The following is a 129,328-nucleotide window of genomic DNA, read 5'->3' as shown; positions in this document are numbered from 1 at the left end:
ACAATTCCCAATAGGAATGTTTCTGGGTTTTTTTAAACATCCTTTTTAATTCGTTATAAATTAGATCCCCAAACTCCCTCATCTTTCTGCATGTCCACCAAACGTGGTATGTTGTACCCACCACTTACCTGCATTTCCAACATTTATCTGAGGTTTTTTTTTTAATACATTAAGCCAAGTTTGCTTGGTGTTAGATACCATCTATAGAAAACCTTCATATAGTTTTCCTTAATTGTATTACAAGAACAACAGCAATTTGATCATTAAACTGACATTAGTTAAACACATTAACTTGGAAAATTTGTTAGCATGATTTTGGAGGATCTATTTTGTGCAGAGCTTGAGATCAGAGTTCTGTCCTTGTCTAGATAATATTCTACCCTACTTCTTTTTAAAGTACAAATGTGTGTTCAGTTACCTCCCATGGCTGTACCTTCTGAAACATCAGCCTCTGTCCCTTTTTTAAGCTCCCGTTTTTGGATCTGGATACATATGTGGCATGCAATGCATGTGCCACAGCATAGACAGAATTGTAGACATTGTAGCTATGGCCAATCATGTTCATTTCAAACAAAACTGCAGGGATGCTCTCCAGCTTCTCTTCCTCAGTGCAGGCTTGACTGTACTCATCAGAATGTTTCAACCTACAGCCAAATGCTTGCTCCCAGAAATCGTGGATGAACCCATCTTCTTTAGACCAGGAAGGTCTTACAATTTGAAGAAATGTTTGGAATCCTGGTGGCTCATTAGAGTGAACTGTGAAGGATAAAGCACCATGGAAGGGGGTTGTATCCCAAATCCTTTGAGTGGATAAAGAAGCAAATTCCCACTGAGATGTAACAACCCATACTTTACCCAGAGGTGGCAAGTCAGACATTTCTGCTGTAAACAACAGCATTCTCAAAACTTGCATAGCTGGAGGTTCTCCATATACGAGACAGACATTGACTTTCCTGTCCATGAGGACTGGATATTGATCTAGCAGAGTTACCAATGACTCTAACATTTCTTGCATGTAAGTTCGCTTTGGAGTTCTTAATATGAAAGCATAGCAGATGCCGTTCTGGGAAAGCATGGGCATCACTGTCTGCAAAAAGTTTTCTCCATTGTCATCATCCACAGCAACGAGTCCAATCCAGGTCCATGCAAAATGCTTAAGTAAGCGGGCAATCCCTCTGTACTGGTAGGCTTCATTTGGGACCATCTGGTTCAAGAAAGGGAATAGTGTTTTGTCACCTTGGACTGGAGAAAATGATCCATAAGTTAGCTGAAAGAAATAGGTTAGAATCTTTCAGTTGCGTTCCAAGAACATGTTTCCTTATTCGTTTTCAATCATCTATGCTCTGCTCTGCTACATAAAAGATAAAAACTGGTTTCTTTTTTAAAATGAAGGCTTGTTTATTTAAAGTACTTTCAGGGAAAAGTCCTCCCAACACATTTTATAAAAGATAAAACTGCAAAAATTCAGTTTGTATCAGGAGCAAACCAGCCGTAAATCACATGAAAGAAGCGAACTCTTTATTATGAGAAAAAACAGGATCTGCACAGCAGTGTCAGGCCTCATGAGCACAGCTACACTTCTTGGTTAGGTCTTGCCCCTATGAGACCTTCAGTCATGGAGAATGAAGGTCCCCGCCTTCCCAACACAGCTACCTTTGCTTTTTATGTGTCTTGAAGAATACAAAATTCAGCCATTCAGGTCAGAATCTACAACTACTGATTGATAATTTTCTACTCCTTGAAGATGAACCTTGCATTTTGAGGTTTACATTCCCTTTAACCACCAGCTAGGACCTCTGCTTTGGGAAGCCATTCCAGGGCTTTGATGCCATAAGAGAAAAGGAGCTTTGCCTCAGGTCCATCTGCCGCTCATCCTGCAATGGGGAGGCCTGAAACAGAGTCTCCAGTGTTGAATGCATTGTTCAAACAGGTTCATGGAAGAAGGTGGTCCTTAAGGCTTCATGTAAATTTGTAAAATCCCGGGAGACAAAACTGATCCTTGTAACACCCATAGGTCCATGGGTTTGGAAGAGTGGTTTCCCAGCACCACCTTCTGTGACTGCTGCACCAGAAAAAACTGGGGATCATAAGGTCTCATTCCCCTCTGTTGTAATTCTGGTGTCGATCATCTACTAGAGTGACCAGGGTCATTTCAGTCACAATTCCAGGGAAATGAATAAACATCTTAATAATTAATTTTATCATTGGATGACTAGATTATGTGCCACAGTTGAGAAATATCCATAGCTTTTGCATATGGCCTACCTGTGGAGTCTTGTAGGTGGTATAGATGGTGGCCATATTGGCAGTGGTTTCAGAAACAAGCCCTCCAATGGCAGCAATTAAATGGTTCTGAGTATCACACTTGAAGTTGGGAACAAACCTATGTGGTGTGGAAAGCAGGCTGAGGGTGGCTTTAAAAGTTGTCTTTGCAACATAGTAGCTGTTGAGGACATGGAAGCCCAAAGTGACATTTGGTAAGAGGCTGGGATTCTCATTGATCTCTTTTATGGCAAATGCCAAGGCCAAGATGTGCTGGTATTTCTTTGGCACTGAACTGCAATGAGAATTACTAAAGGTTTAGCCAAACAATGTTTAAAAATGTACTTGAAGGCTTTTGCAGAACAGTAGAGTTGCGAACTTTTGATGTGCCTGCTTTAACTGTGCTTTTAATAGCTTTTTTGTCCTGTGGCAGCTGGCAGCTAACAATGCCATGGAAATAGTTACTTACTGTTTTCTATCTGTTTGAGGGCACTTAACGTACTACAATAGCATGCTACACATCCACACCCACACCCACCATGTAATTTCACAACTCCTTTTTTAATGTTCTGAAATTAATGAATAAATGGAGGAGACAGAGTTAGAGGAAGGAGTTGAGAGACCCTGGAAATAATTTAACTCAGCCTACTGCCCAGTGCACATAAGATATTTGATTACAGTATCAGACAGCCTTTATCGTTAGGAGGTTTCAACTCGTATTCAGCCAAAAGTTTACTTCTCTACAAATTTGAGCCTGCCCTTTGAGCTACAGGGAATGAAAGTCTTTCAGATACTTGAAGTCAGCTGTCATGCTTCCCTATAATCTTCTCTTCTTCTGGCCAGAGGTGCCAACTTCAATAAGATATGAGTGGGGTGGGGGGTGGGGGAGAGACAGGTAATTGATCACATTATGCAGTGCACGCAAACCATTTGAATTTTTTCAATTATTTTTTCCAATTACTTTTGTGTTTGTTCCTATGCTTCAGGCTAAAAATACCTAGCTCTTTTGAGTGTTCCCAGCAAAACAGATGCTGGTTAGGAAAGGCCAGGGAGCCCTGTGTGGCTCAGAGTGAAGAGGAAGTGATGCAAGAGAGAGGGGTCTATGGGGGGGGGCAGTGTTCCAGGGAATGTGTGGAGAGGCAGGTCTCTAGTGGTGCAGTGTTTTGTTTACTATAAGGCCTATGCAATAACCTCTCACCATCCTGTTTGCCCTCCTCAGGACACACTCCATTTCGTCAATGTTCTTAAAGTGCAAGAATGGTGCATCAAAGAGTAATTCAAGACAGGCTTTTCTGCATCAGCCCCTTAAAAATGCACAGGGTCTGTAAGAGAAATTCTTCATAAAATGTGCCAGATGGTACAGGAAAAAAGCAGGACAGATAAAATAAAATGACAGAACAAACTAAATGTCCCCCGGAACACTACTTTTCACCCTGAAGGCTAGACCAAGTGTTTCTCAAGTACCATAGTGCTTAAATGATTTTCTGCTCTCAGATATCAAGAGTGGAACATTTTTACAGAAGGAAAACGAAGGGAGAAAGTATTTCCTTACATCGGTTTGTCAATCATAGTCTGTCTGGGCTGTTCCTCAAAAGAGGGAGTCTCATAAAAGAAGAAGATGTGAGCAGCAATGTCACCGATTACAAGGTCTCCTGAGTGATAAAATTCATGAGGAATAGGGATTGGGTCGGTGTATATGCTGCAATTAATAGAATGTGCATTGTATATACTATGGCACAGCAGAAAAAGCAGCAACATGAGTGGCAGCGCCCTCTGGAAGGCAAAACATCCCTTCCTTATGTGAAGCCCCATGTTTCCATCTATGAAATATTATCTGTCCTGCATCAGTTTTGTCAGGTTATAGAAGGAAAGACTGGCCAGTTAAGAGTCTCTTCTGCCTGCTGTAGTGCCTTTGTTTCCATTTTGTTACCTCTTGTCAGTCAATGCCTCAACACAGCAAATTCTCTTCACCTTTTCACATTTTCCACTCAGGATGACTGGATGTTTAGGCCCAGTGCAGGTGCCTTTTGAAACAATTCTCACTGATAGCTTTGCACCTACAGATGTAATCAAATGTGCTTGAGTCACAGGTATGTATTTCTGTGTTATAGACCACGTGGGTATCAACTTGAAAAAATCAAGCCTAAAATATAAAGGGGAAAGGACCACACAAAATGCTGGATTTGGTTCTAAACAACAGGCTTTTTTTTAATAGCATCCTTCAGGTGTGGATAATGTTGGCCTTGCAAATAATTTACTGACATCAGGTGGTCAACACGAGAACAGTAATTTTGACAATGATAGGGTACCTAATCAAATCTCCAGAGTTCTGGCCTTTGCGGTAGGATTCCTTCTCCACCTTCTGAAATTTTCTTCATTCAAATAGCATTTGGCTTGTCAGGTAGAGGCTGCCACTGGTCAATTCAAGGGACAATAGTGACCAGAAGAAGACTGTACCTGACAGGCCCAATGCTATCTGGGCAGCCCAGGTTGACTGGGGCTGATGGGAATTGCAGTCACCTGGAGGGCCACAGGTAGGAGAGCCAACTTGGGCCCCAGGTTATGGGTGGCCAGTGGGTGTGACATCACATTACGACATGACGTCATGACGTCACGCCTGCCCCCTAGCCTTGGAACCTGACTTCTGGTGCCACTGGAAGTCAGGTTCTGAGACCTTGCAAGACCTTGGAAGTTGGGGGGGGGGGGCTGCAGTGTGGGTGCTGAGCATCCACAACAAAAAAATTGTGGGTGAAGCCCCTATAATTGGCGCCCCTGGCCACAGGATCCCTCACCTCTGCTTTAGAGCAACACTGGGAAATATAAAATTGTCAATAGACACAAACAGCTTGGTGCTCCTTAGAACATTGCTGCCTGGGCTGAGGGAAAATGACTAAAGCATCCCAAAGCAGTGGCAAGGTTAGGTGGTTGAAGAATGAGTGGGAAAGGTGGAGTTAGTGTCATTCCCCTTCCTTAGTGCCCCCTTTGATAGATTTCCTCCATCCCCTGTTATACTCAAATGGGCCAGCTATTCTTTAACAAACAAGTGCACGCAGGCCCAGCCCCCTGGCACTGACACTTGTTCCGGTATCTGAGTTTGCAAGCCACCATTTCAATGTCACACAATGTCCCTGACATAGTGTCACTGCAGGTATTTGTGAGCACTTGGCTGACGGTCCCCTCAAAGCTGGAACTGGCCTTGTATGCACATCTTGTTTGATCCCCTCCATTTTCTCCACACCATTCAGCTCTGTCCTGATTGTTTCTATGGCTGCCGTCTGTTACCAGCTGTGATGCTTGCCAGTGGATGTTATTAAACAAAAGTGTGTGAGAGGCAGCAGTTGTGCCCAAGGAACCAAAGAGTTGCTGGACTATCACTCTCTTCATTCCTGATCATGTTGGCTGGGGCTAATGCAAGTCATAGTCAAGCAACATCTGGTCAGCCACAGTTTAGCTACTTCCACTGTAAGTTTCTAGGAGAAAAATTTAGATCTCTACCTTGCCCTTCAATTCCCCCCCCCCCCAGGATAGAAATCAACAAAGGAAACAGAAGGAGGAGGAACGGGTAAGCATAATGGCTTAAATGATAGTGGCAATCTGTCCATCTCAGTGACCGTTTTTAAATCACTACCCACTATGCACCCCATGAGATGATGCACTGATATGTTAACAGATTTGGAGGTGTTACCAGAGGCATGAGTGTGTGTGTGTGTGAGAGAGAGAGAGAGAGAGAGAGAGAGAGAAAGAGAGAGAGAGAGAAAGCTTCCAATACATGCAAACATAGCAATCCTGTGTTGTGTTGTGGGATAAGGTAGACCCTGGAAAATCAGTGTTAAAATCACCACTCAAGAGAAATAACAAAGTCATGGACCAATAAATGACAAGAATAAATTTGTGATAAGGTACATGTAAAATGGAGGACTTAATATAATGCAGGCATCCCCAACCTTTGGCCCTCCAGATGTTTTGGACTATAATTCCCATCATCCCTGACCACTGGTCCTGTTAGCTAGGGATCATGGGAGTTGTAGGCCGAAACATCTGGAGGGCCACAGGTTGGGGATGCCTGATCTAATGCAATACAACTATATATGCCAACCAGTGCATGATTTGTTTGTTTTTAAAAGTTCACTGCCTGAGAAAGAAAACATGCAGGCAATATTCTACATCAAAGTGTGACACAGCCTAAGGTGTTTAACTTGACCCGGTGGAGATATGATTAAGAATTACAAGTGTCAGAAATATATCCCATGAGCATGCACAGAGTGCACCTGCCTCCCCTATGTTTGTATTTAACAAGGTGATTCCACAACAGTAACTTCCGCCTGAAATGTAAACTTTTTATCGCCAGTGAACCACATGATACATGGAAACACTGCAATTCTTATACCAAAATGCCAAGGGAGAAAACCTATTAATTACTATTAAGCATACCACATTGCATTCCCTTCGTTTCTACAAAAAATGGGGTATTTAGTGTGTCTGCAGTGCACCTAGATTGTGGAAGTCTTTGCCTATTAATGTTAAGCAGGCACCATCAGTAGTTTGTTTCAAAAGCCCATTTAAGACAATTCTGTTTATATAGCTCAACCACCAGTTATTGTGTATCAGTGTCAAGATGTTTACTAAGCATTCTGATGCTGCTTTATGGCTGTGATGCTTACCACCGAGATACTTTGTTTATTGTGCCGTGTATAAGCCTATATAAATAAATAAATCAGCAGATTTTTGAATGTTAAATTTCCAAATTGATTGTGCCCCTATAAGGTGGGAGTTCCTGAGATTATATAGTAAGTTTTATTCCAATGTGACATGTCATATAACTTACCCTCTTCTGACTAGTTTGCTAGGGTGTCTGGATGAAAGACTGACAATGCATTTTTTTTCAGGTCCAACAGATCACCAAACAGGTGACTTAACCTTTCCTAACTGGCATGCCCATATGAGGCTGACTATCTTAGCTAAATTGGAGAAATTGCATATTTTGTGTACTGCTATTTGCTTTATGTATTTTGACCTGAATGGGTCTTATGACCATAATAAAGGTATTGATTGATGGACTGGCTAATTGAAAGAAATGATTCGCTACCTCATTACCATTTTGCTTGCATTAACTTGGAGTAGGCCTCAGCCTTGATGGTGCAAAGGAGCCATTTTAGGGAGCAGCATCACGTACTTCTGAAAAAATGGACAAGCACATGGTCAGAGACCACTGAGATAATATACAATGTCCCCATGTCATGAGGAAGTGGCTTTATCAGCACACATGCTCTACCTATCTTGTAATCTTCCTAACGGCTCTAACTTGTGTCATATGAGCTGTACTGTGGCTTTATAGCACCATGAAGCTACATTTGGAAGGCAAAGAGGGAAGATCCTCATTTGTCACAATACTGTCCCTTCAGTTTGGGTCAGGATTTCCAGATAGGTGAAAGCCTCAAAGATATCCACTGCTCCAGTCAACTTACATTACCTGACACAGTTCTTGTACAACTGTGGACATACTGTGGGGCATCAGGATGGAGAACCCACAGCATGTTACATTTCTGCTAGTTGCTTTCATTGTGTCATCTGCTCAAGGGACTGCCGAGGTAAGTCCCATGTCCTTCCCTGCTTTGTGTGGCTATTGATGAACAAAGAATGACTAATTAGAGGAGGTGCAGGGAACCATTGGCCACCCATATGTTGCTGAACTGCAACTTCCATAATTCCTGGCTACAGGCCATATTTGCTTGGACTGATGGGAGTTGTAGTTCAGCGGCATCTGGAGGGCCAAAGATCCCCCACTCCTGAATTAGAGAAAGCAAGGCTTTCCCAAGGGTTGCCCCAAGTTTGGAAGAAATCTACTGTGGTAAATCTTGGCAGTGCTAAGGAGATGGCTATGGGCACTTAGGCCTTGCAAGAAGGTCCATGGGTTCGGCAAAAGTTCCCTATATCTCACATTGGATTAATATGTGATCAAATGGAGTATGCAGTTGTGAGCTGTCTCAAGTTATATGTCCCACGCCTCTTTCTTTTTTTGCATTATATGACTACTGACCAAACTAAGACAATAGCCTTTGTTGTTGTTTTTTGAAACTGTCTGGGTGGTGTTGTTAGGAATGAGCAGGCTGTCTAACGGGACTTTTTTCCAAGTCAAATACTCACCACCTATGCTGCTGCCATGCCCCCACTTTTCTCACTGAAGGGAGATATAGGAGTTGATAGTGGAGGGTGGGTGAGAAGATTAGGAGTCTAACCTCAGCTGTACCTGGTGCGTCACACATAATTTCCTAATGTAATACACACCACCGTGCTGGATTACAAGTCCCTGATTCTTGGCAGGAAATTACATGCAGGGCACATAATTTGGAAAAACAGAGCAGCAACAAGGTATCTCCTTGACTGCATATTCTTTATTTGTTTAAAGCATTTGTATTGCTCCTTTACTCTGAAGATCTCCGGATGAAGTACACAACTTCAGTAAATTAATCAAATCACATCTATAAAACCCATAAAAATATATGGCCAAAGTATATCACAGGTGAACCTCAACAGCAATCACAAAAAAACCATGCTCCAAGCTGGTGTTTAACGGAAGACAATGTGGCCATCAGCTGGATTTCAAGGGGCAGGGAGTTCCAAAGCTGAGGCAACACCACAGAGACCCGTCAATGTGTCTCCAAATATAATCTACAGTTCCTAAACATGATATGCATGCAAGACCTCTCCTTGGCTGTGTGTGATGTGTGATGTGCATTATTACCTTCCAGGGATCATGGGGCTTTTAATAATGCTGCATCCCATTAAGTAATGATATACAGAGCATGTAAATTACAAACAAGGAGAGGCTCAGGCTCCTGCTCTCCTCTGCATATTACCCTTTCCAAAGCCCATTTTGGGTTGGACCAGTCTCCTGCTCCTGATTCAAATGAGGCCAGCCTGTTTGAACATTTTAAGCTCATCCATTCTCTGCTTGAGGTGAGGCCATGTGGTGGAGGTGATTCACCATTCAGCCAACAATGCATAGGTTGCAGCCTCTTGTCTTTACAATGGATTGGGACCCTTGTGTTGTGAACAGCAAACTGTCATACATGTTTTCTGAGAGGCCATATGACTCACCTGATGCAATTATCAATTTGCTCCAGGCTGGCTCCAGTGAAATGTCAACAAATAGATCCCAACCAATATTGAACATGGCACATTACTCCCTCGATGACAAGTATGAAGGCTGCCTGGAGAGCATGCAGAGCATCCTGACGTCTCTCATTCTAAGTGAGCTGAATATGTCTAAGATCTATAAGGAAGCATGGGAGGAAGGACTGTTTAATTGGCAGGAGAACCAGTCCAAGTTATACCCCAAGAATATGGAAGAGCTCTCTGAAGTGGCTATCTGGGCATACACTGGAGCATACCCTTCACTCTACATGGAGTTCAATGCTGCCACCCGCACAGCAGGAAAAGGGCCTAAGGAATATGAGGCCTACCCTTTCAAGTCCCTGCATTTCCTCTTAACCCAGGCAACCCTGTCATTCAAACGAAAGGACCACAAATGTGTTAAGGTCTACAGGGGCACTGGTGTGAAGTTTTCCATCAAGGACCTCTTCAGGTTTGGGCAGTTCACTTCCACATCAGAGAACTCGAATGTGGCCGAAGTGTTTCAGACTGTAACCTTTTTCAAATTGTTCACCTGTGAGGGGATTGATATAAGTGAGATGTCACTTTTGAAAGAAGAGGAGGTGTTGGTCCCTCCCTATGAGATTTTCAAGGTCACGTCAGTTGAAGACACCCCAGATGGCCAGACCGTAGATGCCAAGTCAGTGGGGACTTGCAGCTACCACAACTGTGCTTTTGAGGGGAAAGGTAACCAAATGGAAGTTACTGGGCTTTTCATTTTGTGGGGCACCAGTTCTAATTCCCCATCCCTCCCTGTCTGGGTTGGGTTTGGCGTAGTTGGGTGGGTGGGCAGAAGTAAATCTCATGAAGCAATTGGATGTGTGATTTTTTTCTTCATCCAATACCATCTTAAATGGATGAGGGAAAAACATGTTTTCTTTTCTGTATAGGGTATATAATCAGTTCTAAAATCCTCCTCCCACTATGAACTAGACCAGAGGTTCCCACTTTTTTGGCCTACTGCCTCCTTTTCATAAATTGTTTTACTAGTGGCCTCTGGAAATCTACCTTCTTTAAGCATTTAAAAGCCCATGGGGTGGGGCTGGTGTCACAGACCACCTGCCATTGGTCTAATAGGCACGCAAGCCATTATCTACTTCCTGGGCCTGGATATGGCCAAAAAGGGTTCACCCAAACCCCTCACCTCCAGCACGACCGCCGGATTCAGGGGAGGTGTTGACCTGGTGGTCGGCATCACAACACAACAGATGAAACATGTATGAACAGTTTTTCAAAATTTTCTTATCTTCTTTCTTTATCCTTCCACAGCTCCCTTATTTTTATTCACCAACCTGAGGCTACTACCACCCCCACTGGATTGTTCTAGCACCCCTCAAGGGGCAGTATCACCCACTTTGGGAAACACTGAACTAGACAAATTGGAGAGACAGAAATACAGAATTTTGCCCCTTCGAAGGTTCTCAGGGGATGTGGGTGGCGCTGTGGGTAAAACCTCAGTGCCTAGGACTTGCCAATCGCATGGTCGGCGGTTCGAATCCCCGCGGCGGGGTGAGCTCCCATCATTCGGTCCCAGCTCCTGCCCACCTAGCAGTTCGAAAGCACAATTAAGTGCAAGTAGATAAATAGGTACCGCTTTCTAGCGGGAAGGTAAACGGCGTTCCGTGTGCTGCTCTGGTGCCAGTTCGCTGGAGCAGTTTTGTCACGCTGGCCACATGACCCGGAAGTGTCTGCGGACAGTGCTGGCTCCCGGCCTCTAGAGTGAGATGAGCGCACAACCCTAGAGTCTGTCAAGACTGGCCCGTACGGGCAGGGGTACCTTTACCTTTACCTTTAAGGTTCTCAGACTATAAGATGGGAATTGGGAGAATGGTTGTTTAAAGGGGGGAAAATACTTCTCTCTCTCTATTCTATAGGTTGGGATAATAACCAAGCCTGTCCTGGACATCAAGGTATGTGACAGCCTGAGATGGAATTAAAACTTGGTGTTGGTGGTGGAGGGGATGACTAAAATGGATCTATATGGAGTGGTTTTTGGAATCCCTAGATTCCTTAGCACAAGAAAGGTTAGCCTGCAAAAGAAGATAGTTAAAGGTGGGGGCCGTGGGGTCACATTCCTCCTGGGAAATCTTCTAGAGGCCGCATGCCAGTGATGGGAGGGTTCAAGAGCGTAAGTGGGCCGTGCTGCAATGGATGAGACTCTTACTTTTGTTCACTTGGCTCCATTCCAACCATGCAAAAAACCTGAGGTTTCTACACCCATAACCACACTTCTCGATCCTCCATCAGGAGAGCAAGAGGTACCAGCAGCCCAGTTCAAGTACACATTCCAGGAAGGCAAAAGCACTCATGAGCAGGGCTGGTGAGGAATGTGGCCCAGGGATGACTGGATAAAGAGATCCACAGAGTCACATTTGGCACGAGGGCCTCAGCTATAGTTCCTAGCATTCCCTGGGAAGAGAGATTAAACCTCTCTGGGAATTGTAGCTCTGGGTAGGGGATGGAAGTGTCCTGACAACTATCAGCACCCCTAACAAACTACGCTTCACAAATTCCTTGGAGGAAGCCACAACTGTTCAAAATGGTATCACGGTGCTTAAGAATGTATGGTGTGAATGTGGCTTGCATCTTAACCCATGTTGTTCTTTTGTTAGAGGGATATGTCACGTTTCTCAAGAGCAGATTGCATTCTTCTTGTGTACTTGTGGAAATGCATCTCCACACTTTGCAATTCTAGAATCACAGAATTGTAGAGTTGGCTCCAAGAGTCATCTAGTCCAACTCCCTGCAATGCAGGAATCTCAACTAAAGCATCCATGACAGGTGACCATCCAACCGCTGCTTAGAAACCTCCAAGGAAGGAGGGCCTACAAACTCCCAGCTTTTACTGTTCGACTCCTCTGAATCTTATGTTTATGACAAACACCACATTTCACAGTAGCTAGAGTTTTTTATTTGTTTTTCAAGGAAGGGTAAAGAATAACAGCAATAGTCTGCATTATCAAACTCACCATAAAAAACTCATGAAGCCATTGTTTCAGACAGCAGTCTCCAATCTTCCTCCGCGCTGCAGACTCTCTGCCATCAGATAGAGAGGGAGGAGGAGAGAAATAGTTTATAATAGTCCACACTTCATTGCTGAAGTCACTTACAGGCAGGTTAAGAGCATATTCCTGTGCATTTTGCCCATTGTTTCCCTCAGGGCATTCCTCCATCATCAGGTTTTCTAATGCTCAGTAAGTGCACCTTTATTTTCCACATTTGTTGCACACAACCCCCCCCCCCTTTCTAAACATGTAGAATAGCTCTTGTCATGGAGCAAGAGCTACATTATTTTAGTTTGTAGGTGGACTAGCCACATTCTCTGCTAACCCTAAAGCTTTGCAATGTGAGACTGAAACCACATCAGGGTGTGCCCTACTAACTTTTGAATGCATCTTCTGTCTTTTCCTCCACAGTGCTGTATTTCTGAGACCTCATCATCCCAGTGATGTCAGGTTGTGGCCTGCCAAGAATTATGCTTAGCAAGAATCTCTGTGGCGTTTCCACATTGTCTATGTCTATATTTGTAGATGCAGGGTCAAGAATCTGAAGGAATGCTGGCCCCAAATGTTCCACAGCAATTTTATTTTCCCTTTTACAGGGGAGAGATATTTCATCACTATTTGAGAATTGCAAAAAGAGGGCAAAGGGAGTGGGGGATGTAGGCCTTATTTGTGGCCAGTACTTTTTTTTCTAGAAAAATAGGTGCCACTACTCACCATGAAGTTGTTGCAGTAAGTGCTACACTTTTTAACAATAACAAAAAAAGAGAGGTGGTGGTACTGTGTACACTAGACCAGTGTTTTTCAACCTTTTTTGGGCAAAGGCACACTTGTTTCATGAAAAAAATCACGAAGCACACCACCATTAGAAAATGTTTAATATTTTTTTCTTTAATGGCAAACAAAAACGTTGCGGACCGTTCTCTGCTCAGCGGGGATCGATCCGCTGATCCCCGCTGAGCCGGCGGATGACAGCTCCGTCTCCGCACTGTGTGCAGAGAGGGAGATGTCAGAGCCCCGCTGCTCTCTATGGGGAATTGGATGAGAGCGGACCGCCTGTCCGCTCTCATCCGATTCCATCCAATCTGATCCCCACCCAGGACGGATGGAAAATAGGGTGGACACAGTACGGCGGCCGCCTAGTGGGCGAAAATTTGACATTTTTTTTTTAAAAAAAAATCTTTCGAATTTTTCAATTTTTCCCACGGCACACCAGGCAACATCTCGCGGCACACTAGTGTGCCACGGAACAGTGGTTGAAAAACACTGCACTAGACTACCCCCTGCAAAATGCACTGCTTGTTGCAATGCCCCTCTGTATGGCTGGCAGCCAAATTTTTTCCCTCTGCCCCCCCAAGATTCTCTGGGAATGAAAATACATGACAATGACTTATGTTTTCCCCTTGGGCCATGTGGCAAGTGGTGGAAATGTTCTCTCCCCCTAACCCCAGTTTCAACCCAGATAATTTTTGGCTGAACCTTAATCTAAAGACATGTGCATAAATATTGAAGACCAGCTAAAGCAGATTACAGCACAATCCTATATCTACATATTCTCTCTCTCTATATATAGTATATCTGTTTACAGAGGTAAATCCCATTGAGTTAAATGGGACTAAGCGGGTATAGAATTGTACACTGATTTTCTTCTTCTTTTCTTTTGCTTTGCATAATAATCTCCTGCACAGCTTGACTTTGGGGCTTCGATTTGTAAAACCACTTAATCTGATGTGTATGAAAAAATTTTCTGAATTATCTGTCAGGGTTTTGATATAACCACATAATAAAAAGCACTTTTAAAGACAACTTAAACTGGTGTGATTTTTGGTCTCTGCAGTTTGAAAATGCCTGTTGCTGCTATGCCTCTTAAAGGATTAAAAAGTGTGAGAAGGGTTTTCCTTTGGAGGGTTTGGGGGGCATAATTCATAACCCCTACTGTTATCTCACTGAGATTTTCAGGAGGTAGATGTTTGCCTATGTTACAATTGTGAAAAAAAAGATACCCGGGCAACAAATAAAATAGAGCATTCAAAACCCTACAGGCAGAGGTATTTAACTCCATTTGGTGGTGGATAAGAAAACAAGGCTTTTGCCAGTACTGAGGGAACAGACAGGTATACAGGGTAGGAAGGGAGAATTTTCCTCAATGAGATGTAGTAACTTGAGCTATCTCTCTGTTTGGAATTTTGCTTACTAAAAAGACTTACCTGGGTATACACAACCTGTCTCTTCTGTTTTTTGGGGGGTTTGTTTTTTTTTAACCACAAACAGTATCGAGAGGCTTCAGAAGAAAGAATATCAGATTGCATGTGGGTGAAACAGGGCTTCTTTTGGAATTGTCCTGAGGTTATAGTTGGCCTTTCCAGAGGAAATGCAATGTAAGACCTTTATTTTTTAAAAGGTGTACTGTTACACTCAATGCTATTTTCTGAGTGTTGAGAGATTCCAGGGGCATGATGCTTACATTTGGTTCCTTTAGCAAAGGAGTCATTGGAAGCTTATTTGCATTTTGTAATTCCTATGTTAATTTACAAATATAACAGCTGAGCAACTTCAACAGCCAAATTCTAATACTACCTCCCACATCACACAGCCTCCCAAATTTTCTTAGATTAAAGGTAAAGGGACCCCTGACCACTAGGTCCAGTCACGGACGACTCCGGGGTTGTGGCGCTCATCTCGCTTTACTGGCTGAGGGAGCCGGCGTACAGCTTCCGGGTCATGCGGCCAGCATGACTGAGCCACTTCTGGTGAACCAGAGCAGCGCATGGAAACGCTGGTTACCTTCCCACCGGAGCGGTACCTATTGATCTATTTGCACTTTGACATGCTTTCGAACTGCTAGGTTGGCAGGAGCAGGGACCGAGCAAGGGGCGCTCACTCCATCGCGGGGATTCGAACTGCCAATATTCTGATCGACAAGCCCTAGGCTCTGTGGTGTAACCCACAGCACCACCCATGTTAGCTTACAGTACCCTAATTCAGTTCTCCTTAGCCATTGTCTCAGAACTGCAGTCTCCCTTCACATAGACCATTCTTAGGTATTTCAGGTATTTATTGGCCAGTCAAAAAAAAAAAAAGGGGGGGGGGAAGGAAAATGCTCTAACAATCAGTTCCTATGGAAGCACAATGATACACTTAGAAGGAATAGATATTTTTATTGTGACACACCAGCACCTGTATTTTGGACCCACCTGCTTATTGACAGTAGGCTTTTGCTGTATTCTTTTCAGCGCCTGCTTAAAACAGGTTTGTTTAGGCAAGCCTATCCACACATGTAGAAGTCACATGCAAACTGGAACACCTAAATAACTGTACACCAGTCAGTACAAATGACAAGTATATTGTAACTATGGGCAATAAATGTAGACTGTTTATCAAGGCAAGCACATCTCTTTTGTCCCGGGGCCTAACTACCCTCACACAGAAGTAAAAAAAAAGAAAGAAAGGGATAATTCTTATGTATTGAGCTCCATGGCTGAAGAAGGGTGGAACACTAATATATTAATATAATAAATAGATACATGGCGAGACTGAGTCAAGATATGATTATTAAACTATATGGTGAAAGAGGATTGCTGATGTATTATAGATGGGAGGGAAGTTTGGAGGCTGTGAGAATGAAGCAATATATTTATTTATTTAGAAAACTATTTAAATATCACCAGTTGATAAATACAGTGGTACCTCAGTTTAAGTACTTAATTCGTTCCAGAGGTCCGTTCTTAACCTGAAACTGTTCTTAACCTGAAGCAACACTTTAGCTAATGGGGCCTCCTGCTGCCGCTGCACGATTTCTGTTCTCATCCTGAAGCAAAGTTCTTAACCTGAGGTACTATTTCTGGGTTAGCAGAGTCTGTAACCTGAAGCGTATGTGTCAGGGCTGCCCGAGATCCCAGCTCACAAAGGACCAACGCCAGTTCGTTGTTATATACAAAAGTCTTTATTGAAGTTCAGTTTCGATTTCAAAGTCATGGCGTGCAGCTCTACGTCTCAACGCTAGACCGCTGAAGCTCCGTCTGAATCTCCTCCCCCCAGGCACCAGTTTAAGACTCTAGCCTTGCTCCACCTCTTCCTCTGCTCTTTCCTCCTCTGGGTCCGTCTGCCCGCTGGGGTGTTGCCCTTTCTGGACTCTTCTGATGCTGAGTCCCCGGATTCTTCCCCCTGCCTCCGGCGTGCTTTAGGACCTGGCTCCCAATCCGGGCTTCCAGCTGTTCCGCGCGCCTGTACATTTGAACTTGGCGCGCGCGCCCAGCCGGCAACCTTCCTTCTGACTGTTTCACTGCTCCTGTCACTGCTTCCCCCCTCGGGGGGGTAGCTGGACCTGACTTCCCCTCCGTTCCCTCACTCTCCGATGGAGGCATGGCCAGCCCTGACTCATTTTCTCTCCCTACTGGAGAAGACGCTGGCCCTGATTCATGGGACTCCTCCCCCCCACTCCGCTCTGGTGGGGGAACTGGTCCTGATCTCCCACTGCTGCTTTGGGAGTCCCCGCTGGCCCCTTGCTTCTGGTGTGTCCCCCCTGGGACCCTCCTTACCCTGGCCACCGGCGCTCCCCTCTGGGAATCTTCTGAATCGCTGGAGAAGCTCACGGAATCTCTCGGGTCACTGTCATACTCCCCTAAACTGCCCTCAGATTCCTCCCCTTCGCTCTCCGTTTCCTCTCTCCCCTGTGTCTCTGCTCCTGAGCCCCTGACAGTATGTAACCTGAAGCGTATGTAACCTGAGGTACCACTGTAGTTCTAGACACAGTTCAATAGAGCTTATTCCCAGGTAAGTGTGTACAGGATGGCAGCTTGAGTATAATGGTGATGCCAAATCTGTAGCAACCTTCACAGCAGCAACAGCTCATAGCAGGCGGGCAACACTAGTGTCCTCTTTGTGGCAGTGGTTCTATGCTCCTTAGGCCCAAAAGGGATGCAGCAGTGGTAAGGCTGGGAAAGCTTCAGGTTGGTGGCAGCAGCCCCACAGGAGCATGTATGCCTGCAGAGCCCTGCCACCAACTTGGAGCCACTGCACTGACCTTGCTGCCACCTCACCTCACCCCACCCCTATCCTGACAAGTATAGCACTACCACTCAGAGGATGTTACCACTGCTATTTCACAGTGCAGTCCTCTAAATTGCAGCCGAGGTCAATCCTGGCCCATGTACACATTCAATTGGACATTTGCTAGCCCTCTAGCTATAGCACAGAGCTTTCCAGACTGTGTGTCATGACGTTAGCGTGTCTGCTGCAGTGTGCAGGTGAGTTGCGAAACGCTCCCCGCACTACTCCTGGAGCTGGAAAGGGGTTAGTTTAACCTCCGGTTTGCTAGTAAACCTGAATTACTGTGTTGCGAAATGATGCATGTCTAAAAAGTGTGTCACCAACATGAAAAGACTGTAAAGCTCTGCTATAGCAAGACACAAGTGAGGGGTTTTATGTGTGTGTGGATTAGGCTTAAAGCACTTGCTGTTTCAATTTATTTGTAATGCCAAAGAGGCCCAAACATTAATTCACACTATGAAGGCCTTTATTTAGTTTTGCTTTCTACAATTGCACCAGGTTAATGTCTAGCAATATTTTTTTGCCTGCATTTCTGTGTACAGAGTACACCATGAGAAATCACCCACACTAGAAAAAGTTTGAAACTCCCCCCTCCTCTGCCCTGAACACTTCTGTGTTTCCCTTCTGACACCAGCTGTGTCATTTGCTTGTTGGTATTATTAAACGGAGATGGCTGAGAGGCAGCAGCTGTGTCTAAGGGACTGGAGAGTTGCCGAACCTGATAATCAGCTATTTGGCAAAGTTCATTCCAAACTTAGTTTGTGCACCTGACAACACCTTTTAATTGAGCCTGTCGCCAGTGCTGCCTCTGACAATTAAGCCTAATTGCAGGATCTTGGCTTGGTTTCCGCTTTGGGGAGGAGCCCCTTTGGGAACCGGCACTAAATGGCAAGAACAGCATTCAGGTAAACACAAGTTACAGTAAATGCCACTCACAAAGTTAGACCAGAGTTTGGGGCTGTTTCTCAATACAGATTAGAAAGTTTTAATCAAAGCGTTTGAGCTTGGGTGGTTAACTCATTTTACTTTATGTGAGGCCACTCACATAGTGAGGGCAATGGATACTTTGTGCTCTCTGACTCCATGTGTTAATAGCAATCTGAATTCTGTGGGTTGAATAAAGAAGGCAAATTCACACATCACTGCTTCTGTCCCATCTAATCCCCTCTCCCCACAAATAACCATTTTGTTTGTCCCTTTTTCTACCTGACCATTATGAGCGTATATGTGAAAGGGAAACAGTTTGATCATGGCAGTAAATATGATATGGCCACACATGGAGGTCACTGTAACTTGTTTTCTACATGCCAGCATTGACCACTGTAACCACATTCAAGCATTACTTTGTTAACTCCAACACATGAGAGGGGGCAGTGGGGACCAAACACATTAGATCTGCCCCTCGCCATTGGTGTTTCTGTCACTTTTCAAGACATGGAAGGCAGCAATCTGAAGCTGAGAGACTTCAGAATCTGTATGGTGGGATTCTGTAGGAGAGAAGGAACTGCCGGAAATAGTCGAATTGGTTCTCTTTGTTACATTAATTGCCTGAGCCAAGTCTGTTAAGCATCTCCTTGCATTACTGAAAAGAGCCGGCCAAGCACAGGTGTGTTGTCATAGAAACTATGAGCTCAAGATGCTTCCCAAAGATGGGGGCAGGCCGCTGCCTAATCCCCGGCTGGAGGTGATGTCATCCTGAGTGGAAGGAGAATAGCAGGCCAGGGTCCAGCCTGGTCTTATCTGGGGCTGGGAAGACATGGAAGTTTGACTTGCTCTTTGTGCAAAGAGTCCAAGGCTTTGTGTTTGCCCCCTGCCTCAAAACCTAACGAGGGAGAGAGAGAGCTGTTTGGGTGATAATGCTGCAAGCTCATAAAATGTATCCTCAGTCTGGAAAGCAGGCAGCCTTATTATTATTAAAATTTGTATACAGCCCTTCATCCAAAAATCACAATACAAAAATAAAAAATGAGAACACAATGATCTATAATAAAACAAAAGCAAGAATAAAAAAAAACCAATAATCCCACTTTCACAAACATTTTAAAGGCCATAGAATGTCAACCAGCCAAATGCCTGGCTGAAGAGAAATGTCAATAATCTGCCTGCCTCAGCCTTAACTTTCATTTTCTTTTTTAAAAAACAAAATCAACTATTCAAAACAATGTTTGGCTGTTTGGGATTAGAACTCGTCTTGAATGTTACACACCACTTCCAGACAGGAACTTTTTCTGGAATCAGTGCTGCTCACACAGGCAGGTTTTCCCCAGCACCCAGACAGCACTGTCAAAACAGTGCCAGACAGTGCTAGCCTGCATTTTAATCTGGATTGCCCCCCCCCCCCCGAAGTAAAATGAAAATATTAGGAGGCCTTTGCTCTAAAATGCTGGTGAATTTTATTCCACAAGCTGATGTGGAAATTTTGGGGACTGAGTTTAAGATTAGAACAATGGGAAACCTAGGAGACATAGAGCTGTACTTCCCACCCTTTTCAAATGCTGTAAATGCAGCTCAGTTCTGCTAGTCTCCTTCCTTTCTCTGCCCATCCAAACCTTCCTCTGCTCAGGGTGGGCTTTGTGGATTTTAGTTTTTGTGATGAGCTGCTGGTTTGCCAGGAGAGGGAGCAATTTTCCAGATGACATTGGAACATTGCTGCAGTCATTACTCTGGAAAGCAGACTGTGACTATACGCGTGCATTTGGCAGGCATTCCCAGATGGGGGTGGGGATGACGGGACTGGCTGCAGTGCTGATGCTAATGGCGTCACAGGAAAAAAGGAAGCACTGTAGCATCAAAGAGCGTGCAACATCCCTGGAGTCTGGTTGCAGGGAGAGCTTTGGAGCCTCAGGTGACTAGATCCTCTGCCTCACTGTGAGTATAACCATTCCCCTGCATGGAGTCCCTTTGAATTCTGGGTCCTTCCCATTAATGCTGCACTAAACAATCTTCATGGCTGTCTAGACCATCTCATCCTCTGCATATGTAGCTCCACTGCCCCATTCTCTTCGTCATGCAAAGCTTCTTCTCTTGAGAAACTCAACCCCTGACCTAGATTTGGTCTCCAAAACCATTGCATTCTGAGTTTCTCTGGAAAGGCCTTAGAAATGTGCCTTACCCTCCATTGCAGTAAGACCCTTCATCCTGTTACTGCTTTCTTGTTCCAATGCAGGAACCTGCCTTATAAACTGAGTGAGGCCACTGATCCATTTAGCTCTGTATTGTCTACACTGACTGGCAGCTGCTCTCCAGAGTTTCAGGCTGGGTGTCTTCTCCAGCCCTACATACAGAAGCTGGGGATTAAATCTGGGTCCTTCTGTGTACAAAGCAGATTCACCTCCATTCACCAGCCATTATTATAGGACTGATGGAAAGAAGCAGAAACCCTTACCTCCTCCTATTGCCTGGGCATCCCTTAGAAATTCCTGAATGTTTAGTAAGAATCCCTTGAGCCATGGAGACTGGTGCTCAGTCAGACCATTTTAACTCTTCCTGTGATTGAGCTGCTCTCTCCCTCTTCCTCCTTTCTGAAAAGACTGGTGATTAAACGTGCAAAAGTATATGGTTCTACTTATGCATTCAAAACAATACATTGAAGAGTTTGACTTGAGGAGAGGGAGGAGGCATGCTAGTCTCACCCCCCACATTGGTGCACATGATAGACCCTCCACCCCTGTTTTCCAGGGACAGTCCTGAATTTACAGAAGCCGTCTCAGTTTCCGATTTGATCCCACTTTTCTTTAGGATGTTCTTATTTTCACTGGAAAAATGTTGGAGGGTATGGAGTTATTCGACCCCTGAGCCAAGAAGGTAAATAACAATACAACCTTTAGAAGACATCTGAAGGCAGCCCTGTAGAGTTTTATTATGTTTTGATATATGTTGGAAGCCACCCAGAGTGGCTGGGGCAGCCCAGTCAGATGGGCAGGGTATAAATACGTAATAAAATTGTTATTGTTGAATTGGATGTCCCTATTTTCATTGGAGAAATGTTGAAGGGTATGACATGACCATCCATGCTTGACTGATGACTCTTCCAATTCTGCAATTCTATGATTTTATATCACAGGGAGGCTCGCTGTTACTGGAAGTTGCCTTGCACACACTTTATGAATTGTATGTGTTTTGTGTACATATTGTAACATATTTTTGCTAGGCCTGCCCTAGCAAATTAATTAATGTGGGTGTTGTTTCTGTTTTTGTGTGGGAGAAAGACTCTGCCATGTCTGTATGCAGAAAGATGCCCCCATTTATGTCAATCAACAAAGCAAGGTCAATCCATCTTGCAATGCATACTGCTTAATTTGGCTCACCACAGGTACGGTCTCTTCCCCGAACAAAGATGGATGAAGACGCGTGGAATGAAAGGCCTCCACCACCAGAAATGCCAAGCAGAAGACTAGTATATCCTTAAAAAGGTAGATTGGGGCAGTGTTTCGGATGTGTGTGTGCATGCTTAACTGTGCACAGGAGTTGTGGTTATTGGCTTATGTAATGCGGTAGGAGAGCTGAAAAAACTTCACATCTGGCAACCAAGACACACCTTTGGTTTCAGATAGTACATGGGTAGACAAGTCTAAAAAACCCAGGACACAATTTTTTTACAGCCCTCTAGTGTCTATAGTGGCTCATTTACCAGAAGTAATGTATTTAGTGTTAACTCTGGAAGTGTATATTCGATTCTGACCAAAGTAAGTCTCCTGATGTAAATTGTGACTTAGGAGGCTTAGTTTTTCTTTTTAACCAGATGGTATCTACTGTTGTCTTACTGATATTTCTAATTATGCTTTAAAGATATCTATACACTGATTTTATAATTTTTTTTGGGTGTAAACTGGTTTGATGTATTTTATGAAAGTGTGGTTTATAAATATTCAAATAAATAGTCTGCTCAGGACCAGGTTCCTTGAGAGACCTCCTTATCTCATAGTTTTCCAGTAGGTCACTGCAGTCTGCGGGAGAGCTGCTTCTTTAAGTTCCAAAGATCTCAGACTCCCACTTCACAGTAACTGGGAGAAGGGCTTTTGGTGTGGCTACTCCTATTATGTGGAATGGCATTTCTGTGGAGATGTGACATACAGTGCCGGATTTATGTATAAGCTAAACAACTATAGCTTAGGGCCCCACTCTCTTGGGGCCCCCAAAAAAATTAAAGGAAAAAAACTCTGGATGTAAATTTCCAAAATATAAGATAAAAAACAAATAAAATAAAACCTACATACAGCAACATTTCAGTTCAATGATTACTTTGATAAAATCCATATTTTGTTATGTGCAAATGGCTTTAGATACTTATTAGGTCCATAAATTACCATATAGCATATATTCAACACAAAAAACAGTGACAGTTTGTTGTTGGCTAAGGACACCTGGACATATAAAGGGTCCCATTACCTTCAGTAGTTTAGGGCCTCATCAAACCTAAATCCAGCCCTGATGACATGCACCCCCTAGTTGCAATTTTCAGAAACAATTGAAAACATTTTTGTTCTGACCAGTGCTTCCCTCCCCTAAAATAATGTTTAGGGGTACTCTCATTTTGACTCAAGAAAATCACTATTTTACAGTTCAAATCGGGAAAAATAAATACAGTAAAATTGGAAAAAAGTACAAAGATTCACAAAATGTTTAGGGGTATGCATCCCCCTGCGTCCCCCCAGAAAAAAGCAATGGTTCTGACAACCTTTCCAGCAAGGGTGTGTAGGTTTTTGCCGTGGATGTCTGTCTGCTTTGTAATGTACTTAAATGTATCCCTCTTTTAAAGCTGTTTGCTGTTTCTGTGCCTCAGTGCCCTTGCAAAGCATCTCTGTAGCTGTGGCGATCAAAGGCTTCGTGGCAGATGTTGTGTCTGAACTTCATTACAAGAATGAGGAGAAGATCCCTTTGGAGGTTGAATTTGTCTTTCCCTTGGATGCTGATGCTGCTGTCTACGCCTTTGAGGGCCTAATGGGTGAGACAAAAATTGAGGCCCAGATCATGGAGAAGGAACAGGTGAGAGGGCTCAAGGTAGTGTGGGAGGTTGGGGTGGGGATGGAGGTTCTGGGGATGCTGAAGGCCATGATTGGCATGTCTCCAAACCCTTTGAATCAAGAGTTTTAAACCATTGTTTAAAAATGGATTTACTGCACTTATAGGTCATCCAGTAACAAAACGTTCCCTAGGCCCTTTGCTGCCACTTGCAACAAGCAACAATTTATGCACTCACAGTCAACAAACAGCTTCAGCACAGTGGAATTAACCATCAATCAATATATAAATTATTGACTAAATTTTTGATTGAATTTAAATCCTATCTCCTCCCCCCCCCTGCCAAAAGTAGCTCAGGATGGCAAACATACTCAAAATTTAAAAACAAAATTCAGAAATGATTACAATACAGTGGTACCTCGGGTTAAGTACTTAATTCGTTCCAGAGGTCTGTTCTTAACCTGAAACTGTTCTTAACCTGAAGCACCACTTTAGCTAATGGGGCCTCCCACTGCTGCCACGCCACCAGAGCACAATTTCTGTTCTCATCCTGAAGCAAAGTTCTTAACCCGAGGTACTATTTCTGGGTTAGCGGAGTCTGTAACCTGAATTGTATGTAACCTGAAGCGTATGTAACCCGAGGTACCACTGTATTCTAAAAACAACCACTTTAAAAAACCACATAAATAACACCTAATGCACAGCATGCAGCTCCCTCTCCTTTTTGTTGTAGAGAAGAAATATGGGAGGGTTGCCATATCTTGAAGAGCAAAAAAGAGGACAGCCCGAGATGCTGCCAGCCCGAGCTGGGGAAAGAGGCATGCGGGGATGCCTCTGCTGCACATGTGTGCCTCTTTCCCCAGCTCAGGCTGGCAGCGGCCATGGTGTGCAGAGCAGCCTGAGCTTTATGACTTGATGATAAGATTGAAGAAATCAGAAAGGCATCTGAGGTGAAATTAGCAGCAACTCCCCTCCAGACAAGTTTCTGGCTGCCACTGTGACCCTCACCCCATCTATTTCTCCTTCCCCTTTTCACATCTCTTTCTTTTTCTTTCTGGTCTCTCAACATCTTCAGGCACAGGCATTGTATGAAGATCGGTTGGCTGTGCTTGAAGCATCCGTGCTGTTTGTGAGGGACCCCAAATCCAGAGACGTTTTCAAATGCTTGCTGGGTAATCTTCCACCAAGTGGAGAGGCCACACTGAAACTGTGCTATGTCCAAGCACTGGCTCCCGAGCCTGATGGGGCAGTCCGCTTTGTCCTGCCAGTTGTGCTGAATCCTCGCTATGCACTTCAGGGTAAGAACCAGTAGCTGCTAATCTTTGCCCCAACAAAAAGCCTGCTTTCAAGATGATTGGCTGTGTCCCAATTGGCTGCCAGGTTAAGCAGCTGTGTGTCCCATGGCTACTCACACTTCTTCCCATCCATCTGTCTCGAAGGACAATGGAGTGCACCTCCAGGGGTGAAATCAAGCTGCTTTGTTAGCAGCACTGAAGTGACCTCCTCAGGGTGCAAGCCTGGGCAGTGTGTGGTTTTTTAAAATTGTACAAGGGAAGCCCTGCTGTCCTCAGACTGCCTTGTAATTGGATTCTCAGGACTGTGGATTCAAAAGTAGACTATTGGTCCAATCTGGGTCATGTTCTGCCTGGGTAAGATCTGGTAAGTCTGCTTTTGAATCTGAGCCCCACAAATTTCATGCTATGTGAATCTTCCTGGGGAGAGTATTCCACAAGTGGGGCTCTACCATCCAGAAGACCCTTTCCCTTTCAAACTGGGCATCTTTCCCCTCTGCAGGCTGGTCTGCAGAGCCAAAAGAAATGTCCATTTGCAGGTGTGGTTTGAATCCAAACCTGGTCTACAAATGGACAGCTTCACAGGGTCTCATTTCCAGTATCCATCAGTGGATGGGCACTGACAGTGAGTCCCATTGCCTGCACTAAGGAGTTTAAACTGGTAGACCCCCTCATACAGCTGATCCCAGTGAGACACACCATTGGTATTGATCAGATCATGGCACTGTCAGCGAGCCCTACTTGCCAATGAGCAGTAGAAAGCTTTAAGCTCCTGATTGTTCCTTTGCAGCCTCATCTTTTCTTGCTCCACATCTGTTGTCAGGTGTGGGACAGGTAGTGGGAGTGGGTCAAAATGGTCTCCTGTTGCAGGGATGCCAACCTGAATAAAACATTAGGAGGGAGGAGTAAGCTCCGCCCTACATAATCGATTACAAGATGTGGCACATGCATATCATTTGAATGACAATGCTTATCAACTTAGGGAAGGCTGGCCCCTCAAATATTTTGTGGGGGAGGGGACTGGAGGGACTTCAGCCCCTGGGAGTTGGCTCCTATGCTGCTATTCCTGTTTTGACCCACAGGTCAGAAGTTCCCTAAGCCTGGTCAATGCTATTTATACCTTCCCCAAAACTCCCCCAGTCCAGTTTCTCAGACTAAGACTTGCCTGTGTCATGGAACTACCAAGGGCAGGATTCTGCCTTCATGGACCTGAGGGAACATCTGGAAATTGGAGAAACTATCGTGGGCACTACAAAATATCTGTTTCACAGAAGAAAACCTGGCAATGCTCAGAGTCTCCTTTCCCAAAGAGGCAGAAAATAGCCCCTGAAAATAATACATGCCAACCTCCCGCCCACACAACCAGGTAACTTGCTCAACAAAACAACACAAAACTCACCTGAAAACATTTTTTTTACAATTGAGAGAGGCGGGGGCTTGGTGGGCGTCAAGGAAGGTGCTCACAACCATATTGGTTGAAATCCCAGATGTAGGACAATTTTCAGAACTTAGTGTATACATCTGAGAAGGTCATTTTGCTCACGTTCTCTCATGGCATTGATTGTGTCCCTGTGCAGGGTCAGAAGAGAGCAGCTTCGTACAGGACATACCACGAGTGCCTGAGAGGGAGCTCCCCTACAAGCTCAGCCTCAGTGCTACACTGCATTCTCCATATGGAATCTCTCATGTGAAGTCAAATTGCACCCTCACACCCCTGCAGTATGCAACAGAAGACCACACTACAGCCCAGGTAAAGGATGCTGAGGTGGGTGGTATTCAATGGTACTCAGAACAGATCTACAGAAGTTAATGAACATGACTAATTTAGGTTCATTAATCTCACTGGGTTGACTCTGAGTAGGTCTGGGTTTATGTCAGCCCATAGTGAAGCGTTGGCATTAAGGGCTTTCAGGAAGAGCATGCTTTTCTTCCTGAAGGCCTGAATACAGCTTGACCTTATAGGTTCCCTGTAAAGGGAAAACTGAGCTGCTATTGCTGTTGGAGTCTTTTGGAACTAGCATGATGTCATACCCAGGTTTTAATTCTTGCTTTTGCTTATCGTACCCCTGCCAAAGATTTCCCTCACTGAAGGATACTGCCTTAATCGAGATGTGGAGCTGCTGATATATTACAAGGAGGTGGTTCGTAAGCCCAGTCTCCTGCTAGAGGTTGGGAAGCCAGGAGCAGATCCAGGTAAGCAAGGGCTAGAGTTAAAGTTGGGCAAATCTGTCAATTTCAGTTTCTCTCAGTTTCTTGTTTTCCTATCTACCGGTAAGTTCAGTTCACCACTTTTCTGCATTTGTTTACAATTATTTTTACTCACAGCAATTTTTTTAGTACGTTTTCCTAATGCACATTTTATTTTGCAAGCATTTCCACCCATATAATACATTTTTCTATGCTGTTTTTAATAAAAAAATATGCATTTTTATGCACAATTGATCCAAATGTATGCATTCTGTACACTTTTTTAAATGGAGTACTGCATTGCAGAATTGAAAGAAGTATGGATTTTGAAATATAGCTGCATTTTGGTTCATTTATTGTTTCACCAATTGCAAATAACTGAATTCTTCCCCATGCTGCTGGAAAGGGAGGTCTTGGAAGCAGAGCTTGGGCTGGGTACATGAAATGCAGCTTGTCCAGTACAATGACTAGGGAACAGCCTTGGGTGGAAATGTCTGCTGACTCCAATCTCTTCTTCCCTGTCTCATAATACAGGTTCACTGATGGGAGACCCCATGCTTTTGCTTACCCTGTATCCCAGTCCTCCTGCCCCAAAGCCAGGCCTGAATGCGACAGGCGAATTCCTGTTCTTGATGGATTGCTCTGGCAGCATGAGCTACAGCACCAGAAGTAACTCTGAAGCCACAACCCGCATTCAGAGTGCCAAGGTGCCACCTGGCTAAATGAAAGGGATGTGTTGGAAGAACCTATAGCCAAGGGAGGATGATATGTTGGTTTTACAGGAGAGGAGATTAAAGGGAGGTGGTTAAATTCACAGCCATAGATGACTAGATTGCATGCAGACTGAACTTCCAGTTTCAAGCTGAAATTTTCCATTACTCATTTATGGAAAATACATGGGATGGGGTATCCCTTTCTACCTGCTTGACTATGATGGATGTTTTGTGTACCTCTTGCTTCAAGAATTAGAGTGGCAGCCAGTTTAATGTAATTCCAGACAGGCTGATCAGGACTATTTAGGGACCTGACTCTCATGGGTAGAATAGAATTCGGTCCTATAGGCAAGGTGAGATCAGATGGGCAGAGAGTGATGCATGGAAGTGTATGGGTCTAGGTTAGGACTGAGGGCTTTATTGCTGAGACAGTGTCAACAGTCTAGCTTGGGACAGCTAGGTGACCCAGGGTGACAATACCTTTTGCCTTAGGAGACCCTGATTTTCCTATTGAAGAGTCTTCCACTGGGATGTTACTTCAACATCTATGCATTTGGATTCTCCTATTACTCATTCTACCGGTAAGTGACCAAGTATTTTTTATTTATTTTGTTGAATTTTCACCCTGCTCATCTTCCCAAAGGAAGCCCAGGATGACCAACAGCATAAAAAGATACTATGCATCATAAAACAACAATAGTACTACATAATACCATCCACTTGTCATCCCTTCTCCATCTCTTGCTTTCTGCAGCTTTGCTTCCCTTAATTGGTGTTCTTCAACCTTGGGTTCCCAGATGTTGTTGGGTTACAACTCTCAATGGCCAGGGATGATTGGAGTGGTAGTCCAATGGGACTATGGGACCCAGGTTAAAGAAGGCTGCCTTGAACACAGCCTCCAGTTTATCAGTGTTTGTTCCTTTATTTTTTTACTCCTCTTCCTACTATTAATTTGATTTCTTATTTGCCCTTCATCATAAGATCCAAGGGTGGGTTGCAACCATGCAAACATACAATATTAAAATTAGTTAAAACAATTTAGTCAACTAATATACTGCTTACTGTATATAAAATATCTCAGTGTAGTTTGCAGTATAAGGAACCAAAGATTCTAAATTATCAAAATCTCTAAAACATACATGGGGGTGTAGAATAGACCCATTGAAATTAATGGACCCTAACTTAGTCATGTTCATTAATTTCAGTAGGTGTACTCTGAGAAAGTTGACTACTACCCACAAGGTGTAGGGTTTATCTCATTGCTCTCTGCTTTTAGCAATTTCATGGGGGGGGGGGCTGAACAAAAGGTCCTAGAGGGGCCTCCACCTCCTTTCCAAAGCTGGGAAAGAGCCCTCATATCTCTTTTCCAAAGCCCAGCACCTCACTTGCAGGGCTTGGGGAAGGTAGCATTAGGGCTGGTGGGGGAGATCAAATGTTTCCAAGGACCACTAAAAAACACCTCGAGGGCAGCATGCAGCCTTCAGGCCACCCAGTTCTATTTATTCAGAATTGTCCTTTAAGGCACCTTCTTTGATTGTTCATAGTATACTAATTAAGCAAATTTGATTCAGTGGTTTAAAAGTGGACAATTAATTAAAATACCTGTTGCCAGAATCTATTTAAGAGAGATACGGGCAAAACTAAGTGGGTTGGCTTTTGATTTCATTAGGTTCTGGGGAGCCAAGCATCCACCAATTCATGTATTTTTTAGCACACTTTTTAATTATTATACTGATATTGGGCTTTGTTAAATAAAGTATGCAGCTCTGGGATTAATGGGTGTGTGGAAGTGGGAATACAGTACAGGAGAGCAGTCCTTCGCATTACTTTTACTCTCTGATGACCTCTGCAGGAAGAGTGTAAAGTACACACAACAGACCATGTTGGAGTCCCTGCGGGGGGTGTTGGACCTGCAGGCTAATTTGGGTGGCACAGAGATTCTGCAACCACTGAAGGCCATTTACAGCCAGCCATGTAGGGAAGGATATGCCCGTCAGGTAAATTCATCACACCTTCATGTATGTGAAATACGGTAAATTAATTGTAGTTCCTTTTGGCTACATATCCATTGCCTTTTATTTATCTCCTCTCTTCATGGTATAATCTCAACCAATACAACAAGGGCAAAAAAGTAGTCTCAGCTAGTTTCATCCCTGTTTGACAGGAAGGAGATGTAATCCCCCCCAAATTATATCTGCTCAAATGACAACACCCTGGCTATTCACTTAGAACAAATGATTACCTTTGTTTGATTTTTTTTTTTAAAAAAATCACAAGCAGGTGGTATATACAGTTATGAAATAAATTAAATAATATACTACTGTATTTTAGAGAGCCAGGTTATGATCTCAAGAGGGATTTGGAATGTATCCAGTGGGCTAGAAAATTGATCCTAGTTGCTGTGAACTGCAAGCAAGTCTGAACCAGGAATTCAAAACATAAATACAACTTTGTTCCTCCCCAAGGGACAGAAGAAGTGTGTGTGTGTGTGTGTGTGTGTGTGTGTGTGTGTGTGTGTGTGTATGTGTGTGTGTGCACATGCACGGACTTCCAAGTTAACTTTATACACCCCTATCTTTCTCCAGGTCTTTGTATTCACAGATGGAGAGGTATCTAACGTAGATGAGGTCATTGCTGAAGTTCAGAGTCACAGTAAGTCCCACAGGTGAGAAAAGGGTATGAGATTGTGGTAGGGTGACTGACATATAATTTTAAGTGAACTAGCCCTATGAAATGGAGTTGGAGGAAGAGTCTGGTTGAGCATGACTGGAAACTTGAGGAAGCAGGAAAGTATGGGATGGATCCTGCCAGCCTTTTCAGGTCCCAGTGGTGCTTACTTGAGAAACACTCAGTTTTACCCACGAGGAGTGTCACGATACTATGTTTAGCAAGCCTTGATGGTGGATACTTCTTGAAACATGCACAATGGGATAGAGTAGAGCATTGACCTTTCCCCCACTGTCATACAGATGCTTCTCCTTTGGGATTGGTGAAGGCACTTCCTCATACTTCATAGGTGGCATTGCTGAAGCAAGTGGTGGCAGAGCTGAATTCATTACGAGCAAGGAGCAAATGCAGGCCAAGGTGAGTGTCCTGGTGTTTTGTCTTCATCACCATGATCTGATAGACCCCATCCAACACTTGGGTGAAGAGCCAGAGCTCAGTGGTTGAGGGCATGCAGAATGCCTCAGGTTCAATCTCTGCCATCTCTAGCTAAGACTTCTGTCTTAGCTTCTGGAGAGCTACTGCCAATCAGAATAGACCAGGGATTAAGACCTTGTGGCTCTCCAGTAGTTTTTGGACTTCTACCTGGCAGGGTGAAAACAAGTTTTTAAAATGGTGTTTGAGTTACACCACCCTTTTTGCCAGCTTAAGTTACACCTGGTTGCCATGTCTCATTACTGAGCTGAGCAGGCCTGGGATACACCCCTCTATGGTCTCACCCCCCAAAACCCCTTCTCAGGGCTCACACATAAGATCTGCTCAGCCAGTTGGGTCCCACCCAAACCAGGAGAGGGAGATATGTGTGTATTTCTTGGCTGAGCCAAGGATGAGGGAGTTAAGCTGGTGTGGTACAGCTGTGTCAGGAATCTCATACATAGCTCAGCCAGATATCCACCAGATCCTATCCCTGCCCATCCCAACAGATCTTGCTATAAGTTTTCTCCCCAAGCTATGTTTGATCTCTCGTCCCCCTTGATTGTGAGATCATTTGTGTTTCACAGGCATTGCGATCTCTGAAGTGTTCTCTGCAGCCAGAAGTGAAACACATTAAACTAGAGTGGCATTTGCCTCCTGGCCTTGAGGCCGTGCTTCTGGGGTCAAGCACTCAGGCCGTCTTTGCAGGGGAACGCTACCTCATGTATGCTCAGATCTGTGGGCAGCAACAGGCAAGTAGGCCCAATATAATGGTGGAATACGTACTGGTAGTTGGTGGGCAAAATCAATGTGATGTGTGTTGTGTGATGAGCTGCACCAGAGTTAGGGGCAAAGGTGGAGGAGGAAAATGATATGATAATGTTGTGGAAACTAAACTTATCCAGGTATAACGTAGGGAAATTGGTTGAGAGTAGATGGGAATGCTAGGGACACAGGTGGCGCTGTGGGTAAAACCTCAGCGCCTAGGACTTGCTGATCGTATGGTCGGTGGTTCGAATCCCCGCGGCGGGGTGAGCTCCCGTCTTTCGGTCCCTGCTCCTGCCCACCTAGCTGTTCGAAAGCACTCTTAAGTGCAAGTAGATAAATAGGGACCGCTTTATAGCGGGAAGGTAAATGGCGTTCCGTGTGCTGCGCTGGTGCTGGCTCGCTAGCTGCAGCTTCATCACACTGGCCACGTGACCTGGAAGTGTCTTTGGACAGCGCTGGCTCCCGGCCTCTTAAGCGAGATGAGCACGCAACCCCAGAGTCGGACACGACTGGCCCGTATGGGCAGGGGTACCTTTACCTTTACCTTTTGAGGGGGATGCTCTCTCTCTTCATTATGGGGAAGGCCATGTGTAGTCTGTACTAAACCTAAAATTGACTAGAAATTGCTGCCCCAATGCACCTGTCTTTTAAGGTAACTGCATCAGTTTGCCAAACGGCAGGGCTGGCCCTGCACATGAACATTTATGCTCATTTCTCTAAAGTCTGCCAAAATAAGAAGGCAAAGTGCCAGTCTCTCTTTAGGCTTTGTCCCTGTGAGCTAATGGCCCTTTTACACCACCCAGGTTACTCACCATTGTCAAACACTACTTCACCTGATGCTTTTATTTCTTTCCTGCAGACCTCTGACCTCCCAGGGGGTTCTGTTGTGCTCCAGTACAGCATGCAAGGCCAGACTTTCACAGAGAAGATGGACTTTCGACTTGAGGCAGAGGAGAATGACAGGTTGGACTCCCCACCCTGCTTCCCCCCTCCCCACTTTGCTCTTTACATGCAGCTGCATTGGAAAGTACTGTCTAACTTTCAAAAATGTATTCGTTCCTGAAAGCTAAAATTTGAGACCAGATATATTAAACAGAAATTATAAAGAGAGGAGGAATGAAGAACCTTTGGCCCTCTGGTTGTTGTTGGACTCATTCTGCCACCAGCACCAGTCAGGATGCCAATGGCCAGGGATAATAGGAGGCGCAGTTGACAGAGCAGACTCAGGCAGGAGCTTCATCCTGTCTAATGATTAGGAACGTATTGTCCTGTGAGATGATGCCAAAGGCCCTTCTAATCCAGCACGGTGGCAATTCAGATGCCTATAGGAAACATGCAGGCAGGATCTGAGTCCAACAGCATTCTTCTCACTTGTGATTCCCAAAATATCACCTCTGAAACTGGAGGTAGTACACAGTCATAAAGGCTAGTAGCCATTCATGGTTTTATCTTCAATGAAATTGACTTTTGAAGTTGGCAGCCATCTATTATAATGCTGTCCCCCCCGCCCCAGGGAATACCAGAAAGGGGTGGGCCATGAAGGCATTACCACCACCACCCATCACACCTTCCACTTCAAATTCTGCCTTGCACTTTCCTCCCCACCCTTTGTCTCTCTACAGGTTTCCTGTTCACCGACTGGCAGCTCAGGCTGTTTTGAAAGAACTGGAGGAAACAAGATCGACAGCAAAGCAGCAGCTGGTGCTGGAGACCAGCCTGAGCTCTGGGGTGCTGTGTGCTCAGACTGCTTACGTGGTAGTGAATATGGAACGGGGCGAGCCGCTTCAAGCCCCTGTTGAATTCAGAGAGATTTCATATCCAAATAGTACGGAGCACTGAAGCGTTATAGGGGAGGGGAACAGTGAAAAAGTTGACCCAGAGAAATCAACAAGTATGGGACTTGGAGGAAACTAGCAGAGCAGTGTGGTATGACAACAGTAGATAAACGTCAAGATAGGGGGCCTGAGATTTATACTGAAACAAATAAAAGGGGCTTTGGTGACGGTATGAAAGCTGGAGAAGAGCTAAGAATGACTATAGAGAATTTTTTGTGTTTGGTAGGATGGATGTAAAAGAAGTTGAAGGAATGTTGTAGACTGGCTTCCTCACCAAGGCCTCTCCACTTAAGGTGGCTATTTGTCCCTTTATTTCAGGGGTAGGCAACCTAAGGCCCAGGGGCCAGATGTGGCCCAATCACCTTCTCAATCCGGCCTGCGGATGGTCCAGGAATCAGAGTGTTTTTACATGAGTAGAATATGTGCTTTTATTTAAAATGCATCTCTGTTTTTTTTTTTTTTGTGGGGCATAAGAATTTGTTCATTCCCCCCCAAAAAAAATATAGTTCGGCCCCCCACAAGGTCTGAGGGACAGTGCACCAGCCCCCTGCTGAAAAAGGTTGCTGACCCCTGCTCTATTTTTTATGTCTTGTGCCTGGGATATGGTGGAAAACATCATCTTCAGTATTACTTGTACTCTATCTCTTTTTAGGCTCTGTGTGGGCTGATATACTCCAAAGTGATAAATGCTGTTATGAATATAAGTGTGAACCTTCCAGATGCGAGAGTATTTTGCTGAGAGCTTTAGAATTTTCCTCAAAGCTCTATTTCTCAGCATCCACCCTTTTTGCCAGCAGTACCAGAGGTTGGAGAAGTTATTCCACTACTGGAGAGTTCCTTAATGCTGAAAATGCAGTGTTTGACCATGCCAGTCTCCCAAGTAAGTGTAGGATTGCAACAGGATGTGAGTTTGCACTGTATACATGTCTAGATTTATGTGCTAAGAAACCCCAGATCATGTTGAATTTCTTAGTCTTAACATTTACAGATTCTCCGCCCTCCTTTCCTTCTTATCAGTATCTTGGCCAAGAACTTGGAAGGATAATGTCTATTGCAGGGAGAAATCAGGCGCAGAACGCCACCAATTAGAAGTCATTGCTAAGATACTAGGATCTGTGACAGGAGATTTCCCACCCTCTGACCACTTGCTGCTTCCAGAGATTAAGTCACAGAGATCTTCAGAATCACTATGTGGTGTACAAATGGTTGGGCATGCAAAATAAGCATGCTTGAGAGTTGAGACAATAACTTACCTCTATTTAGCAGCATGTATTGTTGATTAATAATAAGTTTTTGGAAAAAAGCAGAAGGTTTAAGTGTCCATGCATAATAAAATCCCACTCTTAAATCCAGATTCTGTCACACACCTTATCTCTCCAATATATGGAAAGAAGGAAAGGACTATGAAAGTGAAGGAGGGGAACTTTGCAGGTGGGGATGACTCAGTTCTTTATGATTCATGTGGAATTTATTCTGTTTGCATTTATCATTTGTATAATTTATAATTAATTCAAAGCCCATCCAGGTGGCTCTCACAACATATTAATCTAGAAAGCCACAATCTATTAAAAATACACTTGGACTAAAACATCAAGGTAGCCAGCAATGAGAAATTGAAAATAGAAGTTAAATACAGAGCACTAAAATATAGATTAAATGCAGCTTGGAACAGAAAGGTCTGCTTTTAAAGCTAACACTGCAGGGCTCATATTTACTTATTTACTTACTTATTATTTTTACTTTTCAATTCCAGAGTGGGGAGCAAAGTAACGAAAATAAATAGAGAAAAACAGGATACAAAAATTATAAGCAGGTCCAATAAACAACAATTTACCAAGGTAAACAAGCAAAACAGCAGTAAAAATTAATATTTCAAATTTAACCAAATACCTAGATAGAAACAGACTGAAACAGATTAAAAAATGAAAAGTCTTAGCAACAGCTCTCACTTCATTTCCCCACTTTGGCAGTCACCCCTTCTCTGTCTCTCTCACAAGGAGGGCTCACTCTGTGCCAACAGACTCTCACCCTGAGGCTTTTGAGTAACTTAACATCTTTTACCCCTACTCTCCAAACTATCCAGGCTCTCACCCTGAGCAGTATAGCATTCACCGTAATACACGTCTCTCCCTTATCCACAGTAGCAACAGAACACACACACACACACACACACACACACACACACACACACACACGGGGGGTAGCAATAAGCTACAGCTGGTGTTTCTCTCTTCTTCCCTATCCCAAGGAAGCTCACAGACATCAGGGTCAGTAGAGCTGCCAGCTAGAGACATGCATATGGATTTGCTGGACTCTCCCATCTCTCTTCTCCTTCCCAGCTGGCACAAACAGCATTCAGAGTTTTGCCTGTACGTGCTCAGAGAGGGAGACTGTAAGCTGGGGCCACCACTGAAAAGGTGCTATGTATAGTGCCTGCTAATTTGACCCTACTTGACACCAGGTCAATGAGCCTTGGAGGCCAATCTTAAAGAATGGTTCAAATGGGTGCAGATACAGAAAGAAATGCGCTCCAATCCAAGGCATAATTTGGTGGAGAACCTCTGGCCCATGGGCCAAATATGACCTTCTAGGCCTGTCCATTTGGTCTGAACCATGGTCATGTGCCTCATACCTGATGTCATATATTACCTGTTGGGCAGGTATCAGTGTGACTTTAAAAAGTTTCCCACCCCTGGTTTAAGGCATAAAGTAGATCTGGGAAGCCTGAAAGCTTGGCTAGCATGCCCAGACCTTGGAAGCTGGCAGTGGGGTAATTATTCTCTTTGTAATCATGTGGTACTGAATCCCTCTTCTTCTAAGGCCCCAGCATTCAAGGCTTCCCAAAGGCTCCCACAACATGTATCAAATGGTTCCAGAATGGTGTCGTAAACAATGCTGTACACTTCCATACATTATTTCCTGAATTCCACAGATCGTGACCTTTCTTTGTTTTCGTGGATTTTCAAAACCCTTTGGAGAATAGAGGAAGAATAAAGGAAATGCTTGCAAGGTGTGCAATTTTTTCTTTATTTCCCCAACAGCAAATGAATCACTTCTCCTGAGGCTAGTCTCCCTGCAGAATGCTGATGGTTCCTGGTCCCTTGATGCCAACCTGCTCAGCATACTAGGTCTGAGTGAAGCAGAGATTCTGGGCAAAATGCCTACTCAGGTAGGACATTTGGAATAATAATAATATAATAATTTATTATTTATACCCCGCCCATCTGGCTGAGTTTCCCCAGCCACTCTGGGCAGCTCCCAATCAAGTGTTAAAAACAGTACAGCATTAAATATTAAAAACTTCCCTGAACAGGGCTGCCTTCAGATGTCTTTTAAAGATAGGATAGCTGCTTATTTCCTTCACATTTGAAGGGAGGGTGTTCCGCAGGGTGGGCGCCACTACTGAGAAGGCCCTCTGTCTGGTTCCCTGTAACCTCACTTCTCACTATGAGGGAACCGCCAGAAGGCCCTCGGTGCTGGATCTCAGTGTCTGGGCTGAACGATGGGGGTGGAGATGCTCTTTCAGGTATACAGGACCGAGGCTGTTTAGGGCTTTAAAGGTCAGCACCAACACTTTGAATTGTGCTTGGAAACGTACTGGGAGCCAATGCAGATCTCTCAGGACCGGTGTTATGTGGTCCCGGTGGCCACTCCCAGTCACCAGTCTAGCTGCCGCATTCTGGATTAATTGCAGTTTCTGGGTCACCTTCAAAGGTACTCCCACGTAGAGAGCATTGCAGTAGTCCAAGCAGGAGATAACTAGAGCATGCACCACTCTGGCAAGACAGTCCGTGGGCAGGTAGGGTCTTAGCCTGCGTACCAGGTGGAGCTGGTAGACAGCCGCCCTGGACACAGAATTAACCTGCGCCTCCATGGACAGCCGTGAGTCCAAAATGACTCCCAGGCTGTGCACCTGGTTCTTCAGGGGCACAGTTACCCCATTCAGGACCAGGGAGTCCCCCACACCCACCCGCTCCCTGTCCCCCCAAAACAGTACTTCTGTCTTGTCAGGATTAAACCTCAATCTGTTAGCCGCCATCCATCCTCCAACTGCCTCCAGGCACTCACACAGGACCTTCACTGCCTTCACTGGTTCTGATTTAAAGGAGAGGTAGAGCTGGGTGTCATCTGCATACTGATGAATACACAGCCCAAACCCCCTTTGGAAAGCTCATACACTCTTCTGCGTCTTCACCTGGATGGGCCCTTGAAGATAGAAATCATTCTTGGATCCATCCAAGGTGGGGGTCCCCATGGGGGCGGGCATTGGAGGTGTCCCTGACAGGATGAGCGAGAATCACTTGATGTTTTCCTCCCCTTCCCTTGCACATAATTTCAGGTGGTCCAAACTGCATGGACAACAGTTCTTGTCGTTCTCTGGCTACATGTCCACTTTGCAGAACGTAGTGATATCTGGCAGCTATTAGAGGCAAAAGCCGTGGGATGGCTCCATGAGAGCACAGGTGAGTGTGTGAGTGTGAGTGAGTGTGTGTGTGTGTGTGTGTGTGTGTGAGAGAGAGAGAGAGAGAGAGAGAGAGAGAGAGAGGCAAACAGCCTATAATAATAAGGACAATAGTGATGGATATACAAAGGCAAAGGAGAGAAAGGAACGGTGGAGGAAGGAAATCAAAGTGTGCATTTTAATTTGTCATTTAGCTTGCAACATAAATTGTTGATTTATTTATTTTGTTCTTAGTGTGAGTTTTACTGCCATTCTTACTGTGTTTGCTATGGATAGAAAGCTTAGGGGTCTGTCAGGAAACTGCTTGCTGGTGCCACACTGAAATAACCATCTTGTATCCCTTTTTGTTGCAGGGCCTAAACTTGCTGAGTGTGTGAAGGCTGGCAATACCTTCTTGGGATGTGATGTCAGTGCTGAGGTCTTTGGGCTCTGAACTGCCCCCTCTTGCCAGCATAAGCCTTATATATTTCACTGGAGTTTTGGCACTTGCTTTTTCTTCCCTTCAAGAATATCTCATTGTCCCATCTGCATGCCTATTGTACTTTCATGAGCCTTCTGTCTTTTGGACTTACTTCAGATGTGTCTCTTTTCCTCAATAGGGTAGCAGTTCTTCAAAGATGCTTTAACTTACTGCAGTAATATCAGTGATGTTCCCTATGCACTCCATTCATAAACATGTACTGAGAGAGCAGAAAGAGAACTGTAATAGGCAACTGGATTGTGTGTGGGAAATGTTTTGGGAGAACATGTTCACAGTTTGAGTTAGGGGTTGGGTGAGTTTCAATAAAGAAAAAGGTGTGCAGGTATTTTATGCAAAGTGCAACAGTTACTTGCCTCAATGTTGTTTGGTCATATGAAGTGTAGGCAAAGGACTTATCAATTGATATGTCATGGTGAGCTACAAATCCCATGATGCTGAGTGGAAAAAAGACAATAGTAACACTATGCTGAACACTGTTTTTACCTTACTAAGTCAAAGGTGAGGAGGACATCTTGCAGATGAACTGAAGCCAAAAGTGTGTGTGTGAGAGAAGGATCAAGATACAAGGACCCCTTGAGAATTTGAGCAGTAACATTTGCCTAGGCAAGCACTCATGCATAAATTCTCATAACATCCCTTCCCTCACTATTTTCAGGTAACACAGATAAAACCAGGTAATAGAATCATAGCATGGTAGAGTTGGAAGGGACCATGAGAATCATCTAGTTCAGCCACCTGCAATGCAGGAATATGTCGCTTTCCATATGGGGAATGAACTTGCAACCTTGGTGTCATAAGCACCATGCTCTAACCAACTGAGCTATCCAGTTGTATAAGCATTATCATATTATTATTTTCTTCTTATTAGTATCTCCCTGTTATTCAGCTCTGGTCTCAGTACAATGATGTAGCATTTAGGGAAAAATATGCAACCAAGCAATCCAGCACTGGAGGACAGGATGGAGAAGATTTCCACAGCCACCATGTATTTTCCTTTAGTGCTCAAGTAGGTTGGAAGAAAGGTTATCCAAACACTGCAAAACACCAACATGCTGAAAGTGATAAATTTGGCCTCATTGAAACTGTCTGGCAACTTCCGGGCTAGGAAAGCCACAACCAAACTGACAATGGCCAGGAAGCCTATGTAGCCCAAGACACAATAGAACATGATTGCTGAACCTTCATTACATTGTAGTATTATCTTTCCATGTACTGTGTGCATGTCTCTATCAGGGAATGGAGGGGATGTAAATAACCAAAGAGCACAAATGCCTGCTTGAATAAAGGAGCAGGAAAGGACAATAGAATTTGCGAGTCCTTTCCCCACCCATTTCCTCATTCTAGATCCTGGTTTGGTTGCCATGAATGCCAGAACCACAGTGATGGTTTTTGCCAACACAGATGAAAGAGCCACAGAAAAGATGATGCCAAAAGTAATTTGTCGAAAAAGGCAGATGATCTTTCCAGGTTGTCCGATGAAGAGTAAGGAGCAGAGGAAGCAAAGGAGGATAGAGATGAGGAGGATGCAGGTAAGGGTCTCATTGTTGGCTTTGACTATGGGAGTGTCTTTGTGCTTCATAAAAGTTCCAAGTACTAAACTTGTGATCAAGGAGAAAGAAATAGCCGTGATAGTTAAAATGCTCCCTAACGTTTCTTTATAAGAAAGGTGGACTAGAATCTTGGGAATGCATTCAATTTGGCTGTTGTTGGGGTATTGGTCTTCTGGACAACTGACACAGGCATCCATGTCTGAAAAAAAGGAGGAATTGTTTAAGTATTTTAAAATGTTAACCAACACCTCCCTAATTTTTAAATGTTGCATTTCTTTGACCAACACTAGGAGAAAGGATTCCCATAATTTCAAAGAGAAAGTGAGAGTGCTTGGTGATCATGCAGATCTGGTAATGACTAAATGTTTTCTGTGACACAATTTTTGTATGATGCAGACCTCTTCTCAAGTCATGAACATAGAAGGTGACTCAAGGAAATGCTGTTCTTTGTTAGTCTTAATTCTCATGTATAATTTACAAGATTGTTATTGATGTTATTGGGATAGTGTATGTGGAGCACTTTAAACATCCAAAAAGCACTTTTCACATGCCTAATTATTATTATTACTATTGTATTTGAGTTTGGAGAGCCCTTTAATCCCAGAGCATGGTATGAAGGCACATTGCACAGCTAGCCTTCTGAAAGTGTAATAGTTTGGTTCTGGTCAGTTCCGGGATGGTGGACCATCCATGAAGTTTCGGAAGCACACTGACTTGATTCTGCTTGTGGAATGAATGCAAAGAATGGAATACATTGATTCATTTACAATGGATATGAACATTTAATCATGTGACATTTAATTAAGTGGCATTTATCTCAGTGGAACACATGTGCAATAAGATCATGTCTCACAGATGAAGAAAATTTGCTGTCTCACCTTACTGGTGAGTTGATGGGATGCACTGCATATACTTGGGATGACCAAGCAGAGTAATGGGGAAGTGAGAAGAGGATTGCACCAAATTTGTCTAGCAGAAGTAGAAATTGTATGCCTGACTTCCGGGTTGGCGCCATCGCCGAATGGCGGACTCCCTCCGAGCTCCGGAGGGAGCCTGCTCGGCAGGGGCTGGGTCCTACCGCGCCGGGGACGCGGGGACCCTCAAAAACCATGGGCGCTGAAACCCATGGACATGGTGACTCGGCTGGCACCTTTTGCGCCCCCCGACCCACGAAGGAGCCTTTTTAAAGGCTGCGGAACGGGTGACAGGGGGGTGTGTGCTTTGAGTCCTCCGCTTCCCCTGCCGAGCGAAGCCGCATGCCATTCGACGGAGAGCGCTGACTTCTTCTATTGAAAATTTGGACTTAAAAGAATAACCCGTGAGTAATTGGAACCTGGACTAAAAAGGGGGATAAATTTTTTAAACAAATTCGGAGCGAGCGGGGGAGGCGCAAAAAGGAAGTCAGCCCCCCCCCCCGTCGTAGAGGAGTTAAAGTAAAGGATTTGACAACTAAGATCAAGCGTAACCCTATTTTGACAAAGTTACTAACTTCGCGATGGAAAATTATAAGACTGAGCTGGAGGAGAAAAGTGGAATTGAATTAAAAAGCAACCCCCCCCCCCCCGGAATCCTGGGAGCGATTTGTGAGAGCACCGGGAGAAGAGAAAGAGAGGTTTTGACAGCTGTCAAAGAGCTGTCAAAGCGGAAGAACAAAAAAGAGAACTTTGTTACGAGGACTTTGCCGGTTACATTTGTTATAAATTGGATATAAATTGTTTAAAACAAGGAATAACAAGTTATTTTGACTGGTGGGCGTGATCTGGAAGGGAATTGAGTTATTGCAATTCACCTAGAGGAGCTGAGGGATATTACAAGTATTGTTGGCTTGGAACTTGAATAGAATTTTTTATCTCCTGGGAAACTGCAGAAATGGAACACTATTTTGTCTACAGAGGTCTACACACTAAAGGAGACAATAGATTTATCTATTGAAGAATGGAAGGGACTTGGCATAATGTTTTGTTCCTGAATAACAGAGCCTCTGCAGAGGAATTAGAAGCTTTTGGAATTAGAACATTTGTGCAGGAGAGCAGGAAAAAAAAAAAAAAAGGAGGAGAGAGATCAACAAGAACAACAAGAACAACAAGAATTGGACAAAGTTGGAAGTGGGAACATTTGGGACATCCAGATTTGAAGGTCTAAAGAAATAAAATTGGAGCTTTTACTCCTAAATATAAAAATCTGGATGGAAGAAATGGGCCTTTTTGAGATAGACTCCTTCCAAGATTGGACATTCGAAATTAAAGATGACTGGTAAAGGACTATGGCCTAGATAGATGTGGGAGCTCCAGGAAGACATCAGACGTTGAAGAACATTGGGAACGCAACCGGGAAAGGGGGGAGGGAAATTTGGAATCCAAAGGGCGTAAAATTATATTTGATTATCTTAATTATATTTTATAATTTTATTTTAATTAATTATATTTGATTATTTTAATCTGTATTGTATATTAAAGGAGGGAACGCGCAGAAGGGAACAGGTCGATTTTAGGGGATGGAAAAATATTTTTAAAATTGGGCTAATGATAATAAGTTTAAAATCTGGGATAAGAACTTGCTGAATTTATTTGTAAGAATTGGAATACAAGAGGGGGGAGGGAGGGGAAGTCCTGGAAAGATGTTATTGAAAATAAGATTTTAAATTGGGATGTTTTGTTCTTTTTATTTTGTTGTAATTGGAAATTTCTAATAAATATTATTTTTAAAAAAAGAAAGAAATTGTATGCCTGTCCCTCAGTGTTGGGCTTCAAATCCCCATTAGCAGTAATTAGAGCACCTTCCTGTATAACCAGCCCAAAAAGATGTGGGGATTTTTTTGGCTGCTGCTGTAAGTGGCCATCAAATGCATTGGCAACCTGTGCATTATTTTGTCTGTACCACTTGAATCATTCCAGAGCACTGAGCGGGGAAAATTGAGGCCACCACAACATATGGTGCAGAATGTTTGGAGAAAATTTTGCAAAGCGGTCTGCTTTTTGCAGGTGGGAGAGAGAAAGAGGGGGAGAAAGGTCAGCTTTATATTCAAATGCAAATCTGCTTCTTAATAAAGAGATTCTATAAATCCTAACAGTCTAGTTCAGAATAAAAGCCTTTCTATTGTCATTTTTAAATAACCAAGTCAAAAATTCTCACTAATGTACTTAAAAATAATATAGTGATTTACTGCTAAATCACCATCTACCTACTTCCCATTATTGGGGAAGCCACAGAAGTGAAGGCTTTTAGGTGAAAGTCTTCTATGAGGGATGCTATGTGTGAATAAACAAATGATGTGAATGAGGGATGCTATGTGTGAATAAAAGAATGATGGCATCAAGCCACACACACACTTCTGAATATTATACATGAAAAAGGAAAACCCATGCAAGTTCATAGAATCATAGAATCATAGAGTTGGAAGAGACCACAAGGGCCATCGAGTCCAACCCCCTGTCAAGCAGGAAACACCATCAGAGCACTCCTGACATATGGTTGTCAAGCCTCTGCTTAAAGACCTCCAAAGAAGGAGACTCCACCACACTCCTTGGCAGCAAATTCCACTGTCGAACAGCTCTTACTGTCAGGAAGTTCTTCCTAATGTTTAGGTGGAATCTTCTTTCTTGTAGTTTGGATCCATTGCTCCGTGTCCGCTTCTCTGGAGCAGCAGAAAACAACTTTTCTCCCTCCTCTATGTGACATCCTTTTATATATTTGAACATGGCTATCATATCACCCCTTAACCTCCTCTTCTCCAGGCTAAACATGCCCAGCTCCCTTAGCCGTTCCTCATAAGGCATCGTTTCCAGGTCTTTGACCATTTTGGTTGCCCTCTTCTGGACACGTTCCAGTTTGTCAGTGTCCTTCTTGAACTGTGGTGCCCAGAACTGGACACAGTACTGCAGGTGAGGTCTGACCAGAGCAGAATACAGTGGCACTATTACTTCCCTTGATCTAGATGCTATACTCCTATTGATGCAGCCCAGAATTGCATTGGCTTTTTTAGTTGGTTGTTCCCACTGTCTATGCAAATTGCACCAATCACTACATGCTTAGCTTTGCTAAATCTTACTTATAATTTTGCAATAGTTTTGCTCTTTCACATCCAGGTGGACACTGTAGCCTTGGGTGAGTATGTTTGTCCAGTTTGGGCTGGTACACCAACTGTGCCCATTCCTAAAGAAGGTTTATCTGGCTATGGCAATACATGTGTTCAATACATTGAGGATGCATTACTGCAATGCAGTCCACCAGGGGTTTCCTTTGAAGATTTCGAAATTTCACTTGTTCCAAAATGTGGGAGCTCATATCTTATTCAGAAGTAAATATTAGGAACATATTTCTCTTCTCTTGAAGCTTCTAGTACATTTGCAGACCCATTTAAAAAACTGACTGATAATTTTTAAAGTCTGAGATTTCTTAGGGACACACACACACACACACACACACACACACACACACACACACAAGCTCCTATTTGAATTGATGAGTGCATTAAGATCTGCTTGGAGGGTGAAGGTCTTCTGGGAAATGATATATAATGAACTGAAAAAGGTATTTAAGTATACCTTCACAAAGAAACCAGAGGCCTTCCTCCTGGGTATTGTCGGCCAGAAGGTGTTAAAGAAGGATCGAACATTTTTCATGTATGCAACAACGGCAGCAAGGATTCTTATCGCAAAAAACTGGAAAACTCAAGATCTACCCACACTGGAAGAGTGGCAGATGCAGCTGATGGACTATATGCAACTGGCCGAGATGACCGGCAGAATCCGTGATCTGGGAGAAGAGAAGATGGAGGAAGACTGGGAGAAATTCAAAATGTATTTACAAAAACATTGTAATTTGGTTGAATCTTAAGAAGGATGCTGGATTATAAAAAACTGCTCACCACTAAATTAGATCTAAATTTGATGATAAGTTGAGACTAAAGAAAATATAAAATTTTTTGGGAAGAAGTGCTAGATTATATTTGAATGAATGGACATGAGATTGAAAACAAGTTGATAATTTGTGTGGAAAAATTTTTAACAATGCAAATGGGAGCGGGAGACGTGAGGGAGTCCAAAGAAGCGATGAAATTGTTATGACAGAAATAAGATTGTTTATTATGTGTGTATTTATATTTTAAAATCTTAATAAATATTTATTAAAAAAAAAAAAGATCTGCTTGGAGGGTTGTGACTAGGTTATGTTGTTTTATGTTCTGTTCCCTGTGTATTTTATAAAATTTATTGATTACTCCTCCTACCCTTCTGGTGTGAGATCTTTCCTTCTGGACACCGAGCACAATCATAGCAGCAAAATCTCTCTCCCTCCTTCTTCTTCCTGCTATAGCCAGGATAGCAGTTGTCATTGCATATAGAAACTGGCAGCACCTGTACAGAAACATGAAGGATTTTAAGCAAGACCAGCCATCCATTCTACATAATGGGGTGTATGGCAAACAGAAATAACATGACCTGATATTGGTCTCCAAGCACATTGTCCCCATACACCAAAATTGTCAGTCTTTACACCAGTCAGAATTAAAAAGATCAGTGAAAGATGGAAAACTGCAGCTCCTTTATCTCTCTCATTCAATTAGCTCTGCATCAAGCCACGGACCTACAAAAGGTAGTTAGTCTCAAGTTCTGGATGATTGAGGGAGATTACAGTGTGCTTATAAGTCAGAGGTAGCCAAAATGTTGCCCTCAAGACATAACTATAACTCCAATCAGTGGTCAGAAATGATGGGACTTGTGCACTGTAGAGGACTTCATATGGAGGTAAACGAAAAACTAATTCCTTACATTTAATTAACTGATGGGTTTGATTAATAAGAACAATGCTTCAGTTCATCAGAAAGGTGTTGCTGCCCTCGTGAAATATCAAACAAGATGATGAACCCTCTTTGAGATGAGGCCTTGTTCATGAAATAGAGATTCTGTGAGATTTTAGAAGAATTAAAGCTCGACTGTAATAATATGTTTTCAAAAGATGAGTCTCACCTGATTAAAGCTTTGGTGCCAGACAATTTGGTCATCATGAATTGTTAACTCTTTGCCTGGAGGAGCTTGAGGTTCTAGCCTTCCAACTTTTACTCTCATCACTGAGCCATTGGGAAACATCATCCAATTGGTAACATCAAAACTGGCCACCATTTCTCCATTTCCATCAAAGTACACAATTTCTCTTGCACTATTATTGAATATGACCCTACTTAGAAAGTGATGGACCTAATTTGGAAGAATATATTGACAAAGGGATGAATAATGATTCTAGGCCTCCCAAATATTCCAGTGTTTAGCATTCTTAAAAGTCTGTCTGGGTCTTCTATGTATGAGTTCATTTTCTATTGCTTACTGTCGTTCCTCTCTATTAGGCTACAAATGCTTGGCATATTATGGGAAAAAGGTCATTAGTAACATTACTTATCAAAATGAATACCCTCGTCCCCAAACAGTCCCCTACTGCTGGAATTGTTTCATGCAGAGATAGAAGTGCCTTTATTTCTGGATCATAAGCTAATCTGCTCTGTAGCCATTGTATTTAATTGTCATTACCTGCCAGGGTTGTATATTCTGAACGGCTAATTTCCTTCCTTCTTCCATTGTTCTGTATTTGAAGCTGTGCATGTACATAGCATGCAAAGCATGTGCCACAGCATAGACAGCATTGTAGACATTATAGCTGTGGCCAGTCATGTCCATTTCAAACAGAATTCCAGGAATATTCTCCATCTTCTCCTTTCCAGTGCAGATTTTATTCTCCTTTTCCTCCTGTTCATTAGACTTTAATGAGCAGCTGAATGCCTGTTCCCAGAAGTCCTGGATAAAACCATCTCCTTTGGCCCAGGAAGGTCTTACTCCCTTAATGAACTTTTGAAATCCCAATGGCTGATTTGAATGAATGCTGAAGGATATGGTACCATGAAAGGCTTGTATATCCCAGATCTTTTGAACGGACAGTGATTCAAAATCCCAGTGGGATGTGACAATCCACACTTTGCCCAGAGGTGGCAGTGACAAGAAAGGTGCTAGAAATAGCAACATTCTCATAACCTGAAAGGATGGAGGTTCTCCATATACAAAGAACACACTGACTTTTCTCTCCATGAGAATCTCATAGTTTTTCCGCTGCTGTATAAGCAATTCTATGAATTCATCCACATAATTACATTTTGGTATTCTTAGTATGAAGGCATAACATATGCCATTCTGGGAGAGCATTGGCACCATGGTCTGTAAAAACTGGTCCCCTTTGTCATCTGCCACAGCCAAGAGCCCAACCCATGTCCATCTGAAATGCTGAAGTAACCGCACAACTCCCATGTATTGGTAGGCTTCGTTGGGAACCATCTGGTACAAAAATGGAAATAGCATTTTGCCATGTTGTACTGCTAGAAATGACCCATAAGTGAGCTGAAATAAAACATATAATATTTTTTGCACATAATAAAAAAGTGTATCTTTGTATCCCAGAGTTGGAAATGGTCCTGTAGGCAATCAAGTGCAAAATCTAGTATGATGCAGGCAATCAAGCATTTGACCACCCGTGATTTAGAGCTTTTCATCCCTCTGCTTGAAGAATTCCAGGAAGTACCCTTTGATAATTAGTTCTACATCTGAACTGGACTGACATATGCAGACACTCTTTCAAGGTATCTGAATGTTTTCTTTGAAGCTTGTGAATCCTTACAGCAACAGGAAAAAGAAGGGGGAGGACAAGGTGCTTTGTGCTTTCTTATGGTTTTCAAATGGCCTCCTTTTTTCTTCTCTTCTCTTCTGTGTGTAGCCGCTGCTATGTTATTCTGTTTGTTATTTCGGAAAAGAGGGGGGAGGCTTTTGATTTATGCTCAACAAGTAATTTAACAAGGTTTTACTATGACCCCCCCTCAACCGAGGCTGAATGGACTTTATTTAAAATTATTTATGGACTGGAGTAGGAGTGCTGTCGCAGGAATGTGTGTGGGGGGGAGAGAATGAACTGCTGCTGAACAGATGTGGTAAAGAGGCTGAATTTGAGAAAAAACATCTTGCTTTTTAACTGTGTTCAGAGGAAGAACTCCAGAGTGGAATTTTAATGGCGGAGTTTGGATATGCACTCTGTGAGTTATTTATGGCTGCAGCTCATACGCTAGTCTGTTAACAGAGTAAGGAATGGAATGTGACCTTGTATTATCCAGATAAACACTGCAAATAACTGAACAATGGAAGATAGTAATTAACTCTCCCAGCACACCAGGTCCAGAACAACAATGTATATGAAGAACTACACATTTGAAATGGATTATTTATTAATAAGATGTAACGGAGGTGCTGTTCGTAGGGTGAAAAACAAGGCCAGCTGGACAAATGGTTTAACGGCAAGTGAAGGATTTCAACTGGACTCTAAATAAAAAATTATGCAGCTATGCGAGGGAATGATGATGATCATATGTTTGGAACAGGAACAGGAAACCGGATTTTAAGAAATTGTATTAAATTAAATTTGGTTTGATTTGTAATAATTTGGAAAATGAATAAAAATAATTAAAAAAGAAAACAAGAACTGTGAATACAGATAATATGTGCTTGCCTGACTTACTTTCCTAAATACTAATAAACATGTGAATTTCCATTTCCATGTGTGCTTGGAGTGGAATCCTCCAGCATCCCTGATCAAGATGGTGCAACACTTTTGTGGTATCTCTAGACCAAGAGCTTACCTGTGGAGTCTTGTGCATTGCTGAAATAATGGCCATATTGACAGAGATTTCAGATATAGATCCACCAATGAAAGCTATCAGTGTGTTCTGGTCATCACAACAGAAGTTGGGGACAAACTGTTGTTGTTTGGAAAGCAGGCTCAGGGTGGCTTTATAGGTCATTCTTGCACTGAAGTAGCTATTGAGGATATAGAACCCCAGAGAGACGTTTGATAAGATGCTGGGATTCGCATTGATCTCTTTGACAGCAAATGCTAAAGCCAGAATGTGCTGGTAGTTCTTAGGCAGCGAACTGTAAAAAGAAGTACAACCTGTTTAATAAAACAATAGCCAATGAGCCACAGAAATACATTTGTACACTTCATAGAATCATAGAATCATAGAATCATAGAGTTGGAAGAGACCACAAGGGCCATCAAGTCCAACCCCCTGCCAAGCAGGAAACACCATCAGAGCACTCCTGACATATGGTTGTCAAGCCTCTGCTTAAAGACCTCCAAAGAAGGAGACTCCACCACACTCCTTGGCAGCAAATTCCACTGTCGAACAGCTCTTACTGTCAGGAAGTTCTTCCTAATGTTTAGGTGGAATCTTTTTTCTTGTAGTTTGGAACCATTGCTCCGTGTCCGCTTCTCTGGAGCAGCAGAAAACAACCTTTCTCCCTCTTCTATGTGACATCCTTTTATATATTTGAACATGGCTATCATATCACCCCTTAACCTCCTCTTCTCCAGGCTAAACATGCCCAGCTCCCTTAGCCGTTCCTCATAAGGCATCGTTTCCAGGCCTTTGACCATTTTGGTTGCCCTCCTCTGGACACGTTCCAGTTTGTCAGTGTCCTTCTTGAACTGTGGTGCCCAGAACTGGACACAGTACTGCAGGTGAGGTCTGACCAGAGCAGAATACAGTGGCACTATTACTTCCCTTGATCTAGATGCTATACTCCTATTGATGCAGCCCAGAATTGCATTGGCTTTTTTAGCTGCCGCGTCACACTGTTGGCTCATGTCAAGTTTGTGGTCAACCAAGACTCCTAGATCCTTTTCACATGTACTGCTCTCAAGCCAGGTGTCACCCATCTTGTATTTGTGCCTCTCTTTTTTTTTGCCCAAGTGCAATACTTTACATTTCTCCCTATTAAAATTCATCTTGTTTGTTTTGGCCCAGTTCTCTAATCTGTCAAGGTCGTTTTGAAGTGTGATCCTGTCCTCTGGGGTGTTAGCCACCCCTCCCAGTTTGGTGTCATCTGCAAATTTGATCAGGATGCCCTTGAGTCCATCATCCAAGTCATTGATAAAGATGTTGAATAAGACCGGGCCCAAGACAGAACCCTGTGGCACCCCACTAGTCACTCTTCTCCAGGATGAAGAGGAACCATTGATGAGCACCCTTTGGGTTCGGTCAGTCAGCCAGTTACAAATCCACTGAGTCATCATTCAACAGCAAACTTCTGATATTGAGATGTAACTCAATACTACAGAAGTTGCAAAAACCAAGGAGATAATAGAATAAAGCTAGCAGAAACTATGTGTCAGGAATGAGCCAGCTCCTAGTGGAACTTTACAGCCTGCTGCAGAACAGACAGGTTAGAATTGACGCCGGTTGAGCAAAGAATAAAAAAAGACAGGGGTGCCTCCTCCAGGCATTGGAATGCCAGTTGCCGAGGAAATGACTGAGAGCGGGCTGGAACACAGCCAAAGCTCCCAGGAAGCTCAATCAGTCACAAACAGGCACATAGATAATCTGTCAGAACAGGAAGAGGCTGGAGCTAATCCAATAAGTCTGAAGAGTTGGTGAATGGGAGGGCTGCTGGATAGGAAGCAAAACAAGAGACGCAAGGGGTGACGGTTCAATATATTCTGTAGAAACTGGAAGGCGTCTTCAGAAGGGTCATCTTGAGTGATAATACCATCGGCTGTGTTAGAGCCGACTGGAGCTATCTGTTTGTTTTTTCAATAAATCCTGCTTTTTAATTACCTATGCTTACTGCGCTATCAAGCTGGGAACCTGGACTCCTGACAGTAACCTATATGAAACATATAGTTTTCTGATAAATATTTAAATTATCAGAATGTTTTGGGGTCATGTAAGGCCTTACTATACTGTTCCTTGCATTGTTCGATTCGCTTTCTTTACAAAAATAATGTTTTGTCAATGAAACATTACAACAGTAATATAATGCAATGTAATAAAGGAGGATTTTATTCATGTTTGCTTGAATGTGAATAGAACCCCTCTCACAATCATGTACCATGCCATATTAATCAACAGAAGTACTGGGAGGGCATGATGTATGCAAGGACATTGTGAGTGGGACTTAAATGTGTGCCCGTCCCTTGTCCACCCATTGAGCATTGAACATGCCTAAAAACCTGAATTCCTGAAAGGCAGGGACATATTAATGTAAATTATATGCATCTACCATTTATCATAACCATCTTCTCATTTAGGAGTCAGATTTGATTGATGGCCCCAATCCATGGTGCTTTAATATCCAGACACAAAGCCTATATTGTCCCAGTGTAAGGTAGTCTCAATGTGTTACAGCATGAAGGAGAAGAAATAATATCTTAATGATGTGCACTCAGATATTGATAACCGAACTATTGTTCAGTGAGAGAGAAATGGAAGTTTGTGCGGGAAGGGAGGGGAGGGACAGAGAAGGAAGGAAGGAAGGAAGGAAGGAAGGAAGGAAGGAAGGAAATCTTACATGGATTCCTCAATCAAGGCCTGTGCTGGCTGTTCCAAGAAGGAGAGGTTGTTATAAAGGAAGTAGACTTGAGAAACAATCCCACCAATGACAAAATCTCCTGACTGGTAAAATTCATGAGGGATAGGATGAGGATCATTATATATGGAGCAATTAATAGAATGAGTCTTGCATACTGTATGACATAGCATTGCAAGCAGCAAAGCTACCACCAATATGATTTTGTTGACAAAAAGTCCCCTCCAAACGTATGTTTCCATCTACAGCACATATGATGATGTTACCAGTTTTGCTACAGCCTTCTTAGAATCGTAGTTGATTCTGCTGCTACACTTGGTTACCACGTGGTCTTCTAGGGAATTTGGATGCCAGTCTTATATTTAAAAGTAGCTCCTTGTCAATCTGTGACTTTCAATAGCATATTCTTGTTATCTCCTCCCTGTATTCTTGAAGGGAGATCTTAAGAAGTATGCCTTTTCCTTTTCTTAAAAAATAGCCATGTGCTTCTTTTCACCTACAGGTATCTATTACCTTGTCTTAAAATGTAAGAAAAGAAGTGTAACCTTGAGGATTTTCAATCAGCTTGTCCAAAAGAATGTAAGGTACATTAGGGTATGGCAGTGTGCAGGAATGAATGTGTAAATCAATAACTAATAAATGCGGGACTTTTTTATAGTAAGAAATTGAGAAGTTGAAGATGAATAAAGCAATAAGAATGAGAACTGGGATACACATACAGTAGTGTTTTTTTGTGGGGGGAAGGGATTTAAAATCATGACAGGAAAAGGTGATGGATGCAAGGGAAACAAATATAGAGCAAATGATCATAGAAAGAAAATTGGCACCATCTTACCTATGCCAAGATCGTGTTCTTAGTAACATGTGTGATTTATAGCTGTCCTCAGAAGCTGATTGTTCATCTTGCTAATGGACTCTGGATGTCAATTGTATGAGAAGATAAAAAACGGTAATTATGATTATATCTTCCCCAGTGTGTTGTTGGTTTCTGCAGCTGCATCATGTGGAACTGCTAGGAGTTTTCCCTATTATAGAACAATTATTTTCTTCTTAGAATGATAATAACTAGTTGGTGGAAATTTGCCAGGTGACCGCAAGTTACCTTTGCCTGGGACTATATCTAAATATGCTGCCAGGTTTTTGGGTTTTTTTTTAGTATGCATTTCTCATGATGTACAAATCTTTATGCAATTTTACCTAATATACACGTTTCTGCAATGCAGTGTTCCTTAATATTTTTTTAAAAAAATCTTTTCAATAATATATGCATTTCTATGTACACTTTAGTCCAGTCTAGTACACTTTAGTCTATGCATTATTGCACACATTATCTGGCTGCAGAACTGCATTGAAAAATTCAGAAACATGCACCTTTTTAAGAATGCTTGTGTTTTGGTCACACATTGTTTCTGTAAATGTGAATTAAGTAGGTTGATATTTAAATGCAAACTAAATTGAATTTATTCCTCATCCCTGGATAAGACTTACATCAAATGTTCAAGCCATGCTCTACTCTGGCCCTGCACACTACTGTGCCCCTGGAAGGTTGCTCATATGCGAATATGGCCCATGGACTGAAAATCCCTGTTCCCCATGGAATTGTGGCAGGGTGGCAGCTGTGGCATGGAGTGGCCATGGTGGAGAGGGTGGCAGGGTGGCAGCTGTGGCATGGAGTGGCCATGGTGGAGAGGGCGGCATGACAGGAGGGGTTGCTTCTTCCTCTTGCATCCTGCTAGGTGCCAGGAAATGCATACAGGATTCTGTGAAGTGTGAAATAGACTTCCCTGCATGGGAGGGGTGAGGCCAGTACCAGTTACATGTGCTTGCCTTGCTCTGTTCAAGCCCAGGATAAGGGAAGGAATGGAAGGGACTTGGGAGAGCTCTCTTGCCTGGTCGATCTGCCCCAGCCAGCCCCCCACTCACACTCCTTCCTCTGATTAAATTGAGGCACGTACCACTATTGACCTGACCCTTGAGCTGGGGAAGCTGTGCAGTTGGATGCGAACTCTGGGCCTCCTGGCTCTGGAGTCCTGGAGTCTGTACTCTGAAAAGTGGCACCATGAACCTAGAAGGTGCAGGGCTTGTCATTCCAAACCCTGCAGTCTCATCAGGGTTGGCCTTAAGGCAATTGGAGCAATTTGCCCAAATAGGGCCCTGCAGGCAAGTCGTAAGGGGCCCACAGCACCAGGGAGGCACTTCATGCACATTATACAATGACCCCTGACAGTGATCAACCCTTACTATCAATCAACTGGCTTGGTCAATTTTACAATACACACTCAATGCCTATGCCAAAACTGGCTTACATCTGCAATCAATAAAAGTCATTGCCTGATTTGATCCCAATACTGGACACTTGAGTCTTCTTGCATGCCTGCCCCCTTCCCATGGTTCTTGGCCCACAAATGTTCTTCAGTCCTGGCATACTGACTTCTCCAGTTACTCTATTCTCTGTAGTCATGCGAGGAGGAAACAGAGTGAACAAAAAGTGGAGGCAAGCACAAGGAAACAGCAGAGAAAGGACTATTGGGAGTGAAATTAATCTATAACAATGGATTAATAATAATAAAAAAATACTGTTTTGTGTATATATGAGGACAGTGAAATTATGCAGATATTTCAGAGAAAAGGTGCTTTTCAGGAGGGATTTTCAATCAAAAAGAAATAGCAAGGTGAAACAAGAAGAAATAACAAGGTGAGATACCAACTTTGGGATAAACAAGGAGCCCAAGTTGAGTAACTTTAACTGGTTGTACAACAACTAATAACATTGCTGTCTAATCAGTGTGTATGTGTGTAATTCCTTCTAGTTCCAACCTGGTTTCCAACAGAGAAGCAGATAGGACACAAATATGTAGCTAACGTAAAATATAGATTGGCCTTATGTCACTGCTCAGCTCTTAATTGACACAGGTTTTGTGGTATGTTGAGGGAGAATGTCCATTCTGAACCATAGGCCCAAGCGAGGGCATGTAGGAGTGGTTGGATGCAGAGATACTAAAGAAGGATGTCAAAAACAACAGAATGGCCATTTCTAGTGCTTTATTTAGAAGGTGTAGACTTAGAGCAAAGCAGCCTGCCAATCTCCTAGGCTTTGTGGACAGAGGATGGACATGGCAGCACGGAGATGGCTTGTCCCTCCCAAGCAAATATGCACATATCCTTTATACACAAAGCAGCATACCAGGCCCATTCTCTTTCCCCTGTCCCACAACCACCAACATCCCTGGAGGGAAAAAGACACCATTTCAGTATAATTGCAGAATCCCTTTCCACTTACACACCAACATGGAAGAAGGAGGGGAATCTGGTGGCCTTTTCCTTTCTTAAAGGAGCCACAGTTGTTGCATGGTCCTCTGTCTGGTAATTTCCAAGACACAGTAAAACATGGTAGGCGAACCTTCATTACATTCTAATATAATTTCCTCATTCATTGAGTGCATGTCCATATCTGGAAATGGAGTTGTATTTTAAATTCTTGAAAATTCTGTAAGGCATTTAAAATCAAAGAGATCAAAGTTTTGGTTTGGCAGCATTCAAAATGTCTCTTGGTGCATCTGCCTTTCTTGCTCTAAGGCCTACCCACTCTGTGCACTTGCTCAATGTCAGGGAGAACAATGGGGGCAGGTCTATCTTCAAACTGTCAAAACAACTTAAAATAAAAGCAATAATCTCTCCTCCATCTTTTTCTGGAATCCTGCATAATTTCACCCCCCCTTTTATCTCTATCTGATTGATCTGTGATATGTTCAATTGTCGTTTTGAGTGCTTGCAGCTCCTTTTGGATATTTAGGTTGGTGTTAATCGCTTTGTAAAAAAACAATTAAACATTGGTAGAATTAAAACTATATATATAGAAATGATTGAAAACATAAAACAGTTATAATAAAAACGGCACGGCACCCACCCTTTCATTACAAGCATTCAGTTTCCAAAAGCCTGTTGGAACAAATAAGTCTTCACTCCCCCGTGGCAGGACAACAAGGTGGGAGTCAATCTAACCTCTCTAGGAGCAAGTTCCCAAGGGCCTTCCCTGAATATCTCAGAAACTGGGAAGCTTCATAGGAGGGAATACGGTCTTAAAATAAACAGATGAACATACAGTCTTTCATTTTCTCCCCTTTATTAGCTGGTCCCTGTTGTTCAGTTCAGGCCTCAGCACAAAGATGTAGCATTTTGGGAAAAAGATGCAACCCAGTAATCCAGCACTAGAGGACAGGATGGAGAAGATCTCCACAGCCACCATGTATTTTCCTTTGGTGCTCAGGTAAGTTGGAACAAAGGATAACCAAACAGTGCAAAACACCAACATGCTGAAAGTGATGAATTTGGCTTCGTTGAAACTGTCAGGTAACTTCCTAGCCAGGAAAGCAACAATGAAGCTGACAATGGCCAGGAAACCCATATAGCCCAAGACACAGTAAAACATGGTAGGTGAACCCTCATTACATTCCAGGATGATTTCCCCATCCAATGACTGCATGTCCACATCTGGGAATGGAGGAGAAACAAATAGCCAATCTGTGCAAATACCAACTTGAATAGAGGAGCAGGAAAGGACAATTGAATTTGCTAGTCCTTTCCCAATCCATTTTCTCATCCTGGATCCTGGTTTGGTTGCCATAAATGCCAGAACCACAGTGATGGTTTTTGCTAAAACACTGGAAAGGGCCACAGAGAACACAATGCCAAAAATTGTCTGTCGGAGAAGGCAGGTCACCATTCCAGGCTGTCCAATGAAAAGCAAAGAACAAAGGAAGCAAAGGAGGAGGGAGATGAGGAGGGTGTAAGTGAGGGTCTGATTGTTGGCTTTGACAATGGGAGTCTCGTTATGCTTCCTAAAAGTCCCCAGAATTAAAATTGTGATCAAAGAGAAAGAAATAATCAAGATAGCTAATATGATCCCTAAAGATTCTTTGTAAGTGAGATAGTTTGGGACCCTTGGAATGCACTCAGTTTGGTCCTTGTTGGGATACTGATCTTCAGGGCAGTTGACACAGGTGTCCATGTCTGGGGGGAAAAGGAAGCAATGCTATAAGTATTTCAAGATTTATCAAACATTTATCAAAAAGAATTAAGTTTTCCACAAAGTGAAATTACTTTTTTTTTACATTTTGTAATTATTTGACGAACTCTAAGGGAGTCCATTAATTGCAAAGTATGCATCATTTTGTTTAATCTTGGTTCCACAAAGAGGATGAGAATTGTGGTGAAGTGGCACTTTACATAGCTAAGAGTGTCCTCCCCCCATGACCAGGAATTTCCTGTTTACTATATCAATTTAAACCATAGCTTCAGAATGCAGCCTTTCACAAATGCCATTCTTTCTCAAATGCCTTTCTAATCTCATGTGGTCCACACTACATGTACAACAGTTATTGCTGTTTTCTGGCTACATGTCCACTTTGCAGAACATAGTGATGTCTGGCAGCTATAAGAGGCAAAAGCCATGGGATGGCTCCATGAGAGCATAGGTGAGAGAGCAAGTGTTTCTATGAGAGGCAAAGAGCTTTTAAGGATAAGTACAATAGTGATGGATATACAAAGGTAAAGAAGGGCAAGGTAAGAGTGGAGGAAGGAAATCAAAGTGTGCATTTAATTTTTTTCATTTAGCTTGCAACATATACTTCTAACTTGTTTATTTTTTTGTTCTTAGTTTGATTTTTACTGCCATTTTTATTGTGTTTGCTATGTAGACAGCTTTTTTACTTTTTATTTTCTTGGGCTCCATGATCACTGCAGATGGTGACAGCAGTCACGAAATTAAAAGACACGTGCTTCTTGGGAGAAAAGCAACATATCTAGACAGCATCTTAAAAAGCAGACACATCCCCTTGCCTACAATGGTCTGTATAGTTAAAGCTATGGTTTTCCCAGTAGTGATGTATGGAAGTGAGAACTGGACCATAAAGAAGGCTGATCGCCAAAGAATTGATGCTTTTGAATTATGGTGGTGGAGGAGACTCTTGAGAGTCCCATGGACTGCAAGAAGATCAAACCTATCCATTCTGAAGGAAATCCATCCTGAGTGCTCATGGGAAGGACAGCTCCTGAAGCTGAGGCTCCAATACTTTGGCCACCTCATGAGAAGAGAAGACTCTCTGGAAAAGACCCTGATGTTGGGAAAGATCAGCCTGGATGAGATGGTTGGACAGTGTTCTCGAAGCTACCAGCATGAGTTTGACCCAACTGCGGGAGGCAGTGGAAAACAGGAGTGCCTGGCGTGCTCTGGTCCATGGGGTCACGAAGAGCCAGACACGACTAAATGACTAAACAACAACAACAACAACAACAACAACAACAACAACAACAACAACAACAACAACATATAGACAGCTTAGACCTGTTAGGGAACTGCTTGCTGGTGCTACACTGAAATAACCATCTTGTATCCCTTTTTGTTGCAGGGCCTAAGCTTGCTGAGTGTGTGAAGGCTGGCAATCCCTTCTTGGGATGTGACGTCAGTGTTGAGGTTTTTGGGCTCTGAATTGCTCCCTCTTGCCCGCATAAGCCTTATATATTTCACTGGAGTTTCTGCATCTGCTTTTTCTTCCCTTCAAATACATTGTTCCATCTGTATGCTTATTGCACTTTCATGAGCCTCCTGTCTTTTGGACTTACTTCAGCTGTGTCTCTTTTCCTCAATACGGTGGCTGCTCTTCAAAGATGCTTTAACCTATTGCAGCAATATAATTGGTGGTCATATATCTATCTATCTATCATCTATCTATCTATCTATATCATCTATCTATCTATCTATCTATCTATCTATCTATCTCAATCTGTCAATTGAATTGATGAGTGCATTAAGATCTGCTTGGAGGGTTGTGGCTCTAGGTTATTTGTTTTATGTTCTGTTCCCTGTGTATTTTATAAAATTTATTGATTACTTGTAATGGCTTGGCTCTCCCACAGAAGCGAGACTCTGGTAGTAATTATCTCAGGTTTATTGCTCAAACACATAAATCACTCCGGAGCTCCTTCACTCCGTGTCTGACTCCAAGTTTGCAGCTGCCAAGTCTAAACTCCGCCCCTTTCTCTTCCTCCAACAGGGGAAAAAGCCCTTTTGTTTCTGCTCTTTTTTCCTCCACTCACTGACCTTTTCGCGCCTTCGAGTTTTTGGGCTGGCTATTCCTGGCCTCCCTCCCTCTTTTTCTGAGCTCAGACTGCTATTTTGTGTATCTCTGCTCTGGCTCCCCTTTCCTTGCTCACTATGCTCAGGGATCAGGTTACCATTGCTATCTGCTGCCTGCTCTCTGTTCTCTGAACCCATGCCACTAGGCTGTCCCTCCTCCCTCTCACATTCCAGTGTCCTTAGCTCACATTCCAGTGTCCTTATCTCTCTTTGTCTGTTCTCATTCCCAGCCTCTGTCAGCTCCGGAAGAAAGCTGACATTACTCCTCCTACCCTTCTGGTGAGAGATCTTTCCTTCCGGACACCGAGCACAATCATAGCAGCAAAATCTCTCTCCCTCCTTCTTTTTCCTGCTATAGCCAGGATAGCAGTTGTCATTGCATATAGAAACTGGCAGCACCTGTAAAGAAACATGAAGGATTTTTAGCAAGGCCAGTCATCCATTCTACACAATGGGGTGTATGAGACAGAGCTGCTTTGGCAAACAAAAATAACATGACCTGATATTGGTCTCCAAGCACATTGCCCCCATGCACCATAATTGTCAGTCTTTATACCAGTCAGAATTAAAAATATCAGTGAAAGGTGGAAAACTGCAGTTCCTTTATCTCTCTCATTCAATTAGCTCTGCATCAAGCCATGGACCTACAAAAGGTAGTTAGTCTCAAGTGCTGGATGATTGAGGGAGATTACAGTGTGCTTATAAATCAGAGGTAGCCAAAATGCTGCCATCTAGACATAACTATAACTCCAATCAGTGGTCAGGGATGATGGGACTTGTGCATTGTAGAGGACTTCACATGGAAGTAAATGAAAAATTAATTCCTTATCTGATTTGTTCAGCTCCCATACATTTAATTGATTGGTTTGATTAAGAATAACAATACTTCAGTTCATCAGAAATGCATTGCTGCCCTCATGAAATATCAATCAAGATGATGAAGCATCTTTGAGATGAGGCCTTGTTCATGAAATAAAGAGATTCTGTGAGATTTTAGAATTAAAGCTCGACTGCAATAATATGTTTTCAAAAGACGAGTCTCACCTGATTAAAGCTTTGGTGCCAAACAATTTGGTCATCATGAATTGTTAACTCTTTGCCTGCAGCAGTTTGAGGTTCTAGCCTTCCAACTTTTACTCTCATCACTGAGCCATTGGGAAACATCATCCAATTGGTAACATCAAAACTGGCCACCATTTCTCCATTTCCATCAAAGTGCACAATTTCTCTAGCACTATTATTGAATATGACCCTACTTAGAAAGTGATGGACCTAATTTGGAAGAGTATATTGACAAAGGGATAAATAATGATTCTAGGCCTCCCAAATTTTCCAATGTTTAGCATTCTTAAAAGTCTGTCTGGGTCTTCTTCTGTGTATGAGTTCACTTTCTATTGCTTACTGTCGTTCCTCTCTATTAGGCTACAAATGCTTGGCCCATTTTGGGGGGAAAGTCATTAGTGACACTGCTTATCAAAATGAATACCCTCATCCCCAAAGAGTCCCCTACTGCTGGAATTGTTTCATGCAGAGATAGAAGTGCCTTTATTTCTGGATCATAAGCTAATGTGTTCTGTAGCCATTGTATTTAATTGTCATTACCTGCCAGGGTTGTATATTCTGAACAGCTAATTTCCTTCCTTCTTCCATTGTTCTGTATTTGAAGCTGTGCATGTACATGGCATGCAAAGCATGTGCCACAGCATAGACAGCATTGTAGACATTGTAGCTGTGGCCAGTCATGTCCATTTCAAACAGAACTCCAGGAATATTCTCCATTTTCTCTTTTCCAGTGCATATTTTATTCTCTCTTTCCTCCTCTTCATTAGATTTTAATGAGCAGCTGAATGCCTGTTCCCAGAAGTCCTGGATAAAACCATCTCCTTTGGCCCAGGAAGGTCTTACTCCCTTAATGAACTTTTGAAATCCCAATGGCTGATTTGAATGAACACTGAAGGATATGGAACCATGAAAGGTTTGTATATCCCAGATCTTTTGAATGGATAGTGATTCAAAATCCCAGTGGGATGTGACAATCCACACTTTGCCCAGAGGTGGCAGTGACAAGAAAGGTGCTAGAAATAGCAACGTTCTCAAAACCTGAAAGGATGGAGGTTCTCCATATACAAAGAATACACTGACTTTCCTGTCTGTAACAATCTCATAGTTTTTCCGCTGCTGTATAAGCAGTTCTATGAATTCATCCACATAATTGCATTTTGGTATTCTTAGTATGAAGGCATAACATATGCCATTCTGGGAGAGCATTGGCACCATGGTCTGTAAAAACCGGTCCCCTTTGTCATCTGCCACAGCCAAGAGCCCAACCCATGTCCATCTGAAATGCTGAAGTAACCGCACAACTCCCATGTATTGGTAGGCTTCGTTGGGAACCATCTGGTACAAAAATGGAAATAGCATTTTCCCATGTTGTACTGCCAGAAATGACCCATAAGGGAGCTGAAATAAAACATATTTTTCACATAACAAAAAAGTATGTCTTTGTATCCTAGAGTTGAAAATGGTCCTGTAGGCAATCAAGTGCAAAATCTAGCATGATGCAGGCAATCAAGCATTTGACCATCCATGATTTATAGCTTTTCATCCCTCTGCTTGAAGAATTCCAGGAAGTACCTTTTTATAATTAGTTCTAAATCTGAAGTGGACCGACATATGGAGACACTTTTTCAAGGTATCTGAATGTTTTCTTTGAAGCTTGTGAATCCTTACAGCAACAGGAAAAGGAAGGGGGAGGACAAGGTGCTTTGTGCTTTCTTATGGTTTTCTTATGGTCTCCTTTTTTCTTGTCCTCTACTGCATAATGAAAGAGATGAGTGTAGCCACTGCTATGTTATTCTGTTTGTTATTTCGGAAAAGAGGGGGGAGGCTTTTGATTTATGCCCAACAATGAATTTAACAAGGTTTTACTATAGCTCCCGAGGCTGAATGGACTTTATTTAAAATTATTCATGGACTGGAGTAGGAGTGCTGTTGCAGGAATGTGGGCGGGGGGGGGGGGAGAATGAACTGCTGCTGAAAAGAGGCTGAATTTGAGAAAAAACATCTTGCTTTTTAACTGTGTTCAGAGGAAGAACTCCAGAGTGGAAATTTAATGGCTGCAGCTCATACGCTAGTCTGTTAACCAAGGAAGGAATGGAATGTGACCTTGTATTATCCAGATTAACACTGCAAATAACTGAACAATGGAAGATACCAATTAACTCTCCCAGCACACCAGGTCCGGAACAACAATGTATATGAAGGACTACACATGTGAAATGGATTATTTATTAATAATGTAACGGAGGTGCTGTTTGTATGGTGAAAAACATGGCCAGCTGGATGAAGGATGGCCCTGAAGGATGTCAATTGGACTCTAAATAAAAAATTATGCAGCTATGCAAGGGAATGATGATGATCATATGTTTGGAACAGGAACAGGAAACCGGATTTTAAGAAATTGTAGTAAATTAAATTTGGTTTGATTTGTAATAATTTGGAAAATGAATAAAAATAATGTAAAAAGAAAACAAGAAAACAAGAACTGTGAATACAGATAATATGTGCTTGCCTGATTTCCTTTCCTAAATACTAATGAACATGTGAATTTCTATTTCCATGTGTGCTTGGAGTGGAATCCTCCAGCATCCCTGATCAAGATGGTGCAACACTTTTGTGGTATCTCTAGTCCAAGAGCTTACCTGTGGAGTCTTGTGCATTGCTGAAATAATGGCCATATTGACAGAGATTTCAGAGATAGATCCACCAATGAAAGCAATCAGCTTGTTCTGATCATCATCACAACAGAAGTTGGGGACAAACCGTTGTTGTTTGGAAAGCAGGCTCAGGGTGGCTTTATAGGTCATTCTTGCACTGAAGTAGCTATTGAGGATATAGAACCCCAGAGAGACGTTTGATAAGATGCTGGGATTCGCATTGATCTCTTTGACAGCAAATGCTAAAGCCAGAATGTGCTGGTAGTTCTTAGGCAGCGAACTGTAAAAATAGGTACAACCTGTTTAATAAAACAATAGCCAATCAGCCACAGAAATACATTTGAACACTTCATCATCATTCAACAGCAAACTTCTGATACTGAGATGTAACTCAATACTACAGAAGTTCAAAAGGCCAAGGAGATAATAGAATGAAGTTAGCAGAAAGTAAGCTATATGAAACATTTGAATGTTTTGGGGTCAACAAAACATTATAGTGTAATGAGGGAGGATTTTATTCATGTTTGCTTGAATGTGAATAGAACCCCTCTCACAATCATGCACCATGTCACATTAATCAACAGGGGGACTGGGAAGGCATGATGTATTGAAGGACATTGGGAGTGGGAATTGAATGTGTGCCTCTCCCTTGTCCACCCATTGAGCCTTGAACATGCCTGAAAGCCTCTATAACAACCAATCAATGAAGAAATATATTATACAATCAAGTCAGTTAGGTGCAAGCAACAAATAACGGATCCTTTAATTCCTGAAAGGCAGGGACACATTAGTGTAACTTAAATGCATCTGCCATTTGCAAAGAGGAGACTATCAAACCTCCATAAACTAACTTGCATTTGAAAACCATACTTCAGTTATGTCAGGGTAGTGCAAAGTGCCTGAGAGACAATTAAGAAATTACTTTTCAGAAAACACAAACTCCCATGATTTTCCCTGTGCAGTTTTTAAAATATTAAGAACAAGTGGGGACAAGACTATTCCTGAAAACCTATTTATCATACGCATACTCTCATTTAAGAGTCAGATTTGATTGATGACCCCAATCCATGGTGCTTTAATATCCAGACACAAAGCCTAGATTGTCCCAGTGTAAGGTAGTCTCGATGAGTTGCATCATGAAGGAGAAGAAATAATGTCTTAATGATATGCACTCAGATATTGAGATCTGAACTATTGTTGAATGAGAGAGAGATGGAGGTGTGTGTGGGAAGGTTGGGGAGGGGAGGGAAGGGAAGGAGAGAGAAGGAACGAAGAAAGGAAGGAAGGAAATCTTACATGGATTCCTCAATCAAGGCCTGTGCTGGCTGTTCCAAGAAGGAGAGGTTGTTATAAAGGAAGTAGACTTGAGAAACAATCCCACCAATGACAAAATCTCCTGACTGGTAAAATTCATGAGGGATAGGATGAGGATCATTATATATGGAGCAATTAATAGAATGAGTCTTGCATACAGTATGACATAGCATTAGAAGCAGCAATGTTACCACCAATATGATTTTGTTGACAAAAAGTCCCCTCCAAACGTACATTTCCATCTACAGCACATATGAGGATATTACCAGTTTTGGTACAGGCTTCTTTGAATTGTGGTTTATTCTGCTGCTACACTTGGTTACCAAGTGGTCTTCTAGGGAATTTGGGTGCCAATCTTATATTTAAAAGTAGCTCCTTATCAATCTGTGACCTTCAACAACAAATTCTTGTTATCTCCTCCCTGTATTCTTGAAGGGAGATCTTAAGAAGTATGCCTTTTCCTTTTCTTAAAAAATAGCCATGTGCTCCTTTTCATCTACAGGTATCTATTATCTTGTCTTAAAATGTAAGAAAAGAAGTGTAACCTTGAGGATTTTCAATCAGCTTATCCAAAAGAATGTAAGGTACATGAGGGTAAGGCAGGAATGAATGCGTAAATCAATAACTAAACAATGTGGGCCTGTTTTTGACAATAAGAAATTGAGAAGTAGAAGATGAATAGAGCAATAAGAATAAGAACTGGGATACATATAAAGTAGGGGTTTTTGGGAGTGGAGAAGGGGCTTAAAATCATTACAGAAAAAGGTGATGGACACAAGGGCAACATATAAAGAGCAAATTATCATAGAAAAAATTTGGCACCATCTTACCTATGCCTAGATTGTGTTCTTAACAAAATGTGTGATTTATAGCTGTCCTCAGATGCTTATTGTTCATCTTGCTAATGGACTCTGGATGTCAATTGTATGAGAAGATGAAAAATGGTAATTATGATTATATCTTCCCCAGTGTGTTGTTGGTCTCTGCAGCTGCATCATGCAGAGCTGCTAGGAGTTTTCCCCAAATCATAGAACAATTATTTTCTTGTTAGAAGGATAATAATTGTTGGTGGAAATTTGCCATGTGACTGCAAGTTAACATTGCCTGTGGCTATATTTAAATATGCTGTCAGGTTTCTTTTTAGTATGCTTTTCTCCTGTTGTACAACTTTTTAATCAATATAATTTTAATCAATATAAGTCATGGCCTGATTTGATCCCAATACTGGACACTTGAGTCTTCTTGCATGCCTGCCCCCTTCCCATGGCTCCACTGGAGCTGGGCCCACAAATGTTCTTCAGTCCTGGCATACTGACTTCTCCAGTTACTCTACTCTCTATAGTCATGCGAGGAGGAAACAGTGAGCAAAAAGTGGAGGGAAGGGCAAGGAATCAGCAGAGAAAGGACTATTGGGAGTGAAATTAATGTATAACAATAGAATAATAGTAATAATAAATACTGCTTTGTGTATATATGAGGACAATGAAATTATGCAGATATTTCAGAGAAAAGGTGCTTTTTCAGGACGGATTTTCAATCAAAAAAGAAATAGCAAGGTGAAATAAGAAGAAATAACAAGGTGAGATACCAACTTTGGGATAAAAAAGGAGCACAAGTTGAGTAACTGTTTAACTGGTTCTACAACAACTAATAACATTGCTGACTACTCAGTGTGTATGTGTGGCAATTCCTTCCAGTTCCAACCTGGTTTCCAACAGAGAAGTAGTTAGGACACAGATATGTAGCTAACCTAACTTTTAGATTGGCCATATGTCACTGCTCAGCAAAGAAGTACGACAAGGCTGTATATTGTCTCCCTGCTTATTTACCTTATATGCAGAATTCATCGTGCGAAGGGCTGGGCTGGATGAATCCCAAGCTGGAATTAAGATTGCTGGAAGAAATATCAACAACCTCAGATATGCAGACGACACAACCTTGATGGCAGAAAGTAAGGAGGAATTAAGGAACCTTTTAATGAGGGTGAAAGAGGAGAGTGCAAAATATGGTCTGAAGCTCAACATCAAAAAAATGAAGATCATGGCCACTGGGCCCATCACCTCCTGGCAAATAGAAGGGGAAGAAGTGGAGACAGTGAAAGATTTTACTTTCTTGGGCTCCATGATCACCGCAGATGGTGACAGCAGTCACAAAATTAAAAGATGCCAGCTTCTTGGGAGAAAAGCAATGAGAAACCTAGACAGCATCTTAAAAAGCAGAGACATCACCTTGCCGACAAAGGTCCGTAAAGTTAAAGCTATAAACTACTGGTTTTCCCAGTAGTGATGTATGGAAGTGAGAGCTGGACCATAAAGAAGGCTGATCGCCGAAGAATTGATGCTATTGAATTATTGTGCTGGGAGACGCTTGAGAGTCCCATGGACTGCAAGAAGATCAAACCTATCCATTCTTAAGGAAATCAGCCCTGAGTGCTCACTGGAAGGACAGATCCTGAAGCTGAGGCTCCAGTACTTTGGCCACCTCATGAGAAGAGAAGACTCCCTGGAAAAGACCCTGATGTTGGGAAAGATTGAGGGCACAAGGAGAAGGGGACGACAGAGGACGAGATGGTTGGACAGTGTTCTCGAAGCTACCAGCATGAGTTTGACCAAACTGCGGGAGGCAGTGGAAGACAGAAGTGCATGGCATGCTCTGGTCCATGGGGTCACGAAGAGTCAGACAAGACTAAACGACTAAACAACAAACACTGCTCAGCTCATAATTGACAGAGGTTTTGTTGTATGTTGAAGGAGAACATATATTCTGAACCCTGGGCCCAACCGGGGGCATGTAGGAGTGGTTGGATGCAGAGATACTAAAGAAGTATTTCAAAAACAACAGAATGGCCATTTCTAGTGCTTTAATAAGAAGGTGTAGACTTAGAGCAAAGCAGCCTGCCAATTCTCCTAGGCTTTGTGGACACAGGATGGACACAGCAGCACGGAGATGGCTTGTCCCTGCCCAAGCATATATGCACATATTCTTTATACACAAAACAGCATACCAGGCCCATCCATTCTCTTTCCCCTGTCCCACAACACCCATGATCCCTGGAGGGAAAAAGACACAATTTCAGTATAAAGAGTCAGGGCTTTTTTGGCTGTGGCTCCGATCTGGTGGAACGCTCTGTCACAAGAGACTAGGGCCCTGCGGGACTTGACATCTTTCCGCAGGGCCTGCAAGACAGAACTGTTCCACCAGGCCTTTGGCCAGGGCACAGCCTCACCCCCTCCTTTGGTAATCCTCACAGAACTCTAGCCCAATTGTTGTCATTAATCTGATTTGAATCAATTTCATAATGAATTGATTTTAGAATGTTGTATCATTTTAATGTTGTTAGCTGCTCTGAGCCCGGCTTCGGCTGGGGAGGGCGGGATATAAATAAATTATTATTATTATTATTAATTGCAGAATCCTTTTCCGCTTACACACCAACATGGAAGAAGCAGGGGAATCTGGTGGCCTTTTCCTTTCTTAAAGGAGCCACGGTTGTTGCATGGTCCTCTGTCTGGTAACTTCCAAGACACATTAAAAATGGTATGCGAACCCTCATTACATTCTAATATAATTTCCTCATTCAATAAGTGCATATCCATATCTGGAAATGGAGTTGTATTTTAAGTTGTTGAAAGTTGTGTAAGGCATTTAAAATCAAAGGGATCAAAGTTTTGGTTTGGCAGTATTCAAAATATCTCTTGGTGCATCTGCCTTTCTTGCTCTAAGGCCTACCCACTCTGTGCACCTGTTCAATGTCAGGGAGAACAATGGGGGCAGGTCTATCTTCAAACTGTCAAAACAACTTAAAATAAAAGCAATAATCTCTCCTCCATCTTTTTCCGGAATCCGGCATAATTTGCACCCCCTCTTTTATCTCTATCTGATTGATCTGTGATATGTTCAATTGTCGTTTTGAGTGCTTGCAGCTCCTTTTGGATATTTAGGTTGGTGTTAATCGCTTTGTAAAAAAACAATTAAACATCGGTAGAATTAAAACTATATATATAGAAATGATTGAAAACATAAAACAGTTATAATAAAAACGGCACGGCACCCACCCTTTCATTACAAGCATTCAGTTTCCAAAAGCCTGTTGGAACAAATAAGTCTTCACTCCCCCGTGGCAGGACAACAAGGTGGGAGTCAATCTAACCTCTCTAGGAGCAAGTTCCCAAGGGCCTTCCCTGAATATCTCAGAAACTGGGAAGCTTCATAGGAGGGAATACGGTCTTAAAATAAACAGATGAACATACAGTCTTTCATTTTCTCCCCTTTATTAGCTGGTCCCTGTTGTTCAGTTCAGGCCTCAGCACAAAGATGTAGCATTTTGGGAAAAAGATGCAACCCAGTAATCCAGCACTAGAGGACAGGATGGAGAAGATCTCCACAGCCACCATGTATTTTCCTTTGGTGCTCAGGTAAGTTGGAACAAAGGATAACCAAACAGTGCAAAACACCAACATGCTGAAAGTGATGAATTTGGCTTCGTTGAAACTGTCAGGTAACTTCCTAGCCAGGAAAGCAAAAATGAAGCTGACAATGGCCAGGAAACCCATATAGCCCAAGACACAGTAAAACATGGTAGGTGAACCCTCATTGCATTCCAGGATGATTTCCCCATCCAATGACTGCATGTCCACATCTGGGAATGGAGGAGAAACAAATAGCCAAACTGTGCAAATACCAACTTGAATAGAGGAGCAGGAAAGGACAATTGAAATTGCTAGTCCTTTCCCAATCCATTTTCTCATCCTGGATCCTGGTTTGGTTGCCATAAATGCCAGAACCACAGTGATGGTTTTTGCTAAAACACTGGAAAGGGCCACAGAGAACACAATGCCAAAAATTGTCTGTCGGAGAAGGCAGGTCACCATTCCAGGCTGTCCAATGAAAAGCAAAGAACAAAGGAAGCAAAGGAGGAGGGAGATGAGGAGGGTGTAAGTGAGGGTCTGATTGTTGGCTTTGACAATGGGAGTCTTGTTGTGCTTCCTAAAAGTCCCCAGTATTAAAATTGTGATCAAAGAGAAAGAAATAATCAAGATAGCTAAGATGATCCCTAAAGATTCTTTGTAAGTGAGATAGTTTGGGACCCTTGGAATGCACTTAGTTTGGTCCTTGTTGGGATACTGATCTTCAGGGCAGTTGACACAGGTGTCCATGTCTGAAAAAAGAAGAAGCAATGTTTTAAGTATGTCAAGATTTTGACCAACATTTATATATATAAAAAAACTTTTGCACATAGTGAAAAGACCTTTTCATCCCATTTTGTAAATATTTGACGAACTCTAAAAGTCCCAAAATTTCAAAATATGTATCATTTTGTTTAATCTTGGTTCCACAATGGTCATGTGGATTATAGTGAAGTGGCACTGTACATAGCTAAGACTCCCCGTCCCCCCCATGCACCAGGAATTTCCTGTTTACTATATCATTTTAAGGCATATCTTCATAAGGCAGCCTTTCACAGATGCCATTCTTTCTCAGTCCTTAATGTGTGTGTCACTATCACAGTCTGAATCCAAGTGACTGTAAAATTATTATGGGCATATGTAAGAATGAGAATCTACAGTTTTATTTTTTAAAAAAAATAATATTTATTTCTTTTAAAGCTTACAAAAAGAAAAGGAAGAAAAAAGACAAAAGAACAAAAAGAACAAAAAAGAGAAAAAACAATACAATACATAAACAATACAAAACACAACCTTAACAAATTAAACTAACACAATAAACTAAACCAAATGAAACAAAAACAATTTAAAAACATACATCATACCTTTTCCATATTCTATCTTTCATTCCCTTGTATCACTGACCTCCTCTCACCTCCCTCTTTGCATTCCACTTCCATTAATTGTTTCAGCAATTCCTTTCCAACTTTCTCTATTTTCTATCATATAAATGTCTTAACATATTTTTAATCTTATTTCCATTAAAATTAGTATACTTATTTAAGCTTAACTCCTTATAGCATTTCAGCTAAAGCCATAAAATTTCCTTCCAACATTTTTCTATCACTATATATATTTCTATATATAGACTTTAAATTTCCAATCTTCTTCCACCATCTCCTCTCCCCAGTCTCGGACTCTACCAGCCACTTCCGTCAACTCCATACAGTCCATCAACCTGGAGATCTTATGTCCGAGGCTCTTAACTCTTTTCCACGTCCCTTCTGCCAGTCTTCTTCATATTCTTTAATGCTAAAGAGCAGATCTCAGGGAAACTCCAATCCAACGATACTTTTATTCCTTCTCGACAGGTCAGCCAGATTTCCATAATTAAAACTAGGATCCATAAAGTATTTCCGGACATGTTTCAAAATTCCTCCAAATCCAAAGGCCCCCAGAACTCCAATCTCCTCCTGACCCAAGTCCATATTCCAAAAGTCAGTTAATCCCTGCATAGAGGGATCTTTCCAACTTTCCTTTTCTAGTCCAGGCCAGGCTCCGATCTTCAAAATCTGACTTTTTCTAGTCTCAATCATAAAGGGCCTCAACTTGTAGTCCCCAATTTGCCTCTGTAAGGCTAAAGTTCCCCCTTGTATTACTTTAGGTTCGACAACAGCAACTTTCTCCTTCTCCTTTTCAGCCTGTCCTGTTGAAATAGATTCCTGTGCCAAATCCTGAATAATTTCTGTATTGGTGCTCACTTTTGGTTCCAAAATGTCAATTTTAGTAGTCATAGCATCCATCTTTTTATGAAGCTGTTCCAACAAGTGGCTTATCTTAGAAAATGCAGTCCATAAGGCTTCTCCTGTCGACATTTTTGAATATCCAAGGTCAATCTCTAGTTCTCACAGTTCTTATCAAGCAGCTGGAGATTTCCCAGCTCCACTCTTGTAACAGTTTCAAAAGCTCCCTCTAGAGGGGAACAGTCTCCACTTGTATCAATCTTTTCCAACACAGATCAAAAAGTAAAGATAGTTTCAATTTTCAGATACTTTTCCTCCCTTTTAAACGCAGAAGCGGACAATGGAAACAATATATTTCTCTTATTTAACTGACTGTCAACATCCGTTCTCTTCGCTGTCAATGAACTCTCCCGAAACGTCAATCACTGGGAGCCCGTTCCCAGGTTCAGAGCAGTGGTAATTTAATTTTAACCACTCTCTCCTGCAGGATACACAGTCCAAAATTTCCCCCCTCTTCTCCTGCTTCCAAGGGGGGGTCTAATAATTTCAATCGATGGAAGTTTAATCCTTTACATAAGGCTTTCTGAGACCTTAACTTGTAAGCTCTTTGCTTCAGTCTATTTACAAAAGGGGAAGGCGGACTTCCTGTTTTGAACCTTCCCCGTCCGATGCCAAATTAAGATATTTAAAGATCCAAATTTCCATTTTACTCACGGGTTGTAGTTTAAAATCCAATTGTCCACAAGAAAAAGTCAGTGCTCTCCGGCAACAGCAACTCGGCTTCACTCCGTGAAAGAAGCGGTCAATTCAAAGCACCACACCGCTCACCTCACGTCGCTCTGGATCCCCAAAACAGGGTTTCCCCGTGAGTAGGGGAGGCGCAAAAGGTGCCAGCCGAATCCCAGGTTCACAAGCTTCTTCCACCTGTGATTTCAATGGGTCTCCGCCTTCGCCGTGGCGGTACAGACCCAACTTTCCACAGAGCAAGTTCCTCCCGATCGGAGGAGCTCTGCCATTGCCGGGGGCGCCAACCCGGAAGTGAGAATCTACAGTTTTAGACTTAACAAAAACTGTGTGTCCAGAGGAAACAGTGGTTGAGAACACAATATGGCTCAGAGATGAAGGAAATGACTTATTACGCATGATGAGCTATAAAAAGAACTAACAAAAGCAAATGTATTTGGAAGAAATGCAATTTCGCTGTTATTTTAAAACAAACAAACAAACAAACAAACAAACAAACAAACAAACAAACAAGAGTCATATATCCCATGAGGCCATGGGTTGGGAAGGCTGCAGCAAGGAGAAAATAGCTCCTTGACACAGCTTGGTCTAACCTCAGCTTAGAGAGGAATGTGAGACATATACACCGTTCTCAATTCAGCCAAGAAGGAGCACCAATGAAAAGCAGGTGTGCCCACAGCCTACACAGATTGCACAAACCATCCCTTGGTTATATTATACTAAACTGTATGTATAGCATTTGATTAATTTTGCTCCTGGTGAGTGCCAGAGTCAGGTGAGTTGTGTGCTTGCCCAGTTTTGGCTGGAGTACCTGTTGCTTCAATCACCCCCCCCCTTTCTCTCATGAATATGACCATAATGACGGATACATGTCCTGGTTATATTGAGATGGCATTCTTGCAATATACTCTCGTTGGGGCTGCCTTACACACATTCAAAAATATAGAAGCTAGTGCCTTGACCAGAAATTGTTATTGGGAGAATATATCTGTCCTCTTAAGACAGCTTCACAGTCTTTGGCTATTTCCAGGGCAAAATTCAAAAAACTGGGTGATGAATTTCAACGTCTTTAACACTGTAGGGACATATTATCAAAATGACTATATAGTTCCACATGAATTGATCCATGCCTTAAATTCTGCCAGAGAGGATTTTGACTATTCAGATATGATTGGGTTAGATCCATGTGAATGATCTTTTTTGATGGGTGTGAAAATCCCTTCCAAGGGAGGCCTGCCTTGCTGCCTCTTGGCACTTTTTAAGGATATTTTAAGTCTTTTATAAAATTTTACTCCCACTCTTAAGTTGTACATTGAAACTGCTTTGTGGTTTACTAACTTAAAAATTGTAGTTTAAACTGCCTACATACAGTATATGTTCAAGAGATACAAATAATCCAGAGAAACATCCAACAATCTCCAATGTTACTTTCTAGAAATTTGGGCATATCTTTGTTCTTTATGACACATACCCTTCTGGTCAGAGATCATCCCTTCCGAGCATGGAGCGCAATCATAGCAGCAGAATAACTCTCCTTCCCTCTTTTTTCGGCTGTTGCCAGGATAGCAGTGATCGTTGCACACAGAAATAGGCAGCACCTACATGGAAATATGCAGGTTAGATAGTTAATAGGATGCAGGAGGAATCCACTGAAAATAAATTCTAGTAAATTTCCTTCTGCCATCCATTCAGCCCCACATGGGGTCACAGACTGTAAATATAAGCCTGGCTCTAAGAGATTAGATCTTCTTTTCTTCCAAACAACAGCAGCTGAAACATTTTGAAGTAAGCAGGGGTATTCTGATAAACAACAGACAAATAGAGTTCAAGGAAAATCACCTTTATTTCATAACTTAAGTTGTGGTCCCCAGTCCAGGCGGACTGAGGCAAAATATGCAGCTCAGTCCAGGCTTATATAGCCTGTAGTCACTCTCCCTCCTCCCTCACAGAGAAGACATGGGAATTTCTTATTGGTCAAAAGACAAGCCATATATGATGTGGAAAGCCCCATTTGGTCAAAAATAAGCCGTCTATGATGTAGGAGCAATTAAAACAACCGTTCTGATATGATTTATGACACGAGATGCACATGCTACAAGTATACAATGCCAGTTTCCCGGATGGCTTCCACCATTCCTTTTTAGATCCTTTGCCAAGATTCTCGCCTGTTCAACTGGTCAGGTGGGCTTAGTTCACTCACAGTTCATTCCTAACGTGTTTCTAGCCTGGGTCTGCATAACCTTTGCATGAACTTTTTACCTTAAAGTGAACTGTAAGATGGAATGTTCTTAGTTTTACATCCTTTTGTTTTACAGGCTTGGGGATCATTTGCACTCAAATTGGTGGTTCATAATAAATTCTGGTTGATGCCTCCTACATTTTCACAAAATAAGAAGATGTTCTGTGGCATTTTATCAGAAATAAAGCTGGAAAGCAATAAGATATTTCAAAAAAGGAGACTTCCGGGTTAGCGCCTCCGGCAATGGCGGAATTCCTCTGATCGGGAGGAATTTGCTCCGTGGAAATCAGGGTCTGGCCGCCATGGCGAAGGCGGAGACCCACTAAAAATCGCAGGTGGGAGAAGCCTGTGAACGTGGGATTCGGCTGGCACCCTTTGCGCCTCCCCTACTTGCGGGGAAACCCTGTTTTGGGGATCCGGAGTGACGTGGGGTGAGTGGCGCGGTGCTTTGAATTGACTGCTTCTTTCACGGAGTGAAGCCGAGTTGCTGTTGCCGGAGAGCGCTGACTTTTTCCTGTGGACAATTTGATTCTAAACAACTACCTGTGAGTAGAACGGAAAATTGGATTTTTAAACATCTTAATTTGGCACCGAAACAGGGAGGTTTCAAACAGGAAGTCCGCCTTCCCCTTTTGTAAATAGATTGAAGCAAAGAGTTTGCAAGCTAAAGTCTTGGAAAGTCCTATGTAAAGGATTAAACTTCCATCAGTTAAAATCATTAAACCCCCCTTGGAAGCAGGAGAAGGGGGGGAAATTTTGGATCACGTAAGCCTGCAGGAGAGAGTGAAGAAAGTTAAATTACCACCGCTCTGAACCTGGAAACGGGCTGCTAGTAAGACTGATGTTTTTGGGAAAGTTCATTGACTGTGAATAAAACGTCTGTTGACAGTTAGTCAAATAAGAGAAATACATTGTTTCCATTGTCTCCTTCTGCGTTTAAAAAGGAGTAAAAGTAACTGAAAATTGAAACTAATTTTACTGCTTGAACTGTGCTTAAAAGGATTGATACAAACAGAAATTGTTTCCCTCTAGAGGGAGCCTTTGAAACTGTTACAAGAGTTGAGCTGGTGGAATCTCCAGCTGCAAGAGAAGAACCGTGAGAACCAGGGATTGACCTTGGATCGCTTAAGAATGTCGACAGAAGAAGCCTTAGTGATCACACTATGTAAGATAAGTGAGTCATTGGAACAGCTTCACAAGAAGACGGATGTGATGAATATTAAAATTGATATTTTCGGACAAAAAGCGACTAATTTGGGACAAAATTGAACATCTACACAGAAACTATTCAGGAACCGATACAGGAATTTACTTTGACATGCCAAACTGTGGAGAAAGCGAGGGAGAAAGTTGTGGTTGTTGAACCTAAAGTAATACAAGTGGAGAGGGAGAGAGCCCCAGCCTTACAGAGGCAATTTGATGACTACAAGTTGTTGCCCTCTATGACTGAATTCAGAGAAAGTCAGATTTTGAAGATTGGAGCCCTGCTTGGACTGGAGAAGGAAAGTTGGATAGATCATCTCATGCAGGGATTTACTGACCTTTGGGACCTGGACCTGGGTTAGGAGGAAATTGGAGTTGTGGGGACCTTCAGATTTGGAGGGATTTTGAAACACATCCTGAAATATCTTTTGGATTTTAGTTTTAACCACGGAGATGTGGATGACCTGTCGAGAAGGAATAAAAACATTGCTAGGTTGGAGCTCCCCCGAGACCTACTCTTCAGCATCAAAGGAAGGAAATTAAGAACAAGATCAGCAGAAGACAAAGTAAAGTGTATGTATAAATATGAAGAAGACTTGCAGAAGGGACCTGGAAAAGAGTTAAGAGCCTCGGACAGAAGATCACCAGGTTGATGGACTATATGGAATTGACGGAAAAGACTGGCAGAATCCGAGACCAGGGAGAAGAGACGGTGGAAGAAGATTGGAAAAAGTTTAAAGTTTATTTATAGAAATACTGTAAAATTAATGAGTGTCAGAAAAATGTTGGAATGAAATTATATGGCTTTAGTAGAAGTGTTATAAGGAGTTAAGCATAAATATTATAGTATTAATGGAAAATAAGGTTAAAATAAGTTAAGACAATTATATGACAGAAAATAGAGAAAGATGGAAAGGAATTGCTGAAACAATTAATAGAAGTGGAATACAAAAAGGGAGGTGAGAGGAAGTCGATGAAACAAGGGAATGAAAAATAAGGCATTGAAATGGTATGATGTATGTTTTTAAATTGTTTTTGCTCTGTTTTGTTTAGTTTAATGCATTAATGTTGTGTGGTGTATTGTTTATATATTGTATTGTATTATTTTTTCTTTCTTTTCTTTCTTCTTTTTTCTCTCTTCTTTTCTTTTTCTTCTGGTTTGTAAGGTTTAAAAGTAATAAATATTATTTTATACTACCAAGATATTTCAAAAAGGATAAAAAATTGGCTTATATGATCAAACAACAATACAAGAAGTGTATTATTGGGGAGGGAGGGTTTCCTAGTTCCTTGTTTTAAATATGAATTTAAAGATGAATCTGTGAGGTAAAAGATCTACTGCATGCTTCATCAGGCCTATGGTTCAATACTAATATAGTAGACGTTTGACTTTGTAAAGCTGCAATTTGAAAAACTATGGAGAAGGAATTATGATTTTTTTAAAAAAAGTTTTTAAAATGCTAATCACTATCATTCAGCAGCTGAAAATCACTGAGAAAGATGGGTTGCTAAAAATAAACTTACATAGTCAAACATACGCAGCTAGCCTGCCTAATATGAATGTACACTAATACAAATGTGGAAGCAAGATGGCGAATGGCACCTAGTCAGCGTGAATGTGAGCTCTCTGACTTATTTTTATCTTTTATCCTTCAAATTTGTTTTAATGAGTATAGAAACCTATTAACTTTTAACCTTAGTTTTTAGTTTTTAGTTTTAGTGTTAATTAGTAAGTAGGAGGACGCCTCTTTCTATCGAGGAGACAACCATTGACCCTGAAACTTGGGGTGGCTGCATGAAGAGAGAAATGACTAAGCAATTATACAGCCCTGCTCGTGGGAGAGGAACTGGGAAACGTACCAGAGATTCCAGAGATTTAGACGTCACAGAGGAACTGAGATGCCTGCCTCTTGCTAAACAAACAAAATTTAGTGAATCTGAAAGTACAAAGGGTATTTTTAATATTCTGGTTTCAAACTCTTTCTCACTGCAAGCAGAGATGAATGACAAGGAAACCATTGCGAAAGAACCTTTTGATAACCTGCCTATTAAACCTGCAAGCAATAATAATACTGGTATCCACATGTATGACTGCACTAGAGCCCGTGAAAGTTGTATTGATGAGATACTATTTGAACACTCGACTATCTAGACCTAGTTGCTAAAACAGTGGACTGTATCTTTAAATACATAAAAGACATCCGAGGATCCTTGGAGAAGATTATCTCGCTTGTATACCTAACAGGTAAAGACAGTTCCCCTGATGTATCACCTGAGATGAAATCCATACAATTGTCCAGAGCACCCGTTTTACCTCACACCTCCTGTACAATTTCTCAAGTTGTTGGCAATCAGAAAAGTGAGCAAAGTGAGCAAAATAAGAAGGAACAACACTATGCACCTCCTTACAAACTGCTGCTGCAAGCTACTAAAATCTGCTTAACGGTTTGCCCCTTTAGAGGCAAGGTGATAAACTGGCATTATAAGAATGATATAAGGAGACACCTAGCGGAGCTCCTGGGGGTAATCCCTAGTTCTATTGACCTGAAGCATTCTGACCATATTAGCAGCAGACCTCAGAGGTAGAGAGTGCTGCTCTCCTTTAAAACCAAAAAGCTCCCTGTACTTATTATGTCCTCAAGAAGCCTTCTAATTAACTATGGAATCCTTGCTACAAGAGTCTTCACCAATACCAAGATCTGCCCCCTCTTACCAAACTGCTTGCTCAAAAAGAAAGCAGACAAGTCTGAGGGTTCGCCAATTGCCACAACTCCAACTCCCCTGGCCGCAGATCTAATTAGCTGGACTGACCCCCCCTGCCTCCACTGACAAAGGCTATACATCTGGAGAATTCTACGGAGCGTGAGTTACTTCTATCCTTCTCCCAATTGCCAAAACTGGAGCGAACAGAGATAACGGACAGACTGGATGAGTTGCTACTCTGTCTCCGTAACTCAGAAGATCATGTTCAGGTAAATAAGATGAATTCCTCACCAATTGAAGAGCAGTCTACACAAGCCCAAGTGGAACCCGTTTTAACGACCTTTGATCGGCAACCTGGCTGTACATGGCCTCGGGATGTCAAGCCCAGGCAGGATACAGTGAAAGATTCGACAACCCTCTGGTCAAACTCGGAAGCTGTGGCAAGACTGAATGCTCTTTTGGAGGCAAACCGAAAAGGATGTCTTCCACCTGCCTTACACTGCATGTTCCCTACAGCAACCGCTGACCCAAAAGGCCCACCCCTCTCAATTTTAGAGCATACCTTAAATGCAGAGTCTATGGACCTGTCGTTAAGTGATACTCCCGTGCACCAGAATCCATCCCTGCAGCCACCAAAAATTAAGCCTCAATCCAAGGCTGCTGCTGCTGCAGTAAGTGGTGTTTGGAATTTGCCGGGTAAGCAAGCTACAATTACTTCCTTCTTCCAGCCTATTGCCCCCCCCTCGCCGCATGCATTCCCAGGTGGATTCTGCCGTGCTGGTTCCGCAAGGCCCAGCATGACTCGAAGGGGTGACCAGGAGATCACTTACTTTCTTATCCTGGAATGTAGCTGGCATTAAACCTAAGCTGATGGACCCATCCTTCGTCGCCTACATAAAAGGCAGTCGTATTCTTTTACTGCAAGAGACCTGGGCTTGTGAGGGCTTCTCCTTATCAGGGTATAAGGGCTTCTACCTGAATGCACAACAGAATTCACTGTCACCTGGTAGACCACAAGGTGGGTTGGCTACCTTAGTTTCTTTGGCTTTAAATCTGCAGGTGGAACAAATCGACATCCAGTTGTCATCCATGCTGGGTGTAAAGCTACAAACAGCGGAGGAAGTGTTCGTGGTGATTAATGTTTATTTGCACCCAACCTACAAGAAAAACCTGGTGGACCAAAGATGGAGGGGAATTCAACTGACTCTTGAAACTCTCCTAGAGAAATATCCTGAAGCCTCCTTTCTAGTTGCAGGAGATTTCAATGGCCGGTTGTCTCATTCTGATAAATCATTATTTGCTAAATATAATAAATATCCCCCACTACCCATTTTAACCTCAGACCTTTTACCCAGGAATTTTAAAGACAGTGTTGCTACATACGCAGGTTTTAAATGTAGACAAACTTTGATGGCTCTTAATTTTCACCTTCTAAACGGAGCTCTTAGTTCTGATTACCCTGCTGAATTTACTTTCTGGTCAGGCTCCCGAGCCTCTACTATAGATTTTATTTGGACATCAGTAGACCTAATTCCCAAAATTTCCAACTTTAGGGTGGTAACGAGGCTGGAAAGTGACCATTTTCCATTAGAACTCTCTCTGACCCTGGATGGAGAATTGGCTACCTATTCCTGTGTGCCTATTACAAATAACCAGCTTCAGATGAGGCCCACTGCCTTAAAATGGACCGACAATTTGGCTCAACGGATAAATGAACTCCTTTGGTCTGACCAACTGCAAGAGACAAGGGACTCCCTTGTCCAGGCAGTTGAGCCACTGCCAATATATGACAAGTTAGTAGAACTGCTAAAACCTTCGTTGGCTAAGGCCTCGGTAATGAATAGTAACCATTTCTCTCATAAAAAGTGGTTTGACGAGGAATGTAGACACTTCAAGAACAACCTATATAATGAATTCTTGGCATATAGGGCATCAAATGACCCCGCACCTAGCAGTCACCTTATGAACCTCAAGAGAAGGTATAAAGCACTATTAAAGGAAAAGAAGCTTGCGGCAGAAACAAATGATTGGAACAACCTTCTAAAAGCTGCAGAAAATAGAAATCCCTCCTCCTTTTGGCATCAAATTTCTCAATACCTGGGTAGACCGTGGTCAAGGATAGAACCCCAAATTTCAGCTGACACCTGGGAAAGCTTCTTCTCCAATTTATATGCAGCTCACGCTGCCAGCGGAGGAAGGATAGAATTGGCCCCCTTGCCTGAGTGGGATCCTGTTACCTGTTCTGAAGTGGAAACACTTATAGGCCAATTTGAGGCGGGCAAGGCACCCGGAGACGATCTTATTTCCATAGATGTTATTAAAGCCAATAAGGATTGGTGGTGTCCACCCTTAGCAGCTCTTTTTACTTACATAAACAAAACAGCACAATTTCCTCCAAGCTGGAACTCTGCACTGATTGTGTTAATTCACAAGAAAGGGCCGCGCACAGACCCGGCCAATTTTAGACCAATTAGCCTGCTAAATGTTATCGGGAAGATCTATTCAAGATTTCTACTTAACAAATTAACGACCTGGATGGAAAGCAACAACATCATTGCAGAGGAACAGGCGGGTTTCCGCCCTGGAAGATCAACAACAGACCAAATCTTAATTCTAAATCACTTTGCCACCAAGTATGCTGACAATGGCATAAAAGCCCTCCACGTCGCCTTTATAGACTTTAAGCAGGCCTTTGATCTAATTCCCAGGAACCAGCTATGGGCAAAATTGGCAGCGACATCTATCGACCGCCGCCTTCTCCTGCTGATTATTAATTTGCATACAAATACCTTCCTGAGGATTAGGCTAGATAGCAAGGGGCTAGTCTCCAATCCGGTTGGCACCACTAGGGGGGTAAGACAGGGCTGTTTGCTTGCCCCTGCTCTGTTTAATTTCTATATTACTTCGCTAGTGGTGCATATGGCAAATACTGATTTCCATCCACCAAAACTGGCAGGACGAGCCTTGAATGTCCTGCTGTATGCGAACGATGCCGCCCTATTAGCTACCTCCCCCATCGGATTAAGGAGGATGCTTCGAGCTCTTCATGAATATGAGACCCAACATGAGCTCCAACTAAATTATGCCAAGACCAAAATAATGGTCTTTGCCGCTCGACCGAAACCTAATTTATGGCCAATTAATGGTATTCCTTTAGAGCAGGTCAGTTGTTTCAAATACCTGGGTCAGGTTGTTAGATCAAATAGGTCCTTCTTGGTGCACAGAGAATACATAGCCTCGAACGCATCGAAAGCAGCCTTGGTGATTAGAACCCTGTACTCTAAGAAACAGGCACAAACTGTCCAAGTTGCCTTGCGACTCTTTAAAATGAAAGTCCTCCCTCTTCTACTGGTGGGCATTGCCTTGGGCTCACGTAGGGACTTTGAAAAATTGGAATCTATCCAAACCCAATTCCTCAGGGCCATACTAAGGATCCCCCCTTCCGTGGCAGGTGCGATCATGAGATTGGAAACCGGTTGTCAAGCCTTTAGGTATGTGGCCCTGAAAGCGAAGTTATGGCTATGGCTTAAGCTCTGTTTCAGACCGGTGGGTTTGGCCCCCTTGATTCTGAGGGATAACTTTAAATCTCCATGGGAAGGGGAGATAGTGGAGGAAGTGCAGAAGTGCGGGTTGTCCTCCCTTTATATAGAGTCCATGACGTATAGCCACGCAAAGGCGGTGATCGCCCAAAGATTAAGGGATATTGCCAGACAGGAGGACATAGCCCGTGTGAAACCTGGGTTGTTTCTGGGGGAGCAGATGTACCGAGCTGCTCCAGCTCGCTACCTGGTGGATATCCACTACGTGGAATACCGCAGACTATTTACCACGGCTAGGCTGAATGTTCTTGACTTGGCGGTTCTGAAGGGAAGATATGGAGGAGTCCCATATGACCAGAGATTATGCCATTGTGCGTTGGGTGAGGTAGAATCCACAGAGCACGTTTTACTGAGCTGTCCCTTCTACAACGATTTAAGACAGTATCTTATAACCCCATACTTACTCCAGCTTAGTCCCCGACAAAGAGGAAAGCAGACAGCATATCTGCTAAATAAGTCTTCTGGGAAAACAACTTTGTCAGTGGCTAAATTCCTTTTCCTGGCACTCAAGTGTCGAAAACGTATAACTGAATGCCTTGATGTGGGTTATCTGTGAGAGGTTTAGTACTGTGGCCCTACCTTATTTATGTACCCCTATGATGTTTTAGTTTATAATTCTGTATTGTGTTTTATTTCTGACTATCAGTCGAATAAAGGAAATTGATTGATTGATTGAACATACGCAGCTATGTCTCACCTGGTTAAAGCTCTGATGCCAGACAATTTGGTCATCATGAATGGTTAACTTGTTGCCTGGAGGAGCCTGAGGATCCAGTTTTCCAACTTTAATTCTAGCCAATGAACCATTGGGGAAAATCACCCAGTTTGTAATATCAAAACCAGCAACTAATTCTCCATTGTCATTAAAGTGCACAGTATCTCCAACACTGTTGTTGAAGAAGATACTCCTTAGAAAGCGATGAACCTAGATTGAAAGGGAATATGAACAGAGGGTAATCTAAATCTTGAAATTATTTTGTGTTTCACAGTGTATAGTCACCATATGCGGTGTCTATAATTTTACATTTCCATCCATTTGTTTTCATGGGCATTTGCAGAAATAAAGGAGAAAATGTTAAAATGTATTGAGCAGTAATTACCAGCCATGGTTGCATATTCTGAAATCCTTGTTCTTCTCCTTCAGACATTCTTCTATGTTTAGAACTGAATTTGTATATTGCATGTAAAGCATGTGCCACAGCATAGACAGCATTGTAGACATTGTAGCTGTGGCCAGTCATCTTCATTTCAAACAAAACCCCTGAAATGCTGTCCAGCTTTTCTTCCCCAGTGCAGGTTTCATTCTCCTTTTCCTCCTGCCCCTTAGACATTTTTAATGAACAGCTGAATGCCTGTTCCCAGAAGTCCTGGATGAAGCCATCTCCTTTGGCCCAGGCAGGTCTTATCATCTGAATAAACTTTCGGAATCCTAAAGGCTGTTTTGAATGAACTGTGAATGATATGGAACCATGGAAGGTTTGAATATCCCATATCTTCTGAACAGAGAGAGATGCAAAATCCCAGTGGGATGTAATAATCCACACTTTCCCCAGAGGTGGCCATGCCAAGAAGGGTGCTAGAAACAGCAATATCCTCAGAACCTGGAAGGATGGTGGTTCTCCATATACAAAGATTACATTGGCTTTTTTCTCAATTACAGTTACATAAGTTTTCCATTGCTCTAAAATCAAGTTTATCAACTCTTCCACATAGCTCCATTTTGGCAGTCTTACTATGAAGGCATAACAGATGTCATTTTGGGAAAGAATTGGCACCATTGTCTGTAAAAACTGGTCCCCTTTGTCATCATCCACAGCAGCAACACCAACCCATGTCCATCCAAAATGTTGAAGTAATAGCACAACTCCAATGTGTTGGTGGGATTCATTTGGGACCATCTGATACAAAAATGGGAATAGCATTTTGGAAACTTGTAGTGGCAAGAATGACCCATAAGTAAGCTGAAATAAAATGTATAAGCATTTTTCAGAGAATTTAGAGGAGAATGCAAAATCTTAGAAACACTGGATAGGTGGTGTGTGTGTGTCTTGTAACCATGAATTACAATTATTATTATTAATTTTTTATTTATTAAATTTGTATACAGCCCTTCATCTGTAGATCCCAGGGCAGTTCACAAAAGAAAAATACAAGATAAAAATCACAAAATACATAATAAAAACAATAATAAAAACAAACCAAGTACAACATACATCATGATAAATAAAATCCCATCTTATTTTATTATTATGATGTATTTAATTCATTTTAAACAAGACGTCATTACATAAAATAGCACACTTAGAAGAAGAAATAACCAATAATCTGAAGACAATGAAATGACTGTTGTTTCTATTAAGCATTTATCCTGACTTACTTGAACAAGGCTACACAGTAGTTAGACTATGTCCATTATTTATTGACCATTTGTTCTGATTTGTTAGCAGGGAAGTTATACTAGAATGAGCATTCATTCCAATCTCATCCTGGTTTGCTTAGAGGATGGTTTACATGTCATCCATGTAAATGATTTATATGTTCATCCCATACTTTTCAATGACTTTCCCATCACTTTACTAACTGAAAATATCTGTTGTGGTAGTGCAATGGACTCCACTTTAATTGGGCAAATTTAGTCACTGAATGACTGCTGTGGCAGTGTGGCATAGCATAAGATGGGGCTATGGCACAATGGCTGCTACATTTAAAAAAGCATTAAAAATGACAGAACTACAAAATGGTGCAGACACACAACGTTGGGTGATGTTAGAAGAACCAGCAGCACAATGACTCTTAGTACATTCCCCCTCCCCCTAAAACAGTCCCACACTTCATCTTAGGATACAGGTTTCAAGCTTTGGTTCATGGGATCTTGAAAGGACATGAGTCCTTCACCTCCAAATTTCTTTTCTTTTTTGCAGATCATTTGCAATTCCCACAGACCCAGAAGATTTCTATAAAGGTAAAGATAAAGGTAAAGGACCCCTGGACAGTTAAGTCCAGCAAAAGGTGACTATGGGGTTGCAGCACTCATCTTGCTTTCAGGCCGAAGAAGCTGGTGTTTGTTCACAGACAGCTTTCCAGGTCATATGGCCAGCATGACTAAACCACTTTTGGCGCAATGGAACACTGAGACAGAAACCAGAGCGCATGGAAACACCATTTTCATTTCTGCCACAGTGGAACCTATTTATCTACTTGCACTGCTGCAGTTTCAACTGCTAGGTTGGCAGGAGCTGGGACAGAGTAACGGGAGCTCACTCCGTCACGGGGATTCGAACCGCCTACCTTCTGATCAGCAAGCCCAAGAGGTTCAGTGGTTTAGACCACAGCAACACCCATGTCCCTATAGATTTCTATACCCTTCCTCTTTCAGCCAATCAATGGGAAGCCACACGTGGACACAATGAAGCAAAAACAGTAGCAGGGTGGTACAAAAGCACTTGAGATATTAGGCAGTGTGGTGTTTGCCCACTCATTATGGAGATGTCGTACTGGGGGAGAGAAAGAAAGGGTTAATAGGCTGACTAATAAGAAAGCCCAGGGGTGGAGCCTAACTGTGTTTAAGGCTCATCACAGGGGTTTTGGGCAGTTAGTTCGGTTGGTTTCTTGTGGGTGGGAGGCATAGGAGTCAGAGTGAGTTAGAGACAGAGGGGAGACAGAGAGAGTGAATCGGATTACAGTGCTTAAAACTCATTTGCCTTCACAATAAACTGAAATCTTTGTTAATACGTTACAACCTGACTGAGTCTGAATATATTACTGGGGAAACCTGGTTGGTGGCAGTGGAATAGATAAGCTGTGGTGGTGCAGGGTCAATAGTCCGTGGAATGACCGGGGGCCCTATGTGAATACCACAGGCAGGGAGTACAAAGTAAGTGGGAAGAAAAGTAAGCCGAACTTGCATGAAACAAGCTAAGGGTTGTTAGACTGTCTGTGCAATCACTTGTGGCTTATTTAACAAACTATTACTTAACTTTGGCTTAGTGTGATATATGAACTAGGTCACTGCTTGAATCGGCGGAGTACATTACACATCAAAAAAAATCTATGTGTTTAGTGTCATTTTGATCAGGGAGAAAAAGTTTGGCTATTATAAAATCTTTGTTTAAAGCCACAACTCATTTGTTGAAGTTTGGGATATATGTTTTCAGGAAAATATAGGGAAGTATAAATTAAGTAAAAGTTGAAAAATCATGATAGCTGGATTATTTTATTCCCACAATGTATTATTTATGTATGACAATCACAGAATTATTATTTTTTGAGGGGGGATATTATTAAACTATACAGGACCAGGGACAGATTCCTGTGACACCCATTGTAAATCACATTCCAGGTTGATGAGGAGCCACTGATGAACACCCACTATAATTTCCCAATGACTTCTGAATCCACATGATGGCATTGGCATCTAGTCTTTATATAACCAGTTTGCTAGCCAAGATATCATTAGGAATGTCATCAAATACTTGGCTGAAATCTAAACTGTGTGCCACCATTGCAAAATCTCCATACCCACATGCACATGACTTACCTGTGGAGTCTTGCAAATTGCTGAAATGATGGCAATGTTGGCAGAGATTTCAGAGATGCACCCTCCAATGAGAGCTATCAGATTGTTCTGCTTATGACCCCTGAAGTTGGGAACAAACCTATGCTGGGTGGAATGCAGGCTCAGGGTAGCCTTATATGTCATCTTTGCAGTGTAGTAGCTATTGAGGATGCGGAATCCCAGAGAGATATTTGGCAAGATTTTGGGATTCTCATTGATCTCCTTGACAGCAAATGCTAAGGCCAAGATGTGCTGGTAGTTCTTTGGCACTGAACTGTAAAAAGAGTTACTGCTGTTTAAAGAAGAAGAAGAAGAAGAAGAAGAAGAAGAAGAAGAAGAAGAAGAAGACCACCAAACAGGAGCAGCAATAATGCATTTGTACTCATCATTATCATTCACCTCACCTGCCCACTTTTAAGATCAATATTTGGTTAAAACCATAGAATATAATAGAATGGAATAGAAGTTACTGAATTAGTCTTCACACTATATCACGTCAAAGCAAATTAAAAGAAAACAAAAAGTAATACAGAAAAAAAAGGTTGAAATAAGTTTATACCCTCAAAATTCAGAATCCCCACAGTGGTTGATTGGAACATATTTTCCTGAGTCTGAAAACAATTACAAAAAGACTGGCTAGCCTACAGATCAAGTCACATATTAATTAGTTCCTATTCACAGAAAGCTTAAGTTGTTTTTCACCTACCAAACTTAATTTTGTTTCCTACTATCAAAATAAATCTACCATTCAAGAACATTGTGGGGAAGATCTTTCAATGTCACTGCCCCCAAAGTACTATATTTTCCCCAGTAACATTCATGTTGTTTTAATCAATACATTCCTATCACTGGGAACTCTGTACTAAGATTCAGTCCAATGAGATATATACAATACTATGCAAGCATTTCATGAACACATTTGGGCACCTGTATTTTGATGCATTTATTACTATAATTGGTTAAAGTTAAAGAAACTCACATGATTGCAGCGCGCGTGCACACACACACACACACACATCCATATGCTATATTATTAGTGCACATTTGCACATAAAATTATGGACAAGGGGAACCAGATAGTGTTTGCAAATGTGTGACTCATACACATAACCTTCTTATGGTATAATATTTAGTTGTGGTACCCTTTCCAGAATGTTGTAAGTTTCAGCACCATCCCTGATGTTGTCTGTGTGTAATATGGAAATAGAGTGGGCAAACTGCAGGGGTGAAAACTCAAGGAAAAATAAAATATTTTTCTAAATCATTTCCCCCCAAAACAAATCAATGAAAATTAAACTAAATATTTTTAAAAACCAAGCTCAAATATTCCTGAATTTCACTTTTCTCATGCCAGAAACTAAAAACAACTTAAGCACAGTGCTGCATATTGATTGGGTTTCCCCCCAGTTTTACTGGACTGAGCATTTTACAGAACAAGAAAGAGTGAGAGAAAAGAAATAATGACTTACATGGGTTCATTAATTGCAACCTGTGTAGGCTGTTCAATGAAGGAGAGATTATTATAGAGGAAGAAGGCTTGAGAAACAATCTCCCCAATGAGAAGGTCTCCTGGCTGGTAAAATTCATGAACAATAGGGAGAGGATCATCATATATGCTACAATTAATTGAATTTGTCTTGCATACAGTATGACACAGCAGTACAAGCAGCAACACAACCACCAGCATGATCCTGTTGAGAAAACCTTTCCTACACATGTAGAAGTTCCCCATGTTTCCAACTACAACATCATATGTAGCTATTACCAGTTTTACTCCAGCCTTCCTTAAATGGCGGACAGTTCTGTTGCTACACTGATTCACAGCTTGGCCTTGTAGGAAATCTGAATGCCAGTATCCTGGTCTTGTAGTTAATAATGGGTCCTTGTCCACCAGTGTCCATAAATAGTATTGCCTCACTTTAAGGAGGAGTGAGGACAGTAAGATTTTTCTCTTTAAAATCCTTGTACAAACTATATATATTTGAGTTTGAAGGGGGAAGATAATGTCATTTATCAAGAGAACCGGAAAACATTTTGTCCAATGGAATATAAGCTATATTACAGTAAAGGAATATGTGCGGTAAGACTTAGGTAATTAATGCTTACTTAATGAGGTTTATTTTTCATATTCAAAAACTTTACAGTAGAAGATCAAATGAACAAGGACAAAGGATGATAATTGGCAGTACTCATGGTATATTATTTAGGCTAAAAACATGGGAAAATCAGCTGGTGGAATCATAGCCTAGCATATTATGGCAAAATGATTATGCAAAAGGATACAGAGCCCTGACTATGCTTATGCCCAGCTCTGAACAATATGAGGATTTCAAAACTCCCCTGCACCCCAATTGATGGTGATTGTTTGTCATGTTAATGGGCTCTTAATGTCCTTTGTGTAAGAGGCTGGAAACCAGTAATTTTGATAATGATAGGGATGATGATCACTTCCTGAGAGTGCCATTGCCCTTAAAAGTTGCATCATGTATTAGGAAGCTGCTAGGAATATTTTACACCTTTGAAACATACACCTTCTCTGAGTGATAATCACAATTCTAGCAGCACAAACCCTTATTGAGTCCCAAAGCAGACCATGCAGGAGTGGGTCAGGGGCCCATGGCCCATGAGGAAACTTGTATGTGTGAAATAAGGCATATTATTATGTTTTATATATGCTGTAAGCCACCCAGAGTCGCAAGGTATAAACAACAACAACAACAACAACAACAACAACAACAACATGTGTGTAGTCTCTTTTAATGGATCTTAGAAAAAACAACACCATTTCAATAAAAACCAGCAGCATTTTGGGCGCCAAAGCTGCAAAGGAGATAGTATGGAAGCACATTTAGATGGACTTACACATTTCCATGTCAACATTCATTAACATTGCCATTGATTTGGCTGGAAGCAGAATTTGGTGCTGATCCCTTTTACAGGCCTTAGCTAGTTATGTGAGAAAATGTACAAAGAAGAAAAGCTACATTACATTCACAAAGGAAACAAACGAAATACGTTTTCAACACATCCTAAGCCAATTGGTATGTCTTATGAATAGTAGCCTCATTTTATTTGAACTCTTGAAGATCCTGATTCCCTCTATTGCCTTCTATTCTTTCTTGATACCCCAAGATGCATTGCACATAGTGCCAACAGACCTCTCCTATTTCCTTTGTAAAGGAACCAAGATGCTGTCCGCATAATGCTGATTCTTCCAGGGGTCATCAGGATTGTAATTCAACTTTTACCATCCTTAGAAAAACAGACCGTGTTGAATGAAAACACCCATGATTCCTTATTGAATAAGACACAATCACTATACTGGCAGAGTCTTCACTTTATATATAATATTGGAGGGAGATGGGGAGCCCTTCCCATTTTGATAGCTACATGAATGCCTATTTAGATGGGCATACACATTCCCCTAGGGACGCGGGTGGCAATGTGGGTTAAACCACAGAGCCTAGGACTTGCTGATCAGAAGGTCGGTGGTTTGAATCTGACAGGGTGAGCTCCCATTGCTCGGTCCCTGCTCCTGCCAACCTAGCAGTTTGAAAGCACGTCAAAGTGCAAGTAAATAAATAGGCGGGAAGTTAAACGGCGTTTCCGTACGCTGCTCTGGTTTGCCAGAAGTGGCTTAGTCATGCTGGCCACATGACCCAGGAGCTGTAAGTCCAGTTCCCTCAGCCAATAAAGCGAGATGAGCGCCGCAACCCCAGAGTTGGTCACGACTGGACCTAATGGTCAGGGGTCCCTTTAACTTTACCTTACACATTCCCCTAATAGTGCTTTTCTATGCTGCCATTGGATTGGTTGGAAGGATCATTTTATGCAGACACATATTGAGGACCTTAACTAGGCAGGTGTGAGAAAAGGACAGAAGGGGGAAAAAGATATTCCATACAATAAGGAAACAAATTTCTAGCCAGCTCCACGTCAATTTAAATGCTTTATTTTCCCAGTAGAAGTCTTCAAATATCTGTAAATAGAACAAAATGTTTTCTGCATTATGTCTATTCAGCCAGGAATGACAGAGATGAGTTGTACTGTCTAGCCCCCATGAACCCTGGAGGAAAACAGCATGGCATCACTATATTGGCAGCATGTTATTTACTTTACATATAGTCATGAAGGAAGGAGGAGAGATCTCATGGACATTTTCCATTCTCATTGGAGCTGCAGCTGTTGCATGCTATCCTATCCTGACCCTTAAGGTCATTTTCCCTCTTGGGGACTAAGCAAGATAACAAGCATCAGAGGTCAGTATGTGCATGAGCATAATTCAGGGGACATAGTAACTGTATAAAACAATAAAATGCATCATCATTAAAAGATGAAGTTAGATTTTTTTTCATACTTTTCTTTGCATTATACGTTCTCTACTATTTAGCTCAGGCCTCAAGACAATTATGTAGCATTTAGGGAAAAAGATGCAAGCCAGTAATCCAGCACTAGAGGACAGGATGGAGAAGATCTCCACAGCCACCATGTATTTTCCTTTGGTGCTTAGGTAGGTTGGTACAAATGATAACCACACACTACAAAACACCAACATGCTGAAAGTTATAAATTTGGCCTCATTGAAACTGTCAGGCAATTTCCTGGCTAGGAAAGCCACAATGAAGGTGACAATGGCCAGGAAGCCAAGATAACTAAGAACACAGTAAAACATGGTAGCCGAACCCTCATTACATTCCAATATGATTTCCCACTTCAATGAGTGCATGTCCACATCTGGGAATGGAGGGTAAATACTTAACCAAATAGTACATATATTAGTTTGAATAAAGGTGCAGGAAAGAACAATCGAATTTGTCAGTCCTTTCCCCACCCATTTTCTTGTTTTAGATCCTGGTTTGGTTGCCATAAATGCCAGAACCACAGTGATAGTCTTTGCCAAAATGGTAGAAAGGGCCACAGTGAACACCATGCCAAAAATGATTTGTCGGAGAAAACAGGCCACCTTTCCAGGCTTGCCAATGAAGAGCAAAGAGCAAAGGAAACAGAGGAGTAGGGAGATGAGGAGGGTGTAAGTGAGAGTCCAGTTGTTGGCTCTGACTATGGGAGTGTCCTTGTGTTTCATAAAAGTTTGAAGTATTGCTATTGTGATGAAAGAGAAATAAATGTTTAAGATAGCCAAGACAATCCCCAATTCATCTTTGTAAGACAGGTAGCTTAGAACTTTGGGAATGCATTGAGTTTGGTCCTTGTTGTGATACTGATCTTCTGGGCAATTGACACAGGCGTCCATATCTGGGGGGGGGGGGAAAGAAAGAGCTTTAAGTGTTTGTTGTTGTTGTTGTTGTTGTTGTTATTAATTCTATTTTTTAAAAGCTCGGATAAATGTAATTGCATGCATTACAAGCTCCTGGAGAGTTTCTCATTGTGTCTGAGATATGATTGGCTGAGACATAGGATGGGCATCTCAGTAGCCATATTTAAGCAGCAGAGGGAGGCCTGCTTTGCCCCATCTTCTCTTTTTATTTTTAAGAAGCATTTGGTCTGTCATGATGCTGACAGTTTTTATATTTCCTGTATCTTTAATGAATTGTTTCTTTTTGCTTAGTTGCTTGCTGCTTTTTAAAATCAGTGAACCCTAGATTATTCAAGAGATAAACATATGGGAGCCACCCTATATACACATGCAAAGGTTGCACATTCTTCAAATGAGTGCATGATAAGTATGTTGCATTATCAACATTCCTTGATATCACTGCATGTTATGTCTCCTACCCTTCTGGCCTGAGACCATCCCTTCTGGACATAAAGCACAATCGTAGCAGCAAAATTTCTGCCCCTCCTTCTTTTTCCTGCTGTATCCAGGATAGCAGTAGTCATTGCACACTGAAAGCGGCAGCACCTGTACAGAAGTATGAAGGATGATTAGTGTTTCTTGAAACCTCTATATAGTAGGCTGTTGCAGTGGCGTAGCGTGGGGGGTGCAGGGGGGGCCGGCCGCACCGGGCGCAACATCTGGGGTTAGGGCAAATCCACGGGTTAGGGGGCGCAAATCCACGGGTTAGGGGGTGCAAATTACTTGCCTTGCCCCGGGTGCTGACAACCCACGCTACGCCACTGGGCTGTTGACATTGACTGAGAGCAGAAGAGATGCCAATGAATTTTCCCCAAACTTCAAGCACTTGTTTATACCTGCCTCAACCAGAATTCTCTTTCAGCTTGAAATGAAAAACAGATAAGAAATTCAGTTTCTCTGGCTGACATAAGTTTTGCAGGGGCAAAAAATAAGATATCTCTTAGCCATCCTAGGCATTTTCCAGCCTGGGACAATCTCATCCAGTTGAGTTTTATCAAGTCATGCTAGAGCTCTGCAAAGCTGACCTGCTTGGGCTGTCAGAGATTTCATGATCTGAACGTATTTTAATAGCATTAAAAGGGGAACACAACCAGGTGTTTTATTTTATTTTATCAACAACCTTATTTAACATAATTTGATCACAAAACAAGTGACATTGTTGGGGAGGAAGGCTTCTTTAAAGAGAAGAAAATAAAGGAATGAACACATGAGGTCAAAAATATATCATGAGCGCACTCAAGAAGTAGAATAATGCAGGTGAAATAAACAAGTTTGATCTATTCACATTTTTCATCTTTACCAAGAAAGGGGAAAAAAGGTGTAATTTATTCATTTAAAAAATGCTACCCTGCACAATTCATCACATGAAAAGCAGGCTTTTATGGCTAACCTGGTTAAAGCTTTGATGCCAAACAATTTGGTCGTCATTAATTGTTAACATTTTGTCCGGAGGAGCCTGAGGTTCTAGTCTTCCAACTTTCACTCTGGTTATTGAGCCATTGGGGAACACCACCCAGTTTGTAACATCAAAACCTACAACGAGCTCTCCATTTTCATCAAAACACAGAGAATCTCCAGCACTGTTATTGAATATGATGCTCCTTAGAAAGTGATGGACCTAGGTTAAAAAAGAATATGAACAAAGAGACAGCTAAGTCTTGAATGTATTTCAATGGACATCCCATTGAAATATATTTTGAGAGGTTACGGGCAGGTGGCGACTTTACGATTCCAATTGATACTCATCTAGATTTGCCTCCAAGTGAGTGGCTAAAGAAACATTTTGAATCAAATTGTATTGAAAAACAAAGAAGAAAAGAAGAAAACCACCAATGGATTCTTTAAAGGCTGACTTAAGATTTATCTTTACCTCTGAATAATAAACTAGCCCATTATTTTTTTTTTTGCTTATTTTTTTTTAAGTGTTGAGATGAAATTACCAGCCATGGTTGTACATCTTGCACTGCCAGTCTGTCTCCTTTTATCATTCTTATGTTTTTGGAGCTATATTTGTATATTGCATGTAAAGCATGTGCCACAGCATAGACAGCATTGTAGACATTGTAGCTGTGGCCAGTCATCTTCATTTCAAACAAAACCCCTGAAATGCTGTCCAGCTTTTCCTCCCCAGTGCAGGTTTTGTTCTTCTTTTCATCCAGCCCCTTAGACATTTTTAATGAACAGCTGAATGTCTGTTCCCAGAAGTCTTGGATGAAACCATCTCCTTTGGCCCAGGCAGGTCTTATGATCTGAATGAACCTTTGGAATCCTAATGGTTGATTTGAATGAACCGTCAATGATATGGAACCATGGAAGGTTTGAATATCCCATATCTTCTGAACAGAGAGTGATGCAAAATCCCAGTGGGATGTAATAATCCACACTTTCCCCAGAGGTGGCCATGCCAAGAAGGGTGCTAGAAACAACAACGTTCTCACAACCTGAAAGGATGGAGGTTCTCCATATACAAAAAACACATTGGCTTTTCTTTGAATGACCATTGCATAGCTTTGCCACTGCTGTATAAGCAACTCTATCAACTCATCCACATAATTCCATTTTGGTAGTCTTACTATGAAGTCATAACAAATGCCATTTTGGGAAAGCATTGGTACAACTGTCTGCAAAAACCTATCCCCTCTGTCATCATCCACAGCCAAGAGCCCAATCCATGTCCATTTGAAATGCTGAAGTAACTTCACGACTCCCATTTGCTGGTGGACTTCATTTGGGACCATCTGGTACAAAAATGGGAATTGCATTTTGGATCCTTGTGGTGGTAAAAATGATCCATAAGTGAGCTGAAATAATAATTAAAAAAATCAAATGAATCATAAGAAGATGGATTATGTTGGAATTCTAGAGATTCAAAGGCTTTTGTAGTCCATTTCACCCAGTGTTCCCAGATAATGCAGGAAATCCAGTTTTAGAGCATTCCGATCTGTTGATGAGTACTCTTTGACTAACCTTTTTAAAAACAAGTTATTTACCACTTAATATTGTTTAGCTCATATTTAACCACTCTGTTAACCAAAATATCATGGGAACTTTTTAAATTGCTAGGCAGAAATCAATATGGTATGCAAAAGTTCTGAAATCTGCATACACATAGCTTACCTGTGGTGTCTTTTGAATTGCTGAAACAATGGCCACATTAGCAGAGATTTCAGATATACTTCCTCCAATGAGAGCTATTAGATTCTTGTTGTTGTGACCTTTGAAATTGGGGACAAATCTATGTTGTGCAGAAAACAGATTGAGGGTGGCCTTATAGGTCATCCTTGCAGTGTAGTAGCTATTGAGGATGTGGAATCCCAGAGAGATATTTGGCAAGATTTTGGGATTCTCATTGATCTCTTTGACAGCAAATGCTAATGCCAGGATCTGCTGGTAGTTCTTTGGCACTGAGCTATAAAAAGCGTTGCAGCTGTTTAGTAATACAACAGCAACAGAAATAACAATTGCAAAATGCTTTTGAACTCTTCATAATTCATCTAAGTCATAATTTATCTAAATGCTTTTAAGATAGCTTAATATGTGAAGTGGAAAAAAGGTAAGACATCAAAAATAGGTATTTCCCCCATGAATTGTAAAGCAAAATGTCAGAATGTTTTAGGATTATTCTGGTGCTTAATCAGCTGTTTCCTTTAGTTACTAGTGTCACTCCCTCTGCCTACAATCGATCTGTGGGACCTATGTCTGTCATATCTTGCTCCCATCATCCCTGACATGTAACTAGGATGCTTGTAGTTGATGGACGTTCAACAACATCCAAAAAGCCACAGGTTCCCCACTCTCCAGTGTCCTCTCCAGTGATGTTCATATTTTTTTCAATCACTACATTCCTACCATTCATAATCCCTTTAACCACAGATCCAACAAAGGAAGAAATATACAGTAAGGTAAAATCAGTTACACCCGGAATCATTCATGTTCTTGCCTATTTCTGTGATTCCCACATGACTAAAGGAATCATGTTTGACTCAGGGTACCTCTGAAGTGCACTTCAAATTTCAGCACTTGTCCCTTTGTGAGATGGGAACAGGCTGAGAAACTGTAATGGTGAAAATTACAGGAGAAATTAAACATGGCAATACTTATAAAATATAATATAAAAAGGAAGAAGATTGGGAATGCATGTGAGAGCTTGCAGATGAAGGGAAATAATGAAAGGAAACAAATTGTGGCAAGAATAGAAATGGTTGTCAAACTAACTAAACAAGGACATAATCTTCCATATCCTATAGAAATGCAAAAGGTCCATTCATTTCAAGCGTGCTGGTGGTGGAAAACATACTACTCATTTGTGCTTATCAGTATAATTTAGAAGGCAACATGTTTAGCTATACCTGTCCGACTGTCTTAGCTATCTTCATAGTTATATGGTTAATGTCCAGATGTATCTGCGACTGAATTTTTAGCACACTAAAAAGGAAGGCTGATTCTTAAGTCTGGTGTTTCATAACCATGTGTTCTCAGCGACTTATGTCTAAACATATTACAGAATGAGAAACAGAGAAACGACTTACATAGGTTCATTGATCAAGATTTGTGCAGGCTGTTCAGTGAAAAGGAGGTCATCATAGAGAAAGATAACTTGAGAAACAATCCCACCAATGATAAGGTCTCCTGGCTGGTAAAATTCATGAGGAATAGGGAGAGGATCATCATATATGCTGCAGTTAATAGAATGTGTCTTGCATACAGAATGACATAACAGTACGAGCAGCAACACAACCACTAGCATGATTCTGATGACAAAATGTCCTTTCCCAACATAGATTCCCATACTTCCTACTATAGCAGTATATGTGGGTATTCCCAACTTTGCTACAGCCTTTCTTGAATGGCTGATGATACTGTGGCTACTGTGGTTTTCAGCTTGGTGTGTAACAAAAACTGTGCACTTGTTCTTATTGTTAATAATAACACCTTGTCCATCAGTATCCCTAAACAGTGAATTATCTTTATCTTCTCGCTTTAAAGGTGAGTGAGAACAGTAAGCTTCCTACTCCCCTCTTTTGAAATCCGTATGTATATAGCTCTTCAGCTATAGGTAACAATGGTTTTGCTTTGTTTGCAAAGGAACCCCCCCCCAAATATTTTCAATCAATCTTTAAATTATGTAAATTAGAATTTTAAAAGCAGTTATGATAAAATAGACAAGATACTGGCCAATAAGAAGAATGCTATGAAGCATTGTACATGGGTGTTTGTGAGTGAATTAAAACCAGCTTAATGAGGTCCTAATTTTCATGGTAAGACACTGGAAAGTGCAATGTCAAGTGGCAAGCGGAAAGGATCAAGTAAAATGGATATTCATAGTATGATCTGAGGAATGAAAAAATAGATGGATTCAGGAGGTGGAAGCATATCCTAATATATAAACTGGGAATGTTCAAAGGAAAGAGTGACACAGCTCAGACTACTCCTAGATTCAGTTCAGATGAAGGTTTTATAACCATGCCCCCCCCCCACTGATTGCTGATCATGTTAATGGGCTCCAGATGTCCATAGTGAAAGAGGATGGAAAACTGTAATTTTGGCATAGTTGGGATAATTATCACTTCCCTACTTGTCCTTTGCAGTTGGATGATGCATGACAAAATTGCCAGGAGTCCCCCCACCTTTAAATCATACAACTATTATTTTTCTTTGGGAAATAAAATAGAAAGTGACACAAGGCTGAGTTAGCCCAGGCTGCTTCTGTCCAGAGCAAGAGTTAAATTCAACCACACCTCACCCATATTTGATACAGAAGAGAATTAGAGATAGTCTCTCAGGATTCCACTAAGAACAGGCACTGCTGTATACTAATGAAGCTTGGCTGTCACAGAGCCCAGAGTGGCCTAGACCCTCTAACTACAGTCAGTATCATCATCATCATCATCAATAACAACAACAATATCAAAACCAAGAAAGAGGTTCTTCTTTCCATGCTACCCTCCTACAATGATTAACAATGCACTGTCCAGAGTAACAATACATACACATTACCACACTATTGAGAATAAGATGGAAGCCCAGATTTAAATTCAGTCATAGCCTGGGGAAGTTGAAGCTTTATGGTAGGTGCATCTCTTTTCTGCAGATCACGTCCCATTGTATATTTCACAATACTTTGTTATTATAAATGAATTAATTTGATTTGCAGATTATATAATTGCAACATATGTTAACATGTTTATTTTTGCTTTCATTGTGTTGTAGTTATGCATTTTTCTTATTATAAGTCACCTTGAGCATGGTTCGAACTGTGGAAAGGTGGCATACAATTTTTTGTGTGTATGTAGGTATGTAACAAAATTACTCAAAAGGGAGGTAGATGGGGACCCAGATGCCATCCATGGGGCCTCCTTGGCTTTCTAAGCGCTGTCCACTTGACCTCCTGGTATCACTCACTTCACCTCCCAGGTGCCCCACCAGGTCTAGGTTCCACCAGCCTCCACTAATACAAATCAGTTTCACATACGTTTCACAAATGGGGTCAGCCTCAGAGACATGTAGGTATCCATTTTCATTTTGAAAGTAACTCATCCAACTAACTGACTTCAATTAATAATTCAGTACATGTGTAGTAAATGACTTTACTGTGACTGTGACTTTATTGTTTGTAACTGATGTTTGTGAAACCAGGGATTTATGTATTTAGGATAAACTTAAATTTTTATGGTTTTATGGCTGGATGCATGGTTGGTTTAAGAAGAGGAGGCCTGCGTAACAGAATGCAGGTCTGGCCTCTGTCACTGCCCTCATGATTTGAGATACCTTTCATTCCCAATTTATTCCCATCATAAATTGAGCTATATAAGGATGAGGAAAAACATTACAAGAAGAATGAGCTGTGGGTCCTGTTTCAATCTCTCTGGAATTGCATATGTAGATAATTTGTGCACAGAATCAAGATGGGGTCACTATAGGTAATCTGAGCTCAATGATTTGAGCAGGGATGTCTGCATAGGCAAGTATTCCTGCTCTAATATTTCTAAATTAAAAAGTTCTAAATGCAGAATGAAAAGCAGTGGCAAGGGAAAGGGGACTGACACAGTGGACCTGTGTCATTTTGAGAGGAACTGATTGATTGATGCAAGCCTATCCTGGCTTGCATTTCTCACCTTCAGGATAGGGAAGCAGAAAATGACAGCAGAATCAAGAAGGGCAACCTATTAGTGTGGGCTGTGCCTGGTACAAGCCTACCAACAAGAACAGAGATTTTTGCCTCAGCAAGTACACATACTCAAATTCTCACAAGATCTGTAGCATCAGCATTTCCATATATGCACAATGAAGAGGTGGGCACATTCTTTCATTTTGCTTTTCTTATTAGCTGCTCCTTGTTGTTCAGCTCTGGCCTCAGCATAATGATGTAGCACTTAGGAACAAAGATACAAACCAGTAAGCCAGCACTGGAGCATAAGATGGAGAAGGTCTCCACAGCCACCATGTATTTTCCTTTGGTACTTAGGTAAGTCGGAACAAATGATAACCAAACACTGCAAAAGACCAACATGCTGAAAGTGATGAATTTTGCTTCATTGAAACTATCTGGCAACCTCCTGGCTAGGAAAGCCACAAAGAAGCTGACAATGGCCAGTGAGCTCATATAGGCCAAGACACAGTAAAACATGGTAACTGAACCCTCATTACATTCCCATACAATTTTGCCATTTATTGAGTGCATGTCCCTATCTGGGAACGGAGGGGAAGTACTTAACCAAAGAGTACAAATGCCTGTTTGAATGGAGGAGCAAGAAAGGACAATAGAATTTGCCAGTCCTTTCCCCACCCATCTTCTCATCCTGGATCCTGGTTTCGTTGCCATGAATGCTAGAACCACTGTTATGGTTTTGGCCAAAATGCTGGAAAGGGCCACAGAGAAGATGATGCCAAAGGCTGATTGTCGGAGAAGGCAGATGACCTTTCTAGGTTGTCCAATGAAAAGGAAGGAGCAGAGGAAGCAAAGGAGGAGGGAGATGAGGAGGGTGTAGGTGAGGCTCCGGTTGTTGGCTTTGACTATGGGAGTGTCCTTGTGCTTCACAAAAGTTCCAAATACTAAAGTAGTGATTAAAGAGAAAGAAATGGCAAAGAGCGATAAAATGAACCCCAAAGTTTCTTTGTAAGAGAGGTAGCTTGGCACCCTGGGGAGGCACTGAGTTTGGTCCTTGTTTGCATACTTATCATCAGGACAATTCACACAAGCATCCATATCTGAAAAAGAGGAAGAACTATTTAGATATTTCAATATATTGACAAACATCCATCAAATGGAATCCATAGTAGCAGCCAATGAAAGAGTCTCTTTTCCGCATTCTTGACGTTTTTTAACTTGAGCTGGTGGACTACAGTGATTGAGTGATTTTATGTAGACTAGGAAATCTCTCATTAAATAATAGTTTGTGCTTTCTACATAGATAGTAATTTTATTATGTGGTGAATAATGTTATATTTCAAGCTGTTTCCATTTGATTTTTGAAGAACTTTAGTTTGAATGTACATAAAGCAGCTCCAAGCATACTTGCATGACATGGATTATTTAGATGAATTACAGTCTTGGTTCAGGCCTGTCTTAAAACAGTTATTTTTGTTAAATAAAATAAATAAAAATAACACTGCCATCTTACTGAAGCTGCAGAAGTCCATATCTCAATAGTTATTGGAATGTTGACCACTTGCAAGTCCCATTATCCTTAAACACTCAAACAGAAAACTCTGGACTCTTCTCGCCACATTTGCCTAGAGATACAGCTCTTGCCTAATGCAAAATTCTCTTTGCAAAATGGAAATCATTACACTAGCTTTAAACTTCAATGCATACAAACATTACATTTCATGTATATCAATCTTATGTCTTCAACATTATGTCCCCTACCCTTCTTGTCAGAGATCATCCCTTCTGGACACGGAGCACAATCATAGCAGCAAAATTTCTCTCCCTCCTTTTTTTTCCTGCTGAAGCCTGGATAGCAGTTGTCATTGCACACAGAAAGAGGCAACACCTTCATGAAATCATAAAAGAGAGACTAGCCATGAGAAAATAAGAGCATGTTTTGACAGGAAAGATGCTGTGAAACTTCTCCTAAACCAAGGCAAGATTTGCCAGGAAGAGGAGCATAGGAAGAATCAGATCTTGGGCTCAGGTGGTGTTATGACCCCAGTCCCTGCTCATCCACATATACAAGTAACTTTCTCAGCCAAGGTTCAGTGAGCTGCAGCTGACTGAGCCAATCCATATGTAAGTCCCTCCAAAGGAGCATTTTGGGAGGTGTAGTGGGGGGCAAGACCAGATAGGCAGAACTTAGGCTGGATCTTAAATTCATTCATTTTGGTCATATGACCTGGCAATCAGCACAGAACACTATTTTAAGTGTCTTCTTTCCCCTTTGCTGGGCTTAGAGCAGACCCTCCAAGTGTCCCTATTTTCCAGGGACACCTCTGATTTAGAGAAGCCATCCCGGTTTCTGATTTGATCCCAGAATGTCCTGCTTTTCATTAGGATGTCCCTATTTTCGTTGGAGAAATGTTGAAGGGTATGACGCCCCAAGCCGTCTGAAGGCAATCCTGTATAGGGAAGTTTTCTTAATGTTTAATGTTTTCTTATTATTTTATGTATGTTGAAAACTGCTCAGAGTGGCTGGGGCAACCCAGTATGATGTGTGGGATATAAACAGTAAAATTATGGAACGGGACGTCCCTATTTTCATTGGGTAAATGCTGGAGGGTATGCACAGAGGAGCAGCAGCAGCAGATTTGCTTTAAATCAGGACTTGAATCTGGGATATTTAAAATACAGTTTAAAATACACCAGTGTGCTTTATGCCAGCTTCTTTTATATGCAATTGCTCCCTAAGTTGATATGCGACCTTCAGGAATCTTTAAAGCTTGCCAGAAGGTTTTCTTTGTTTTACTTATATATTTCTGTATTTGCCAGTCCCCACCAGCACTCTTGGCTGCTCTATTTTAGGCCACCTAGAGTTTCCACACTGTCTTTAAATGTAGTCCTCCTGCAAATAATCAATTGCAGTGATACAAGTAGGATGTTACCAGAACATGAATGTGTTGCAAGGCTATCTCTGTCCAAACAGGGTTATAGTTAGTGTAATAAAAGATGGGCTGTGCCACTGTGTGCACCTATGCCTGAAGTGAAAAAGTGGGATCAAAGAACACCCCCAAATTATGAATGTGCTCTTCTAGGAGGCATGCAACCCTGTCCAAGAAAGTGTGAATCCCTCCTAACTGGGTAGACAAACTACATATAAATTGTATTCCATCTTCCCTGGTTGAAGTTCCATTTTATTAGTCCTCAATAATTTGATGGGTCTTCCATGAATAGCATAGAATACATGACAAAACTGAGCATAGAAAACATGCCTTGTAAGTGGAAATATTTAGCCCAGCCTATATATTGCTTTGTATTGAATTTGAATTGGTTTTACATACAAAACTGTTACTAATTGTTTGTACACATGAAAGTCTTTTTTTTTATTTAGACAATTTTTTACAGTCTTTTTAATGTATGAAACTGTATAAACATTTTTATTGCTGATGTTCATGTTATTCATGTTATTGCTTTGATTTAATCATTTTATTGCTTTGATTTAACAAATAATTAAGGCAAGGATCCACAATGATATCTTACCTGATTAAATACTTGATGCCAGACAATTTGGCCATCATTAATGGTTAACTGTTTGCCTGGAGGAGCCTGAGGTTCCAACCTTCCAATTTTGACTCTAACCACCGAGCCATTGGGGAACATTACCCAGTTTGTAATATCAAATCCTGTAACCAATTCTCCATTTTTATTGAAGCTTACAGTATCCCCAGCACTGTTATTGAATGAAATACCTTTAAGAAACTGATGGAACTAGATAGGAAGAAAATGCAAACAAGCAGAAGACTCTGAATGAGATTCATGAAACCATGTCTCAACGAACCACTGGATTATTCTTTTTGAATAGTATATGTGGTAACTTCATATATCAAGATAAAATTTCCTTGTATTTCTCCACAAGGCACATTGTGGGTCACCAATTATGTACAGCAGCAACAACAGTAATAATTATATTAAGACAACATTTTGTAATGTGGCTGGAACTGCTTATCCAAATTGATTTCCAAACTCCCAGAATGTAGTTGAATTAGTTTAGGAAGCTGTAGAGTTCTACTTCTGCATCATAAGCTAGTTTCTTATTTTCATTTTTTAAAAATACGTTGCATTATAATTACCTGCCATGGTTGCACATTCTGAAATGTCAGTTTCTGCCCTTCCAATCTTCTATGCTTGGATCTGAATTTATTTATGGCATGCAAAGTATGTGCCACAACATAGACAGCATTGTAGACATTGTAGCTATGGCTAGGCATCTTCATTTCAAACAAAACCCCTGAAATGCTGTCCAGCTTCTCCTCCCCAGTGCAGGTTTCGTTCTCCTTTAATGAGCAGCCAAATGCCTGTTCCCAGAAGTCCTGAATAAAGCCATCTCCTTTGGCCCAGGCAGGTCTTACCATCTGAATGAACCTTTGGAATCCTAATGGCTGATTTGAATGAACTGTCAATGATATGGAGCCATGGAATGTCTGTATATCCCAAATCTTTTGAAAAGAAATAGATGCAAAATCCCAGTGGGATGTAATAACCCACACTTTACCCAAAGATGGAAAAGACAAGAAAGGTGCTAGAAACAGCAATGTTCTCAACATTTGAAAGGATGGAGGTTCTCCATATACAAAAAACACATTGGCTTTTCTCTGAGTGACCATTTCATAGTTTTTCCACTGCTGTATGAGCAAATCTACTAGCTCATCCACATAATTCCATTTTGGTATTCTTACTATAAAGGCATCACAGATGCTATTATGGGAAAGGATTGGCACCATAGTCTGTAAAAACCTGTCCCCTTTGTCATCATCCACAGCAAAGAGTCCAATCCATGTCCATCTGAAATGCTGAAGTAACTGCACAACACCTATGTTTTGTTGGGCTTCATTTGGGACCATCTGGTACAAAAAAGAGAATAGCAGTTTTTCATCCTGGACTGGCAAGAATGATCCATAAGTGAGCTAAAATAAAACATTCCAAGTTATAAGAGTGCTTTATCATTCATTCATAGAATTGCACTAGCTCCTACATCTCATTAAAATCCCTGTATTATGCAGAGTTTTCCACAATTAAACCATACCCAGGAGTTGCCTGAATAATCTCTGCAACAGTCCTCTAGCAAGATGGAGCCCACCTACCTCTTGTCAATTGGTTGACTGTCCTTATAGATATTTTTCCTCATGTTGAATCAAAATCTATATTTATCATCTGCATTTGTAGAAAAAAAGTTTTTACCTCTTCTATGGTTTGGCAATTCAAGTATCTGAAGCTTGTTATATTGGCTCCCCTTAACTCTCTTCTCTTCTTTGCCAAATATACCCAATTCCTTCAACATTTTTCACAGAATGTTGTTCCATTTCCCTGATCATTTTCACAGTCCACTACTGAATCTGTTCCAGTTTGTCTACATATCCCTCTTACAGTGTTGTACCAGTTACAGATAGGTAGCCGTGTTGGTCTGCCATAGTCAAAACAAAATAATTTTTTTCCCTTCCAGTAGCACCTTAAAGACCAAGTGTTGTACCAAGAATTGGAAATGTTCTGACTAGTAGAAATAAAGTAAAACCAACACTGCGTGTGATTTGGAAATTATAATTCTATTCAAGTCTACTAAATTTTAATCTAGTAAAATGATTTTGAATTTCATTCCTGCCTCCTGAGGTATCAGCTACCCTTCTCAGTGTTCTGTCATCTAAAAATTTGCTGTGTTCCCTTTCCCCTGCCATCTACATCACTGAGATTTTTAAGCTTATCAAGCCCACAACAGATCCCTGTGTCACTCTCCTTGAAACTTGTTTAATGTGGAACTCTTGGTAAGTACTTTTAGAATACTGTTTTCCACTGAGATGTGAATTTATCAGATTATATTATATTTAAGCTCTGATTTAATCAGTTTGCTAACCCAAATGCAACAAGGGATGTGGTAATAAAATATAATAATAAAATAGAATGGTAAAATAGAATACACAGAACCCCCCTGTAAGGAGGGATTTACTAGTGGTTTCTATGAAACAAAATAAGGAGGGTTAAAATAAAGATTAATCAAATGTTGCTGGGATGCCATATTTTTCTCACCTCTCCCCAAAATAAAGAATTATGTAAGCCCCGTGTTGCATAGTTGTGTGTTGTCAGTTACTTTAGCCTGAAAATATGAAAGAGGGAGAGAGAGAGAAATAATGCCTCACATGGGTTCATTAATCAAGACCTGTCCAGGTTGTTCAGTGAAAGAGAGATTATTATAGAGATAAAGGACTTGAGAAACAATTCCACCGATGAGAAGGTCTCCTGGTTGATAAAAATTATGAGGTATAGGTTGGGGATCATCAAATATGCTGCAGTTAATATGTGTCTTGCACACAGTATGACACAGCAGCACCAGCAGTATCACCAACAACAGCATGGTCCGGTTGACAAATTTCCTCCTCCATATATAAATCCCCATGTTTCACCTCAGCATTAGATGTGGCTATTATCTGTTTTGCTGATGGTAAATTATATCATTATACTTATTTACAGCTTGACAACTTGGGGAAGCTGTATACCTATGCCCTGATATTATATTTCATATTGCTCCTTGTCCATCAGCACCCCCGAACAACATATTCTTTTTATATTCTCAATTTATCCTCTAGAATTAAGTGAAAACTAGACATTTCCCCTTCATTTTAGAATCCTCATATATGCCTTTTCAGGAACAAGTACAAATAAATTTAATGTGATGTGCGAAGAAAAGAAAAGAAACATCAACAACTCTCGGTTAAGTAAATTGACATAATTTTGTACTGGAAAAAAGAAAAAGCAGTTATGATGAAAAACAATACAGCAATGACCTCTATGGAGAGTGGTACAAAATATTTCTCCAAATGAATGAAATATAAATTATGGTAAGGAAACATGCAGGGTGTTAATTAAAACTTTGTTAATGAGATCCAATTGTTACAGGGAAAAATGGGCAGTTAAAGATTAATTGATGGAGTAGAAATGATGAGGAACAGAGATATTCATAATATTTGGGCTAAAAATCAGTGAAGAATCATCCGGTGGAAGCATGTCCTTTGGAGGGGGTGACCGTTCAACAGAGTGATAGAACCCTGCATATGCTTAGATCCAGTTCTGAACAACCTGAGTGTTTTGTAGCTTCTTAAAGATGCTGATTGTTGATCTTGCTAACAGGATCTGAATGCCCATTGTGTCCAAATATGGAAACTTGTGATTCTGATAATGATAGAGATGATTATCATTCCCCCAGTGTGCTGTTTGCCTTTGAAACTGCATAAAGTGTGGCAAAACTGCTAGCTTCTCCACTCCCCCATACCTCACCAGGATCTTAAAACTATTAACATCTTAAATCTATTTTTTTTGAGGGATAATTAGAAATCCAGTATCCTCCTATGTCCAGTATGCTTATACCGAGACTTAAAGGTCAGCCACAAAACTCATACTTGACATAACTGGAAGGGCTGGGTTTAAATGCAGAGTCAAATGCCTGGAGGTATTTGAGGTTCATCTTCATGCTGATGAGTACACCTCCTTGAATCACTTCCACTTCTTGTTTGTCCTGTTTATATTTAACATTATTTTTACAGATTATTTAAGCAGTAAAAACCATATGCATGACATAAGAAATAAGCTTATATAGCTCAGTATTGGGACTGACAGCAGGGCTACTAAATTTTCAGGTCAAGGCCCTTCTGCTTAATCCTTCTGACAGGAGCTGGAAGGGCCTCAATGGGCAGGCAAAGGGCCCTGTCAGTGGTGGGGGCTACAATCTACAATCCCTTTTCTGCAGTCTTTGGGAGTACAGGGAAAGGAGGAGACAGGAGGAAAAACCAGAGGAGATTGAAATGAGTTAAAAATGCAACAATATATTGTTGTTAATGAGGAGTTTAGCCCATCTGCCCTTTGGAGTGTGCCCCAAGAAACTTGATTCAAAATCTCCATTTTGTCCAGTATGGAACTGTGAGAACTCTGGACTCTAGTGGAGGAAAGTTGTATTCTCTACTAACTGACCTCATTTTACATGGATCCATCAGTGTGATTCTTGCTCCATATATATATAAAAAAATGTGGTCACTCAAGAACTTATTTAGAAACACTGTACTATGTACTGAAGCATTGCCTACTCCTACTAGTAGATACATTTGCATTCATTAGTTTACATTAAGACTAAGAAATAAAAGTATACTGGGGTACAGTGGGGCCAGCTTGTGAGGGTGATGGGGGGGGGGGGCAACATTGTGTGCACAACATCAAGACATTGGCAGGAGGAAGGGGAGAAGGAACTGGCCACTGGAGCTGCGCTATGCACTTTGCCTCTATACTTTTTGGACATGGGGTGCTGGCCACAACCCCAAAAATATAGGGGGCACAAAACTGCTCAGCCTTCAGGAGCTGACACCCCTGCTGAGATACTTTATATTATACCGTGATTTATAGAGGTACTGCAGTGTAGAGGTTTTAAATGGTAAGACCGTTGGGCAAGGACTTGAGAGACCTGGACTCTTATTTTGTTGAATGATGTATGCTACGTGTAACAACAACAACAACAACAACAACAACAACGATGATGATCCTGCCCTTTCCCAAACTGCCCTTTCCCAAACTGGGACTCAAGGAGATTTACACAAATTAAAACAACATAAATAAGATACAGAAAGCTAAAAACATATAAAAGACGACCATTTTAAAAAGTGCTTAAAATTTAATATAATGAAACTAATAAAACAAAATGTATTAAATCTATTAAAATATATGAAATATATTAAAATAAATCTATTAAAATACAGATAACAGCAAAGCACTATTAAAAGTTATTTCCATACAAAAACAATTCTCTATCTACTTATACGAGATCCTCCCTTAACTGAATAGGGAAATGTTTGTGAAACCACAGAAGGGTTGGCTTAGTATTGCAACAAAATTACTCAAAAGGGAGCAGTCCCCTAAGCCCTGTCCACTTGACTTTCTGGTACCACTCACTTGACCTCCTAGGTGCCCCACCAGGTCTAGGTTCCACCAGCCTCCACTAATACAAATCAGTTTGATATATGAGTTATACAGTGGTACCTCGCAAGACGAAAAACGCGCAAGACGAAAGAGTTTTCCATTTTTTGAGTCGTTCCGCAAGACGAATTTCCCTATGGGCTTGCTTCGCAAGACGAAACGTATTGCGAGTTCTTGCGAGTTTGTTTCCTTTTTCTTAAAGCCGCTAAGCCGTTAATAGCCGCTAAGCCGCTAAGCCGCTAAGCCGTTAATAGCCGCTAAGCCGCTAAGCCGTTAATAGCCGCTAAGCCGCTAATAGCCGCTAAGCCGCTAATAGCCGTGCTTCGCAAGACGAAAAAACCGCAAGACGAAGAGACTCGCAGAATGGATTAATTTCGTCTTGCGAGGCACCACTGTACTAAATGGGGATGCGGGTGGCACTGTGGGTTAAACCACAGAGCCTAGGACTAGCCGATCAGAAGGTCAGCGGTTCGAATCCCCGCAACGGGGTGAGCTCCCATTGTTTGGTCCCTGCTCCTGCCAACCTAGCAGTTTGAAAGCACGTCAAGTGTCAGTAGATAAATAGGTACCGCTCCAGCGGGAAGGTAAACGACGTTTCCGTGCGCTGCTCTGGTTTGCCCGAAGTGGCTTAGTCATGCTGGCCACATGACCTGGAAGCTGTACGAGATGAGCACTGCAACCCCAGAGTCGGCCACGACTGGGCCTAATGGTCAGGGGTCCCTTTACCTTTACCTTAAATGGGGTCAGCCTCAGGGACATGTAGGTATCCACTTTCATTTTGAAAGTAACTCATCCAGCTAATTGACTTCAATTAATAGTAGAGTACATGTATAGTAAATGACTTTACTGTAACTGTGACTTTTTTGTTTGTAATTGATGTTTGTGAAACCAAAGATTTACATCTTTAGGATAAACTTGAAATGTTAATGGTTTTATGACAAGATGCATGGTTGGTTTGAGATCAGAAAGCTTGTGGAACAGAATGCAGGTCTGGCCTCTGTCACTGCCCTCAGGATTTGAGATGGATTTGAGATACCTTTCATTTCCAATTGATTCCTAACATGCTTCCTGCAAGGAGCTTCCTGCAGCCAATCAGAAGCAGCACTTTAGTTTTCTTTTGTTTCGGAAGTTGGATGGACTTCCGGAATGGATTCTGTTCGACTTCCGAGGTACGACAGTATAAGGATGAGGAAAAACATTAATAAATGAATCAGCTATAGGTCTCATTTAAATATTTCTGGAACCAGCCAAAATAGGAGCAGGAAGGGCGCTATTTGTGACACATTGACTGTTGTGCCTGCTTCAAGGCTACATGGGGGGGCGGGAATGACTAAAAACGTTTGCCAAAGCAGGCACAAAGAAAAGATGGACACACACATATTTTATTTAGTTTTCCTTATTAGTTGTTCCCTACTGTTTAGCTCAGGCCTCAGCACAATGATGTAGCATTTAGGGAAAAAGATGCAACCCAGTAGTCCAGCACTAGAGGACAGGATGGAGAAAACCTCCACAGCTACCATGTATTTTCCTTTGGTGCTCATGTAACTTGGTACAAAGGACAACCAAACACTGCAAAACACCAGCATGCTGAAAGTGATGAACTTGGCTTCATTGAAACTGTCAGGTAACTTCCTGGCTAGAAAAGCCACAATGAAACTGAGAGTGGCTAAGGAACCCATATAGCCCAGGACACAGTAAAACATGGTGGTTGAATTCTCATTACATTGTAGTATGATTTTCCCATCCAATGAATGCATGTCTGTATCTGGAAAGGGTGGGAAAGTACTTAACCACAGAATACAAACACCAGCTTGGATTAAGGTACAGGAAACTACAATGTAACTTGCTGGTTTTTTGCCAACCCATTTTCTCATCCTGGCTCCTGGTTTGGTTGCCATAAATACCAGAACCACAGTGATGGTCTTTGCCAATACAGAGGAAAGGGCCAAAGAGAAGATGGTGCTGAAACCTGTCTGCCGCAGAAGGCAGGTTGCCTTTCCAGGAAGTCCAAGGAAGAGCAAGGATGAAAGGAAGCAAAGGAGGAGAGAGATGAGGAGGATGTAGGTGAGGGTCTGGTTGTTTGCTTTCACTATGGGGGTGTCCTTGTGCTTCCAAAAAATTCCAAGGACTAAAGTTGTGGCAAAAAAGAAAGAAATAGCCAGGATAACTAAGATGATCCCTAAATACTCTTTGTAAGAAAGGTAGCTTATAGCTCTTGGAATACACTGGGTTTGGTCCCTGTTGGGATACTGGTCTTCTGGACATTTGTCACAGGCATCCATGTCTTAAGAAAAAGAAGAAGAGAAGTTTAAACATTTCCAAATGTAGACGAACAATCTAAAGAAATCAGTTCTAAAAGCTAGTGAAACTGCATCCTTTGGAACTCTTGTAGGGTTTTTTATCTGTCTGTTAAAAGTTACTTAGCCTGCGTTTCAAATGGATTAAAAAATTATCTGTGGATGTTCTTCAAAAAATATTTATTTGTTGGTAATATGAACCACCATTATATCCTTGATTATATATATATATTATCATTCTCAGAACAAACAAACAAACAGTATCAAACAATATGGTAATTGTGTGCTATCTCTGTACATTATGCCTCCTACCGTTTTGGCAAGAGACCATCCCCTTTGGACACAGAGCACAATCATAGCAGCAAAATTTTTCTCCCTCTTTCTTTTTTCTGCTGTAGCCAGGATAGCAGTTGTCATTGCACACAGAAACTGGCAGCACCTGCACAGGAACATGAAGCATGATCAGAAATCACGAAGGGGGGGGGGGTTGTTTTGAGGATGTTAGGCCTCCAAATAGTGAGCTGAGCATTAGATACATAAAAAATAAATTATTAAATTTTTATACTGCCCTTCAAGAATACATACCACAATAACAACAACAAAAACAATAACCACAGACAAACACTGTTTAAAAGGCCATAGATTGTTTAACAAGCTAAAGTTCTGGAATAAGAGGAATGTTTTTGCCTGGTGCCTAAGGATATGTAACGAAGGCACCAGGTAAGCCTCCTTAGAGGGAGCATTCCACAAAAGGGGAGGCACCACAGAAAAGACCGATTCTCATGTTGCCACCCTCCAGACACCTCACAGAGTTGGCACAGGAAGATGGGGAAGAGTTGCTTCTTGAGTTATTGTGGTCCTGAGCCATTTAAGGTTTTATGGGACAAAACCAGAACTTGGAGTTGGGCCTGGGAAATAACTGGCAGCCAGTGCAGTCAGGCCAGAATTGGCGTTATATACTCTTGTCCCTCTGAGCAACCAAGTCACTGAATTCTGAACTAGTTTCTGAATCATCTTGAGAATCAGCTCCATGTATAACATGTTGCAGTAATCTAACCTAGAAGTTACCGCACAACACATAGCATAATGTGATAATACTGCCTCTCCACGGATGATGTTGTTATTGGCTTGTGCTTCCAAAGGAAAACCATAAGTGGCGGTGTGTGATCCTAGGTTTGAGCTGATTTCCCACTCTGAAGAAAGGATTTACCAATGAAAGAAAAGATAGAAAATTGAAAAGTCTAAATCTATACAGTGTGGCTCTCTCCATTAGAACCAAACTTGATTAATCAGTTTAACCAGATTGATTACAAAGAATACTCCAACCCTGAAGATGACAATTGAAAATGCATTGTTTTCCTTATTTCCAACACACAGAAATAACTAGGAATATGGCAAAAGCCATTGCAGAAGAGACCTAGTTTAGGAAGAGATTTTGTGACTTAGATACCGCGACATCAGAAATTAGGCATTATGTAGGTGAAGTTAAAGTAGGTATCATTATTCATTATGGAAATCTTTAGAAAGGATATACTATAAAAGAAGCCAAAGAAGAATGTCACCAAGCACATTTCAATAAGTCTAAGAGCAGGCAGGATATACTTAATCATTTGTCTCTGTGCCTCACCTGATTAAAACTTTGGTGCCAGACAATTTGGTCATCATGAATGCTCAACACTTTGCCTGGAGGAGCCTGAGGCTCCAATCTTCCAACTTTCACTCTGACCACTGAGCCATTGAGGAACATCATCCAGTTTGTAATATCAAATCCTGAAACTAATTCTCCATTGTTATCAAAATGTATTGTTTCTCCAAGACTATTATTGAATATGATGCTGCTTAAAAAGTGATGGACCTAGATTGAAAGGGAATATCAAAAAAAGGGAAAGCTAGGACATAAAACTATTTCAGTGACCTTCACAAAGGTGTGCTATTGGAAAGCAAATGCAGTGGCTCTATATTACTAGTTGTAATTTTCCTTCATTTATCCCAGTATAAAAATTCCCTGTTTTAAAATGACACTGACATTCATTATCCAAATGGATTCATATAAAACAACAGCAACAACAGTGACAAGTGACCCAATCAATGTAGATAGGATTGTTCTATGAACACATAGAGTTCTTTTCACTGCTTGATCATATATTGAGTTTTAATTACCTGCCATGATTGCGCATTCTGAAAAAAGAATCTCTCATCTCGCAACAACCTTCTATGCTTCAATCTCAACCTGTATAGGTGATGCAAAGCATGTGCCACGGCATAGACAGCATTGTAGACACTGTAACTATGGCCAGTCATCTTCATTTCAAACAAAATACCAGGAATGCTCTCCAGCTTCTCCTTCCCAGTGCATGTTTCCTTTTCATCTTCCTCCTGCTTCTTTAATGAACAGCTGAATGCCTGTTCCCAGAAGTCCTGGATAAATCCATCTCCTTTCACCCCAAAAGGTGTTATCCCCTCAATAAACTTTTGGAAACCTGGGGGCTGATTTGAGTGAGCAGTGAAGGATATGGAACCATGGAAGGTTTGCATCTCCCAAGTCCTTTGAAAGGACACTGAAGTGAAATCCCAGTGAGATGTAACAATCCACACTTTACCAAGAGGCGGCCATGATGCACAGAATGTTGCAAATAGAAATATCCTCACAATCTGAAAAGATGGAGGTTCTCCATATACAAAGAATACATTGGCTTTTGTGTCAGTGAGAATGACATAGTTTTCCAAGTTTTCCAAAAGCACGTCTACCATATTCTCCACATAGCTCCATTTTGGTAGTCTTATTATAAAAGCATAACATATGTCATTCTGGGAAAGCATTGGCACCATTGCTTGTAAAAACCTGTCCCCTTTGTCATCATCCACAGCAGCAACTCCGACCCATTTCCACCCAAAATGCTGAAGTAACCGCACAACTCCCGTTTGCTGGTGGGATTCAGTTGGGACCATTTGATATAAAAATGGGAATAGCATTTTGGAACTTTGTAGTGGCAAAAATGATCCGTAAGTGATCTGAAATAGTATGTGTAAAAATCTGTTTGTTGAATTATCTATCTTAGAATTATCTTAAAGTGGCATGTCTAAGTGGCAGCTTATAGTCTTGGATATGCACAGTTATTTTCCAAGGAGAACCATTACTTCCTTGAAACATTTGCAGATAAAGAATATGTTGTGCCAAAGCATCAGTATGCAAAGACAGGAAATGGATTCTAAGAACTGTTTTTCAATGAACCTTACAATCAATAAAAGGAAACCATTACGCCCCCCCTCCAGGATTCATCTTAAAGTGTGGCAATGACACCAGGGACTGTAATCTGCACCATCAAAAGGAAGGGAGGCAAGCAATTTAGACAAACCAATCCTTAACTTCGTTAACAAAAGTGATGTAACTTCGCCACCAGCCATGGTATGTTTTCTACATTGAACGTGTTCTTAACTCCCTATATTATCTAGAATGTTATGACATTATGGTATGAGGTGAATAGTAAGGCCTTAGTACATGCTTACTTATCTCTGACACCACACTGGTTTGTGGACACAGGGAAAAAGCATCCAGCACATCAGAAAATAGGAAGGAAGGGTGTTGGTAGACCAGTCCTGCAAGCCAGTTGAGATCACAGCAGCCATGAAGGGCATGGTGTAGGTGTGGCTTACTAGGCACCAGCTCAAACACAGTTACAGAGGAATGACAAGACATCAATATCAACATGATGCATGAGAGTGGATTGGTGGGCATCTACTGTAACATCCATGAATTCCATCTCAGTCTGAACAAGAAGACTGCTGCTTTCCCCTGCATCTCCATGAGTGGTGGACCTTGGGACCTCAAATTTCAGCAGTGCCCTGTGTGATGCCAAAATTTGGCATCCCCGCTCTCACCTTCCATTCTATATTATAGTTATGGTGCCTCCTGAAGCGCCCCCTAAATCTCCCTCTGATCTCCACCATCCATGATCTTGAGAGCTGCAGAAGTGTTTCTGGGTATTTTCACCACAGTGTGAAGGGCAATATACTGCTGTAGAAGAAGCAGGTGGAGTTAGGGCTCTTACAGCTCTGGCTGGTGTGTGATATGGGCACATTGTGGAATGCCACCTACCTTATGCTTGAGTGTATGGTGGAGCAAAAGATGTCCATGAACTCTCTATTTATGGAGAAGTTATGGTGTAGGTCCCATTAGGAGGCAGAAGTGGGGTGTCATTTCCTAGCTAGTGATGGTTCTCATCCCCTTCCTGGAGGCAACTGAGTCACTGAGCAGCAACATGGATCTCCTCAGCCAGGTGATCTTCATGATCAGGCATCTGAAGAACTTTCTCAAATGTTATCCTAAAATCAAGATGCTATGTCACAATGGTGAAACCGCCATACCTTCATGCACACAGCTTACTTGTGGAGTCTTGTGAATTTCTGAAATGAAGGCCATATTGGCAGAGATCTCAGAGAAACATCCTCCAATGATGGCTATCAGATTGTTCTGGTCGTGACACCTGAAGTTGGGGGCAAACTTCTGTTGGGTGGAAAGCAGGCTCAGAGTGGCCTTATAAGTCATTCTTGCAGTCAAGTAGCTATTGAGGATGTGAAAACCCAAAGAGATATTTGGCAAGATGTTGGGATTCTCATTGACCTCTTTGACAGCAAATGTTAAGGCCAGGATGTGCTGGTAGTTCTTAGGCACTGAACTGTAATAAGAGTGACAGCTGTTTAATAATATGAACCTGACAATAAAAAAGGCATTTGTACTCTTCATCATTTAACATGTGTTTGCTTTCATGAAAACTAAGTTGTCTAAATATTTTGGGATCATTCTAGAGCTTAATAAACTGTTCCCTTATCTTATTTTTATGAATACATTTATTGAAATTTATACATTGTTTGATAGGAAAAAACAACAACCTCTCAAAGTGGTTTGCAAAAAAGACAAATTGTTAACATTAACAACAGGTAAAATTGACAAAAATAATATAAGACATTTGAAAAGTTAAAATACTCAGAATAACAACCAGCCCAACGGATGAATGTGTATGTATTTTAGAATTGTATGCAATATTAGTCATTCTCAGACAAAGACCAATTGTAATTAAGGGACATGGCTTAATTAGGCAAATTAATTTCTATAAGTCTACTCTGAGTTTAACTGTGGATACAACTGATGATATCTGTATATTTGGGGAATGCATCTAATTTTGATGAATCCTATATTCTAGGCCAAATCAACCTCATTAGGTGACATTCAGGAGATATCCAATATGAATAAGGTAAAGGGACTCCTTACAGTTAAGTCCAGTCACAAACGACTCTAGGGTCGCGGTGCTCATCTTGCTTTATAGGCTGAGGGAGCTGGTGTTTGTCCGCTTCTGCAGACAGTTTTTCCGGGTTATGTGGCCAGCATGACTAAGCCGCTTCTGGCGAAGCCAGAGCAATGCACGGAAACACTGTTTACCTTCCCGCCGGAGTGGTACTTATTTATCTACTTGCACTGCATGCTTTCAAACTGTTAGGTTGGCAGGAGCTGGAACTGAAAGAATGGGAGCTTACCCCGTCATGGGGCCTTGAACTGCCGACCTTCTGATCTGCAAGTCCAAGCGGACAGTGGTTTAAACCACAGCGCCACCTGCGTACCTATACAAATTAGGCTCCTTCTAAATCAAACATAGGTCCACCCAAACTCTTGTGTTCAATTTGAAGGTCAAGGGGTAGACAACAAAAGAAGAAAAAGAAATATTTATTTCCATGCATCCCTTATAATGAAAACACAACTGTGGGACAGTGGGGGAAGGAGAGAATTGAGGTGTAATGTTATAACTTACAGTTCTAGTATCAATCCAGGGAATAATTTCAGCAGGGCTCTTCTTTTTGCATCCAAGCACAATAGTTTGGGAAGGATTTAGAAGAAACCTAGCAGAAGCTGATTCTTTGTTTTCACTGCATTTTGTTTGACTGTGTGATGGTTGTAGCACAGACAAAGGGGCCGTGAAGACTGGTTGTGTGTGAGGAGTTTCATAATTAGACAAGGCACTAATCATATCATGTGTTTGTGTATCACAGCCACACACCAAGAACCGCAGTAAACAGTCAATAAAAGGGGGGAATCCTTTTTAAAAATACGCTAGAGCCTTAAAGGCTGTTATTCTACTATACCCTTTTTGCACAAGCTCTACAGTGTGAATTTTAATATATTTTCTTAATATATAATTCATCCACTCAAACTCGAATGAAACACTTGCAGTCACTGTCAATTTCTTTGGTGAAGTAAAAACAAAAAAACCCTACCCCCCAGTAATACAAATTCTAATTCATAGTGGCTGTTCAATTTCTCCAACCACTTTGCTGAAATCTTACAAGTTACTTAAGACTTATCCTAACAATCTTGTCTACTGAGCATCCATTCTGATATGCTGGTGACACCTTTCAATGCATTTTCCTGCAATTTTCCGAACTGCAAAAGTCTATTTCTTTTTAAAGTGAATTTGGTGTGCAGCTAAAATATTTTGCTAGAAGATCCTAAAATCTCAAGTTTATTAGTCTATGTGTGTGTGTGTGTGTGTGTTTCTTTTTATTCTTTCCAAGCAACATTGCTATAATTTAATACATTTCATATAATGTATTTGTGGTCATTTTGTAAACTGTACAGTGTTTGTTCTGATATTAAGCCATTTTCATATTTGAACAAATTAATAAATAAAACCTGAGAATAATACACCACGTGCTTATTCAGTAGAAGCCCAATAGCAATGCACAAGATCCATTCAGTCAATTAGTGGTTCATGAGAATGTTTTAAAGAATGAGAAAGAGAACAAAATTAATGTCTTACGTGGGTTCATTAATCAACATCTGTGTAGGTTGTTCTGTGAAATCAAAGGTATCATAGTTGAAGAAGACCTGGGAAACAATCTCTCCAATAATGAAGTCACCTGGCTGGTAAAATTCATGAGGAATATGGAGGGGATCATCATTTATACTGCAGTTAATGGAACGTGTCTTGCACACAGTGTGACACAGCAGTAGAAGCAGCAGCAGTACCACCAGCAGCATGACCCTGTTGAAGAAAACTCACCTCCACATGTAGATTTCCATGTTTCTGTCTACAGCACTATATATAGAGTAGATGATAATACATGAGAAATAGATCCAGTGCTCAACAACACAAAAGTTTTTTTTCTCTTCTTTCAGGTTATCTTGCTGATGACACCTGTATATCCATTTTGTAAGAGGATGGAAGCTAGTAGTTTTGACAATGATAGGTGTGATGATAATTTCCCCTGTGTGCTGATGCTCCTTGAAGTTGCATCATGTACACAAAAAGTGCTAGGACATCCCTCCCTCCCAGACTCTAGCACTATTATTCTCTTTTATGAGGAATAACAATCAGTAAGTTAGTCTTAGCCAGGAAGTTGTAGACTTCTGTACAAATGTTAAGGTCACACAAACAATCACTTCCCTTTGGCATAATTTGCCTTAAAGGTTGTGAAATTTGAAGCTTGGTGATCATATCCTTTAACAGATCACTTCCAATTCTTGCTTGTCCTGACAGCAAAATATTCCAACCTTTTCCTTATGCAATTTCCCTGTCTGGAACTTGGCTATATCTTCCCCTGTAGTTTGCCTTGTGTTCATCAGCTGTGATGCTCAGCTCAAGTATTGCAACTTGAATAATAGCCATAAAGGGCTGTCACATGCAAGCTTTTTTTCTTCAGGGTAGGGCCTGAACCAATAGCTTCAAGTTAGAAGAAAGGAGATTCTGACAAAACATCTGGAATAACTTTCTCTTAATAAGAGCTGTTTGACAGTGGAACAGAGTCCCAAGAGAGGTGGTGGACACTCCTCCCTTGAAGGTTTTTAAGTAAAGGTTGGATGATCATCTGTCATGTATGATTTAGTTGAAGTATGATTTAGCTACGATTCCTGCATTGCAGGGGGTTAGACTGTATGAGCCTTCCAGCTCTACAATTCTATAATTCTGAGATTCACCTAAATACAGTGGTGCCCCGCAAGACGAACGCCTCGCAAGACGGAAAACCCGCTAGACGAAAGGGTTTTCCGTTTTGGAGGCGCTTCGCTAAACGAATTTCTCTATGGGGTTGCTTCGCAAGACAAAAAAATCTTGCGAGTTCCCGCAGGTTTTTTCTGCTCCCCCCCCCTTTCCTAAGCCGCTAAGCCGCTTATCAGCTGTTCCGCTGATAAGCCGCTTAACAGCTGATCGCTAAAAGCCGCTAGACCGCTAATAGCGCTAATCCGCTAAGCTGTCAATGGGCTTGCTTTGCAAGACGAAAAAACCGCTAGACGAAGAAAATCGCGGAACGGATTCTTTTCGTCTTGCGAGGCACCACTGTATAGGAAGTAGGTCTCAGTGTTTTGGAGTGGAGGTTAATTATTGTGCTGAACCTACCACATTCCTTTTTCAATAAAGGAGTAGAAAAGACCAATGGACTCCCTTTCTTTACCTATTTCCTCATTCTGAGCCTTCAGTTTATAATCCTGTCCACCATCTCACAGTTCACTCATTATCACTCAAACATTATAGTCCTAACTCTGAGCAGGAGCTGGACTTTTTACATGCTACTTTTGAATACAGAATAGGTCAAAATCTCTATTCAGTCCCAATTCCAAAGGAAAAGGCTCACATTTGAAGCTAAGGCAGGATACTTGGTTGTAGCAAAAACTCTTCAAAGATAGAATAGGCTTGGTTGGCCTGCATTCCTTCTTCTACAACTGTTCTTGGAGTGAAGAATATGTAAAGTATAATGATGTTTCTGTCAGGTTCATGAAAAGAACCAAACAAAAAACAAACAAACAAAATATGTGGGTGGGGAGAGACATCAGAAGAACTGTCCTGGCAGTGACTTCCTTTTTACTAGCAACAGTAGACCTTTCCTGTATTACAAAGAGCTGATAGATGCAACCCTATATCCATCTTTGGTATGGAAGAGTACACAATACAGAAGATTGAAGGCATGGAACCTGTTTAAGGTAGATTGTGCCTGGTTCAAGTCAACTGAGAAGATTTTTAGCAGATATGTTTCCTTGGATGCATTCCAGTCTCACTTAAGGCCTGGTCATGGCACAGAAACTACCTTGGTCATCCTGGTTGATGACATTTATCAGGAGAGAGATGTAGATAGTTCCATCCTGCTTGTTCTCTTTGACCTCCTAATGCATTTTGATGCTGTTGAAACTTCAATTGGTCCAAATTGCAGCAGCAAGATTGCTGGCTGGGAATTCCTTCAGATCTCATATGACCTCTGTTTTAAAACAGCTGAACTGGTTGCCAGTTTGATTCTTCACCCAATTCAAGGTGCTCACATCAGTGTTTAAAGTCCTAAATTACCCAGGACCCATTCCCTACACTGTTAGTGATCAGGTGGGATTGCTATGAGGAATTATAACAAATATAGAGTAAGCCATCTGTGTCAGCAATGAAAGCATTACGTTGACTGGGTTTAAGCTCTTTTGATATGATTCTTGATCAATCCACACCTCTGCATCCCTGTTCCATTTCTCTTTCTTCACAAGTCACGTACCCACTTCGACAGGCAGGTGTCCTGGGTCATCAAAGCCAGTGGACAGTTTCTTTGCTGTAGCTTTTCTGATATGTTAATCTTAGGATGTTAATCTTAGGGCCAGGAAGCAGGTTTCACAAAAAGGTGATAATGATAGCTGTCCTCCTGGCCACCCTTCTTATCATGTGTATTGATTGTTTATGACCTCCGGGGTTGCTGAATGCACTCCTTTGTAGTTTTCATTCAACGATGCCTTATGAGGAACAGCTAAGGGAGCTGGGCATGTTTAGCCTGGAGAAGAGGAGGTTAAGGGGTGATATGATAGCCATGTTCAAATATATAACAGGATGTCACATAGAGGAGGGAGAAAGGTTGTTTTCTGCTGCTCCAGAGAAGCGGACACGGAGCAATGGATCCAAACTACAAGAAAGAAGATTCCACCTAAACATTAGGAAGAACTTCCTGACAGATTCTATGATTTACCCCAAAATATGTATGCCTAACTAGTGTTTGTAGTTTAACTTTGTCCCCACGTGGGGTTTGTTGAAATGCTCAGAAGAAATCTGATTGGTTCTTATGAACACTCTGTAAAAAGTTCTTTTGTGAATAAAACGATCTGGGCTGAGGGGTAGAAGGAGAGAGATTATTATACGCATCCCTCCCAGAGTCTTGCTGGTTCTAGCCTCTGTGTGTATTCTTATTAATCAGAGTTCAATCCTTCCTTTACTTTGGGAACGCCTCACTACACATCCTCTCTGGTACTGAGATTGGTATATTATTCACTCTTGTTATTCCTCCACCCTTGTAGGTTGGTGGCTGGCAGCCTGGGTGAGGGAATTCTGTATTTTTAAAATCTTTTTTAAGGGTAGCTCTCTACTACTGCAGAGAGCCTGCTAGACAGATACAACATGAGCTGAAATTGGTGAGGCCAATCTCTGTAGCAGCCCCTAAGTTGTGGAACTCACTTTCCTCAGAGGGGTTTCTAGCACTGTCATTATACAGCTTTCAGTGAATGCTGGAGATGCACTCATTCACGCTGGTATTTGATACTCCTGGTGTCTATTTTTAGGACCCACCTTATCTTTATAATTCTGTTGTTAAACTGTTTTTCATATTCCATACAATTGTGTATTAATATTATCATTGTGTTTTAATAGTTGTAAACAAACCTGGGAACTTAGGGTGAATGGTGGGTAATGTAATAGCAGTAGCATTCCTATATCGCCACCCCCATTGTTCAGCCTGGACACTGAGGTCCTCCTCTGAGGGTCTTCTGCTGGTTCCTTCACTGCAAGAAGCAAACTTACAAGGAATCAGATAGAGGGACTTCTTGGCAGTGGCGTCCTCCCTGTGGAACGCCCTGTGTTAAGATGCCAAGGAGATAAAGAACTATACAACTCTTAGGAGACATATGAAGGCAGCCCTGTATTGGGAAGGTTTTAATGTTTGATATTTCACTATGTTTTTATATATATGCTCTAAGCTTCACAGAGTGGCTGGGAAATTAAAAAAAATATTAGTAGTAGTAGTAGTAGTAGTAGTAGTAATAGAAGAAGAAATAGAAATAATCAAGCACCCATGCTTGAATTCACATGAGATCCTTAGCAACAGCATTTCCAATGATACATTTAAGTAGTATTACAATAAAGAAATGGATATATGGTTCCATTTTGTTTTTCTTATAACTTGCTCCCTAATGTTCAGATGAGGAGCAGAATTAAGAGAAACTAATAATGGTGGACTTCCAATAAAATGCATTTCAGAGAAAAATAAAAAGATAAAGACAGCCCTCTTTCATATTTTCCTTTGCATTATATGTTCTCTACTATTTAGGTCAGGCCTCAGCACAATGATGTAACATTTAGGGAAAAAGATGCAACCCAGTAAGCCAGCAGTGGAGCATAAGATGGAGAAGATCTCCACAGCCACCATGTATTTTCCTTTGGTGCTCAGATAGGTGGGAACAAAGGATAACCACACACTGCAAAACAGCAACATGCTGAAAGTGATGAACTTGGCTTCATTGAAACTGTCAGGTAACTTCCTGGCTAGAAAAGCCACAATGAAACTGATAATGGCTAGAGAGCCCAAATAGCCCAAAACACAGTAAAACATGGTAGCAGAATTCTCATTACAAACTAGTATGATTTCCCCATAGAATGAGTGTGGGTCTGTATCTGGAAATGGAGGAGCGGTACTTAACCAAAGAGTACAAACACCAACTTGAATAAAAGTGGAGAGAAAGATAATAGAATTTGCTGTTCTTTTGCCAACCCATTTCCTCATTTTGGCACCTGGTTTGGTTGCCATGAATGCCAGAACCACAGTGATAGTCTTTGCCAATACAGAAGAGAGGGCCAAAGAGAAGATTATGCCAAAAGTTGTTTGTCGGAGAGGGCAGGTTGCCTTTCCAGGCTGTCCGATGAAGAGCAGGGAACAGAGGAAACAAAGGAGGAGGGAAACAAGAAGGATGTAGGTGAGGTTCCGGTTGTTAGCTTTTACTATTGGACTCTCCTTGTGCTTCATAAAAATTCCAAGAACTGAAGCTGTGACAAAAGAGAGAGAAATAGCCATAATAAATAAGATGATCCCCAAATCTTCATTGTAAGTAAGGTATCTTATAATCCTTGGAATGCACTGAGTTTGGTTTTCATTGGCATACTGGTCTTCTGGACAATTGATGCAGCAATCCATGTCTTCAAAAATAAAAATTAAAGAAGAGGAAGAGTGATTTTAATATTCTTAAATGCAGAACAACATCTGTCTAAGAAGCCTTAAAACCTTATGAGAATATATCCCTTTGTTCTCTTGCAGTTCTTTTAAAATGATAAAAAATGTACTGTGTTGTTTGAAAAATATTTATTTAAAATTTAAACCTCCATTATATTCATGCAGTTTACATTCTCCTAAGAAATAAATACGAGATATCTTTTGTTATGAAAATGGCTTGATATTTCAATATATATTTTTTATTTTTGGGAGGGTCTAGCATTTTCTAAATTAGTTAATTTTATAATTTGTTTTTAAGGGGAGGATGGGAAGGCTGCTATGGGAGTAAGCCATGGTGAACAGAATGGCTGAGGCAGGTTTAAGTAGGGGAGTTGTATTGGGACATCTGATCACAGTGATCACAGGCAGGAGGAATTGTCTGAGGGCCAGATCATGGCATTACCAAGGAGGTAGGTTTAGTCATTGTCTGAAGACTATCCCTGCCTCTGGGTCTGATCAACAAGGGTGTCCCATATGACCTTAAAGTGGCACTGTGCTATCCAAGGTCAAGATCACAGCCATCGAGGGTTGGGCAATTGTCCCTTGCCAGAGTGGTGCATACTCTAGTTATCACCCACTTGAATTACTGCAACACTCTCTATGTCGGGCTACCCTTGAAGGTGACTCAGAAACTACAACTAATCCAGAATGCAGCAGCTAGACTGGTGATTGGGATTGGCTGCTAGAAGCATAGAGCACCGGACCTAAAGAATCTACATTGGATCCCTAAGGAATGTTAGAAGGATGTTGGAATGAACTTATGTGGTTTTAGCAGTAATGTTACAAAGGTGTATGTAAAAATGGATTGTTAATAGGTGAGAATGTAAAGTTATAATATATTAAGATAAATTATTAAGATAAAAGTAAAAATGGAAAGGATTTGCTGAAATAACTAATTGAACTAGAATACAAAAAAGGGAGGTGTGGGGAGGTCAGGGAAACAAGTAAATGAAAGACAAGACATGGAAAGGTTGATTTGTTTTTAATTGCTTTTACTTTTCTGTATTTTGTATTTTTTGCTTCTTTTTCTTTTTTTCTTATTCTTGAAATTTTTTTGAAACTTTTATAAATATTATTTTTTTTTTAAAAAAGAATCTACATTGGATCCCAATACATTTCCAAGAAATATTCAACATCTAAATGGCCTCGGGGCTATATACCCAAAGGAGTGTCTCAATCCTGGCTACTGAGGTTCAGTTTCATGGGCTTTCTGGTACGAAGTGAAGTTACAGGGAACCAGGCAGGGGGCCTTCCTGGTAGAGGCACCTCCCATGTGGAATGCCATCCCATCAAATGATATGGAAATATTTGACTTTTAGAAGACACCTGCAGCCCTGCATAGTGAGGGTTGTCATGTTTAATACTTTATTGTATTTTTAACATTTTGAAGGGAGCCACCCAGAGTGACTGGGACAACCCTGTCGGATAGGTGGCATATAAATAATCATCTTATTGTTATTGTTATTGTTATTGCTATTGTTGTTGGTTTTGCTATTATTCTGTCTCCCACCTTTCTTATCAGAGATCATCCCTTCTGGACATGGCACACAATCATAGCAGCAAAATTTTGCTCCTTCCTTCTTTTTCCTGTTGTAGCCAGGATAGCAGTTGTCATTACACACAGAAACTGGTAGTACCTGCACAGAAGCATGATGGATGTTCAGAAATAATACGAAGAGGGGGAGTTTTTTTAAGAATGGTAGGTTTGTAAATAGTGAAAGGAGGGAGCTTTAGTTCAACCAATCTTATAGTTCTGTCCATCCACTGAAGCTATCAGTAGAGGACTGAGCTACCATAAGTGAGGGTTGTATGTGATTCCATGTCTTAGCTATTTCTTTTTCTATATGGACATGATTTACCAATTAAACGACATTTATAAAGCCTAAACCTATTCACAGCTGCTCTCCCCACACCCAGTTAAACATGATTAACTAGAATAAGGCTCCTGAGGATGACCCTTTAAAATGTATTACTGCTCTTATGCCCAGAACATAGAACATAGAACATAGAACATAACTAGCAAGGTGAAAAAGGCCCCATGTAATTGAGAATGAGTTTAGGAAGCATGAAGAGATTTCAGTGATCTTTTTCAATACGATGTAACAAAAACAATTGAATCTGCTTCACATGAAATATACAGGAGCAATTCTAACAGCAATTTGCAGGGTTTTGTGTCTCAATATATCCTTTTTTAAAAAAAAAAACCACACACTTAAATAATGCAATAAACTGGAAGATTCTCTGAAAAATGCAGGTAAAGATCAAAGAGATGTCACTAGTCTGTCTATACATCTTTAGAAAGAAAGGGAGGATCTTTAGTTGTTTGTTGTTTAGTCGTGTCCGACTCTTCATGACCCCATGGACCAGAGCACACCAGGCACTCCTGTCTTCCACTGCCTCCCGCAGTTTGGTCAGACTCATATTTGTAGCTTCGAGAACACTGTCCAACCATCTCGTCCTCTGTCGTCCCCTTCTTCTTGTGCCCTCAATCTTTCCCAACATCAGGGTCTTTTCCAGGGAGTCTTCTCTTCTCATGAGGTGGCCAAAGTATTGGAGCCTAAGCTTCACAATCTGTCCTTCCAGTGAGCAATCAGGGCTGATTTCCTTAAGAATTGATAGGTTTGATCTTGCCGTCAATGGGACTCTCAAGAATCTCCTCCAGCACCATAATTCAAAAGCATCAATTCTTCGGCGATTAGCCTTCTTTATCGTCCAGCTCTCACTTCCATACATCACTACTGGGAAAACCATGGCTTTATCTATACGGACCTTTGTTGGCAAGGTGATGTCTCTGCTTTTTAAGACGCTGTCTAGGTTTGCCATCGCCTTTCTCCCAAGGAGCAGGTGTCTTTTAATTTCATGACTGCTGTCACCATCTGCAGTGATCATGGAGCCCAAGAAAGTAAAATTTCTCACTGCCTCCATTTCTTCTCCTTATATTTGCCAGGAGGTGATGGGCCCAGTGGCCCAGGATCTTTAGAGTACCAGGCATATTTTGGTACCTAAAGTGGAGTCAGACGAATGAACTGGTATGATGAACGTTTTGTCTCTTACTGTATATACTCAATAGTTTTTCAGTATGTCTCACCTGATTAAAGCTTTGGTGCCAGACAATTTGGTCATCATGAATGGTTAACTCTTTGCCTTGAGGAGCCTGAGGATCTAGTGTTCCAACTTTTACTCTAACCACTGATGCATTCAGAAACATCATCCAATTTGTAACATCAAAGCCTGTTACTAATTCTCCATTGTCATCAAAATGTATTGTTTCTCCAACACTGTTATTGAACATGATGAGCTTTAGAAAGTGATGGATCTGTATTCAAAGAGAATCCGAAGACATGAAGAACTAGGTCTTTGAAATGATTTCATTGAGCTTTACAAAGGCCTATCATACTACATTTTATTTTTGGACTGTATTTGTTGTGATTCTATGTTTCTAGTTGTCTTCATTTATTGCAATTTCAACCTTCACTATTTTATAATGAAACTATTATTAATTATCCATATGGATTCATAAATGAGAACAGCATAAAACAGAAAGAACACCCAAATATTTTGAGTGAATAGGAGAGAGAGAGAGAGAGAGAGAGAGAGAGAGAGAGAGAGAGAGAGAGATGTAATAACCTGCCATGGTTGCACCTTCTGAAACACCAATCTCCAATCTTCTAACAACCTTCTATGCTTCAATCTCAATCTGTATAGGTCATGCAAAGCATGTGCCACAGCATAGACAGCATTGTAGACACTGTAACTATGGCCAGTCATCTTCATTTCAAATAAAATCCCAGGAATGCTCTCCAGCGTCTCTTCCCCAGTGCATGTTTCCTTATAGGCTTCCTCCTGCTTCTTTAATGAACAGCTGAATGCCTGTTCCCAGAAGTCCTGGATAAATCCATCTCCTTTCACCCCAAAAGGTGTTATCTCCTTAATAAATTTTTGAAAGCTTGGTGGTTGATTTGAGTGAGCAGTGAAGGATATGGAACCATGGAAGGTGTGCATATCCCATGTCTTCTGAATGGACACTGATGTGAAATCCCAGTGGGATGTAACAATCCACACTTTACCAAGGGGAGGCCATTCCATATAGGTTGCTAGAAAAATAAATATCCTCACAATCTGAAAGGATGGAGGTTCTCCATATACAAAAAATATATTGGCATTATTCTCAAAGATAACTTCATAATTTTTAAACTGCTTTAAAATCAAGTCTATCATCTCCTCCACATAATCCCATTTTGGCATTCTTACTATGAAGGCATAACAGATTCCATTTTGAGCAAGCATTGGCATCATTGTCTGTAAAAACCTGTCCCCTTTGTCATCATTCACAGCACCAACTCCAACCCATTTCCATCCAAAATGCTGAAGTAATCTCACAACTCCCATTTGCTGGTAGGATTCAGTTGGGACCATTTGGTATAGAAAAGGGAATAGCATTTTGGATCCTTTTAATGGCAAGAATGATCCGTAAGGGAGCTGTAATAAAATGTATAAGAATTTTTGGAATTAATCTTATCCCTTAGAATTATAGGATTGTACTGGATTGCGTTTATCCAATTGTCATTCATGTATGTCAGCAAACATGGTCATTTGGGTTTTCAAATACAATCAAAAGGAATTTTTGAAGTTTTGTATTTCTGGATCACAAGCCAGGCATTGGGCTGGAATTGAATAATCTCAGGGACAGTTCAGGCTGATTCAGATAACTGAACTATAGGACTTGAGGGGGCATGCCCAGCCCTAGCAGCTGATGAACAGTAATTGAGTAAAGCTTTCAAAGTAACTGTGAGTCCACCTGCAGTTTTCATAATCAAGACTCAATTTAAACAATCTGCTTACCAAAATATCACCAGGAGCATGGTTAAAACTGCTTTCATAAGAGCAAGATAATATGTCATATGTGCATGCTTCATACCCTCATACACACAGCTTACCTGTGGAGTTTTGTGGGTGGCTGAAATGAAAGCCATATTGACAGAGATCTCAGAGAAACATCCTCCAATGATAGCTATCAATTGGTTCTGCTTGTCACAAGTGAAGTTGGGAACAAACATCTTTTGTGTGGAAAACAGGCTCAGTGTGGCCTTATAAGTCATTCTTGCAGTCAAGTAACTATTGAGGATGCGGATTCCCAGAGAGACGTTTGGCAAGATGTTGGGATTCTCATTGATCTCTTTGATAGCAAATGCTAAGGCCAGGATGTGCTGGTAGTTCTTAGGCACTGAACTGTAAAAGAAGTGAAAGATGTTTAATAAAATCACCACCACCACCACAAAAATGCATTTGTACTCTTCAGCATCTTTTATCCAAATGTGTCTGAGATGGTGGCAAACTTTAGAACAATAGAAAATAATGGACTTATAAAGAATTGAGATTTAAAATACATTTTGTAGACTGAAAGGGAGAGAAACAGAATTTGTCTTACACAGGTTCATCGACCCAGATCTGTGTAGGCTGTTCCTTGAAACTGAGGCTTTCATAGTTTAAGAAGACTTGGGAAACCATCTCCCCAATGATGAGATCACCCGGTTGGTAAAATTCATGAGGAATAGGGAGAGGATCATCATATATGCTGCAGTTAATGGAATACTTTTTGCATACAGCATGAGACAGAAGTACAAGCAGCAACACCACCAGAAGCATGTTCCTGTTGAAAAAGTTTCACCTCCAAATGTACATTCTCATGTTTACATCTACAGCAGTATATGTAGCTATTTTCTTTTTACCTACAGACTGACGTGGATGTATCTCCTTAATGAATATTTCCAAACAGCATACTCTATTTATATCTGCACTTTCCCCTCTGTATGAATTCAAACCTTCTTATGTTCCTGTTCAAGTAGAAATATCAAAGGTTTTCATTGGTGTAGAAATAAAGGAAGTGTAACGCTGATGATTCTCCATGAGTTTGTCCAAAAGAATGTGAAATTCCTTATAGTGAGGTGGTGCTATGGTTCAGAATATGTCCATGTGCTTTTATTCATACCTAACCAAAGAGGTGAAGATTTGCCCAGTCAATATTTGGGAACTGGAGTATTCAGTTGGCAAGGAGAAAGGATGAGGACAGGAATATTCCCACTATACTTTTTGGCACTTAAAATTATAACAGAATCAGTTGATGAGAAACATACTCTAACATGTGTAGGGGAAATAATCATAAAAGAAAATGACAGAGCCCTGCCTATGCCTATATTCAGTGCTCAAGAATACAAGGTATTTATATGTTCTTTTCCAGATACTGATTGTTATTCTTGCTGAAGACATCTGTCCCTCCATTGTGTAAGAGGATGGATGCCAATAATTTTGACAATGATTGGTGTGATTAAAATCTCCCCTGTGTATTGATGTTCCTTGAAGTTGTGCCATGAATAACAAAAGTACTATGTGTATTTTTCTACCAGAACTCTACAGACATTATTTTCTTTTCTGAGGGGTAACAAATGGTCAGTGGCACTCAGCCAGAAAGTTGTACACTCCTTTTGTCCCGGACTAGAGTTAAATTCACACAAACAGACCACTCGCTTAAAGGCCAAGAAATCTAAGGCTCAATGTTATCATGATGGGAATATCTTTTTTTATCAGATCACTTCAAATTCTTGCTTTTCCCGTTTATTGTTGTCAATACTGTAATCTTTTCATTATTAATAGTATTTATTTATGCTATACTATATGTGTTTCTTCATTTGTTCATTATATTTATATACCACCATTATCTTCCAAGAATCTCAGCGTGGTGCATATAGTTTTCCTCCCCCCATTTCATCTTCACAACAACCCTGTGAGGTAGGTTGGACTAAGAGATGGTGACTGCTCCAAGGTCCCCCAGTGAAGTTCATGGATGAGTAGGGATTCAAACCCTACTCTCACAGTTCTTAGTCCAACACTCTAACCATTACATCACACTGTGTGGCCATTGGAAAACTTCAGGAAGACAAATCTTCAAGCAATTGTCAATCAGGTGGTAATAGATGAATGTAAAATACAGAAGGGAACAAGACAGGGAGGTCCGTTATCACCTTTATTATTTATTTGGTCCCAGAAGTCCTGACGAGAAACATAAGGGCAGATAAAAGTATTACAGGATTCAAGGTAGGAAAAAAGTCCTATAAATTTAAAGCATATGCTGATGACCTGGTAATCACAGTTGAGGAACCTAAGAATTCTCTCCTGAAAGTCTTAGAGAAAATACAGGAATTTGGGCAAGTCGCAGGTTTTAAATTAAATAAAAATAAGACTGTTATTATTTAAAAACTTAACAGAATCAGACAAAAAAGAATTATGTCAAAATATAGAAATAGAGATTCATAAAAAGTATAATAATAATAATAATAATAATAATAATAATAATAATAATAATTTACCCGATGGTCTCAGGGTGGTTCACATTAAAAATCATTTACATGAAATCAAAACAAAACCCAGATTATGCGCCCCCCCCCCGGAATATTAACATCTATAAAGGCATATATGAAAAAAGTTGGAATGAAATAAATGGAATCTAGAAATATAGGGCTGAATGAATTTATCATTGTTAGGAAGAATTGCAGCAATTAAGATGGAAGCATTGCCAAAAATGCTGTTTTTATTCCAGTCAATACCGGTAATAAGTAACGCAGTATGTTTTAAGAAGTGGCAAAAAGATATCTCAAAATTTATATGGAAAAGGGAAGAGACCAAGGATAAAATATACAATACTTACAGATAATAAAGGCAGAGGAGGATTTTCCCTTCCAGATTTTAAACTTTACTATGAAGCTGCTTGCTTTACTTGCAACCAGGATTGGATCAAACTAGAAAACACAGATCTGGTAGATCTGGAAGGACATGGCAATAGATTTGGATGGCATGCGTACTTATGGTATAATAAAGGGAAGGTTCCCAAAGGATTCCACAGCCATATAATTAGGAAATCACTATTAAAAGTACAGTGGTACCTTGGGTTAAGTACTTAATTCGTTCTGGAGGTTCGTTCTTAACCTGAAACTGTTCTTAACCTGAATCACCACTTTAGATAATGGGGCTTCCTGCTGCCGCCGCACCGTTGGAGCATGATTTCTGTTCTCATGCTGAAGCAAAGTTCTTAACCCAAGGTACTATTTCTGGGTTAGCAATGAAGGCATGCAACCTGCCTAAGGTGGGTTATGCCTGGTTGACGGCTATTGAGAAGATTTTTAGCAGATAAGTTGTAGGACTGATCGCTGGGTGTGGAGCACACTTCCCACCAGCAGGCAGCCTCAGCTGCCTGCACACGTGACCTTGGGGTGGGG

General features: G+C 41.4%; 6 protein-coding genes across 6 annotated transcripts; 2 read left to right on the top strand and 4 right to left on the bottom strand.

The window, feature by feature from the left end:
* Positions 1-7,617: 7,617 nt before the first annotated feature.
* On the top strand, positions 7,618-13,205 carry LOC309326385 (erythroblast NAD(P)(+)--arginine ADP-ribosyltransferase-like). Its single transcript, XM_081835041.1, has 4 exons — positions 7,618-7,850; positions 9,387-10,101; positions 11,289-11,324; positions 12,831-13,205. Exons 1-4 carry the CDS (start codon positions 7,779-7,781, stop codon positions 12,842-12,844), a joined length of 837 nt encoding a protein of 278 aa, XP_081691167.1. The 5' UTR covers positions 7,618-7,778; the 3' UTR covers positions 12,845-13,205.
* A 6,984-nt stretch (positions 13,206-20,189) lies between these two features.
* Positions 20,190-39,121, top strand: LOC309326929 (von Willebrand factor A domain-containing protein 5A-like; the record flags this gene model as incomplete). Its single annotated transcript, XM_081835958.1, has 18 exons — positions 20,190-20,310; positions 23,248-23,450; positions 24,502-24,724; positions 26,296-26,468; positions 26,794-26,911; positions 27,440-27,612; positions 28,111-28,199; positions 29,471-29,615; positions 30,204-30,283; positions 30,588-30,702; positions 31,344-31,508; positions 32,384-32,487; positions 33,147-33,349; positions 33,678-33,763; positions 33,933-34,239; positions 36,401-36,528; positions 37,699-37,822; positions 38,175-39,121. 18 exons carry the CDS (start codon positions 20,190-20,192, stop codon positions 38,252-38,254), a joined length of 2,637 nt encoding a protein of 878 aa, XP_081692084.1. The 3' UTR covers positions 38,255-39,121.
* Positions 39,122-39,141: 20 nt separating this feature from the next.
* LOC309326928 (vomeronasal type-2 receptor 26-like) lies at positions 39,142-53,306 on the bottom strand (the record flags this gene model as incomplete). Its single annotated transcript, XM_081835957.1, has 8 exons — positions 39,142-40,051; positions 45,080-45,206; positions 45,819-46,046; positions 46,374-47,305; positions 48,518-48,537; positions 51,228-51,331; positions 51,512-51,579; positions 53,201-53,306. 8 exons carry the CDS (start codon positions 53,304-53,306, stop codon positions 39,153-39,155), a joined length of 2,484 nt encoding a protein of 827 aa, XP_081692083.1. The 3' UTR covers positions 39,142-39,152.
* Positions 53,307-55,353: 2,047 nt separating this feature from the next.
* LOC309326927 (vomeronasal type-2 receptor 26-like) lies at positions 55,354-62,246 on the bottom strand (the record flags this gene model as incomplete). Its single annotated transcript, XM_081835956.1, has 5 exons — positions 55,354-56,255; positions 58,653-58,779; positions 59,425-59,652; positions 59,983-60,840; positions 62,082-62,246. The coding sequence occupies 5 exons, from the start codon at positions 62,244-62,246 to the stop codon at positions 55,354-55,356; spliced, it is 2,280 nt and encodes a 759-aa protein (XP_081692082.1).
* Positions 62,247-67,666: 5,420 nt separating this feature from the next.
* On the bottom strand, positions 67,667-92,352 carry LOC309326926 (vomeronasal type-2 receptor 26-like; the record flags this gene model as incomplete). Its single annotated transcript, XM_081835955.1, has 10 exons — positions 67,667-68,568; positions 72,254-72,380; positions 81,224-81,451; positions 81,627-82,487; positions 85,064-85,241; positions 86,551-86,654; positions 89,439-90,334; positions 90,815-90,941; positions 91,786-91,996; positions 92,336-92,352. 10 exons carry the CDS (start codon positions 92,350-92,352, stop codon positions 67,667-67,669), a joined length of 3,651 nt encoding a protein of 1,216 aa, XP_081692081.1.
* A 5,349-nt stretch (positions 92,353-97,701) lies between these two features.
* On the bottom strand, positions 97,702-104,682 carry LOC309326925 (vomeronasal type-2 receptor 26-like; the record flags this gene model as incomplete). The annotated part of the gene is made up of 5 exons (XM_081835954.1): positions 97,702-98,603; positions 99,265-99,391; positions 101,032-101,259; positions 101,622-102,455; positions 104,617-104,682. 5 exons carry the CDS (start codon positions 104,680-104,682, stop codon positions 97,702-97,704), a joined length of 2,157 nt encoding a protein of 718 aa, XP_081692080.1.
* Positions 104,683-129,328: the final 24,646 nt, after the last annotated feature.

Source organism: Podarcis erhardii (genome assembly GCF_964252035.2).
Source record: "Podarcis erhardii genome assembly, chromosome: 13".
NCBI lineage: Eukaryota > Metazoa > Chordata > Lepidosauria > Squamata > Lacertidae > Podarcis > Podarcis erhardii.
The sequence above is the reverse complement of the archived record's forward strand: the minus strand, read 5'-3'. Positions and strand labels throughout refer to the sequence as shown.

What these genes read in the sequence shown, in the direction of transcription:
- LOC309326385 (XM_081835041.1), top strand. Translation starts at nt 7,779, where the DNA reads ATGGAGAACCCACAGCATGTTACATTTCTGCTAGTTGCTTTCATTGTG. An exon ending in CTGCTCAAGGGACTGCCGAG is followed by an intron (nt 7,851 to 9,386) that starts GTAAGTCCCATG and finishes AATTTGCTCCAG; the next exon opens with GCTGGCTCCAGTGAAATGTC. An exon ending in CTGTGCTTTTGAGGGGAAAG is followed by an intron (nt 10,102 to 11,288) that starts GTAACCAAATGG and finishes TCTATTCTATAG; the next exon opens with GTTGGGATAATAACCAAGCC.